This window comes from Ostrea edulis, chromosome 4, assembly GCF_947568905.1.
Source record: "Ostrea edulis chromosome 4, xbOstEdul1.1, whole genome shotgun sequence".
Lineage (NCBI taxonomy): Eukaryota > Metazoa > Mollusca > Bivalvia > Ostreida > Ostreidae > Ostrea > Ostrea edulis.
This window is the reverse complement of record NC_079167.1, coordinates 76,689,945-76,791,123: the sequence shown is the minus strand read 5'-3', so window position 1 is coordinate 76,791,123 and position 101,179 is coordinate 76,689,945. Positions and strand designations below refer to the sequence as shown.

The window sequence follows — 101,179 nt, the reverse complement described above, 5'->3', positions numbered from 1 at the left end:
GTGCATTTTAATGCTTATATACCATCCTGTTTATATGAATAAAAAAAAAAAAACTGCTACCATTTGAGCAACAGTTCTCTAACATATATCTTGCGTGTGTGCACCTAATGCTGCACATCGGCTATGTGTGACGTATGCTGTATGTAAACAACGAACATCAACCTACTACTTCTCAAGTATTGAGTCAATATATATAGCACAGCAAATGTTGTCTACTTTCATTGTTGACAACTTTGGTTCCAGGTATTCATACATCATTATTTCAAATACAAGAATTTACCTTGATTTTTCCGATTTCAAAGTTGTACAGCTGATATATTCACGTCCTCTTTGCCATGTGCGTAGTAAGCGCTTTTTAGACGTTGATTCCAACCATCCGACACACAAACTTCACCGGGGTATTTCTCATCATAATGCCTTTTCATGTGTTGTCAAATCAGGGAAATTTGACTTATCTTTAGCGTAGAATAAAGGCAATATTCCCATATATATTTCTATATGATCCTAAAAATAGAGTTTGCGTATGTGTATCCAAATATGGATTGATCAAGGAGGAGCAACTGTCATGACGTATCAGCACATTATAATCTCATTATCATACCGAGTTAATTAGTCGCCTTAAGTGTCCTGCATAGATATTGCGTCGCAATGCATTGTATACGTCGACTGGCGTTATATTCCTCGCTTTAATTAAGTCAACCATCTTGAAAACTATTCAAATCGTACCCATCCATAATCATACATAAATCGCATTTCACAATCAATTTAATTTGGGTGTATTTTATATTGTACGTTTTGCTGTTTGTATGAACAGAATAGATCAGGCATTATTGCAAAACCTTAAAATTCCTTATGTGAGAATAAACAATTTTAGAGGGTGGAATATACTTGGTGGGAGGGAGATTACGGTAATTTGTTTACGAATTGCTGGGAACTGCCAAAATAACCATCATTGTCTGTTTGATGCAATGTGACTGGCTGATAGTTTTTATGAATATCCCAAGCGAAAGGTCATGCGGACATGACCCTCTATGGGGGTATGTCAGATCGTATTGTACCGATTGTGAGAGTATTTTAGGATCTGATTTGAATTAGATTGGTCATTGGGTCAAATGCTATCTGACTTGTTACCCAGCTCTCTATTTTGTATTGTTTACAGGAGTTATGAGATTGATCACTGTTCGTTATCTTCACCTTTCATGTTTCATATCAATGGTTAGGCCACCTTTTGTACTCTGATTTTGATTACGGATTACTGTGTTTACCTGATCAAGATATTGGTCTCACGGTGGCTGTGACCGGTCGATAGGGGGTACTTACTACTCCCAGATCGATGATCCTACCTCTGGCATATCCAAGGGTCTGCGTTTACCCAACTCTTTATTTTTTTATTCCTTATAGGAGTTATGAGATTCAATACTCTTCGTTATTTTCCACTGTTTATGTCACGATGAACATTTTGACATTGCTCTCAGTATTTTAGACACTTCGGGAAACATAGATTGTTATCTTCCTGGTTGTTTGAGTATTTAATCAATAAGCAAAGAGTTTTCGAAAGAATTACCTCGTTTGATTAGTATTATCACTAGTAATATCTTATTTTGATAAACATTTCATATAATATCATTTCAGAAAGTTGTTTTGTTGTTGACTCAGTTCCTTGATATACTCGTATTTCTTACGAACCGCCGCGGTGGTCTAGAGGGTAGAGCGTTCACCAGGCATGCGGAAGGTCTGGGGTTTCGAATCCTGGCTGCAACAGACTTAAGTAGTTAAAACAGGTAGTGGCAGTTCCATCACCAAACGCTCGGCATCAGGTGTGTATGTAACGGGTACTCGGAGATTACCTTAAAAACGGTTGTTCGGTGTTGCAGTAGGTGTGGCACGCTAACGTATCATCATCCACGAAATCATACAAAGCGTTATCGCGATGTGGTACAATACACATTACATATCGAACAGCCCTCGTATTTAGTGCAAATGTAATAACCCAGAAAGCCATGATAATAAATGAAGCGGGGCTTTGACTTAATTAAATCCTTTGAAGGCAGAAGGGCAAAATATTTGATCAAGGATCGTGTACTGTCACACTCCATAGTCAGGTGAAGATTTTAGAATGGTTATTTATTACTTATGTAAGCATTTGAGACGGACGGGTAATTTTTAAATACTACACGAACCACCCGTCGTACGTTGACAAACAATGCGTTGACCCGAAGGAATAACACAAATGCATACATTGATCTTCGGCACCCTCCAGAATATCACAAATGCATACATTGGTCTTTGGCACCCTACAGAATATCACAAATATATACATTGAACTTTGACAGCAATGGGTATGTATAGAAGTGAACTGTCAACCATATCATGAAGTCTGTAAAGTTATCTAAATAAATATTTAATATTCAAACTTCCTGGTTGTCGTCTACAACGATAAACACGACATGCATACACTTGTCTTTCTGATACATGTAGCAGTGGGATTGATTTCGTCATCTGGGTACCGTGAGTAAACAGAAAACTTTACATTCATTAGTTTCACGACTTGGTATCACTTATTCTTAAAGGCCGGCAATTAGGTATAAAAGCAGCCAGTCGGTGAAAATGGTGGAATATATGAATTTTCTGGTCACATTCAGATTGCAGCACTTATTATACAAATATAAAGATTAAGCTGTTGTACTGAAATTTTAAAATGGGTATACTTATTCCCCTCATAACTGTGCATATATTGGCCATATCTATTTTAGATATAAATTCTCATGAAGATTTAATTTTGGCCTCAAAAATCTGAAGCAGGGCTAAGTTTGTATTTCAAACTAGAGATTGGCAGTTTGTGGGTGTGATTATCTTTTGTTATTGTTTACACCGGATGTTGACTTACATATTGCACGAGCATGCTTGTCTAGTTCTAGATAAGGGGGATTACACCAAAGGAAACATATAATCAAATCATTGTATAACGTGGAAAAAAGGTCTTACTTATATATTATGGTAAATTCAGATTTTATTTTTTAATTATATATAATCACATTCCTTTAAAAATTTTGTTAACTTTACAAAAATAACCCATTAGGACTGTTCAGTCTGGTCGCTGTTTCAGAGTTTTGCAGGATTGCTGGTACCTTTTCTTGAATAATAATGTCAAGCATGATGTTTGTCTGATTAAGCAACAATCTCCTAGGCCAGTTGTGTAACTCCCATTGTCTCTCCCCAATGATGACAAATGTCCAATTGATCAACCATCACTCTAAAATTACTCTCAATCTGGGATCTTACGTGTGAACATTACAATGTCAAAAGAGACAATCACAGATAGTAAGTCTCCAAATATCATAATGGACAAAGTGTTTCTTAATAATCCTTCAATGCATATGCCCTCCATTGCACAGCTACACCCCCCCCCCTCCCCAAATTCTTCTCATAATTGAAAGGTACCAAGAGGAAAATCATAAGTATTAGGATATCATATATACCAATATTTGTGTATATTATCAAAAAACTACATGTTTTAAAAGACATGGATAAAACAATGATGAATTCATTTTGTAGTTCCTAGGGTGAAGTTTTGTAAAAGTAAAAACATATCCTTTCAGTGCCTAACAGATCGAGCAGAGTGGTAGAAAAATGCGGGAAAACTTTAGTTTATTTTGATAAATCATGCCAGTCTCCCTGTTCAAAATATCGTCTGCTACAGAGCAAGTGTAGAGTCAAACATCAGACTGCTGCTTATTCTGATAACACTGCTAAGCCCTGCCCTCTTGCCATATATGCTTAATTGCTGTAGGGGTGTAAATTGTTCTAGGTTACTCCGGGCCTTTAAAGTGATGGAAAGGTTAAGCTATGTTTGAGAACACATCCGCTTGCTAGTAGCTAGGTTCAATTCTGTGAAACTTATATAGATATTTTGTAGCTTTTGGTCATCTCGTGCGATATCCATTAAATTACAAATTAGAAGTTGTCAAATTGTTGCTTAGTGTGATCGATAATTTCATTTACAGAAATCTTATCTCAGAAAAGGGAGACTGAGCAGGCTAATGAAGTACCCGGCTGTCAACAAACTGGAACATGTCAGAAGTACAAATCCAGTCGTGCAGTGGATGGAGACATTAACACATGTACAAGGACAGCACCTATTGGAAGACAGCTACTCGATGAATGGGCATGGTGGTACATTGACCTTGAGAAAGTAATCAGCATTTACAGCATAAGAATACAGTTCAAAGGCTATGGAGAACAATATGGTAATGATTATCAATAAACTCAGTTCAAGGATTATGAAGAATATGGTACATGGATTTTTCAGTACGTTTTCAGGGGTCTAAATTCAGATCCATTCCCAATGGAAGAAGCTTTGATTTTCATAGTGAATGATATTTCCCAATTTAGTGAACAATACGTTTAATACGAAGAGCATGGTCCTATCGTGCACACACCCCTCTATATAAATCAATTAGTGGTACTATATAAAACACTCTCCAAACATCGCCAACATTTCCTTACATCCTCCATTATTATTTCATGGTATTATGTGTTACAATGAAGATTCATCCATTATTCCCACTTACTACACGACTTCAGAGTCATTAGGTAATAATTATACATTATTTCATACAAAATATATTTTCAGTGCATTTTGAGTGGAAATAATTATTTGAAACTGTGCACTGCATCAGTAGAATCTAATCACCAGAAATAGGAATGTTATATGCAACATTGTACATGTGTGATGGCATAGTAAGCTAGTTTATTAAAATAGAATTTACTTTCCTCATATCAATATTATTTAAACATTGAATTAATAAATTTCAATTCATTTCACAGAAGAATTTTGATTTACCAATCTCAATGTTTTAGTTTTTTAAGTTTTGGTAAAAAAAAAAAAACATATCTTTTTATTTATTGTTTTTTTTTCTATTTGTCTTATACTATCTAGTTTGATCATATTCATTGATAGAGTATGATGTAGTGTTGCTGTCTCTATTGCTGTCAAATTTAGTTCATGTTGTCACAGTTGCTTAATCTGATATACATCTAAGAGCCATATATATTTTCCCCAATTTTCATTAAATTGTTTACTAGTATTAAATATGTCCAGTCCCCAAAACGTTGGCGTTTCCAAATATAGGCTGATAAATCCCTGTGGTAATTGAAAACTTTTCCACCCTCTATCATGTTCATCATCTCATACATTGATAATTTCAGTCATGAGACAAAGAGGACGTTTTGCTGGTTTTTCTCTCTATGTGTCAAATACAACTATAAAGGAGGATGGGTATCTATGTTACAAGAACGGACAGGAGTTACCGACCTTGGATTTCAGTACAACTTGCGTCAAACATGGACGTTACGTTATATTTTACAATGAAAGACTTGACGGAACAACTTATCCGTCCGGATATGAAACATCCTTAGTTTTCACTGAATTATGTGAAGTAACTGTAACAGGTAATATTGTAATTACATCATTATACAGTAACAATTTCGTTTAGTGTGTGTTAAACAAGGTGCTATGTTTTTTCGATATTATATTCATAGGTTGTAAAAATTCCGGTGTGTATGGATATAACTGTGATCTACCCTGTCCAAACAACTGTCAGGAATTGCGCTGTGACATTGTCAACGGATCGTGTTTGGGTTGTAATGCAGGATGGGTGGGGGATTTGTGTAACAAATGTAAGATTACGTATGCTACATCATTTATATATACTATTGATACTTTAATGTATATTTTGATAAAAAATGAGATACGACAAGATACAACTTATCAAAGGAATGTGATTTTTCGAAGCATGTCCAGCTGGATATTACGGTTTACGGTGTAGATCTACGTGTACTGGACACTGCAGAGACAACCTGTCCTGTAATCACACCACTGGACAATGTGACTATGGCTGTGGTAATGGATGGACAGGAATACATTGTAACACACGTAATTCATTTGGCATTATCTTAAAATCTTTTGGAAACAAACAATATATATCTAAATTTACAAATTGTACTCTTTGAATATTTGATGGATGAAATCTATATTTTAGATCAATGAAGACAACAAGGAAAATGGCAATGAATGTGAGGCAGAAATGAATATGTTTTCAAAAATAATAAATTTTCCGGGTGAAATAATATTTTCCAGAATGTCCAGCAGAATCATACGGACCAGATTGTATGTTTAACTGTAGTGGACAGTGTCTGAGTTACCTCCCCTGTAACAGGACAACAGGAAGATGTGACGGTGGCTGTAATCTTGGATATACCCGGGAACTCTGTGACAAAGGTCGGTTTCAAAAATTTGGTTTCGAAAACGTACTTTTGGATTTTGATAATTCACATCATTCACATCTATTTTTCTAAGTGTGTATTTTGTTTATCTATTGAAAATTTGGTTTTCCCAGAGTGCCCTCCAGGAACATATGGTCCAGATTGTCTGAATGTCTGTAATGTGACAAATGGCTGTAATCCAGGATATACCAAAGAAATCTGTGACAAAGGTATTTTTACTTGTACTAACGATATTCATGATGAAATCAAAACGTCAATTAAGTACTACAAAATGTACATGCAAAAGTTATGTTTGCAAAACGTTCAGAACAGGCTTTTATATTCTGTTTGTCATTAACGAAACTTGGAAACGCATTGCTTTACTTTCTTTCTTATGCTTTGCAAACGAAGTTTGGAAACATATTGTTGTTACTGTTCCCATTACTACACATAGTATATTCCCCCAACAATGTTTGGGAGCATATGGGTTTTATTTTGTTTCTTATTATCGTGTTCCCATCATGAAATTAGGTAAAATATTGGTTTTACTCTGTTGATAATTGTCATTATCCGCAATCAAAGTTTGGGAACATAACGTTTTTACTGTTTCTTCCAATTTTTATTCCGTCACTTACTTATCATTGGGTCAAATGATGTCTAACGTATCCCATATCGCTTGTTGCCTTTAGGCCATTCTTGACACATAACGTTTGACTACAGATTACTCCGACAGAAGATAGTTGATCCTCTCAGGCACCTGTTCCTACCTCTGGTATGTCCAGAAGTCCATGTGTGCCCAACTCTTTACTTTGTTTTCCTTGTGGGAGTTCTGGCATTGATCATTGTTCGTTATCTTCACTTTTCACATAAGGTATTGACGTCATTTCGTTTAAAGGACCAGTGTGTGTAGTCATATTCTCGGAAAGTATTCAAGATATCGACTTGAAATTTTCATCAATTGTAAAGTTGAGGTGTCAGATGTGCTTAATCGATCTTTAAAGTTAATCTAATCTAAATTATTTTTGTATTCAAATATATTTGGTTGCTAAGCAACAACACCATATCAAATGTCAAAAAGTTATACTCTTTTTCCTTCCAAAAGTTCAATGTATACGAATGTTCAAGTACTTACTTTCAATAACTAAATTATTAATATATGTGCATCATATTCAACAACAAAAATCTTCTTATATACAACCTCTTAAGATCAATTTTATGTAAAAATCAAAGAAATCAGGTAGGGTTCGGCCACTCAATGTCGAAGATTTCTTTTATTTCCCCGGTATTAATTTTACTTGTACTATCTTACATAATTTAACCCCACCACCAAATTTTTACTATCCATTGCCATGGAAACCGACAGCAGTCTATGAAGCCTAGTTGAACTGCAAAACTCAGCCCGTTTTGTTCATGGTTTGTCCTTGTGGTATAAAAAAAATTTAAAATTGAAAAACTAATTATCTCCATAAATCTTGATTTCCCATATTATTATACCTCAGTATGAGAATTTTATGCAGCGCGTAATCTGATTGGTCTAGACAGTCACGTGCCAGGGATGACAACACTTCATATCTCCCTCTCAAACATCATATATCCCTATCATATTTACCTCTTGGGCAACCTCGTGCATTTTCCATATATTTTACGACAAGGTAGACGTAGTTTATTGTTACGTCACAATGACTCCGAGTCATTGTACTTTCATAGTTCATAAGGTACAAAATATGAGGGTCTCTGATACACAGTTAAATCGCCTGGTTTTGGTTGATACAAAAACTAGCAAGTAAATCAGCATTCAAGGAGAATGAAAATACAAAAAACTGGTTATCATATCACTGTATATCGTTGATTGTACCTTATACCGTAATACCTTAACGGTGTGGTGTTACCGTTAGGGCGATCTTTGCTACATGCAATGTATAGATGAGCGGACTCCAATTTCAAATGCACTTTTGTAGTCTTGATTTGTTTCGGTATAATAAACAATTTATTGCATGAATGTTCGTGAGATATGAAGATTTATTCACCCAAGAAAAGTCACATTCCCCTCGGGCTTTGGATATTTATATTGCGTGTTTTGATATTTGGTTTATCCAACGAGCTGATATGGTGTATTTATTAGCGAGGCGTTCCAATAAACGAAATATCGAGATGTCCTATTTATCTCATACATCTTCTTTTCGCTTAATTTTGAGATGATCCCCAGTATGGTAGAAACAGCTGATTGAATTTGTTTTGAATATGTGGCTCAGACGTCATGTTTATCAGTCTTCCTTACGCGGGAAAAATTAGTGCGCTTGCAATCCATTCATATACAGTACAAAAGGACATGTTTATAAAAGAAAACATGGATGAGTATTGTTTTAGAAAGGATTATAGTTTATGATTAATAAATGGTTTTGCCATTCCAACAAAGTAACAACTATTGACCGGTATTTATTTTTTGACGTAGGTCCGACCTTCTGATGAGAGTTTGATGTCGTCGTCTTTTTTTAAATAAACATGTGTAACAACGATCAATGAAAGTAATATTTTAATGCAACATTATTAGAATGTTCAACGGTCAACAATGAAGAGTAGAAGTGTTTGTGCAATTGGATTTTATTTTACGTGGATTATTTGGGTCTGAGGACGAGAGTAAACCTGAGGCACTTCAGGCCTAGTAAATAAAGCTGTTGAGATTTATTAGGCCTACACTCAATTTGGCTCCAGAGAAAAGAGACATTGCTTCTGAATACTTGGTACCGCAGCATGTCGAGTTACTTTCAATTATTCTTGTCCAGTAAGCGGTTGATTCCTTGTCGATGATAATAAAAGGGACATATTTTTGTTTTCTGATCATAATTTTTTAGTAGTTACTGATATAGTTGGCATTTTTATGGCCGGTAGCTTCCATTATATACCAGAGGGGGCAACATCATTTTCATTTCGCTATAAAAGAACTTCTAAATAAATACAGAATAACAAGTTATACACTTTGTTTCATGCGTCCATATGCATAAACACAGAAAATATGTCATCCAAGCGGGGACAGTGTCAAAAGTAGTTCGGACCGGAACGCTTTATCAAACGGGCGTGTGATAAAGCTAATGCTTTATCTGACTTTCAATATACACCACATGTATGAAATATATCTTCATATCTCCCTCACTATCATGCAATACATGTATAAAATTACATCCTTATTTATGATATCAATATTCACCCATGGTAAAGAGTGCATTACTGACCTCTATACCAATGTATTATAAATTGGCAGTTTGCCAAAAAGTGGCTTTTTGCTGGATTTCATTGATGAATTTAGATAATTTGGAAAATACATATAGCATAATCAACTACTATCAAAAGATGTTCCTACCAAAGACCCTTAATATATATATATATATATATATATATATATATATATATATATATATATATATATATATATAAAGATTTAAGTTGAAACGTAATGTAATTAATCTATTGTAGTATGAAAGCTGTAAATTTGAGCATTTCGCCAAAATTCACACTATTGACAAATAATACAAACCTACACAGTTTTCAGTAAAACTAAACAATATAAGCAATTGATATTTCAAAATAAATAGAAGTTTAACATATTGATAAATATTAGTTCAAGTGATAAAATAAAACCCATGTAAACATAAACTGTAGCCCATTAGGATGTGCTGCTAACCCCCCCCCCCTCCCCCTCCAACCACCAAACACCAGGTATCTTTGCAATCATATCCATAAACGAGTTCTATACATGTACCGTATTGCCATGTAAACTATTGATGATATATAGATAGAAAATAAGTGCATGAATATCATAACAAAAATTGTTTGCAAAATATATATGCCCCCCCCCCCCCCAGCCTCAGTTACACTGTTTGCCATCTGTATACTTGTGAAAATGTTTATACTACCACAGTCAAAGCAATGGAGTGCCTAGAACATGCATCGAGGGGAGGAGAAAGCCGTGAATGTGTTAATTTTTGCTTATTTATTACATTTCATAAAATTTTGGTGAATGGTTAAAAGTGGAAAATTTCCCTCTTCTCTGAAAGTCAAGCATATATCAATTGTTTGGAATACCCTTCTAGCTGCCATAAAATGCATGAAGTACATCACTGCACTTGGTGATCTTTTGAACTGAAAATCACCAAAGGTATCTAATACCAGTGACCAACACATGCATTAAATAGCATCACTATAAAGGTTTTCTTAAGATATTGGGCAGATACCAATAAATTGTTTATTGTACTGCATTACACCTGCTGACCTTTGACCTGGAAATCATTAGTGGTCAGCTATTACTCATAACCATCCAACATATGAAATATAACAACTGAGCAACAGGCTCAAGATATTGGGAGGACACAACTAGCTACATTGCTCCCAGAGACTTTTAATCTTTCGACCTGAAAATCAATGTGGGTCAAATACCACCAATGACCAACTTCTGTATGGATTATCACAATCAATCTAAGGGATCTGAAGATACTAAACAACTCATTTTTGCAAAGTTGTTTATTCAACAAATATGGATCATAATGTTGCCAAACAACACAACCGTCATTTTTAAAAAAATAATCATAATAGTGATTTTCCTTCAACTGTTCAGTAATGAATCCTTATTCAGTATGTTCACATAAAACACTTGCAGGGGTCCTAGCTTGTTAAGTTTGCAATGATTTTAATTACATTGGTCTTCTGACACCAAAACTTGATCTTAACTAAGTCATGGTTTGTCCTTAGAATAATGGACTACAAGTTTACTGAATCAGGATGGATTGTGTCATGGGATGTATTCATTGACTGTTAAACTCGCAGTTTTTTTATTCTCAAGAGCTCTCCTTTGTCTTCTATGTCATATATGAGTCATTGGAATGCATCTTCTGAAAAAGGTGTTGAACAAATATTGAAAAATTCATTTCATTTTTCACAATTGAAATACAGTACATGCGTACTTCAATTTGATTAAACTATCTTTAACCTGCATTTGCATGTACAAGATCATTCATGATGTTAGAATAGCCCATACTTTAGGTTGATCGATCCTCATGTGACTTTTCAATATTAATGGTTGAAAGCGGAAAAACTACATTTGTATATTGATTTCAATTGCCAATTAAGAACTTTTTTTAAGAATTAAGTGTAATGACTTAAAAATAGTGTGATTGAACAAAACATTTTAGTCCCTGATTAAATTTATGTGTTTCTTGTGTTGTTTTCTTGCAAGCAATGTTATAGTCATGATGTAACAAAGTATGTCATGATGTAACAAAGTATGTATAGATATTAACTAGTCCTCGATTTCTTTAGATCAGAATCATAATGTCCTTAGTATATATCAGCAATTCTTCATTATCAATTTTTATCAATATTTTTGACAACCAAAACACAAAAAAACCATGCAATAAGATATATGCTTAAACACATGTACAATCATTTTCTTAATATTAGTAAAATTAAAGAAAGCTTTCAAATGATAAAGATGACCATTTTCTAGACATAATTCTTGAAACTGTGTTGTTCCGATAAGGGCATGTGTTGACATATATCTGTCTATCGACTGCAACTTCACAGCAGACATGTATAAGATAATGCCTAATAATCTGAAACAAACTATTTCTTAATACTTCGCCCCCAATTACTAGTGTATGGTCAGTGCTTTTGAATACTCAATTGACTCTGTGAATGTTTTCTATAATCAAGGTTCTCTAAAAATTATATGTTTAATTACTTATGACATTTTATCAAAGGTAATTGTAGTACACATTTAATAAACGAGCTAGATGTACAGTCAGATTAATTTTAGTAAAGATAATCTTATTGTAATGTATTTTATTATTCGTTTTAAACTGGAAATCACTATCACAATACAAGTACTTTAGAACTAGCAATATCTGTACAATTCCTCTTCAATGTGAGGCTGCAAACTTCCTTGGGAAGCATATGAGAATCCTTACCACTCGATATGACCATCTCAGCATAATGGTTGGTGACAACACAGATGGAGAAAATCAAATCATCTGTCAAAAAACAGCTTTATAAAATCTTCAGTTCTCTGAAGAATCGAATCTTATCCACAGGGGATGCTTATAGTCAGTTTTGAAATCGAGGTAAGCTACTGATAAACAAGTTGATGGTACAGGGATTTCAACAGTCTCGATTGAAGTCCGCATTTCGCAAATTCTATGGTCGTTATAACGATCTAGTTCGTCAATACAATCTCGCATTGGGTCAATTGCTGTCTGACGTGTTTCATACCGATTGTTAAGCCGTTCTTGGCACACTGATTTTGACTGCGGATAACTCCGTTTACCTGATCAGGATATGGGGCTCACGGCGGGTGTGACCGGTCAACAGGGGATGCTTACTCCTCCTAGGCACCTGATCCCACCTCTGGTGTGTCCAGGGATCCGTGTTTGCCCAACAATCTATTTATATTGCTTGTAGGAGTTTGATCACTGTTCGTTATATTCACCTATCATCCCATATATCTGAAAGGAAATTGCAAATAAAATCAGTATTGACCATCACACCCTATTTGTCAGTATTTAGAACACGTGTCATACCTTATAATGAGAAACAGAATAATGATTTTCTGTGTTTTATCTCTTTTAGCATGTATATGATACCTAGTAATACATTTCATTAGAGGATTGTACCGTAGGGTATATACCCATACTATTATCATTACAGACAAAATCATCGGTTACTGTGAACATATTCACTGACGACCGGTGAAGGGTTATAAATAGTGAATATGAGCAGTTGCATGTGAATGAGTATTCCATATTGTTCTAACTGCAATATTTAGTCTCGTCCAATTTTGTACTGATATGGTAAAATGGCACATGCATATCAGTGTACTATAACGCCATGATTCCAGTTGTGAACGTGGCATCTTGATTTATATGAATGTTAACCAAATGTACTTCATTCAACCTCGAGAGGCTTCCCATTTGGATGCCATGTTGTTGCTCCGAATGAAATGCGGCTTATTCCACAGTTCTTGGATCAGGTGTCCCTGTGTCCTCCACATCAGCATCCTTCCAATGCCAATGTCTGGATTTGCCAGTAGAATGTCACTAGCAGAAGAAACCTGAGAACTTCCCTCTAAAGATTGGGATGTCGATACTCCCTTTTAAAGACGAGAAAATACAAATAAGAATTACATATTGGTTTATGTTTTGAAGCAAATTATAAGTTTCATGTTAGTAAAGGACAGTTGTGCATGAAAGTACTAGTAATATTTATTAAAAGATAGACATGACCTATATTTGAAGTGATATTTAGTAAGGAACTGTATCTGTTAAAAATATATGGAATGATTTTAATATACATTCCCAGTGTAGCAGAGTGTGTAATGAAAACAAAATATACATCATGTAGGTGTCAGCATTACGTGTTTCATACCGATTGTTAGGTCGGTCTTGGCACACTGATTTTGACTACGGATTACTCAGTTTACCTGATCAGGATATAGGGCTCACGTTGAGTGTGACCGGTCGACAGGGGATACTTACCCCTCGTAGACACCTGATCCCACCTCTGATGTGTACAGGGGTCTGTGTTAGCCCAACTATAAATTTTGTATTGCTTATAGGAGTTATGAGATTGATCACTGTTTGTTATATTCGCATTTCATATACATGGTGGTGAATAATGGAGAAATTCAGGTTAAAACCTACAGCGAAAATAATGTAACTCTGAGGGATTGAATGATTGATTGAATATTGTTTTACGTCCCTCTTGAGAATATTTCACTCATATGGATACGTCACTGCCGGTGAAGGCCTGCAAAATCTAGGCCTATGCTCGGCGCTTATGGCCATCGAGCAGGTAGGGATCTTTATCGTGCCACACCTGCTGCGACGCGGGACCTCGGTTTTTGCGGTCTCATCTGAAAGACCGCCCCATTCAGTCGGTTCTTACGATAAGTAAGGGGGAACTGATGACCTATTCTAACCCGGATCCCCACGGGATTAACTCTGAGGGAAAGAGAATGGTCCCAGATTTAAAGTAGAATTGAATTGGTTCTTCATTGTTCACAGTGTCTAAATGGTATATATTTAGTCGAAATTAGAGAAAATCTAGTCAAGAAGGGGGCACATGCTCATTCGCTCATAGCACACCAGCACCAGCATGTGTGGATCATACGTAATTCGTGGTCATAAGTTACTAACTAAATGTATATATATAATAAGTGCATTTAGATAAAAGAGATATATGATTCTTCATTAGCCTGTCATAACCAGATTTTGATTGATGTCCCCCCCCCCTACGCCCGCCCATTTGGCCCAATCACACATTTCGTTTTTATGTTTGTTATAAATGAAGAAAATATGTCAAATTATGATAATGAATTTGATTACATTACAAGTTAAGTGCTACCCGGGTTGATATAAACTATTTGATAACGTTACTACAATATGAAATTTAAACTTATTTCGAAAATCCTACAAAACTCTTCATATTGAGGAGATGAGGGGAAAAGGTCTGTTTTAGAGGAAATGTTAAAAATTTCGCGTTCTAGTATGTCCATAAACATCACAAGAATCAAAGTCTTTCTGTGCCAGCAATTTTTAAGTGAACACAACGGGCAACTGAAACATATCTTTATAATATATTTGACATGATTAGATAAAATGAGTCTGGAAAGCTGTGTACAATTTATTTGGATGCGGCAAAAATATACCTTCAACACATCTACAGATCAATGAATCACCAAAAAACCAAACATTTAATAAGGCTTTTGAACCTGAAATGCCTCAAGATGTGAAAACAGAATCGAAGAAAAACGGCAGACAACTGATGAAAACGAGGACGAATCACATTTTGTAAAAACGAGAAAAGTGTTTGAATAAAGAAGAGGAGGGGGACTTTAAAGTTCTTTCGAAAACATATAAGTAGGTTTTCGTCATCTTCTTGACACGGGTTATTTTTCCTGCAAATCTCTAAATCATACAATATTCCAATACTAGTCATAACTAAAGACCAAAGTGAAGATAATGGCATAAACACAGCAATCCTCAACTTGTAAGAACCAGAACACACTACGTGATAGCTAACAGAATTCTTCTTTAAACAATTAAGCTTTCATCAGGTCTAGTAACAAATGAATCGGGCACTATATTGTGTAAAATATCTGTATATTGATGATAAGAATTGCGTTATGTTACAAGAAATTTGTTAGTCATCGTAGTTTAATTATTGATTGAAATAAGGAAATAAAAGTGAAATTGCTACATTCTTTAGTTAGAAATATGACTGATACACAAACTAAATTATATTACAGACGTTCAGAGTTTGAATAAAAGCAATGATGAATACCAAACAGGTATTAGGAAAAGAGCAAAGTTACAAATTGCGAAATTCGTAAAAAAATAAACTTCTTTGAAATCAATTAAATGAAATTAGACTATACAGATTTTAGGCGTCATATGTTATTAGAAAGGGCTAGCTTTGTTGATTAGGACACTTTCGGCTGAATAATGTGCGTTTTGCGAATTTTACTTTTTTGTGAATTACACTTAGTGAATAAACATCGGGCTCGGAATCATCGAAGACCCCTACTCCGGACTGAAATTTGTGAACAGCGTTCTAGAATGCAGTTCACTATAGAATTGCGAATAGTGAACTGCAAAATATAATTGCCTCAAATTGCGTGTCAGAAACATAATAAAATAATTTCAGTTTCAATTTATTTCCGTAAGTTTATTATATGCTGTATGGGTGTATCTATTATTATTTGATTCTCATTTTTTTTAATTGCATGTTGTATTAAATGTTTATGAAAGGTAAAGATAACGAACAGTGATCCATCTCATAACTCCTATAAGCAATACAAAATAGAGAATTGGGCAAACACAGACCCAATTAATTGTGCTGAAGCACACGTGCATGCATGTGTACACACATACATTATTTTGGACTTTTCTATTTTGGATTCACTCTTATTCCTTCATCAAAATATTTTGAAATTTATTCTGAATTGATATATCAAGACTTGTAACATATCAGCATGGTCAACTACCTCTTCCGCACCCACTGAATTTTGATTGGATAATACCCCTACGTTACATGTGGTCTAAAAGTTGTGACATGTGTATATATTGAACTGCTTCACTTAGTGGCGTAGGAAAAATCATTGATATTTTGTATGCATTTGAGATTAATTCTAATTCGATATAATAAGATTTATAGAATTAACTATAAATCCATTTATTTTAGCCAGACTTAAATATATTTTATTTCTGGGGATTTTTTCGGAAACACTATTCCGGAATCCTACCGGAAATAAGTTGGCAAATAGAATAGCATTTCCTTTTATGACGAGGCAAATATTGGTGTTGTGAAAGTTACTGATCAGGAAGGATTGAAGATTGATCACTGTTCGTTATTTTCACCTTTCATATGCACCGTTGATTGATTTCGATTGGATAATGGTTGAACTTCTATAGCTCTTCAATTAATGAAGGAAATTCTACTAAGGTGAAATTTTACTGCATTTAATAAAGGCGTCTACTAAACGATCCAATGGATCTTACTAATACAAATGACACCACTCTTTTAAATGAGAGTGTCTTAGTGGAACATTTGTAACGGTATCCTTTACAATGAAAACCAGTATTTGTTAATTTTATTTAATGCTACAAAAGTAGTCCCCAACCAAAATTCTACTCACCATATTTCTTCAGATGTTCCGAAAGTAACACAACTGTAAAACAGTACTGTTTCGACAACAGTACTATTTTACAGTTGTGTTACAAATTGATTATAATTGCTAACCGCTGTTCAATTTATACGAGTTTATTATGTGTCATTTCAGTATCCCGGAGTTCCGCAAATTATAATGTCACTGAACAAACACTCAAAATAAGAATGTTCAGAGAAAAATTAGAATGTGTGAACTATTGAGGGATAGATTGTCTCGAATATCATAGCGTCATCTGATATGTTCACGCAACAGGAAGGAAATAAAAAGTTTAATATTTTTTTCTATTTCTTTCAGAGGCACCTAATACCAGTAATGACGAGTATAGTACTACAAATGCATATATTGCCGTCTTATCAATCTCAGTGGTAATCAACTCCGTGCTTGTTGTTGTCATTGTTATATTACTGAGGTAAGCAAAAAGGGTTAGGGTTTTGTATGTCCTGCGTTAGTGCATAAATCTTCTGATATACATCATGCCTTCTCTTTATTAGGGTAATATATAACAGAAAACAAGAGCAGCGTTCTTCTGACTACATCGCCAGTGCAGAAATATCACCGAAATCATCACAAGTCAGCAATAAAAATGTACACCAGTATCAGGAACTCAACATGCCCAATGATAGTTCATACCAGAATCTGTCTTTAAGAGATCGTTCATGATATGCATTTTATACTAAACGTACTGTTATTGTATTGCTATTGAAATCACTTTTTGAAATATTCATGTCCATCAATGTATTTGCAGGATGTCCAAAATTTGCTTCGCACACATGTTGAAACATTTTTTGAAGGTGTTACTAATATTACTGATAAACAATACCGGCACCACTTTATCAAATGACACTAATTCATGTTGTTTGTATTTACTAGTGTATTGTCAATAACGATCCTTTGTTAATTCAATATCTTTATATTATTATATAGCTTATAAATAGTCTAATATAAAATCTTCGTTAAATCTAGAGAATGTTAGCGTTCAATATCCTGACAATGTATTGAACACTAACTTTGCATTGCGTAAATTGTATGCGCCCGAAACATTCCGAGTATGAGCGTTCAATATTGACGTTACCGTAACGACGTAAACAAGCCAAAATGTCAAACGACGGTCCTCCGAATCTGACAGAGCCGGTATTTGATATTTACTTAAGCAAAATGTTTTACTGTACATAAATTATGATGTCCTCATTTACAAAATCAGTTTACTTCATGCATTAATGACAGGTTGAATATTGAACAGTTAAGAAATGCATGCTGTTATTGCACACTGCCAATATTGATGAATTATCGTCTATTTTGGAGTAGTTTGAGTGAAAGGGGATATAATTTAACAACTAAATACTTTAGCTATATAATAAAAGTGTTATTGAACTTATATAGTTGAATATTGGCACTTGTTGGGTGTCAAAATGCACTCGCAAGCTCGTGCATTTTTAAAGCCAACTCGTGCCAATATTCACCAATAGAAGTTCAATAACCCTATATTATAATGTAGGAACTCATGTTTACGCCACAAAATGACTTGTTTTGATTGAAAAATAGTTTGGTACATAATAATCTAGATTTTTGTGTTTTGCAAAGCCTGAATATACAAAATAAATGCCCAGGTTGTAACACCATGGCTCGGTTCTTGGTGCAGTTCACTGCATCAGAAAGGTGACCGTAATATTAACATACATATTCGGCAGACAGCGGCGTTCATTCTGTTGACTGCATTCGTTCTTAACGTATCAAAAAATAAACTTCAGCAAAGCCAGTTTTCTTTTACACGTGTTCTTTACAATATTAGAAGCAATGTTACTTCCTAGGTACCATTCGTCTTCGTTTGACCCTCGACTAGGTATCACAAAACGGCAATATGTGTATTCTGTTTTATCTGTTAAACGGGTACTAGTATATCTTACTTGAGACGCTTTCAAAACTCTAATAGATTCCACTACCAATTCTTCATCAAATACATCACTCTAGCAGTTTAATTTTACAGAGCACGATGCATATGCATTCCTTCCAAATACTAAATCCCAAATATCATTAAGTACAATATCTGTATCCTCACCGAAGTTAACTTCTTTGAATATTTAAATATCACCACGCGAATCCATTTCCCTTCTTTCATGAAGTGAATTAAGAATTTTGATACAACCTCGCATTGGGTCAAATGCTGTCTGACGTGTTTTATACCGATTGTTAAGCCGATCTGGGCACACTGATTTTGACTGCGTATAACTCCGTTTATCTGATCGGGATATAGGGCTCACGGCGGGTGTGACCGGTCAACAGGAGATGCTTACTCCTCCTAGGCACCTGATCCCACCGCTGGTGTGTCCAGGGGTCCGTGTTTGCCCAACTATCTATTTTGTATTGCTTATGGAAATTATGAGATTGATCACCGTTCGTTATCTTCACCTTGCATAGACAATATCACTGTTGAATTGGCGAATGGTTCCATGCAACATGCCATACATATCTGACTGTGTCCAGAGTGCTTTTATGTTTTGAGTATATTTTCATTTTAGCTATTGAGTAGTTGAACGGTTTTAATGAACAATGGGCACAAGCACAGGATAGTTTTAAGCAAGATAAATAACTCCATAGTGTTCAACAATTTAGAGAAGACATTCCCAGCGGTCCCTTTGACTCTTGGATCGAATGCTTTCTTTGAACTACTCTACACCATCACATTTTTAGCCACGACATAGCCTTTTCGTATTAAAACATGATACATCATAGGAAAACAATTGTGGAAGTTAGCATATTCTAAAACCAAATCCAGAGGAATATAAGTGAAAGGAAGTTGTTTGTGATGAATGTAGACTTTTGTTTCATCTAACAATTTGCAAATAAACGAAAACACGTAAAATATTTAAAGTACTGGCATGAAAAGGTGGAGATAACTAACAGTGATCAATCTCTAAATTCCTATAAAGATGAAGATAACAAACAGTGATCAGTCTCATACAATACAATAAATGAAATACAGTTCAAAATTGCGTTCTATCTCTCTTACTCTAGATTACACGGCACATCTTACTGTTTCAGTGTTCATCGTCAATTCTTTCAATTTTCCTAAACAAAAACAAAAAAATAATAATAATAATAACTAATACTAATGAAAGGCGAATATAATGAACAGTGACCAATCTCATCACTCCTATAAGCAATATAAAATAGAGAGTTGGGCAAACACGTACCACTGGATATACCAAAAGTGCGATCAGGTGCCTTGGGTGAGTAGGCATTCCCAGTCGACCAATCACACCTACCGTGAGTCCCATATCCTGATTATGTAAACGGAATTATCCGTAGTCAAAATCAGTGTGTCAAAAACGGCCTAACAATCGGTATGAAGTACGTCAGACAGCATTTGACCCAAAAATAGGTTGTATTGGCACACTATATCGTTATAACGACCATAGATTTGCGAAATGCTGACTTCAATCGAGACTATTGAAACCCCTGCAGCATGTGTCTTTCAATGTGATATACATTTATCCAGATATTCTTAAATTTTACTAGAAAGAGTGGATTTTCTTTACATAGAGAATACTATATATAATGTTTTAAATGAAAATATATGATATTAATCAATTCATTCTCTGAACAACCAAGTAAAAATGCTTTCTTATCTATGACTAAACGAAACTGTTGAAACCCCTACACCATCGACGTGTTTGCCAGTAGCCTGACTTGATTTAAAAACTGACCATACGCAGAACACGCTCTTGCATATCAAATCAGTTGAAGGATATAAACAGCATATGCAGAGTCGTCTACTTCTGCTTTATACTTTAATATTTTATTGAAAGTAGATATTGAAGGCAAACTAACAACTCAATTTCGTGATAAATGAAACAATTTCAGCTTCTACATCGTCAACTTTCCATATTAATGTAGCAATATTCCATTCAACTGTATATGGTGTGTATATCTCCTTTTATTGTCTCCATCCTCCACAACGCAAAACGCATATTCTAGTCGCCCATGGCAGGGCAACCTGCAAGTTCAGGGGTGGTCACCGGCACTATAGGTAGTACTGGAAAGGAGAAAATTGTGGGCTGGATTGGAAAACGAACCTGAAACCCATGTACTACTAGTCAGGTGCTTTAACGACTGCGCTATTCAGGTTAATATCCACTTTCCATATAGCTCTAGATTTCAGCTGTAAGAATTCCCAAGAAGCAGCCATAGATATATGTACATACAGTGCAAAATGTTACTAAAATTAGAACAGACATTATAAGAATAATTTCATTCTGTAAATGACACAATATTTATAATACATTGTAAAAATTTTAAACATACATTTATTTGTAATTAAACAAGAAGATGTGATACTTGATATATTAATGAGTTCTGGATTCCAGTCGGGTGTAAGGGTGTAACTGCATTCAAATTCCGAATTTTACATAGAAAAAAGACACGTATACAAATGGATTATGAAAAATATGGGATTTACCAGAGATCTAAAGATCCGCCGGGTTAAATGCTTCTAATAAAGCTATTTTTTACTTGGTACTTGGAATGATTACGCTACAAATAGTTCATTAGTGGTGCTTTATTTCCATCAATCTCTTAACTCCTATAAGGAATACAAAATTAAGAGTTGGGCAAACATTGAACCCTGGAGATAAAAGAAGTGTGATAGGTGTCTAGGAGGAGTACGCATCCCCTGTCGACCGGTCACACCCATTAAGCAGCGATCGTTTGAGTTCGGGCACTACTGCCCTGACCATGGTACATGTTCTTGGCACTCCCTTAGTGGTGGATTAGTTCCATGAAGCCCTGGAATCTTGGTTACTTGGCAGTTTCTTAAGTGTTCATGGTTCATGTAATTGATGTGTTCGTCGCACTCCAATGCCAATGGACGAGTGCATCCGTTATCAACTATGAACATAAATATTCTTCATTAACAAATGATGATAAACCGCTACGGTGGTCTAGATGATAGAGGGTTTGCCTCGCATGCGGTAGGCCAGGGTTCGAATCCCGGTTGCGACAGACCTAAGTCGTTAAAACATGTAGTGACAGTTCCATCGCCAAACGCTCGACATCAGGTGTGAATGTCACTGGTCCTGGTAAATAACCTTAAAAACGGATGTCCCATGTCACAGTAGGTGTGGCACATTAAAGGATCTTCACTGCTCAATAGCCGTAAGCGCCAAGCATATGCCTAAATTTGAAGCCCTCCACCGATCTTGGTGACGTGTCTATATGCGTGAAAATTTCTCGCGAGAGACGTTAAACAAGATATAATCAATCAATTCAATGATGATATATACATATTCACATTAATATATGTATTGCTAATTAAGCTTAATTAGTGATTGAATCGATTTAAATTTACCTCCATCAGTGATTTAATACAGTAAATGTATTACATTTGGCTGTGTATTCTATTTAACGCCTTTGGCGGAACGCAGCTTCCGCTAAATCAAGTACATCGCTAAATGCCATCCGTAAATCTAGATGTTTAAAGTAATTCAGGAATGTGCTAAATCAAATCTACGCTAACTTGTTGAAAAAACGATTTCCGCCAAATATCGTACACGCCAAATATAATACGTTTACAGTAATTTATTTCATTAATGATGATTGCACATGGAGACATACTCCTTGCAAAATTCACCCATATTATGTCATCACATTATTTCTTTGGGCTGCCCTGCGGTAGCTCCCATGATTACTGAGACCAGTTGCGCCATATGAAGTCGAATGACATAGCTTGTTTGTACATGAATATACAGTGTAACAAATATCTCTTATAATGTAAAAATTATACGGTACCAAGTTTGATGCACCAGAAGCGCATTTCGACATATCATGTCTCTTCAGTGATGCTCAAGACAAAATTTTGGAAATTCGAAATAACAATAAACTTGTAAGAGCTAAAAGGAAAACTAGAGGGCCAAACACTGGGGCCAAATTCAATAATATTTATACTTTACTAACTTAAAAGTGTATTTATATTTCAAAAAAAGATACAGGAAAATGTAAAGACAAATACTAAAATGTCTTTAGTGTGGTAGACGGAGATCACTAACATTACAGAAATAATTTGCATAACAAATCAAAGAAATGTAACTCAAGTATATATAACAATGAAATGAAACACTAAACTAAAGAAAGGATATCTATCGAGAGACACAAAACCTTATTTAGAATTTAGAATTTGCAGAGTAGAAGATAAGAGAAATGTAAAAGTCTCCGGTAGATTTCGAACCTACTCGGACAAGAGTCGCTGTCGTTATGAAACTCTGGTTGGTAGCTCCTCTTGACTACCAATATGTAAACCCGTTTGAAAATAATCGTGACTCAGGCGGAGATCACTCAAAATGCTAAACACTCGTCTAAATTTCCAGTGAACAGTGTGCCATACCGCCTTAAGGATTTTGATGTGAAGCTTTATTCAAGGTCCACGCTCTAACTTCAAAACAAAAGAGGAATGTACACCATAGGAGAATGCTTGTAGATTGTTTTGAAAAGCATGGAAAAAATATTGTTCTTAGAAAGAGTTATCACTACATGTGCCATTCTCTAAATGTTAACTCAGAATATGATACATTCTGCCAAAGATATAGATTGAATGTATATATGATACTGTACACCATATGGGGAGCTATGCTTTGAACACAACGGAACCCAACTACATAGGAAATCTTGCATATTGATTTTAGAAACTGCTTTCGTGGTATTGTATAAGGAATCCAATACATATTGCACAGCCCTTGATAATTCTTTACTCTATTGAAAACCCACAACTTGTGCCCAAATTACTACAGTGGTACTAATTCATAACTTTATAAAGATACAAATGATATCTCATTACTTTCAATAACAACACTTATAATTGTATATGAACTCTAATTTTTTCACTTATGAAATAGATTCGCTGTTTGTGTTTTGAGGTCAATTCAAACATTCCGTCCGCCAGTAAGATCTACGAATGAATGATTAAGTTGGTTTATTGAATTCAACATTTTGTTCGATTACCATTAGGCCATCTGAAATTAATTCTACTTTAGCTACAAGTCTAAAATTCAAAACCTACTAGGGAAGTTTTAACAAACAAGTTTCAAACAAAGCATTTACGAATCAAGAATGATCTACATGTATTTTGAGAAATTTGGAACAATGCATATATATCATTAAGTTTGAGATGTTTAGATCATTCAAAACAAAACTGTTCTGTTTCAACATATCAATTTCAGTTCTAGTCAAATGCTGTATAAATAGCTTAAGTTTTGTTGCTATAAGTAAAAACTTAATTGTAAATAATAATCTATTTCAGATTTTTGTTTTGCTTTTGACAAATTTTGTTGTTGTTGCTTTTGACAAACTGTGATTGTATGTGAACTTACGCAGGCGTGTGACGTTCATCTTCACCTTACGTTAAACATGTAATCAATTCAGAAAAACCTAATTTTACACTAAAAATCTAAGCTACATATTTTAGAAATGGCTCTTACTATATTTAAGAGTTGATGATTATTCCCATTATACTTATTTTGACAAAAGAATGTAGGTAGTAATCAACCAAAACCGATTTTTATTAAACCACATTTTCTATACCAGTCATATTCCTTAAAATTTGCTTTAAATAGCAGTTAGGATGATGTTTCTTTCTTGCATTTTTACTCAATATTTTTCATGTAACCTATTCAGACTCCCCAAAAAATGCTTCATTGTCAGATTTCAGTATTTCGCAAATTGTATGGTCATTATAACGATCTAGTTTGCCAATACAACCTGTCATTGGGTCAAATGCTGTCTGACTTCTTACCCAACTAGCTATTTGTATTGCTTACAGGAGTTATGAGATTGATCACTATTCGTTATCTTCATCTTTCATGTTTCATATCAATGTTTAGGCCATTCTTTGTACTCTGATTTTTATTACGGATTACTGTTTACTTGATCAAGTTATAAGGCTCACGACGGGTGTGACCGGTCGATAGGGGATGCTTACTCTTCCTAGACCGTTGATCCCACCTCTGGTATATCCAAATGTCTGCATACGCCCAACTCTTTATTTTTTCTTCCTTATAGGAATTATCAGATTCATTACTGTTCGTTATCTTCCCCTTTTATTGTTACGTTTGACATTTTTACACTGTTTTCTGTATTCTAGACACTTCAGGATACATAGATTGTTTGGTTATTGAGTTTTCGAAAGAATTACCTCGTTCAATTAGTAATACCAGCAGTAATATATTAGTTTGATAAACAATCAATATGTAGTTTCAGAAAGTTGTTTTGTTGTTGACTCAGTCCCTTGATGTATTTAGTGCAAAAAGAATAACTTCATGAAGCCATCATAAATAAATGCAGTGGGGCGTTGATTTCATTGAATCCTTTGAAGGCAGAAGGGGAAAGGATTGGATCAAGGATCGTGGACTGTCCCACCTCATAGTCAAGTGAAGTTGTACAATGAATATTTATTACTTATATAAACATTTGAGACGACGGACAATTTTTAAATACGACACGAACCACCCGCCGTACGTTGACAAACAACGCATTGACCCGAAGGAATAACACAAATGCATACATTGATCTTTGACACCCTACATAATACCACAAATATATACATTGAACTTTGACAGTAATGGGTATGTATAGAAATGAACTGTCAACCATATCATGAAGTATGTAAAGTTATCTAAATAAAACATTTAATATTCAAACTTCCTGGTTGTCGTCTACAACGATAAACACGACATGCATACACCTGTCTTTCTCATACATGTAGCAGTGGGATTGATTTTGTCATCTGGGTACCGAGAGTAAACAGTAAATTTTACATATTCATCATGTCATTAGTTTCATGACTTGATATCACTTATTTTTAAAGTGATGGAAAGATTAAGCTATGCTTATGAACACGTTTGCTTAAGAGTAGCTAGGTTCAATTCTTAATTGCTTTACTCGTGCGATATCCATTAAATTCCAATTATGTTATGTAATGTCAAAGAAGGTAAATTATCCCTTGCATGTATACAATATCAATGAAGATAAAAGCTCTCAAACCGTTGCTTAGTGTGATCGATAATTTCATTTGCTTTACAGAAATCATATCTCAGAATAAGGAGACAGAGCAGGCCAGGGAGTTGACCGGCTGCCAACAAACTGGAAGATGTCAGCAGTATCAATCCAGTCGTGCAGTAGATGGAGACGTGTACAAGGTCAGCACCTTTTGGAATTAATACTCTTGCTGCAAATAGATGGACATGGTGGTAGGTTGACCTTGAGAAAGTACTCAGCATCTTCAGCATCAGAATACAGTTCAAGGACTATGGAGAACAATATGGTAATGATTATCAATAAAACTCGGTTTAAGGATTAGGAAGGATATGGTTACACGGGGGTTTATCAGTACCATTTCATTGGATGAAATTCAGTCCGATTCCTACTGAAAAAAGCTTTAATTGTTTTTTATAGTGGACGATATTTCCCAGTACCGTTGTATCGTCTCTCTCCTGAATCATATAAGGAGCATGGTCCTATTGTCCATAAACCCCCTCTACATAAATCATTTACCAGTACTATATATAACACTCTCAAAACATCGATAACTATTCCGTAAATCCGAGTTTCTTCCATTATTATTTTATGGTAATATGTGTTTTAATGAAGATTCATCCATGATGTTCACTTACTACACGGCTTCAAAATTATTAGGTAAGAATTATACGTTATTTAATACAGACAAAGTATATTTTCAGTTCATTTTAAGTGAAAATAATCAGTTCATTTTAAGTGAAAATAATTCTTTGAAACTGTGCACTTCACTTTTAGAATCTCATCAGAAGAAATAGGAATGTTGTATACAACATTGTACATATATAATGAAATAAGTAAGATATTTTATTAAAATAAAATTTACTTTCCTATTATCAATATCATATAAGCATTGAATAAATATATTTCAATTTATTTCACAGAAGAATTTTGATCTACCAACATCATTTGTTTTTAGGCTTTGGTGATTTTTTGTTGTTGTTGTTGATTTTTTGAAAGATATTGGGGTTTTTTTTGGGGGGGTTGTTGTCTTACACTAATTAGTTTGACCTCATTCATTGATACAGTGTGATGTAGTGTTGCTGTCGCAATTACTATCAAAGTCAGTTCATGTTCTCACAGTTGCATAACCTGTTTCATCTAAAAGCAATATATATTTTCCTCAAATTTCATTGAATTGTTTATTAATTGTTCCCACCTACCTCATAAATATAGACTGATAATTCTCTGTGGCAATTCAATATATTTCCACCCCTCATCATGGTAATCATAAATTGATGATTTCAGTCATGAGACAAACAGGACGTTTTGCTGGTTTTTCGCTCTATGTGTCAAACACAAGTATAAAGGAGGATGGATATCTATGTTACAAGAACGGACAGGAGTTACCGACCTTGAATTTCAGTACAACTTGTGTTAAACATGGACGTTACATTGTATTCTACAATGAAAGACTTGATGGAACAGCTTATCCTAACGGATATGAAACATACTCAGTTCACACTGAATTGTGTGAAGTAACTTTAACAGGTAATATTGTGCTACATCATTTTATTGAGTGATTAATTGATTGAATATTGATTAACAGGACGCTCGAGAATTTTTCACTCATATGGAGATGTCACAATTGTCGGTGAAAGGCTGCAGAATTTAGGTTTATACTCGGTGCTTACGGCCTTCGAGCTGGGACGGATCTTTATCGTGGCACACCTGCTTTGAACCTCGCTTTTTTCGGTCTCATACGAAGGACCACCCCATTTAGTTGCCTCTACTGGGGACCTATTGTAATCCATATATCCACGATATGCTACATTATTGTACAGTTAAAATCCATTTAGTATGTGTAAATGAAATGTTATATTTTCTCTGCATCATACCTATAGGTTGTAAAGACTCAGGTTCATTTGGATATAACTGTGATCTACCCTGTCCAAACAACTGTCAGGAATTGAGATGTGACATTGTCCATGGAACGTGTTTGGGTTATATCATATACCTAGTAGTGTATCAGCCCTGATACACCTATCTTGGCTAGGGTGAGACAGTTGCAAGTAGGTAGGGCTGTCTCGCCCTAAGGGCCGAGATATCTCTGTCTCGGTCCGTTGTCAAGGGGCTGTCTCGCCCTCAAATTTCAAATGGCTATTTCTTCTTTAATCTTTTGAAATCTAACATAACTACATGAAAAAATGATGTTAGACACAATTTTTTTCATATATAATACTTTCTTCCACGACAAAATTTAATTTAAGCAGAAAAATTAAATAAAAACGTTTTTGAAAACAGCGCTAAATTGTAGCGAGTATCTAAGCAAAGGGGGGTAACCCAAGTAACAATTGTTTATTTAGAACAATAACACGTTTAACTTCATTTCAAAACAATCAACGTTCTAGGTGACAGAAAACAGTAGGAGGATTATGGAGGGTGATACTGAAGCATTTTCAGAAATCCCCGGTCCTAATGGAGATAAAATGTTAATTTACAGCAATTTTGATGTAGAAAACTGTTTTAAAACGATTTCTGAAATCTAAAATCCCGAGGACTTGGCAATAAAACGAGAAAAGTAGAACCATTATCTTCCGACGTATTTCAACGACTTATAGATGCTAAACAGATGGGAAACGGTAAAAAAAAAACTTACTTTAGTATAAGGTAACATTCCTTAAGCAAATAAATAGCAGCATCAGATCTGTAAACATTCCCGTTCATACGATGACGCCACGTAAACAAAGTTCTACAACTCTTACAAATTATATGAAATATTGAAAACGGGCGAGTTTGGTAAATCCGAAAAAATAAATAAAAATCAGCAATGGAATAAAGCTACAAAACCCAAACTTTAGCATGTTTCACAATGTCAATAGTACTGGAAACGTAACCATTAAAGTAAACTCTCTGAAGGAATGAAATAGTCAAATATCGTTGTACAGTATACCATGTATTTATGTTTGGGTCAATGACCCCCCCACCCCCAACCCACCCAATTTAAAAAAAAATGTTTATCAACTTGTTGTGTTTTAGGTATATGATATAAACAATATCACACTCTAATGTTGATCTCGGACCTGGGATTGCCCCTCGAGTGATCTCGGCCCGAGCCCGTAGTTTGAAAATAGTTTGAAGTTACAGGGGTTTTAACAGTCTCGTTTAACGTCAACATTTTGTAAATTTTATGGTCGTTATAATTATTTTGTTTTGCAAATACAGCTTTTCATTAGATTGACTGCTATCTGATTTATTTTATACAACTGAGACCGTTCTTTACATACCGATTTTGACTACGTATGACGCCGTTTACCTGATATAGATATAGGGCTCTCAGTTGGTATGACTCCTTCTAGACATCTAATCCCACCTCAATTGCTTCCAGGGATCCGCGTGTCCCTGCTCTAAATTTTGTATTTTTTTTAAATAAAATTTAGGACATTGATAACTTCACCTTAAGCATTGATTGACTTTCACATTTTACAGATATGTACATGTGTATATTCTTCGGGATGTAGAAAATACATTCATATCAAATGTGAAAAGAACGAACAGTGATCAATCTCATCACTCCTATAAGCAATACAAAATGGATAGTTTGGCAAACAAGAACCCCTGGTCACACCAGAGCTGGGATCAGGTGCGTAGGAGGAGTAAGCACCCCTTGTTGACCAGGGACACCCGCCATGAGTCCTATATCTTGATCAGGTAAACGAAGTTATCCGTAGTCAAAATCAATCTGCCAAGAATGGTTTAACAATCCGTGCGAATCACTTCAGACAGCATTTGACCCAATGATAGGTTGTATTGACGAACTAGATCGTTATAACGACCATAGAATTTCCGAAATGCTGACTTCAATCGAGATTGTTGAAAACCTGTACCATCAAATTGCTTCTCAGTAGCTTGCCTCGATACAAACTTTTGCGTATCGAATCAGAAATATAAATACCATATGCAGATGTTAATGGATTACTGTTACATAAAGATGGGAAGTTGGCGATGGAGAAGCTAAACTCACCCCGTCTGTCATTAATTTGAGCTGTTAGCTTACCTTTAATTTCTACTTATCATTATTATTATTATTTTATTCATTTATAAAGCCCACAATTAACTATAGTGTCGATGCGCTGTACAGTGTTTGTGGTAATAACCAGTGATAATATACTAATACAAGACCAGCAAGAGCTATAAAGGAAATAATAAAACAATAGAAAGAATTTAAATAAAACATGGTAGTAAAATAGCAAATAGTTGAATTTGAGTTGACAAGATACAATTGGCATACAGGTATTCGTATGCTGGATCAAAATCAAAATACTTTCAATAAAATATCTAAGTATGAAGCAGAGGTGGACGACTCTGTGGTGTCTTTTATGAAAGGTGAAGATAACGAACAGTGATATTTCTAACTCACAGGGATATATCGAATCGACATATGAATGAAAGTTAATATTGTTAATAGACAAAACGTCGTCGATATATCTAAAGGTCGAATTAAAGGCCACAGCAAGAATTTTTTATATCTTGCGTATAAGTTTTTGAATACATTCTGCTTCATATGAATTTAAAAACAGGTCAGCTAGCGAAGGAGCACAATTCGTGCCCATGGAAATTCCAACAGACTGTTGGAAGACCTGATCACCAAAGATTACGAAGATATTGTCAATTAGGAACTCTAGCATATTTTTTATTTCAACTTCAAAGTGGTGTTTAACAAAGTAAGTTTTTGGATGACTGATCAACAGATATAGATATTTCCTTTTTCCATTTTTGTTGAAGAAGCAACTGTCTATGATGTCGAAATGTCTAGTCTTTAATTTATCGCGAGGAATGGTTGTGTTTAATGTGGAAAGGTCATACGTTTTGATGTTATTGATTTGGGAAAAGTTTTGCGATTTCAAGTTTACTAAAAGTTCTTTAGAATTTTTTTAGAATCCACATTTGATTAACACCACTTCTGGCATATGTAGTCGCACAGTAAGTTTGAAGTTTCTCTTTCACAACTGCTAATATTTTTGTCAGGAGGAAAGAGAGGGGCTTGGTAGAGCACTTACTAGATCCAGCAATGTACATTAACAAAATATATTAAACTGTTTCATACACTGCTATTTTTTGCAAAATATGGTGGACAAATCAGGAACTGTGATAAGTTTGAAAACCTAGTACAGAAATGCATACAGAAGACAAAACCTGTCAATGACGAATCAAAGATCTGCGTATAACATAGTATTGCTCCTTTTTCATTAACTGAGACTATCTGTATTTTATGTATTTAAGCATGTGACATAGGAACATATGGCATAAACTGCTCCCAGAATTGTTCTCAGAACTGCCTCGGCTTTTGTGGTAATGTTGGCGGATACTGCACTTGTTCCTCTAGATAGATGGAGTCCCCTGGTTGTAGTGAAAGTAAGTGTCGAACTCATATTTATAAACAATTATTTCATCTATCTACTGAAATGTCAAATATTAAGCTTGTTTAAAGCTCTTGTAAAGTCCTATTACCTATGTTTTTGAGATACAAACCATGACAACAATGCTGCCTTGATTACGCCTTACAACTTTTAGACTCTCTGACTTAAAAGTTTTTGCAATGAATACAATGTTTTAAGCCTCCTCCCTCCTTCGTGAACTAGCAATCACAATGGGAATAAAAGTTCTTCTTCTAAATAAAACCATGCCATATAAATATATAAGTTACATATTGACTTTTACTTTCTCAATTTATCACTGGAATCCATACAAATAAAATAGAGTGTCAGATTACTTACAAACATCGGGTACGTTATACAATACAATTTTCATCTATTTGACAGAATATGCGGTTCTTAGAATACATACTTGAATATGTATATCTAATATAGCATATGCTTTTATTAACCATGCCGTTGACAGTCCTGGCTAACCTGATACACAATAGAAGCATTCTGCGTTGTTCAAAATGTAATTAACGTCTAGAGATATTCTTAACTCTGAATTTCAAGGAAGGTTTGTACACTGTATATTTAATGACATATGTTACTTTGATTTGATACCGAAGTTTATCATCGCTTATACCTTTTCAGATCTTTCGAAAGTAATTAAAACAGTACTGTTTTTCAGCAGCTGTATTACCGACGAATTTATCTGTTAAATCTTTCTTAGCTGTTATGAGTCATTTTCAGTATTTACATGTAGTTACCCCATAATAGTCCAAAATATAAAACAATTTCAAAAACATCCCCAAACAAAATCCAGAATCTGTAAAATGTTAAGCAAATTGTTCTGCATCACAAATTGTAATCTTTCATATCCTCTAGTGATCGGAAGTAATAATGAATTTAAAATTTGAATATTGTTTTCTTTCAGAGGCACCTATTATCAGTAATGGCGAGTATAGTACTCCAGATGCATATATCGCAGCCTTGTCTATCTCACTGGTTATTAACTTTAGCCTTGTCGTTGTCATTGTTATATTATTGAGGTAAGTATGTTTGTGGGTTATGAATATTTTGCATAATTCCATAAAGCCTTTGTAATTTCTATCAATTCTATATTTAAGCTACTCTATAAGAGAAAACAAGAGAAGTGTTCTTCTGACTATGTTACTAGTGTCGAAATATCACCGCCATCACAAGTCAGCAATACCGATGTACACCAGCATCAGGAACTCAACATGTCCAATTATGATTATTTTTATTGATGAAACGTGAATATAATGAACAGTGATCAATTTCATAATTCATATAAGCAATACAAAATAGATAGATGGGCAAACACGAACCTCTCGCCACACCAAAGATTGGATCGGGTACCTAGGAGGAGTAAGCATCCTCTGAAGACCGCTCACACCCCCATGAACCATATCTCTTGATCAGGCGAACGGAGTTATTCGCATTCAAAATCAGTGTGCCAAGAACGGTCTAGCAATTGGTATAAAACACGCCAGACAGCATTTCACCCAATCATAGGTTGCATTGGAAAACTAGATCGTTATAACTATAGAATTTACGAAATGCTGACTTTAAACAAGACTGTTGAGACCCCTGTACCATCAACTTGTTTGTCAGTAGCTTGGCTCGATTTAAAAACTGACTATACGCAGAACAAGCTCTTGCGTATGGAATCAGTTGAAATATATAAACACCATATGCAGGTGAGAATGGAATATTGCTACCTAAATATGACAAGTTGACGATGGAGAAGATGAAATCATCCCGTTTTTCATACAGTTGAGTTGTCAGTTTGCCGTTAATGTCTACTTTCAATAAAATATCTAAGTATGAAGAAGAATTGGACGATTCTGTGGTGTCTTTTATTTCGAGCTCACAGGGATATATCGAATTGACATATGAATGAAAGTTATTATTGATAATAGACAAAACGTCGTAAATATATCTAAATGTCGTATAAGTTTTTGAATAGGTTCTGCTTCATATGAATATAGAAACAGGTCAGCTAACCAATTGTTAAGCCGTTCTTTGCACATTGATTCTGACTACGAATTACTCCGTTTACCTGATAAATATATAGGGCTGACGGCGGGTGTGACTGATTGACAGCTGATGCTTACTCTCCTAGGCACCTGATCCCACCGTTGGTATATCCAGGGACCTGTGTTTGCCCAATTCTCTATTTTGTATTCCTTATAGAATGTATGAGATTGATCACTGTTTGTTATCTTCATCTTTCATTTGGCATGACAATATTAACCACCCAGTACTCAACTAGGTTTAGGATTTATTTAAACTTGCTTTGTTTATTATCAGGACTCTAGGTACTACATTTCCATATGGATGCAATGATTATGTATATGATGTAGGAAATCTGACTAGTCAACAAGTAAATAACATGAATGTTCAAGACGGAAACGCAGTCATGAACGATGTAAAAAAGACCAAGCATAATAATGTCACCCTTGATTCACCTTTACCTTACGTCAACAGACAATTAGGTCCACATTGTATCCACACAAATTTTTACTCTGTTCTATTGAGAGTTTCACATGCATTAATTGAAGAACTCATATCTAGTATATACTTGGATAAAGGAATCGATGCCGTCAACATAAGCAACATTCTTCGACTTGTATTCCTACATATTTCAAATTCAAGTCTACACCCTATATTTTCTACAAATATACTTCCACTATTGCATCTAAACTTTTTAATTATGAACAACCTTTGCAGTACCTAGATATAGACCATCTTATACGAAATCCAATTACGCAAAATGACTCATGTGAGTTAAATCGCAAATACTTTGTTGAGCAGGTGTTTTTGCATGTGTTTTAGCAATACAAAAATAGAAGGGATAAGTATTTTTTCGCGAGTGATGTTTCTCGCGAAATTATGCGATAAGAAATTCCACGCATATATTTAGGAATTTGTAGTATGATAATTCCAATCTTATTTATTACAATTGTTTTGATTGGACAAAAATAAAGCTGAACAAGAGTTTACACATCAATAAATCCGAAAACGCGATGTATTCATACACGCCTGAAAACAAACAACATAGTGCGGGGAAACTATTCAAATTTTTGCAATTGTTAATAAAGTGAATGAATTGGAATTATAAGAATTAAACATTCTTTTTGAAGAATTTATCGATGTGTAAACTCCGGACATTTTACTCACAAACTTAACATAAAAGTGCTTCGCACTTTTATTTAGTTTGTGAGTAAAATGTCCGGAGTTTACACATCGATAAATTCTTCCAAAAGAATGTTTAATCCTATATTAAACATTTTGCCAGACGATGGGCTATATATCAAAAAGAAAAACTTGATACCTTGTCAGAATTGATTAAAAGTAGGAGTAATATCACAATCCCGCAGTTTGTACGATGTCATACATAGGTAACAATTTGTGATACTTAACTTAAAACTGGTGACGTCTCCACAGATTGAAAAATTCCCTAATGGGACTGAAAACACTGACATTGAACCACATACAATGAGGGATTAGCAAGAATATTATATATATTATATTATATTGTCTGACTTGCAACTAGCTAAGAACGGAACATGACAAAATTACAATATGTGATCTTATCTCAGCAGCGCCCATTGTCAGTCATGTGAATTCTCCAGAAGGAAATGTCGGAAAACATTAACTCATAACGGCCATTAAATGCCTCTACAATTACAAATATGACAACTCTTGGTCCCCTTATTTTCTTCAGTTTAGAATAACACTTCCTTGTTCTTTTAAGAATTCTAACATGCAGACACTTGTCTTTTTTATATTATTGAGATTAACTTTGTCCTCTGGATACCGTAAGTAAACAATTTTCATATCAGCTATGTCTATCTCACTAGTAACTCTCTCATTTGTGAAGTAAGGTAGTGAAGATTAGTCACAATATAGACTGTGTTAACAATGATATCGAGACAAGGAGCGTTTCTATGAATGTTATCTCTTACTCAGCTTTCTTTATGAATGTTAACAAAACTGATCTAAGTTTAGAATATTAAAGCATAGTTTCTATCTTGTAAATATAAAATACATATGAATTTGTTTTCATTTCAAAATAGAAATTGATACTAAAATCAGGAATAATCCAATTAAGTTTACCCTTCTGCTTCATACTTACATATTTTATTGAAAGTAGACATCAACGGCAAACTGAGAACTCAACGTGATGATTTCAGCTTCTCCATCGTCAATTTTCCATATTTATGTTTTCACATGTATCTGACAGTTTTAATTAATCTAATATTTTCCCAGCAAAAAACAGTATCAATGTTTTGAATAATGACTTAATGATTAATTTAAAGACAAATGTCAGTCATGTTCATAAGTCGCACAAAACAGAAACTGTCTCCTACGGTAATCCAAAGTGAGAAGTTACAAACGACTCACGGATTACTGTAAATTCCTAAATATACGCGAGGAATTTATTATTGCGTGAATTAGCGAGAAACATCATTCGCGAAATAAAATAACTCGCTTTTAATTTTATAGAACCAAAACACATGCAAAAACTCTAGATCAGCAGAAAATTTGAAAATTTTCACCCCGAGAAAACCATTGTCAACCGAGGCGTAGCCGAGGTTGATAATGGTTTCTCGAGGAGTGAAAATTTCAATGTTACCCCCAAATACATGCAATATTTGTTTTATTATACTGAATGTTATGTAAACTGAAAAGCAGAAAAACGTCTGTTGACATTTGATCAATCACTGTCGTACGATATTTCGTATTTCGATGCGGGTACTCGCGTTTATTACAAACGCTCAAACGACGTCGTCTAGCAATCTACGGCGAACCGTACGCGCATAAATTTGACGCATGTGATATTTTTTTTATAATATCACTCGTTGTCACGTACTGTTACCCGTTGCTAGATACTATCACCCTGGGTCGCGTGTTTTCTGTTCTCAGAGGGTAACAATATGTTTTTTCAAATGCTTCTCGACCATTCAGGTTCGAATATTTTACATGAAAGTATAATAATACAAAATAGAAAATGCTACTCATCTCAACAGAATATCACAGTTGTTGAAGAAAAGTACCTTGTCCTTAAAATGTCAGCAAATATGCATCCATGTGTAAACCAATTAATCGAGAAATCATGATGAAGATATGTCCTGGTCATCAATCGATGATAAAATATTACACAATGCCATTCGATAATTTGCATGTATGTCAACATGTATATAATTTGTAATACTACTCCTTATTGATAGACTAGTTGATTACCATAAAATCAAACAAATCGCGGGTTATGCAGCTACAGCTACAATTTGTTTTTAAATCATTGTTTCATATTGTCCCTTGACCGCAGAGTAGTATTTTCTAAGATCCTCTTTAAGTGCTCGCTGTCGATCATTATCCAAACCTCCTGTTCAATCTCCTCAAGTATTTCTGTATAAAGACAAATCAGCATCCGTCTTTTAGAAATTTGTATAAATGTATAAATGTAAATGTATAAATTTTCTTTTCCAATTATTTATTTTCATTCTGCAGAGGGAAATGTTGAAAACTTTAAACTTCATCACGGTCATTAAATGCCTTAAACATAAGAAATATGACAACTGTTGATCGCCTTATATCTTTTTTTTCAAATAAAACTTGTTTGTTGTTTTAAGAATTTGAATATGCAGACACTTGTCGTTTTGATATCAATGATATTGACTTTGTCATATGGATACCGTAAGTAAACAATATATTGTTTATACCTATTGTACTGTTAACTTTCTCGTTCGTAATACGGTCTAGTGAAGTGTTGTTACTAACATTACTACACCGTACTAACAATCAAACCGACAAAAGGTAAAGTCCCCATTTTCTACAGTTGAGTGTACCACCTATTCGAAATTAGTTTTCTTCACACCATGTAATGAAACTAAATCAAGTTTAAGTAGTATCCATTTACCATCGTACATCAAAGTGTAGTTTACATTGTATAAATTTGCAACAAGATTATCATGTTTTACTCGACTTGGAAAATATAAAAGCATTTCACGTCGTTTTCTTGTTGAAACGCTGGAGTAACCCTATAAATTTTACACGTAAATTTCAATTTTTGATTAATTATGACGATGCAGTTACCATTACTTGTTTCTGATCACAATTATCTTTGTAAGTGAAAAGGTGATTATTTTCACTCAGATAACAATATAATAGGTTTCTTCATTTACAGAAATCCTATCTCAGAATAAGGAGACCGAGCAGGCTGAGGAAGTAACTGGCTGCCAAGAAACTGGAACATGTCAGCAGTATCAATCCATTCATGCAGTAGATGGAAAGATTAACACGTGTACAAGGACTGCAAAAATTGGAACACCACTAATAGTTCCAGATAAATGGACATGGTGGTACATTAACCTTGAGAAAGTACTTAGCATTTACAGCATCAGAATACAGTTCAAGGACTATGGAGAACAATACGGTATGGTTTGTGTAGTTTCATTACCTATGTCTTGATACATAAGTGCAATGATTTTCTTTTTATGTCCATTTCGCTATGTTTTCATCTCTCCTCTTTAATTTTCACTAATACTATGTAAATGAGTCCTCTGATGGTCAATAATTAGAAATTACTCGAATGTTTCTTAATTTCTTAGCGGCTTGCTAATTATACCCATCTAATTGTGTTTCTTTTATTCAAAACGTAGATATTACGCCAGTAGCTAATGCTATCAAATTTTAGTACCTACTCTACATACAGCAAATTCGAAATGCTATTGCTGTACAATTACACAAATAAAGGTTACATTATATTCTACAAATTAATCATGTCAAATAAATTTCTTTAATGTGTATTTTGTAGATTGATACAGTGAAAGGCGTTGATTGAAAACAATATTTCATAATAATTATATGTATTTAGAATGTAAACGATGGTAATTGAAACTTTAAGAAATTCTGCATCAATTAAATGGAAGTAATGCATGCATATCTGGAATGTATTATATAATGAAATGATAATGTTTGTAAATAGGATGTTTTGTATGAAATATATCGTGAAATATGGATCCATAGAATTTATCATCCTGCATTTCTGTCCAAAAATAAATTAACATATGCTGTATCACAAAGTCTCGCACAAAATGCTTCCTAAGAGGGATATCACTTGATCTTATTATACTTTCATGTAATATACTCCAATCTTATTGGTCGAGAAGCATTTGAAAAAAACATTCTAAATATTTCCATCTGAGAATAATAAGCACGCGCCCTAGGGTGATAGTATCTAGCAACGGATTATATTACTTGACAACGGGTGATATTACAAAAAATATCCCGTATAAAATTGATGCGCGTACGATTCGCTGAAGATTGTTAGACGACGTCGATTGAGCGTTTGTAATAAACGCGAATACCCGCATTAATATACATAGCATGGTATGGTAGTGATTGATGAAATGTCAACAGACAAAAGTTTTTCTGCTTTGTTGTTTATATAGCATACAGTATATTAAAACATGGTATTGATTGATCATATGTCAACAGACTCAGTTTACCTGATCAATATATACATGTAGGGCTCACGGCGGGTGTGACCGGTCAACAGGGTATGCTTACTCCTCCTAGGCACCTGATCCCACCTCTGGTGTGTCCAGGGCTCCGTGTTTTCCCAACTCTCTGTTTTGTATTGCTTATATGAGTTATGAGATTGATCACTGTTCGTTATCTTCGCCTTTCACGTACGTTTTTCTGCTTTGTCGGCTTAAAAATGGTTTTCCCGGGGTGAAAATTTTCAATGTTATGCTCAATTACAGGCAATATCTATATAGCATTATCCTTCAGAATAATACAATGAATTTTATTGGTCGACGACTGGTCACGAATTGTCTCCCTCACGTGCAGTAACTACTCTATAAATGTCAATGGCACAAGCGAGACAACTCTGATCAAAATAAATTAAAAATTTGTGTGATCGTTAATTAATGAATTCTAATAATGACGGTCACAAATGACAATTGAGAAGATAGATATTCCAATTTATTGCAATTTTGCATTTCGCTTGATGGTTACTTTTTTGTTTTATGAAATGCATTGTGAAAATTTACGCTTGACGTTATATTTGTGTCATCCTAATGTGACGTCAAAATCGAATCTTTTCGTCGCGTTAATGCTGGTTGAACTGTTGTATATTGCTAAACTTATAAACATCGAATAAATGTATACCATTGAATATAAGATAAGATAGTGCATGTTATTATGGATAACATTAATTACACCCCTCGAAAACCATTGAAAATTTATCAAAATCTGCAGGAAAAGTTGTTACAATTTTTCTGACGTTTAAGAATTTTAAATATGAGAAAAGTCAATAAATGTTTGATTATCTTTATACTTCTAGATTCTAATAAAACTATAATGATAGGTGTCGGAAGGTGATAACTCTACTGAAACAGAATAATTTGTGATGTCTCCCTTCTAAACAGTCCATAATTGTATAGTGTATTATACAGTTCTTACACTTTCCTATTGTGGGAATGGTATCAGTACATGCTTGTTTGCCAGTTTGACTTGCCACTCACTTTTAAGGTTACCTATCACAGGTGCAATCGTGCTTGTACCTTGCTCTTTTTCTAACATGTTACATATTCCACTTGTCTTCAGCGATTTCAATGTTTTGATCAGAATCCATAGCATATAGATAAACGAAAATGTGGTTTTCTAATAGAAAGTTGATACAAATAGTCAAATACCATCGCTTATATATCAAGGAAAAGTATTCTCTTCTTTCCAACTGATAATAGTGTCATCAAAAATTGATAATTTCAGTCAGGAGACAAAGAGGGCGTTTTGCTGGTTTTTCACTCTATGTGTCGAACACAACTATAAAGGAGGATGGGTATCTATGTTACAAGAACGGACAGGAGTTACCGGCCTTGGATTTCAGTACAACTTGCGTCAAACATGGACGTTACGTTATATTCTACAATGAAAGACTTGACGGGACAACTTATCCCACTGGATATCAAATAGAGACAGTTTTTACTGAATTGTGTGAAGTAACCGTAACAGGTAATACTGTGCTACCAATTATACAAATAAAAATCCATTTAGTGTATGATAAATGTAAATTAATATGATAAATATATTAATATTGTGTGTTATATTGTACTACATCATTAACCAGTTTGTACATACGTTTGCAATTTTATGATGAGTGTATTGCATTGTTTATTTAAAAAAGCAGCATTGCTTATGCAAGGTGAAGATAATGAACAGTGATCAATCTCATAGGTTGCAAATACATCTAACATACATGTATATTACAGTAATAACGTACATGTAAGTGAAAAAGACATCAATAAATTATAATGACAATTTTTAAATACGAAATAGAGCATGTGGCTCAAATAAAAAGGACATCTTTATGTTGTGGCCTATGTTGTGGTGTGTAAAATGAAGAGTCATATCTCCAATATTTTCTCTGTACATCTACTATATCCTTAGGTTGTAAAGAATCCGGTGTGCTACCTCGTTATACGGTTAAAATCCATTTAGTCTATGTAAATGAGGTCTTATATTTTCTCTGCATCATATATATATATATATATATATATATATATATATATATATATAAAGCACTAAATAATCACAACTAGGTACTGAAAATTTTCGCCCCAGCCCGAGGTCGAACCAGCGACGTACGGCACCCACCGCCTAGCAAGATTGTCAAACCAGTGCGTAAGTCCACTCGGCCACAACGACTTCCCAATAAGGAAGCTTTGTTATGCTCCTAAAGCGCTACTTATACACACTGATGCAATCCCACACAGTCGCTGTGTCATTCAGTGTTTAAGATATTTTATAAGGAGAGTGGATCTCTCGATGCAATTGTATAGAATATTTAATATAAAGCACAAACAAACAATTATAACACCCAACCTTACTTTTACCCCTGGGATCTAAACGATACATGTGAAAATCAATTGATATATATATATATATATATATATATATATATATATATATATATATAGGTTGTGAAGAATCCGGTGTGTATGGATATAACTGTGATCTACCCTGTCCATACAACTGCCAGGAATCGAGATGTGACATTGTCAACGGAACGTGTTTGGGTTGTACAGCAGGATGGGTGGGGGAGTTTTGTAACAAATGTAAGATTATTGTTAATACTTCAGTAAAATATGATTGACACTCTCATGTATGAATGCAATTTATGATGAAATCTTATTAAAAGAATGAATATTCCGTAGCGTGTCCAGCTCGATATTACGGTTTACAGTGTGGATCGACGTGTACTGGACACTGCAGAGACAACGTGTCCTGTAATCACACCACTGGACAATGTGACTATGGCTGCGACAATGGATGGACAGGAACACATTGTAACACAGGTAAGTGATCTTAAAGATTTTTAAGCAAATAAAATACAACTACTAACTGTAGTGGAATATTTGAAAGATAAAAACGACGAAATATCAACGCATTGTAAATTTAGACTTATGTAAACCAACAAACAATTAGTAAAGTAGCTTCGGGTGTGAAACGGAAAAGTATACGCTTTTTTCAAAATAATAAATTGTTGAATAAAATCATATTTTACCAGAGTGTCCTGCAGAATCATACGGCCCTGATTGTGTGTATAACTGTAGTGGACAATGTTTGAGTTACCTCCCCTGTAACAGGGCAACAGGAAGATGTGACGGAGGTTGTAATTCAGGATATACCGGGGAACTCTGTGACAAAGGTTGATGTTGAAAGTGTAGTTTGATGTTTTAAATAAGTTATCGGTGGTATTACAGAAGTATTTCTTGTTTCTAAGTTGATGAAGTAAGCTGTAAACAGTATTGTACATTCATATTTGTACTTTAATATTTTATTTTGTCATACACCTAAAATATTTTCCCATCTAAAACTTATACGATTTAGAACCAACATTTTAACTGTTAAACCCACTCTCATATTTATTATATGAAACACAGCGCAGAAACACGAAAAAAGTAACTATTGGTTATCAATTAGGACATTGGGTGTGTTTTCTTTTAAACTACAAATGTAGTGGACACGTTGATAAATGTACGTAATCATTCTGTCTTGTTAAACCTCAACAAACCATGTGCATCTGGTAAAAACTATACCTAGAAAATGAAGGTGGATAACAAATAGTTATAGACTGTGTCCTTGAACAACGGCTAGTTTGTTTAACCCTCGAACGGATCTGTTGCCGTCTGGTCAATCAAACAGCACCTGTCATCGGACCCAGTCAATAACTGTATAATTCAAACCATACATGATATCTCTCTGATGTGGTTATCATGAAATGATTTTGACACTTGAATCCGCCCATGATTTCCTCAAGAACATTTTGATATGATGAAATTATAAACAATTTTTAATCACATTGATAGTATGTCCAGTTGGCCGGTACGGATCTAATTGTTCAGAGAATTGCAGTTCCCGTTGTCGATCTGAAAGTAATCACTGTAACCATAGAGACGGACATTGTGAACATGGATGTGACGATGGATTCAAAGGAAATAGATGCGAGGAAAGTAAGTATCCGCTTCTTAAATACAACAAACTTACAGTCTGAAATGAATTTGAACTTTTACTCTAAATAGCATACATACATAGCTATATCTGTCTGTCCTTGACCTTCAAAAGTTTACTGCATTTTTTATTCATTTTTCTTAAATTGAAAGCATCAAGGAAGTTAATTAATCAGTAAAAAAATAATACTTTACATGTTCTACGTACTATATTGAGTGATATGATAGATAGTATGAACATACCAGTATGTTGGAGCATTACATGTATTTTGATCTTTCGTTATGGATGGTGGAATACTGTAATGTTCTTACTTCGTTTGATCTTTTTGTATGACGTTAATAAATGTTTGACATTTTCCTAACGCCACCTTTCACGCTTGTAGTCGTGTTTTGTAGGCCTATATCTTCAGTTAATGGTTTATTCCCTGATCTCTGGGTAAAATGGTAGCCAGGTTTTTAGTGATATTTGATGTAGTTTCTTGTATGATCTTGCTCATATTGTTAACTATCTCGCATGTGTTGATAAACACTTTTTGATAAACAGATTTTGTTCAAATTGTGTTTTGTCACAACTAAGGCATAGCGGAAAACGAAGTTCGGAGACAAATAGGAATGGTGTCGTTGATTGATAGGTTGTTTTGAGTCACGTCGAGAATTTTTCACCCACATTGAGACGTCACCAGCTGTTTTCTGTTAATTTAGATCTATACTTAGAACACAGGACCGTAGCAAGAGTCTTTATTGTGCAAAAGCTTGTCGCGACATGGGATCTCCGTTTTTAAGGTCATATCCGAAAGATTATGATTCTAACTTCTAAATGCCGAGCGATTAGTAAAGGAGCAGTCGCTACCTACATGTATGGTTACATCGTAGGTTTGAGACGGCCATGGCATGAGAGAAACTCGAACTCACGACCTCGCGGTTACAAGGCGAATACTCCATCACTGCGCTAGCGCGACCGGGAAGTGATGTGGAAATCATTTCTAGAGTCATGTGTGCGGCATCAATGACAAATGACAATGCATCTCCCTATGATTAGATAACCCATTCTTCTGAAATGTTGACGATTCACATACATATTGCAACTGGCTCACTGACCTTATCCTACTGTCACATATCGAAGAGAATCCAAACAATGAAATTTTTGTGTACTTAAGGTTTATGAAAAGTGTCTGCTTCGTGGCATTATGAAATATGACATGCTATGTAAGAGTTTATGAGCTGTGTTATGGAAGCTTATTTTGATTTTATTGAAAGTACGTGTTATTCATCAAGAATTATCAAAGAAAAAGAGATATGGTATCCATGGAAAATTTGCCTTGTGTCATTTTTTTCAGGATGGATTGAAAAACAATTTTCCTCCGTTTTTTATTTGCACAATACTGATTATCGGTAGTCTAAAGTAATACGTATATTCATGTAACATTGGATTGACCCTTTTAGGTTATTAGCGAAAACAAATCAGTGGCAAAATATCCCTAGCTACCGTAGTAAATTTTGATATTTTGAGATAATTATCATTGTCCATTTCTCTTTTAGTTTGCATTGATGGCTGGTATGGAGAAAACTGCTCTGTACAATGTAACGAGAACTGTGTCAATCAGTCATGTGACCATATCACAGGCAGCTGTACATACGGATGTAAACCGGGATGGAGGACCCTCAAATGCGAAAAGAGTAATTCTTGATACGACGTTTCTTACTAATATTCTTTGCATCATATAGCTTTTAAGAGCCATTCTCTGTAACCACTTAAACATTTATATAAGGGGTCCGGCACGCACTTTCACCGATTTTTTTTCAGATTTGGCACATCGAATTAATCTGGCATAAGTAATGTAAAACCATCATAATTTGGTTGCTATGCAACTCTGTTACCATGGTAACACGTGCATGCCATTCAGGTCACAAAAGAGTCAATTTTCACATGAAAAATGACATTTTTTATTCAACTATACTGGATTAAGCTGTTTTGAGTTCTTATTTAATCATTATCAAATGATACTATATAGCATTTTTGTTATTTAGTTTGATATTTAGTTAAAGGTTTGAATAATTCTGTTATATTTTCATTCTGTCTGAAAAAGAGGGTTGTTTGATACATTCTGAAAAAGCTAATTTAGAGGCAAATTTGAATGATGGATAAAAATGCCCACATTCAGCTTGAAATTTATAAGTGCTTGTACAACATACATTAGATCTAGTACTATCATATAACAATGAGACATGTTTGGGAATCTACCATCTAAGCTGTGTTTCCATGGAAACAAAATGATGCATTTCGTCATGATACGACAGTAGAGATGCATTTTTCAATGTAATTCAAAATACAATTTTCTATGTATTCAAAGTATATAATCTTAATAACCAACTGCTGCTGATGTTAGATTTTAAATTTTATCAAGTTTAATATGAGAATTCATGTTGGTTGCCATGGAAACGAAAATTGCTATTTCTTTTCAAATTCGAAATCCATGCAAAATAAATAATTCTTTAGACCAAAAAAAAAATGCTTTTATAGACAGATTCGACTGAAGTCAATGTTATAGTTGATAAAATATTAATACTGATAGATAATTCATATTACATTGTTGCTATGGTAACAAAATATCACAAAATAGCAAACTTGATGTTTACAACATCACGCATGTTATTCAATCATAAAAACTCTTAATTTGTAACAGATAATTAAATCAATGCATAGTTTTTGGGGGGTTTTTATTTGTTGTTTTTTTTCTTCTTCAAATGTGCCTGGTTTCTATTTGTGTATTGTACATGTATCACACATCGCATTGTATATCTTAAGAATTCATCAAAATAACTACCATATTTAGAAAATGCATATTTTAACATTTCAGTTATTTCAAACATGATGTACATTTTTTCACCTTGCCAATCGAATTAAGTGTGACATTGAAATTGAATCATTGATCTTAAAAATTGTTCAAGTTAAATAAACTAAATAGGATACATATTAAAATATTGTAATTTATCATTGATTCATGAGGACTTACCCCCCCCCCCCCACACACACACACACACACACAGTGCAGTTCAATATTAGCTCTGCTTACTATGTATGTGCAAGAAATATTATGCCAGTACCATCTATGAAATCTATTAAACTAACATTTATACAATTTATACAATTGAGGGCCTCTATTTTCTAGAGTCTGGACGTTCATCATTGTCACTCATTTAACGTATCTTTTTAAACATAGGCATGTGAATTATATTTCAACATCATAAGAAGACCTTGCTTGTAACTGTAACATACCAATGATCGTCATATTGAAGTCATTTAGTATGCTGGGAAAGTGAATATCTTTAATATCTGACATCGTTGGAACCCACGGGTTGATTCATTGTTTATCATTTAACGTCCCGCCGAAGAATTTTTCACTCGGTCATATGGAGACGTCACCATTGTCAGTGAGGGTTGCAAAATTTAGGTCTATGCTCGGCGCTTAAATTACGGTCTTTGAGCAGTGGGTTCCGATGATGAATATTTCATAATCGTATCCTATTATAAATGGTATACCTTTATTTTAGAATCATATATTACAAAATAGACAAGATAAGCAAACACAATCTTTTTCATTTTCTAATTTTGCGCATATATAGTCATCATAGCTAATCGTCTTCTCAATGGCATAGAGGCAACTAAAATATGTGATCTGCTGTCCTGATAGAAATTCTTTCCGGTTAAATGAACCACACCCTATCATATCCTTTGCGGCAACATAAGCATCGAACATACACTGATGCTTCTCACTTGGACCCCACCAAAATGACAATATGACACTTCCTACAAAATCAATAAACAATATTAATTTTAAGAGAAATACCAAGATGAATATATGCAAGCATATCAAAATCTTATGTCCCATCTAAAATGTATTATTTGTTCTCCCCATGTCAACTGCATCTACTACTACGTGTAGCTGCAATATGTATTCCTTGAATTATATGTTTGAATGAAATCTTATTCAAACCCTTTTCTTACGGTAGGTAATAACTTACTTAAATACATGTATTCTTATCTAGGTTTAGTTTTATCTAAACTCTAAGGTAATTGTATGACCTCAATTAATCAACACATGAGTTAATTATAATATTCAAAACAGTGAGAATTGTTTTGCGGTGTTTTATCACTTGAGGACTTATGCGACGTTTCTCAATAATATATATCAATTTTCATGAATGTGCACTCTGTCTCGTTTCTACAAAAAAATATAAATAAAAATCTTGGGGTACGTTGTATTACCATGTCTGTTTTAGAGATAGCATACTGGTACTCAGTATTTTAATAGTTTCTAATTGTTGCAATCAAAGGTTATGTATTACAGCAGGTTGTATATATAAGGACAGGCCTGTAAAATTTGAATTTATTTCCCGAAATCATACAATAGCTCTTTATATTAAGAAGATGGGGAAAAAATCCAGAGAAAATGTCAGAAATGTTGCTTGTATGTCCTTAATAAATACTTTTGTTTTGTTAGTGGCATGTGTAAAATGAAAACAAAATCAAGATGAACAAAAAATAAAAAATAAAAATAGAGTAAATTCCCATGCATAACATGTATCGGCTAAAGTATATCAGTATTGGTATTTCTACAATATTTCAATTCTGTTTAAATAATTGAATTTATTCATAGAATTGATATTTTTTTAAAGTATCATCAAAAGTAAAGAATAATTAATACATGGATGTGTAATAAAACTGAATAGTGTCCCTACCTCAATTCACTTCTCAGTTGAGTATCTGTACATGTATAACCACCCCCCCCCCCTCCCCCGAACTAATACAAGTAGAAAAGATTAGAGATAAAATTCAATGTCGTGACCCATTACTTTATTTCACGAAGGAGAGTTTATTCAATGTTTCCTCATGTATCATTGGAAAAAAAAGTATGCAATGGCTTACTCACAACAGGACGTCTCTTTTCTTTTATGTAAAATATGTATAATAACGAAAGCTCATGCATTTTTCAAATGAATACATATCTATGATTTTTTTATGATTCTATTACTTCATCCTATTATAAAACATATAATGAAAAAGATTTTGCATTTATTATCTCAATTTCATCCTAGTCATACGATCCCCTACAGAATAAAGTGTGCTGCATTAGGCCTAAGTATAAACTTGTACTGTAATGTGTGACGCCACAGTCTACATTTTGACGTCATATCAATACAACTGAAGCAGTGGGGAGTTGAAGGGTGAATATTTAGCACGCACCCACATCATATGTGCCATGCTATTGACAGATCTAGAGAAACACAATGTCTATGAAAACATTTGACATCAAATGATTGTGATCAAGTTGATTAATTCTAGGCTTGTGAATGGATTTCAAAGTAAATAGAATAAATACCTGTATTACTAGAATGCTGGTACTCGGAGATATGTCTCTCACACCTCCTTTCGTGTGGGTGAGTAGAGAGACTACTTTGAATGCCACATGTCTTCGTCTAAACTTCTGTCAGAATGCAGTAAGACATTATCCCGCCATATTATTTGTGTTACTATGTAATTTTACTGCCTTATCACGTTGAAGAGTTTCAAAGGGGAATAACTCTTGGTTACAGAATGCATTTCCCCCCATAAATAATTCACTTCAAATTGTATGAAATAGGTAGATTCCCAAAAGTTTTAGTTTAGATTTATGAAGAAAGTAGATTAGTTGTTTTAAAAACTTGTGTCACTTTATTTGAGGTGGATGCTAATAAAAGTTATTAAGACATAGAAACCATTGAATTTAAACACAATTTTACAGATTTGTTCAATTATAAAAATCACTTAGGATTGTCCATTATTCATTTTTTTTCTTAAATGAAAAATATGGGATCTGTTTTATAATTTAATATGAAAATTAGAATTTTAAGACTATTCATAATCTTTTATATTCAACTTTTGTGCCAAAACTACCAAATTCTAGAAAATAGTCAAACTTGATAAAATTGTACCTGTTTCCATAGCAACCATGATCACTATCTAATTTTTAAATATATTTTCTTGAATATGTTATATAGATGTTTCATTCAGGTGAGTTTATTGAAAATCGGTGATTATGCGTGTCGAATTTTTTTAAGTGGTTACAGAGATTGGCTCTTAAATATTTCAGCTTCGGTATTTCAAATGATCAACAAATTAGTACAAAAATGATCAATAAAGTGCAAACATATTTTTTTCAAAATGCATTTCTATAATACTGTCAATTTTTAGAATATATGTGCGCTTTATCTACGTATGACATACATCAGCATACGCGTATATTGAATGCAGTCTGACGTGTTTCTTACCGATTGTTAGACCGTTCATTTTATGCTAATTTTGACTACTGATTACTCCGTTTACTTGAATAAGATCTAGGGTTCACGACGGGTGTGATCGGTCATCAGGGTATGCTCACTCCTCCTTGGTATCTGATCTCACCTCTGGTGTTTCCATGGGTCTGGGTTTGCCCTGTTCTCAATGTTGTGCTCTTTATAGAATTTATGGGATTGATTGCTGTTCGACGTCCGAAATTCACTTTTTCATCTTGCAGGAAAAGCTCGAATGATAAATAAATAATCTTATATTGCTTCCATCTAATGTTTTTCTAGAATGCTCGGTAAAAACGTACGGCAAAGGTTGTGCAAATCACTGCAGCAGTCATTGCAGATATATGACATGTAATCCAATCAATGGATCTTGTTTGGAGGGCTGTATTCCCGGTTACTTGGGAAGTTTCTGCAACAAAAGTATGTACTTTATAAAGCATAGTAACACTTATTGTTCAATTCTCATTAATTGCGAATATGTTCATTGTGTATGTATTTAAGCATGTGACGAAGGAACATATGGACTCAACTGCGCCCAGAATTGTTCTCAGAACTGCGTCGGCTTTTGTGATTCTGTTGACGGATCCTGCACTTGTTCCTCTGGGTGGACAGGGTCCCCTAATTGTAGTGAAAGTAAGTGTCTAACTTATATTTTACCAACGAATATTCTATTTTTGAAAATGCTCTATCTCTGAAGAATTATTATCTCCCCTCATACAGCATATTGTTATGTCTCCCCTCTTTCAGTTAAATTCGAGTTAAATTCGTTTTCTGTAGGTCTTAGCTTTAGTGGAACTTGGATTGTAAATCACTAGTTATGCTAAATATACCAGGTATACAAAAACGTACGATGCTATTTTGTAATTGTTCATATGCAAAAGTTTATAGCTTTCACCGCTGAACGTTTGAAAAGGGGAAGTAACTCCTCTTGGAGTTATCTTAATTGATGTTGAGACTCTTAACTGATGTGCATGGTCAAAATTACCAATCTGCGCGCGCATTCACTTGCGTTTCTTTTCGATTGGATAATACTAAAACGTTTGTAACTATCTTATTTACAAAGCGAATGAGTTGATATTTACAGTATTGGTAGATAATATATGTGTATCGTTATATCTGTATAATGAAAAATGCAAAAGCACACGTGTATGCGCGTGCATCGTTTTTCAATTGTTCATTTTTAAAGGACGATTTTGTTTTTTATCAAATTCTTTTGATGTTAAGGTTATAGCTGTGTCTTGGTACTCCTTACAAATTGTTGTGGTTAAAATTACTGCTCAGTACCTGAATGAACGTATGCTGAATTCTGATTGGATGATTTTAAAATCACTATATCTTCCTTATAATTATCTTTGCAATGACAAAAAGATTAAATATGGTGTGTGTACTTTGTCTCTCCATTGGACTGTTTACTGCTATCTTAGTATTTTTTTAAGCATGTGGGAATTACCCACTGTTATTCATTATTTAATATTATAACATTTGGTTTCATATTTGTGCTGTTTGATCATTCACATCATGCTTGTGTGTGTTTGGGGTTCTTTTCGTACCACTCTTATAATTTTTCAATTTATCTTTGGCTTCCAGCACGTTCATCTGAAGAACTATGCATACATGATATATATCTAACATGGTTATCATTAAATGATTTTGGCTCTTGAATCTGGTCATGTTTTGCTCAAGAACATTTTTGATATGATGAAATTATAAATTATTATATTTCACATTGACAGTATGTTCAGTTGGCCGGTACGGATTGAATTGTTCAGAGAACTGCAGTCCCCATTGCCGATCTGAAAGTAATCATTGTAACCATAGAGACGGACATTGTGAACATGGATGTGACGATGGATTCCAAGGAAGTAAATGTGAAGAAAGTAGGTATCCAATTCTTATTGAACAATGTAATATAACAGTCTAACGAACTTAGAATGGTACTTTTTTGTTACCCCAAATAACATACATACACATCTACACCTGCCTGTCCTTTATCTTTAGGCATAAATGGGGTTTCCGTACATAAAATATCAGCATCGGCAGGACACCCCGAAGTTTTTGAATGAAAGATGTTTGATTTATGTGACATGTGAACTTCAGTGCAAAAGGAAAGTTAGGTGAGGAAGCTGTTGCTTCAACAGAAAACATGTTTTTCAGGCTAGATTCAACTTCATATATGTAAAAATTGCTGCATCTTGCATATTCAATGCAAAAATTAGACATGTTACAAGTTACGATAAACTTGTTCCCAACACTTTTCAAATTAATATGCTTTGAAGGTATATTAACTTCAACTTGCATTGATATCTGGATATCGTGCCAATTGAATGATTTATACATTCACGGTACGATGTTATCTTGATATTTGATCACGTGATACACAGCTGATGTAGAGACTTTCGGTCGGGTGAAAAATGTATGGGAGGTCTATATGCACTTAATGACATATAAATATTGTTTTTATATAAAAGGGTTGTGTTTACAGAATTTGTCAAAAATTGATCTGTTTATCAATGCTTTTTTTCCCTGACATATTTCTATGGCCCTACTTAACACAACTGCGCAGTCTTTATTGTGAAAAAGCCTGTTGCGACATGTGATATCCGTTTTTAAGGTCATATCCGAAAGATTATGATTCTAACTTCTAAATGTCGAGCGTTTAGTAAAAGAGCAACCACTACCTACATGTATGGTTACATCGTAGGTTTGAGGTGACCATGGCATGAGAGGGACTTGAACTAATGGCCTCCCGGTTACAAGGCGAATACTCCATCACTGAGCTACCGCGACCGGGAAGTGATGTGGAAATCATATCTAGAGTCATGTGTGCGGCATAAATGACAACAGACAATGCATCTCCCTATGAATAGGCAACTCATTCTTCAGAAATGTTGACGATTCACATACATATTGCATCTGGCTCACTGACCTTATCCTACTGTCACATATCGAAGAGAATCCAAACAATGGAAATTTTGTGTACATTGTGTGATAATATCGCTATTTAGAACACACTTGTAACGTTGTAAGACCTTCTCTTATTCCCGAAATCTAAGATTATTCTTAAAACAAGTCGTAGCAATGATACAATTACATATACTTAAAATAGATTGTAATCATATGTAAAAATACAAATCTTGTAAAATAAATCATCAAAGTATATATCAATTTGCAAATGTTTGTAAGTTTATATATATTTCCCCAGTAATACCGGCCCCCAAGGGGCATCATTTTAACAAACTTGAATCTGCACTACGTAAACTTTTTTTGTAAATTTCAATTTTTCTGGCCCGTTGTTTCTTGAGAAGATTTTGCCCAAATATCGAGATAGCTCAAAAATTTGTCAAACCATTGTGTTATATAAAAACGATAAAATCTAAATTTCTTCTTGACCATGGAAAATTCGTATTTTTGTTGATAGGATAAAATATACCGTCACATTTTCAATTGTTCGGAGCTAGAAATAACGATTTTCTTGTCATCTTAACGACGAACACAATTGTTAGGTAATACATGTAGTCATAAAATATCGTGAGCAATCCAGAGATTTTACTAACTTTAATTTTGCGGTTATTAATTAATTATAATCATTTTGGAAAGAACAGGACCAGAAGATTTCCATAGCTACTAACTCGTTATATAACGAAATAATTAACTCGTCATAACGAGATAATTAACTCGTTATAACGAAATAAAGTATTATTAAGGTCTTCCGTCTCCTGCGGAAGACCTTACTATTATTGTTCGCGTTCTTCTTCATTATTATTATTATTATTATTATTATTTTCCTTGGTAGTACACGCGTTTTTCTCAGCCATTTCTCGATCGATTTTCACGAAATTTTCAGGAAAGATGTCTTTTGGTGACGAGATTTTGCTTGCAAAATTTCGTGCTTGACGTCACTTCCGGTCAGGAGTTATCTCTCTTTTAGTGACTTTTTGAAGGGCCTTGTTGTCCACACATCTCCTCCGTTAGTTTTGAAGCTAGAGTCTTGAAATTTCTACACAAGATAGAGTAAACATTTTAGAAGATTTGTGGGGGATTCGATTTTACCGGAGGTGATTTGCCTAAAAGCTCGCCTGGACCTGAAAAAATGGATGCCAAAATTTTTCGCCGATTTCGGCGAATTTTGACCTTTGATCTCCAATATTTTTTTTCTTGCAAATATTTTGTTAAAACATGTAGAACAAAAGTTGTGCACATTCACGAGATCTTTTCGAAAATATCAAGATTTAGGGGCTAGCCCCTTAAATTAGGGATCTAGAAGGGCTCAAAGTCTAGATCAAATATCTCAAAAATCGTTAATATTTTGGTATAAGTCAAAGAACAAAAAATGTTTATCTCAACAATCCAAATCTATTCATATAAAGATTTAGGTCATATGTTACGTAATAAGGGATTTTAAGGGCCAAAACCATAAATTTTTTACCCCTTGTATCTCGAAAACGACAAATATTTTGAAAAGCAATAAAGAACAAAAGTTGTTCAAAATGATGATCTGAACAATATGCATATTTCGTTTTTACCCTATGTGGCCCCGTTAGGGAGCTACAGTTTGGCCCCTAAAAATTACTTCTAGAAATAACTCGAGAACGGTAAAGAATTTCTAAATACTTGTTGAACAAAAAATGTTTGAAATGTCATGACATTTCTTACGATATCAAGCAAAAGGGGCTGACCCTTTAAATTAGGGGCCCAGAAGGGTCCAAAGGTTTATGAGAATATCTCAGAAACTATTAATATTTTGTAATAAGTCATTGAAGCGGAAATGTTCATCTAAACGAGCTTGTTCTTATCAAATCAAAAAGTAGGTCATATGTTATGTAATAAGGGATTTTAAGGGCCAAAATCATAAATAATTGACGCCTCATATCTTGAAAACGACAAATATTTTGAAAAGCATTATTGAACAAAAGTTGTTCAGAATGATAATCTAAACAATATGTACATTTCGTTTTTTCCCTATGTGGCCCCGTTAGGGAGCTACAGTTTGGCCCCTAAATATTTCTTGTAGAGATAACTCGAGAACGGTAAAGAATTTCTAAATACTTGTTGAGCAAAAAATGTTTAAAATGACAGGGCCTTTCTTACGATATCAAGCAAAACGGGCTGGTCCTTTAAATTAGGGGTTCGGAAGGGTCCAAATGTTTTTAAGAATATCTCAGAAACTATTAATATTTTATAATAAGTTGTAGAAGCGGAAATGTTCATCTCAACGAGCTTGATCTTATCAAATCAAAAAGTAGGTCATATGTTACGTAATTAGAGATTTTAAGGGCCAAAATCGTCAATATTTGACGCCTCATATCTTTAAAACGACATATTTTTTGAAAAGCATTATTGAACAAAAGTTGTTCAATGTGTCATAACCTATCGATCAATATCAAAAAATGGGTCTGTGAGCCTCATGGTTCGCCTGTAGAGTCGATTTTTCTCGATATCAGTCGATTTCAAAAACTTGTAACTGGTAAATATTTTGTAAGGACATATTGAACAAAAGTTGTTCAGTTTATCGAGATCTATCGATTGATATCAAGAAATAGGTCTATGGTCCTAATGGCTCGCCTGTAGAGTCGATTTTTTGTCGATATCGGTCGATCTCAATAACTTTTTATAGGTAAATATTTTGTAAAGACATATAGAACTAAAGTTGTTGAGTCTATAGAGGGCTAACAAATGACATCAAGAAATAGGCCCGCGGGCCTTATGGCTCGCCTGGAGAGTCGAATTTCAAACGAATTTCACCGCAACTTAGCTTCAGAAGCTTATATGAAAAATTGATTATATCTAAAGTGTCTTAAAGTCGGAAACTAAATTGGGACTCATTTGTCTTCTTCTTTTTTTTAACTCCGAGTGCATCAACAAATCGGACGGAAGACCTACTCGTTGCTCGCAACGAGATCGTGTCTAGTTATTCTTATTATTATATTATTATACTAGCTCGTTATTTAAGGAATGGCTTTAATTCTGGGGCATATTATACGAGCATAATCTGGTTTGGGTCAGTTTACGCTTTATAATCCAAAATTAAAGTCATTCCTTATAATTTAATGAAAGAGACAAATGTACTAACCTTCGATTATCGAAATATACATCAATTCGGAAAAATACAAGTCAAATGAGCCGGTCAATAATTTACTTAGCAACAACGACGAAGCGTCTAGCTGTGAAGGCAGCCATCTTTAATCTTAGTTCTATGGAGTGTAAAATTGTATCGAAGGTAAAGTTTGTCATGACAAAAAATATGAATAGGCTATGCATGCAATGCGTATTACGCATTCCTTTGGAGATCGACTTTGAAGTCGCTCATCTCAGACACATAAAAAAATAAGCACGGGAAATTGCATTGTTTAGGCTTATGTAAAGTAAGTCAAGATTAGCTAACATTGTCTTTGTTTGTAAGGCTCATTATTACAACTGTATTTTAAACGAACCTGGCATTAATTCCACTTTTGGTAATCATACTTATACTCCAACTGCCCTTTCAAAAGATGAAATTCTTCAAAACCATGGTTCAGTTTTAGACACATTTAATATTCCAGTCAATGGGTCGAATGAATATGAGTTACCGTACCTATACTGGATTCCTAAACTACATAAAAACCCTTACAAACAAAGATACACTGCTGGATCCAGTGAGTATTCTACCAAGCCCCTATCTTTGCTCCTCACGAAAATGTTAACAGTTGTGAAGGAGAAACTTCAAACTTACTGTGCGACTACATATGCCAGAAGTGGTGTTAATCAAATGTGGATTCTAAAAAATTCTAAAGAACTTTTAGTAAACTTGAAATCGCAGATTTTTTCCCAAATCAATAGCATTAAAACCTACGACTTTTCAACACTATACACGACTATTACTCACGATAAATTAAAGACTAGACTTTTTGACATCATAGACAGTCTCTTCTTCAACAAAAACGGAAAACGGAAATATTCATATCTAGTGATCAGTCATTCAAAAACTTGCTTTGTTTAACACCACTCTGATTCCACGCACAAGTACTCTGAAGTTGAAATAAAAAAATATGCTAGAGTTCCTCATTGACAATATCTTCGTGGTCTTTGGTGATCAGGTCTTCCAACAGTCTGTTGGAATTCCCATGGGCACGAATTATGCTCCTTTGTTAGCTGAACTGTTTTTATATTCATATGAAGCAGATTTATTCAAAAACTTCTACGTGAGAAGAAACAATCTCTCGCTGTGACCTTCAATTCGACTTTTAGATATATCGATGACGTTTTGTCTATTAACAATGATAGCTTTCATTCATATGTCGATTTCGTATATCCCTGTAAGCTCGGAATAAAGGACACCACAGAGTCGTCCACTTCTGCTTCATACTTAGATATTTTATTGAAAGTAGACATTAACGGCAAACTGACAACTCAACTGTATGACAAACGGGATGATTTCAGCTTCTCCATCGTCAACTTCCCATATTTGTGTAGCAATATTCCATTATCACCTGCATATGGTGTTGATATATCTCAACTGATTCGATAAGCAAGAGCTTGTTCTGGATATAGTAAGTTTTTAAATCGAGGTAAGCTACTGAGAAACACGTTGATGATACAGGTATTTCAACAGTCTCGACTGAAGTAAGCATTTCGCAAATCCTATGGTCGTTATAACGATCTAGTTCGTCAATACAACCTCGTATTGGGTCAAATGCTATCTGATGTGTTTCATACCGATTGTTAAGCCGTTCTTGGCACACTGATTTTGAATGCGGATAACTCCGTTTACCTGATCAGGATATAGGGCTCACGGCGGGTGTGACCGGTCAACAGGGGATGCTTACTCCTCCTAGGCACCTGATCCCACCTCTGGTGTGTCCAGGGGTCCGTGTTTGCCCAACTCTCTATTTTGTATTGCTTGTAGGAATTATGAGATTGATCACTGTTCGTTATCTTCACCTTGCATTAGAATAGCTCCTCATTATCCCAACTTGTCGTAAGAGGCGACTAAATGGGGCAGTCCTTCGGATTAGACTGCAAAACCAGAGGCCCGTGTCACAGCAGGTGTGGCACGATAAAGATCCCTCCCTGATCAATGGTCGTAAGTGCCGAGCATAGGCATACATTTTTCAGCCCTTCATCGACAATGGTGACGTCTCCATATAAATGAAAAAGTCTTGAGAGGGACATTAAACAATATGCAATCAATCATCGGAAAATGTAGGTCTATTGTTGAATCCGACACTTCATTTCATATCTACAAGAACATGTATACACGCTAAAAGTAACTATTCGTCCATAGGGAAAATTCAGATATCACGAAATGACCCTGTTGACAAAACTTTATCTTAGTCATTCTTAAGCTTAATCTTATATATCAATGACAACGACTGGAGCAAGATTAATGTTGTGCGTCTTCATAGTCGTTTAAAAACAATATCGAGATTATGATGCAAACTTAGATACTTTTTTCCCCTTAATATTTATCGATTTGCAATATAACTGTTAATCCAATCCTCGTTTTACAAGCGTTGTCTTTTGTTCTGCTCAAGAGATATTTTGCTACTATGCAAGTGGTCAATATTTTTTTCTCAAAAATTGAGAAAATAAACAACATTGAATACTTCTACACAACATTTTAGCTCACCGGAGCTAAAAGCTCAAATGAGATTTTCTCATCGCCTGTTGTCTGTCGTCTGTCCGTCTGTCTGTATTTTTTTTTTACATTTTCGACTTCTTCTCCAGAACCACTGGGCGAATTTCAACCAAACTTGGCCAAAAGCATCCTTAGGTAAAGGGCTTTCAAGTTTATTCAATAAAAGGGTCATGTTCCTTTCAAGGGGGAGATAATCACAAAAATGCAAAAATAGGGTGGGGTCACTTAAAAATATTCTTCTCAAGAACTACTGGGCCAGAAAAGCTGAAATTGACATGAACGCTTCCTGACAACGCAGATTCAAGTTCATGAAAATCATGGCCTCCGGGGGTATGATGGGGTCACAATAGGGGATCAAAGTTTTACATGCGAATATATAGGAAAAATCTATAAATATGAGCCAAGGTGACTCAGGTGAGTGATGTGGTCCATGGACCTCTTGTTTAGGTTTCGCGTTAATAATATGTGTAAATGTATGCAATAACAATTTTGATTAATTATTATAATAATATTCATTAAATCAATTCAAGGCATTTCTGAGGATACAAGTAATTGTATCATACTGTCTAAATGAATATTTCTTATTGATTTCTTATCGAAAGTTGTAAATAAGATATTGAAATCGCCGTTTTAAGGGAGCTCACAAAATAACCTCTTCACACCAGTAAATATTTTTCCTTAAAAACTATTACTCTTCATTTTAAACTTTCACCACAAATCTTCAATGTACGTTGTTATTCTGAATGGCATGGTGTTCTTGAATGAAGGGATTTATCAAACTTCGCAATATTTTTTTCTTTAAAAATTGAAGGTTTTATTAAAAGTATCATCTTCATGGCAATATGAAATATGACATGCTATGTAACAGTTTTTGAGCTATGTTATGAAAGTTTATTTTGATTTTATTGAAAGTACATGTTATTCATCAAGTGTTATCAAAGAAAAATAGATATGGTATCCATGGAAATATTTCCCTTGTGCTATTTTGCCAGGATGCATTGAAAAACGATTTTTTTATTTGCACAATACTTATTATTGGTAGTCTAAAGTAATACGTAAATTCACATAACATTGGATTGACCCTTTTAGGGTATTTGCGAAATTAAATCACTCGCGAAATATCCCTACCTAACTTAGTAACTTTCAATGTTTTTGAGTTAAATTATCTTAGCGATCATCACCATAATGTTCAAGCTTTATTTTGTAGTTTATTTGCATTATTTTACTGATATATGTCAGTATGTATGTTATATGCAGGCCCATATTGAAAACTAGTGTTACCGCTAAATATGTAATCCTGTATGATTAGAGGCCTTATTATTATTATTAATATTATCATCATTGTCTATTTCTCTTCTTTTAGTTTGCAATGCTATGTTTTATGGAGAAAACTGTTCTGCACGATGTAATGAGAACTGTGTCAACCAGTCATGTGACCATATCACAGGCAGCTGTACATACGGATGTAAACCGGGATGGAGGACTCCAAACTGCAAACAGGGTAATTCTTGATATGACGTTTCTTACTAATATTCTTTGCATCATATAGCTTTTAAATATCAAACAATTCTTTTCCAGCCTTGGTATTTCATATGATCGTCAAATTAGTACAAAAATGATCAATAAAGTGCAAACAAATTTTCCAAAAAAAACAACATTTGTATAATACTGTCAACTTTTAGAATACAAATACATGTGCGCTTTAACTATGTATGACATACATGTATATTGAATGCTGTCTGACGTATTTCATACCAACTGCTAGGCCGTTCTTTATATAATGATTTTGACTCCGGATTACTACGTTTACCTGATAAAATCTAGGGTCCACGACAGGTGTGATCGGTCAACAGGGTATGCTTACTTATTGGCATCTGATCTCACCTCTGGTGTTTCTGTGTTTGCCCTGTTCTCAATGCTGTGTCCTTTATAGGATTCATGGGATTGGTTGCAGTTTGATGTCTAAAATTCACTTTTTCATCTTGCAGGAAAAGCTCGAACGATAAATGATAATCTTATATTGCTTCCCTCTAATGTTCTTCTAGAATGCTCAGCAGGAAAGTATGGCAAAGATTGTGGAAATCACTGCAGCAATCATTGCAGAACCATGGCATGTAATCACATCACTGGATCTTGTCTGGAGGGCTGTACACCAGGATATTTGGGGAGTTTCTGCAACAAACGTATGTAGTTTGTTAAGAATAGTAACACTTATTGTTCATTTCTCATTAATTGCGAATATGTACATTGTTTATGTATTTAAGCATGTGACGAAGGAACATATGGACTCAACTGCTCCCAGAATTGTTCTCAGAACTGCCTCAGCGTTTGTGACAATGTTAACGGATCTTGTTCGTGTTCCTCTGGGTGGTCAGGGTCCCCTAATTGTAGTGAAAGTAAGTGTCTAACTTATATTTTGCCAACGAATGTTCTATTTTAACTCACCCGAGCTGAAAGCTCAACTGAGCTTTTCTGATCGTCTGTTGTCTGTCGTCTGTCCCTCCGTCTGTCACAAAATCTTGTGAACGCTTTTCCTCCTATATCGCTTATCGGATAGACTTGAAACTTTGTACAATGCTTAATTACCATTTGTAGATGTGTACATTGGTGGGACAGGAGGATCCAATTATTTTCCTAAAAGTTATAGTGGATCTAAGATGGGTGGAGGATGTATAATGGCTTGTGAACAATTCTCCTATATGGCTCATCTGATATATTTGAAACTTTGTACAAAGCTTCATTGTTATTTGTAGATGTGCATATTGTCGGGACAGGAGGATCCAATTATTTTTCTAAAAGTTATAGCAGATCTAAGAGGGGTGGATAATGTTGAAATACCTTGTGATCACTTCTCCTCCTATATTGCTTATCCGATTAACTTGAAATTTTGTACAATTATCGGAACAGGGGGTTCCATTTGTTATCCTTAAAGTTATGGTGGATATGAGGGGTGGGTGGTAAAATAGTTTATGAACACTTCTCCTATGTGGCTTATTGGAGTTCATAATGTGTATGTTCCTGCTCATGCTTTCTCCTCCATACCACGCAGTACATTAAGGGGAGGAGGTTTCATTTGAAGCACTTCCAATTTAGGGAGCTGGGCAGACATTTGTTTTTTATAAAAACAATCTCTAGTTAAATATTACGTGTGTAAGTCATGGTCGCAAAGTAAGTGATTCCTTGGTTTCATGAACTGCAACTCATGAGAGCAAGGGCTTCCTGGGTCAAGCCTCAAGATCTTTGGAGTTTGTCATCACACGTTCTACATTACATTTTAAATACGTCACATGTTTTAGATTTTCTCCTCAGGTACTAAGAATCACAATGTGGCTATTGATTGAAGTAGAATCGTCTTATATATCTACATAAGTTATATATTTACAATCACTTCGTCAAGTTACATGTACCATTTGAATTTGTAGACGTAAGATGTTGTGTACAATTACTTCATGCAATCGGTTTTTACCAAATTATCAAGATTGTATTCTTTTAAGTATATCAAAGTTCCACAAAGTATTTAAACCATTCCATATCCTGTGATCAATCTCATAACTTCTATATTTATATTACAAATCGTATTTTTCTCCATGAACCAACCAGTTTCAGAGCGCGACACAATCCGTTGATATTGACTATGCGCTAGTGCTATTCACAAAATTTGTCTCAAATCCAAATCCGTTCATATTGGCCATGAACAGCTCAAAAAGGCTGTTCATTTCTTAAATAAGCAATACACAATAGAGAGTTGGGCAAACACGGATTCCTGGATATACCAGATGTGGGATATTGTGCTTAAAAGGAGTAAGCATCCCCTGTCGACCGGTCACACCCGCCGTGAGCCCTATATCTTGATCAGGTAAACTGAGTTATCCGTGGTAAAAATCAGTGCGCTAAGAACGGTTCTCAATCGAATTCAAAATTATATCCTGTAATGTGCATTATGGAATAAACTATAGTAGTAGTTAGCATTAACTTCATAATTGTTAGATTTAATTTGTCATTAAAAGTAAAAAACAAAAAATATATAAAAAGATTCGATATTAGTACATCAGACGAAATATCCTCATATTCGAGTCAAATTTGCTTCGGTGTTAAAGTTGTTGTGGAACTTGAATTGTAAATAGTTATGCTAAATATACCAGGTACATTCAAAAACGTACGATAATATTTTGTAATTGTCCAGATGCAAAAATCTATAGTTTTTCACCGCTGAACGTTTGAAAAGGGGAAGTAACTCCGTTTGGAGTTATCTTACATTATCCTGCATTAATATACCTAATGGTAAGCCCGGGTTCCGTTCTCGGTCCAAACGTGCCGTCAAACCATATACTTTTTCATAGATAGTGCCTGTTTCTTCGCCAAGCGTCTTAACACTTCCTGCTGCGGTCGTGAACACCATGCATAACTTAAAATGTTGACACTTCATCTAAAGTTGAATACGTCTCGACAGGAGTGAAAAATCAATGAATCGGACCTTAAACGAGTATTTAGACCCGTCCAGGTTATGGATAGAATTCAAATAATTCCACCATACCAGATTATAGTAATTGGTCAATAGTTTAACACCTATTAAAGGAATGTATTCTATATCAAGCAGTATATTTTTAGATGTTGTTTTGTTTGTAAGACCGTAAACGCCGAAAATACGTCTAAGTTTGAAGCCCTTCACCGGTATTGGTGACGACTCCATATTAGTGAAAATTCTCGAAAGGGACGTTAAAACAAGATACAATCAATCTATAGTCAAAGTCAGAGTCTGAATAACAGCCTAAGAATTGATACGAAACACGTTAGGCAGGATTAAACCCCAAACTAGATCGATATAACTACCATAACATTTGCGAAATGCTGACTTTAAACAAGACTGTTGAAACACCTAGAACATAAACTTGTTTGTCATTAGCCTGCCTCGTGTTAACACTGTCCATAAGCAGAACAAGCACATGTGTACCAAATCAGTTGAAGACATAAACAACATACGCAGGTGATAATAAAGTATTGCTACATAGATATTGGAAGATGACGATAGAGAAGATGAAATCATCCCGTTTGTCATTAAGATGAGTTGTTGGTTTGCCGTTTACATCTATATTCAATGAAATATTCAAGTACGAAGCAAATATGGAAGATTCTCTGAGGTATCTTTTATTTCGAGTTAACTGCATATTGAATCGACATATGAAAGAAAATGGTGCTTTTTCAAAGTTTTCTCTTGTCCTACGGATAGGAAATCAAACCAAAAACGTTCTATGTGAATTCTTCTCCGTTATCATACGTTTGAGATAATATTTTTATTATCAGAATTTTCGGGGTCAGGAGGTTCTGCAGCACAGTCCGATACGACAGATTCTGGCGCAGTAACAGGAGCCGTGGGAGGGGCGGTGGGAGCCGTAGGTCTTATTGTTGTACTCATCACAGGGATACTGTTTATACGGTACATTTTATTGTTAATCTATTGACAAATGAATCACATAATGTATTTTTAACCATTTTCCTTTCTGAAATTTATACAGAAGAAGGAATCAATTTTAAGGGATATGTTAAAATAAAATTGTTAAGACATTAACAATGAAATATAGACAAACCTTCCTCTCAAAACTAAAACTTCTTTTTGTATTTATGTAGATGGAGAAGAAAGAAGGAGAGAAAGCATGAAGATACGGAGACGATAACGTTTGCTTCTGTCCCAGAAACGTTAACAATAGGTAATTCTACTGCTGTAAAAGATACCTTATTGTTAATAATATCAAGTACGGCATATCATATCAGCAATATTCATTATTAAGGTAACTATGTTAGAAATCTTTGTTTTAATCACTGATATAGTGGGGGATGAGCACAGGCAAAAGTAAATATTATCGTGTTGCTAATTTTTCCTGTTGGCTTACAGTAGCATTACGTGTCGTAATTCAATTTGATACAACATGTATAATGTTTTACAGGTGATAAAAGACATGAAGATATGGAAATGAGGGGAATCGGGAATCCTGGCTTAGAATTAAAAACTAACGGGGAAATGCTAACTACGAATACTAAAATAGACATATCTGTCACAGATTTTGATACAGCAATATTCATCTTGTCTGAAAATCAGAATGCCAAGTTCAAAGAAGAATATATGGTATGCGTCTTTTGATTAATAAAATTATGTAACAGATAAATCGTACATAGGGATAGTTCAAATGAAATTAAGTGGATATTGTGCATGAGTGTCTGTAATTTCTTGATATATGAAAATGATTTAGCAAAACGTTTTAGTATTATTTCTTTGGGGGCTTTAAGCAGGTAGGGGTTTTGTTTGTTTGTTTTGAAAATATAACTCATGTCTTAGTTTGTTCATTGTACAGGTAAGTGTGGAATCAAGTCATTCAAGATATCTCTATTTTGTATTGCTTGTAGGAAATATGAGATTGATCACTGTTCGTTATCTTCACCTTGCATATACAATTTTATCGTTTCATTCACTGGTGTTTGTAGACAATTCCTAGAGGAGAACTACACCCATGTAATGAAGGAAAGAAACAGGAAAATGTTGCCAAAAATCGATACACCACGATTTTCCCGTGTAAGTGTCGCAATGTGACGTTCTTTGAACTAGTAATAAGTGTTGTGATAAATATCAACAGTGTACATTTTGTTTTGAGTAGATGACCATTCACGTGTTGTTCTGGAAACATCGCCAAAAGAGTCAGACTACATTAACGCGAATTATATTGAGGTCAGTGATTTGAATCGATTTTTATAATGGTTAATGTTAATGAAGTACACAAATAAAACTCTGTATCGCCAAATAAATAAAATCTACATATATAATGCAAATGAGTAGCCATCATTTAGTTTTTATACAAGAAAAGCAGATTGAAATTGTTGAAAAATCAATGAGTAATTTTATTCGTAATATTAATCACAGGATGTGCAAGGAAAGAAATCGTATATTGCAGCGCAAGGTAAATATGCAATGTATATCTTCATACATCGATTTTCAAGTGTGCGTTATTATCCCAACATATTTTGTGAATTTGTAAAATTGAAAAAGAAGACTGGACATGTCATTTGTTTATGGTTTGTTAACTCTGAATCCTGGGTGTGTTTCAATATGCCTGTTTTTATTTATCAGGACCAAAATCTAAGACAATTGTTGATTTCTGGAAAATGGTGTGGCAAGAAGACATTAGTGTAATTGTTTGTCTGACGAATCTCAAAGAGGGAAATAAGGTTAGAAAGAGACTTGATATTATATATTCAAAATCAATGATTAATAGCATGCATACAAGGGGTACATTTTGTACGTATGCAATAAGGTGATAATAAACTGATCACATGGCTCTACATGTACGTCACGTGATCTTACTCGCAGTAAAGTTGTATTATGATAATAACCTAACTTGGACCCTATCTTCATCAGAACAAATGTGCCCAATACTGGCCAAATTCCAGTGACAAGATAAAGAAAGGCAACATCAGCATACGAAACCAGAAAGAAAACGTCTACGCTGACTACGTCATCAGACACTTCCGTTTGCAAAACAGCGCCGTGAGTATTGAATGTTTACGTCATTAAATTTTCTACGTCAGCTGAGAAAATGGGTCATGCTATGGCCAAAATTATATTAAAGTATATGAAGCAGAATTATCTGTAATATAAGATTAAAATTGTCATGCCGAAAATGTGCACCTATATCATTGACGAAAAGTGGATTATGAAGACAAATAGATGAAAGGTTGTGTGCTTATAATAAAATGATAAACCATACTTTAATTTACACTATCTATCTATGTATATTGAGTCTGAACATGACAGGAATCAAATTGAGGATATCCTGATATCTAGTGAATTACACCGCATACCGGAATGAACATAGTATGCTTTATATCTAATGTATAATTCACAGTTTGTTGCCTAATTTTGTGTCTGGATAGTTCAAGAGTTTGGATTGTACAACACACGATGAAGATAAATTGCACTACATTGCTAAAGTTAATTTGGTAAAGCTTAGATTGTTCCCATTTCCACCTTTCCCACTCTAACTTTAACATTAAAAAGTAACAATTAACAATTTCTACCTTGATCGCAAATGCATATATAAAAACGTTACTAACTTCCAAACAAAAATGTTTTATGTAGAACGTTTTGTATTTACGCGCTTCAGTTGTAATGTTGGAAATTTTGTAATAACTGGATCAGTTTAATTAAAGCTTTACAACATGACAGTGTGACTGCTACAATAAATGTTTGAAGACTTTAAATCGTCATTTAATTAGTATTTTGAGTTTGGTATACATATGTAGTTGAATTCAAGAAGGTACAATTAGTAGTGGGATTGGTATACATATATAGTTGAATTCAAATAGGTACATTTACTAGTGAGTTTAGTATGCATACATGTAAATAGTTGCATTCTAAGAGATACATTTAGTTTTGGAAATGGATTAGCACCGACAGTATTGATCAGGAAAGGTGTATGCACGTTTTACTGTAATTAGCATAATATAATAATGTAATTTTAATATGTGTTTTGTATAAAATTCCTAAAACATAAGGGACTTGTAAATTGTCTATCATGTTCAAACATGGGGATAGATTGCATTCCATATGGTAAATGTATTTCTTTTACCTGTTAAAACATTTGGTTTTCATTTTCATCAATTTTTAGAAATTTTTAGCAAGTTTCGATAGAGTATACCAACATTTTAGAAATTGGAAGGTAACATTTGCATACGAGCCATGTAGCTACTGAGGATTGAAGAGCTTAAATCTTGCATATCTTCCTTAAAAACTGTCAAGCTCAAAGTTTTAGTGCACATGATTTGCGATATTTATATTTATTTAGCGATATCATTTTGTAATATATGAGTAAAAGACCTGCACGATGGTGTTCATTTCTCTAGGATCACAGGATTAAACATTAGAGTTCTTTCATGCAGGAATTTTATAGAAGTTTCTTACGACTGAGGTAGATCTGAGATTTATATCAAGAGACCCGGTGTCGTTTACAACTAAGACTGAAATGCATCCTCAAAAGTTTCTTAACTTGCATGGCTACACTAATTTGGAAGATGCATGGAATATTACTTTCATTTTATGTAATGACTAAAGACAAATAAAACATATTAACATCATGCCTACCCGTCATAATTGTAGTGCAATATAATGAGATTAACTCATGATAAAATATGCAGGCCATTATGTGATGAATTAAGATTCGAAGAATATGATGCAGGTGACAAAATCCAGAATTTTAAATGTCGTATTCTGATTATGAAACATCAGTATACAATTTGTTCAATTTATATGAATTATAATATTTTGGTACGTATCTTTTCGTCACCTTTCTCTGCAACAGATCTTCGTCATAAAAGGGTTCAGTCGTGTATTCCAACTTATTTCAAGTTCAAGTCTACACCCTGTATTTCCTACAGCTATACTTCTACTATTGCATCCAAATGTTTTAATTATAAACAAACTTTGCAGTGCTTAGATATAGACCATCTTATACGTAATCCACCAACATGTTCTTGTTCTTCATCTTCTTTCAACTACAGTCCAGCTGGACATGTCATTACTGGTGATGTTAATATAGTTGAAAATGAGGACCTCAAATCACTTATTCTTAAAGGTCCTAAATACAGAGAACCTCGGTCTTTTAATTGGCGACAGAACTTCATCTCTATTATGAGTTCTGTCGAAGATTATGCCAGACGATGGGCTAAATATGAAAAACAAGAACTTGATACATTGTCAGAATGGGTTAAAAGCATAAGAGGGATATTAAAATCCCGCATTAGACACATGAAAACAAAAGTACGTACCATCTATCCTTCTGTATTTAGTAAACCAGAAGTGATAAAAGAATTAGATAGGTTACATGAGGAATATGTTTTGGTTCCAGCTGACAAAGCTAGTAACAACATTGTCTTTGTTTGTAAGGCTCATTATTACAACTGTATTTTAAACGAAATTGGCATTAATTCCACTTTTGGTAATCATACTTATACTCCAACTGCCCTTTCAAAAGACGAAATTCTTCAAAATCATGCTTCAGTTTTAGACACATTTAATATTCCAGTCAATGGGTTGAATGAATATGAGTTACCGTACCTATACTGGATTCCTAAACTACATAAAAACCCTTACAAACAAAGATACATTGCTGGATCCAGTAAGTGCTCTACCAAGCCCCTATCTTTGCTCCTCACGAAAATGTTAACAGCTGTGAAGGAGAAACTTTAAACTTACTGTGCGACTACATATGCCAGAAGTGGTGTTAATCAAACGTGGATTCTAACAAATTCTAAAGAACTTTTAGTAAACTTGAAATCACAGAATTTTTCCCAAATCAATAGCATTAAAACCTATGACTTTTCAACACTATACACGACCATTCCTCACGATAAATTAAAGACTAGACCTTTTGACATCATAGACAGTTGCTTCTTCAACAAAAAACGGAAAACGGAAATATTCATATCTAGTGATCAGTCATTCAAAAACTTACTTTGTTAAACACCACTCTGATTCCACGCACAAGTACTCTGAAGTTGAAATAAAAAATATGCTAGAGTTCCTCATTGACAATATCTTCGTGGTCTTTGGTGATCAGGTCTTCCAACAGTCTGTTGGAATTCCCATGGGCACGAATTGTGCTCCTTTGTTAGCTGACCTGTTTTTATATTCATATGAAGCAGAATGTATTCAAAAACTTCTACTGTGACCTTCAATTCGACTTTTAGATATATCGATGACGTTTTGTCTATTAACAATGATAGCTTTCATTCATATGTCGATTTGATATATCTCTGTGAGCTCGAAATAAAGGACACCACAGAGTCGTCCACTTCTGCTTCATACTTAGATTTTTTATTGAAAGTAGACATTAACGGCAAACTGACAACTCAACTGTATGACAAACGGGATGATTTCAGCTTCTCCATCGTCAACTTCCCACATTTATGTAGCAATATTCCATTATCACCTGCATATGGTGTTTATATATCCCAACTGATTCGATATGAAAGAGCTTGTTCTGGGTATAGTCAATTTTTAAATCGAGGTAAGCTACTGACAAACAAGTTGATGATACAGGGATTTCAACAGTCTCGATTGAAGTCAGCATTTTGCAAATTCTATGGTCGTTATAACGATCTAGCTCGTCAATACAACCTCGCATTGGGTCAAATGCTGTCTGACGTGTTTCATACCGATTGTTAAGCCGTTCTTGGCACACTGATTTTGACTGCGGATAACTCCGTTTACCTGATCAGGATATGGGGCTCACGGCGGGTGTGACCGGTCAACAGGGGATGCTTACTCCTCCTAGGCACCTGATCCCACCTCTGGTGTGTCCAGGGGTCCGTGTTTGCCCAACTATCTATTTTGTATTGCTTATAGGAGTTATGAGATTGATCACTGTTCGTTATCTTCACCTTGCATATATCCAATATTTCCAACTCTCCATATAGGTGATCATTAACTGTTTAATTTCAGGATAAAGTTGAGCTTGACGTGTGTATGTTCCACTACACGCAGTGGCCAGACCACGGTGTCCCAGAACCGCTGGCTCTCGTGGTATTCCATCGACACGTTCTGAAAACTTCTGTCGAACATCCAGGGAAGTACACTCTTGTCCACTGCAGGCGCGTATTACTATTTATTCTTTCATATTTTTCAATAGCAACATAGTATAATTCATCCACTGAATATTTTCACACTGTCGAAGTCATAAGTGTGATATTTTCAGTGTGAAAATAACATTACTTCATGACAGCAATGAGAAACTGTTGGGAATGTACAAGCTAAGACAAAATATTTTCAAAATTCTGAAATTGGATTTTAAACATTTCGCGCACCAGACAGGATTTAGTGAACTTTGATTACCTTCAATATAATTTACCACGCTGATGATGTCATTATTGTTGAAGGGTTTTCCCCCAAAATACTCCTATTTATCAAATAATTTTACTATGCATGACTAATTGAGATCCATGTCTAATATACTAGAATATTAACCATTGATAATATCAACTACTTCTATTTTAACCGTTGATTATATTAATGAATTTCATTTTAACCGTTGATTATATTGATGACCTATTTCAACCGTTGATTATATTGAAGACTTCTAATGACTTATGTTTAACAATACAGCGCTGGGATTGGTAGGACAGGGACGTACATAGCATTGGACGCGCTTAATAAGGGAGGGGAGATAACCGGGAAAGTTAATATCCGGCAGTATGTAGAAACCATGAGAAACAGCCGTGCTAACATGATCCAGGGCGACGTAAGTTTGTGTTTTACTCTCTTTGATTCCTAGTGGATAAATTTACGGGATATCTTGATCAGGTAAACGGAGTTATCCGTAGTAAAAATCAGTGTGCTAAGAACGGTCTAACATTTGATATGAAACACGTCAGACAGCATTTGGCCCAATGATAGGATATAGATAATAAATTTCAATTGAAATGGTAATTGTTACGTACGTGTTCTCGTTTATCGGTGTTCAGGTGTTTTCAAACAATTCTCATTCAGACGGAACTTCGAAATCAAAGTCCTAGATCTGGTTAGTAGCATTCAATTCTCTGTAAAGAATTGTTGGTAGATGTGCTATATCATGCCTGTATTCCTTGATATGTTACATATCATATTCCCATGGGCACGAATTGTGCTCCTTTGTTAGGTGACATGTTTCTGTATTCATATCAAGCTGAATTTATTCAAAAACTTCTATGCGAGAAGAAAAAATATCTTGCTGTGGCCTTCAATTCGACATTTAGATATATCGACGACGTTTTGTCTATTAACAATAATAACTTTCGTTCATATGTCGATTCGATATACCCCTGTGAGCTCGAAATGAAAAACACCACAGAGTCGTCCACTTCTGCCTCATACTTAGATATTTTATTGAAAGTAGACATTAACGGCAAACTGACAACTCAACTGTATGACAAACGGGATGATTTCAGCTTCTTCATCGTCAACTTCCCATATTTATGTAGCAATATTCCATTATCACCAGCATATGGTGTTTATATATCTCAATTGATTCGGTATGCAAGAGCGTGTTCTATGTATAGTCAGTTTTTAAATCGAGGCAAGCTACTGACAAACAAGTTGATGGCACAGTGGTTTCAACAGTCTCGATTGAAGTAAGCATTTCGCAAATTCTATGGTCGTTATAACGATCTAGTTCATCAATGGAACCTGTCATTGCGTCAGGTGCTTTCTGACACGTTTCATATAGATAGTTAGATCGTTCTTGACACACTGATTTTGACTACGGATGTCTCCGTTTGCCTGATCGGGATTTGGGGCTCACTGCGTGTGTGATCGTTCAACAGGGGATGCTTGTTCCTCCTGGGCGCCTGGTCCCACTTCTAGTGTGTCCGGGGGTCCGTGTTTGCCCACCTATCTATTTTGTATTGCTTGTGGGAGTTATGAGATTGATCGCTGTTCGTTGTCTTCACCTTTCATATAGATATGTGTATTGGGTTAGTTTAGAATGTTAGATCATTACAAATAATATAAAGAGAGAAAATCAACTTTTTTAAATAGCCGTTTATAATATAATTCATATTTAAGGATCAATACAGAGTTGTTTACTTGGCATTACTTGAATCATTCCGAGGAAAAGGAAGGTCTATATCAACCAGGACATTTCTACGAGAATTCCAGGATCATTCCTGTTATATCAATCTCGGAGAAGTAGCCAATAAATCACCACTTTCTGCTGAATTTCAAGTGATTCTACATGTGAATCTCTAATAAACATTGGCCTATCTTAGCCTGAATGATTTGAACAGTTTGTCGGATATTCTACAACGATATGTATGATTTTGTACAGAAACATGTGACATGAGAATGATCTTCAGTTCTTGTTTCTAGGACCTGTTGTCCGGAAGACGAGAATACACACAAGAAGACTACAAAACAGCGCGGCAAAACGTATCAGCCAATTACACACCCAGTGTTCTGCCTGGTAAACCAGTTTGTATAATACATGAATACCTTGGTGCCACAAAACGCAGTTCAACCATCTTGCAATAGTGATAGAATATTACCGATTAATTATTAATCCCCATCACAGTTGAATACTTACATTTCACTAATGATACCACACTTTTAATATAGAGAGTTTACAATGCACTTTCACTTTAACACTTAACATATACATGTAGATACATTCTTACTGATGTCTGCCGACAAGAGATCTCCAGGTGGCTCGATCCTAGGCCTCCTGCATTCCATTTTGATATAATTGCACATTAGCTCTCCACCCTTTAAGTTTGACTCAATCAACTGCCATTATATATATAGGGTACCCAGAGACATAAAACCCGTCTGACTGATGAATTGTATATATTTTTTCTTGAAACCATTTCAGTTGAAAGTTACATGTGTCCATTGTCAAACACTAAAGGGAAGAACACCTACTACAACGCAGTTTGTTTACAGGTTTGTCTGCTTTGTAATATATACATTTGTCAATAGAACATGAGGGCGATATGTTTATCAGACCGCCATTTTTTTCTAGCAAGGGTTTTCTGATATACATCTGTCCTCACAAAGTAGAGTAAACCCATTCGTTGGTGAAAATGGTCAGACCTAAGAACAATCAAAAGTACAAAATGTACTCCTAGGAGCTGAACTTTTTCAAAGATTCCATGATAAATGTTAATTTCTGTATAGATCAAAACAATTCTGTCATTGTTTTTCTTTATTTTACAGACCTTATCAATTGATAACGTTCATATGTTTAAATTATTTATGGATCTCCTTACGGGAACAGTTTATGATTTTTATGTATGATTAATTACTTTTATTCTTAACCATAATTTACTACTACAAATCTTTAAATCATTTACATTGAATGCAACTATTAGATACAACAATACGTACAGTGTACGTGATGGATACGTTCTGCATGCTGTCTTTCATTTCATTTTCATTTTCAGTCTTTCACAAGAAATGACCATTTCATCAGTGCTCAATATCCTCTCCCAGATTACACAGAGGACTTCCTGAGACTTGTGAAGGCTTATTATGCACCTACAATTGTATCCTTGAGCCCGTTGGTGGAAATCGAATCGGTATGGTCGAGAAAAAATCCTGCAATTTGTATAATGAGCAGTCTTGTATCTTTTCATTTACCAATCATTTGTCAGGTTACTCGCATGATTCTGATGTCACAATGACGTCATGTGTAATATTTTTAGTTATACGATGTTGGACATAAGCATCAAAATTTAATATTGAGAGATTAAAATTAATGTGCACTTTTAAATCATGGAACATTTATATAATTATTTGATTTTAATCTTCATGACAAATGGGATGACTTCAGCTTCTTCATCGTCAACTTCCCATATTTATGTATCAATATTCCTTTATCACCTGCATATGATGTTTGTCTCGCAACTTATTCAAGATGCGAGAACGTATTCTGCCTATGAACAATTTTTAAATCGAGACAATATACTGACAAATATGTTGCTGTTAGTGAGTTTCAACAATCTCGTTTAAGGTCAGCATTTTGTAAATTCTATGGTCATTATAATCATCTAATTTGCGAATATTGCACAACCCGTCATTGGGTGGAAAGTTGTCTAGAGTCGTTCTTTACATACTGATTTTGACTACGGATTACTCCGTTTACCTGATGAAAATGGCGGATGTGACTGGTCAAAAGGAAATGCTTACTTGGCATCCGATATCACCTCTGACCAGTGTGTCCAGGTGAACGTGTTTGTCCTCTTCTTAAATGTTGTATTCTTTATAGGATTTATTACAGTGGTCACTCTTCGTAATTTTCACTTTTTCATTAGTCTATTTGCTGAATTCAAACAAGATAGAAATTGACCTTGTAAATTGTACCAAAGATGTTTCAATAGCAACATCATTGAACATAAATATTAATTATGTAGAAAAAATTGATGTTTATCACAACGTTGTACAGTGATGCCGTAGGTGAGGACATTTTGGGTAGAGTGACGTTAGTCGCTAAAATGGAGTAAGAATATGAAAGTGGTTTCATTGTACGCATACCAATTTAACGAATTTCGATATTTAAACTGTTGAAACTTCTACGGCATGTGATTTATTAAACTTTTATTGATATGATGATAATGCTCATATAGCAGTCGACTGATAGGTATGAAATGGAAAGGTTTGGTGGAGTTCGTAGTATCAAGTGAGTCTATTTTCTAGATCTACAAACTATCCTTTCTATATAGTTTGAATGAGTGAGTACATTGTCAGATATAGGTGTGTGGATGAGCTCAAATATGTTAAAATTAAACCAGGACAAAACCGAACTTATCGTGTTTGCGCCTCGGCATCGAGTGAACGAACTAAAAGATTGTCATCTTTCGTTTGATGGATCCGTTGTGCATGATGTTTCGTTTGTTAAAAACCTGGGTGTATTTTTTGACAGAACACTAAGCATGCGAAAACAGGCAACTGCTATATCAAAGGCATGCTTTTTTTAGATCCGAAACATTGGACGCATAAGACCATTCATTACTGATGACGCCTACAAGAATTTGGTCACTTCGCTAGTGACTTCGCGTTTAGACTATGGAAACGACCTTTTCTATGGTGTTAATTCTGACATAGTGTCAAAGTTACAGCGTGTGCTGAATTCAGCAGCATGGCTGATTACCAGAACTAAGAAAAATGAGCACATAACACCAGTTTTAGAGAAACTCCATTGGTTTCCAGTACATTTCAGGGTTCAGTACAAACTGTTAATGTACACATTCAAAGCTCTCCATGGTCTTGCACCTGTCAACCTTGAAGAACTGGTCAGTCCATACAATCCATCAAGGTCTTTACGATCCGAAAACGCCATGCTTATTCAAACACCGAGAGTTAAGACCAAAACGTATGGCGACAGAAGGTTTGACAAAGCAACCGCCACACTCTGGAATAACCTTCCAAGTTACATCCGCAACGAAAATTCTTTCAAACTTTTTCAGAAAAATTTAAAAACTTGCTTCTTCAGACTTGCTTATCACGATTTTATGTAAGCCATTTCCAGTGACAGTATTACTATTTTTTTTTATGAAACCCTTTTGTATGTATTTTCTGTAGTTTAATCATGATTTTGTGTAAACCAGTGCTAGAATTCATATTCTTTTAATGAAACGAATATTTATTTATTTTTACACTGTTTTAGATATGTTCAATTTTTAATTGTAGTTTATTGTTGTTTTAATGTAAAGCGCTTAGAGTAATTTTTTTTTATTATAGAATGCGCTATATAAATACTGTAAATAATAATAATAATAAATAATTTTCTAGGTCTACAAATTATCCTTTCTATGTAGTTTTAATGAGTGAGTACATTTTCTAGGTCTACAAACTATCCTTTCTATGTAGTTTGGATGAGTGAGTACATTTTTAGGTTTACAAAATATCCTTTCTATATAGTTTGGATGAGTGAGTACATTTTCTAGGTCTACAAAATATCCTTTTTATGTAGTGTGAATGAGTTTCTCAGAATTACAACAGAGATAATCCTCATAGTTTATAAAGAAAATTTTTAAATTTTACTTTGTATGTGTTTTATACATTTTTATTGATTTCGGGTGTAAACCTCACAGTAAACTTTCAAAACTGTCCCGGATGTCATTTTAGCGTGATTATGTTATAAATAACGGTTTAAATCTCACACTCAGAGGTTACCTTCGGTAACATAAGTATTGTGTGTAACTTCGTAAATGTGCATGCAATAAATTTATGCTGTTTCATTGTACTCTATTTTCGATTAAAATCCGCGATCTTTCAACTCGACATAAACACATGTAATTACAAAATGTAAGCAGTCTAGACGAAAAGGCCATACAGTCCTTGTGCAACCTCAGAAACCAACCAGTCATTGCAACTACGTACATGCTTCAAGACGGTTTACGATTGGCATGAGCTTCAATTTTGTATAGTAGAATCCTTTCGTTATTGTAGCCATGTCCAAAGTTTGTGTTTTCTTTTTCAGTCTTCACTGTGGCTTCCTGCTGAAAATGAAAGCAAAACGATTGGAGCATTCACGACTAAAATGACAGATTGTACACAAACAACCACAGTCACCAAGACTAGCATTACTCTGCACCAACAGGTGTCCATTTACAAAGTTTTCTGATGAATTTTGTTTTTACATTTCATGAAATACCGTTTGATATTTATATATCCAAGATTCGTTTCGTCTCAAACACATGATTGCAGGGAACTAGTGGCATGAGCGTTTGTGTACTGGAATGTAGAAGATGGAAAGGAGAAAGTGACTCCTCAAACCGGAGAGTTTTACTTGATCTTATCAACGAAGCGAGGGTGGAGGAAAGGACCCACCCCGAGGGAAGGATTCTGGTTCTGTCGAGGTTTTATTTGATTATTATTTTTCCAAACATATGTAATTTGTTCCTATTTATCTTACATTCATAATTATTTCTTAAGTTTACATGTATTCTACTTCTTTTAATCTGTGTTTATCTTACTAATATTTGTCTGTATGTATGTTATATGCAGGACCATATTGAAAACTAGCGTTATCGCTAAATATGTAATCCTGGATAAGTAAAGGCTTTATTGTTATTATTATCTGAAGAATTATTTGAAGATCCAGACCTGGGAATTAAGGAAAGGCTAATTTGGTCAAGGGTTAAGCCAAGTATTCTCTTGTTCTAGAAATAACAAATATACCCGGTATAACACTTGTGAAAATTATACATCGCTTCTAATAACAAAAAATCTCCCAGAAAATAGTCATTTTATCGCATAGCAATTGAATTCAATTCATAAATTCTATTATCATCAGAGTAATGAGATAAAATTGAATATTACTTAGTGATGGGGCCAAGCGATGTGGACAATTCTTGGTTGTATTCAATGCTTTGGAACAACTTACCATGGATTCAGAGGTGGACATATTTACAATCACAAGACAACTCCAAATCCGACGGCCAGAGTTCATATCTTCTTTGGTATGATTGAAATACTTTCATTTCCCACTCAATTTTTAAATACGATTTCTTTTCCTTTGCACATCAAATGTACAGAGAACTCCATGTTTTTCTAATATCAGGAAGAATATCAGTTTTGTTACGAGGCCATTGCTGATCATCTCCAAAATGACACAGTGTACGCGAATTGCTGAGAACCAGTGTACGCGAATTGCTGAGGACCAGTCAAAGAGACTGTGACATCAACCAGCCTTCCTCCTAATAACAATGGAAACACATTGAAGAATTGTTTCATTCACTGGAGACCAGTATTATATATATACTGGTGTTATTAACTCACCCACACTTCACTTATTGTGTGTGTTTGTTTCTTATTAATTATTCTTCCGCTTCTTGTTCTTCTGCCTTGTAATGTCCGCAGTCGTTGTCCGTAACCAGTAGATGAAAGTATTAGAAACTCAAGGATGTGATAAGGCAATATATCTAGTTGTGTAGAAATGTTTTTGTTTTCAGATCAAATGGGGTTAAGTTATATTTTGGGGGTGGGTCCAACATATTATTTGATTGATTGATTGTATCTTGCTTAACGTCTCGCTCAAGAATTTGTCACTCATATGGAGACGTCATCAAGACCGGTGAAGGGCTTCAAATTTAGGCCTATACTCGGCGCTTACGGCCATTGAGCAGTGAGGGTTCTTTAGCGTGCCACACCTACTGTGACACGGAACATCCGTTTTTAAGGTAATCTCCGAGGACCCGTGACATTCACACCTGATGCCGAGCGTTTGGCGATGGAACTGTCACTACCTGTTAACATAGAACTATATGTGGAAAAATTAGTTCCAAAATTAAACAGATATAGCTTTTAAAAATATGATAGCGTCCTAGGGTCTTCGGAAATGAGAAGAAGATGCCAGGGCATACAAACTAGTATCAAGGTGAAGGGACCCCAGTGATCTTGACCTCTGACCATGAATAAAAACCTGGTATAACTTTGAAACTGATATTGATAGAGACATGGGATCTTCAGATATGATAAGACTAATAGGCAACAAACTAGCATCATGTCAAACTATTCCTATGACCATCACCTTGATCATAAAAATTGGGACCAACAGAGACATGGAATCGGCGATTTGACACTGAAATGGAGCCGAGTTGAATTACACCGTTCCCACGACACGACCAGTATTCAACGTCCCATCCAACATAATGCAGCATACATCCAGTTATTGTTTGTTCTCTCTCTCTCTCTCTCTCTCTCTCTCTCTCTCTCTCTCTCTCTCTCTCTCTCTTTATATATCTAATTCAGATTTTAACCATTACACCTTTAATTCGGCGTCTAATTCATTTAATTCTGCACAGTAACTCTATCTGACCTGAACGCACTCTGTCAGCCATTTTTGTTGTTGTTTTCATTCTTACTTGCATGTATTCCTACGCGCCATTTCATAAAAGTTAACCAAAGCTTGTTCATGAGAGAAACTCTTTGTTTTACTATTTAAAAAACACATATCTAAATGATAAGAAATAAAACTTGTAGTGCATTGATGAAAAAGTTGTCCGTCCAATTTTTCCTTTAATACCTGCATCAAGGAAAGAATTATATGTTTCATTTCTTAAATCAAGGTCTTTTGGAAAAATAGTTGTACTCGGACAAAACCCACTTTTTTTATATAACCAGTACTTCGTTTGGGATACTTTATATTTTTTAATCGGTAGATTATATAACCATATTTTGCATTGTCTTAATTTTAAAATACATTGTTGCAACCATTAGCACTGTTTAGATTTGGTCTTTTTTAGTTTCAAGTGTGTGCGCGCGTGAGACAGAGAGAGAGAGACGATCTATCGGGGTAATGAGCAAAATCTAGGCTGCTGTTTGTTATCCTTCTTGGTCCCTCGGATACGGAGTCATCCGTAGTCAACATCAGTGTGCCAAGAACAGCCTAACAATCGGTATGATACGCAAGAGCTTGTTCTGCGTATGGCCAGTTTTTAAATCGAAGCAGGCTACTGACGGCAAATTGATGGTGCAGGGGTTTCAACAGTCTCGTTTAAAGTCAGCTTTTTGCTAATTCTATGATCGTTATAACGATCTAGTTTACCAACACAACCTATCTTTGGATCAAATGCTGTCTGACGTGTTTCATACCGATTGTTATGCCGTTCTTGGCACACTGATTTTGACTACGGATAACTCTGTTTACCTGATCAAGATATAGGGCTCACGGCGGTTGTGACCGGTCGGCAGGGGATGCTTACTCCTCCTAGGCACCTAATCCCACCTCTGGTGTGTCCAGGGATCTGTGTTTGCCCAACTCTCTATTTTGTATTGCTTGTCGGATTTATGAGATTGATCACTGTTATCTTCACTTTTCATGAAACACGTCAGACAGCATTTGACCCGATGATAGGTTGTATTGGCAAATTGGATCGTTATAACGACTATAGAATTTGCGAAATGCCGACTTTCAATGAGACTGTTGAAACCCCTGCACCATCAACTTGTTTGTCAGTCGCCTGTTTCGATTTAAGAACTCATCATATGCCGAACAATATCTTGCGTATCGGATCAGTTGAGATATATACACACACCATAAGGAGGTGATAATGGAATATTGTTTTATACACATTTAATATTCCAGTCAATGGGTCGAATGAATATGAGTTGCCGTACCTATACTGGATTCCTAAACTACATAAAAACCCTTACAAACAAAGATACATTGCTGGATCTAGTAAATGCTCTACCAAGCCCCTATCTTTGCTCCTCACGAAAATGTTAACAGCTGTGAGGGAGAAACTTCAAACTTACTGTGCGACTACATATGCCAGAAGTGGTGTCAATCAAATGTGGATTCTAAAAAATTCTAAAGAACTTTTAGTAAACTTGAAATCACAGAATTTTTCCCAAATCAATAGCATTAAAACCTATGACTTTTCAACACTATACACGACCATTCCTCACGATAAATTAAAGACTAGACTTTTTGACAACATAGACAGTTGCTTCTTCAACAAAAACGGAAAACGGAAATATTCATATCTAGTGATCAGTCATTCAAAAACTTACTTTGTTAAACACCACTCTGATTCCACGCACAAGTACTCTGAAGTTGAAATAAAAAATATGCTAGAGTTCCTCATTGACAATATCTTCGTGGTCTTTGGTGATCAGGTCTTCCAACATTCTGTTGGAATTCCCATGGGCACGAATTGTGCTCCTTTGTTAGCTGACCTGTTTTTATATTCATATGAAGCAGAATTTATTCAAAAACTTCTACGTGAGAAGAAAAAATCGCTCGCTGTGACCTTCAATTCAACTTTTAGATATATCGATGACGTTTTGTCTATTAACAATGATAGCTTTCATTCATATGTCGATTTGATATATCCCTGTGAGCTCGAAATAAAGGACACCACAGAGTCGTCCACTTCTGCTTCATACTTAGATTTTTTATTGAAAGTAGACATTAACGGCAAACTGACAACTCAACTGTATGACAAACGGGATGATTTCAGCTTCTCCATCGTCAACTTCCCACATTTATGTAGCAATATTCCATTATCACCTGCATATAATTTTTATATATCTCAACTGATTCAATATGCAAGAGCTTGTTCTGGATATAGTCAGTTTTTTAATCGAGGTAAGCTACTGACAAACAAGTTGATGGTACAGGGATTTCAACAGTCTCGATTGAAGTCAGCATTTCGCAAATTCTATGGTCGTTATAACGATCTAGTTCGTCAATACAACCTATCATTGGGTCAAATGCTGTCTGACGTGTTTCATACCGATTGTTAAGCCGTTCTTGGCACACTGATTTTGACTGCGGATAACTCCGTTTACCTGATCAGGATATGGGGCTCACGGCGGGTGTAACCGGTCAACAGGGGATGCTTACTCCTCCTAGGCACCTGATCCCACCTCTGGTGTGTCCAGGGGTCCGTGTTTGCCCAACTATCTATTTTGTATTGTTTATAGGAGTCATGAGATTGATCACTGTTCGTTATTTTCACCTTGCATAAACAAGATTGCTACGCGTAGCCATATGCCCCCCCCCCCCCCCCCCCCCACCGCCGCAAAACAAATTGAAGTCCCATAACACAGTAGGATTAACTACATATAGTGACTAACAATCCTACAAAATATGAACAAACTCCATTTTGCGGTTTCTAAGGAGTTGTGTCCACAAAGTGTTCCTATAGTGTAGCATATAGAAATTCAACAAAGTCCCATAACTCCTGTCAAAATTGTCGAATTAAAATGACGGCGTAATATGATCAACTACAGATGGTGACTAATAGCCCTACAAAATATGAACAAAATCCGTAAAGCGGTTTTTGAGGAGTTGCGTCCACAAAGTGAGTGGGACGGACGGACACCAGTATTTCTATGTCCCCTTCCGCGTTGCGGTGGGAAACAATATGGGAAGTTGACGATGGAGAAGCTGAAATCATTCCGTTTGTCATAAAGTTGAGTTGTTAGTTTGCTGTTAATATTTATTTTCAATAAAATATCTAAGTATGAAGCAGAAGTGGACGACTCTGTGCTGTCTCTTATTTCGAGGTATTTTAAATCGACATAATCAATGAAAACTATTATTGTTAATACACGTGTAGATAAAACGTCGTTGATATATCTAAATGTTGAATTGAAGGCCACAGCAAGAATTTTTTTCTTCTAAGTCCCGTAAAAGTTTTTGAATAGATTCTGCTTCATAAGAATATAAAAACAGGTCAGCTAACAAAGGAGCACAATTCGCGTCCATGGGAAATCTAACAGACTGTTGGAAGACCTGATCACCAGAGACTACGAAGATATTGTCAATGAGGAACTCCAGCAGTATACTTTGAGATATTCAGTTTAGAAGCTGACCCCGAATTCCTTTCAAGGGATCACAAGAAGAAAAAAATTAAGGTGGCATATAGTTTAGAATAACATTCCAAGCAATTTTGTTCTATAGTGCTTTACACAATATTTTCCCTTGAGAGATAAAGAGCATCAAAATTTCGTACATTATTTTCCTAAATATCACTTATCACGTAATTAACGGCGTTTTGTTTCAGAACGATGATGAAAATAACCTTGCTTCGATAAAATTTTGTTCTATTTGTCTTTATAAATTGTGTGTTTTGACCCCTTGTCGAGCCCTGGCTATTTAATGCGATTCGGGTCATCTATGAGCTCAACCTTACAATCGCTGAAAATTTCAAGTTGATATGATCGTAAATAGTTTCCAAGAACACTCGGGGACAAACTGATCCTCTAAAAAGAATGTCAATATCTAAACATATTAAAATTCGGAAAAATACATATAGAGTTCAAGTGAATATCCATCCTCCCTGAAAATTTTCACGAAAAGTCCGGGTTAGAATAGGTCCTCAGTACCCCTTGCTTGTCGTAAGAGGCGACTAAATGGGGCTGTCCTTCGGATGAGACCGCAAGAACCGAGTCCATGTGTCACAGCAGGTGTGGCACGATAAAGATCCCTCCCTGCTGAAAGGCCGTAAGCGCCGAGCACTGGCCTAACATTTGCAGCCCTTCACCGGCAGTGGTGACGTCTCCATATGAGTGAAATATTCTCAAGAGGGACGTTAAACAATATTTAATCAATCACGAAAAGTCGTATGCTGATTTTTAGTGTGCGTGTGTGTGTATTGAGACGTCATCAGCTGTGGATGAAGTACCACAAATGTAGACCTATGCTTTGCGCTCATGGCCGTAGCAGTGAACGTTCTTTCATCGCCTGGCAGGACAAGGAGCACCGCTTTTGCTTTAAAGTCACCTTTCATGTGATGGTTGGTTGTGCATTGCTTAACGTCCCTCTCGAGAATTTCTCACTCATATGGAGACATTACTGGTGAAGGGCTGCAAAATTTAGGCCTATACTTGGCGCTTACGGCCTTTGAGCAGGGAGGGATCTTTGTCGTACCACACCTGCTGTGAAACGGGTTCTCGGTTTTCCGGTCTCATCCGAAGGACAGCCCAATTTATTCGCCTCTCAAAGTACGACAAGGAAAGGGTACTGAGAACCTATCCTAACCAGTAACCTGGATCCTCTTGGTGTTGTTTGTTTGCCGTCCCATCGAAAACATTTCACACTTAGTGAGACGTCATCAGCTGTTGGTGAAGTATAAAATTAGACCTATGCTTAGCCCTCAGGTCCGTAACAGTGGGGGTTCTTTAACGCGACATAGGACACCGTGTTTAAGGTCATCATCCCAATGATATTTGTTTTATATGTTTGTTTTACGCTTCATCGAGAATTTCACTAGTATTGAGACGTCACCAGCTGTAGGTGAACTACTACAAATTTAGACCTATGCTTGGCACTAAGTAACAGGGTTATTTAACGTGCCAACGCCTGTCGTGACGCGGAACACCGTCTTTAAGATCACAGGCACCTGTTTCAAATTATACCGGTAGAAGGCCAATCTTTAAAGCTTACAAAAAGCGTGAAACGATTACATAAATCGAAAGAGGGATGAGATAGACGGGGAATTCATACATTTCAGAGAAATTATTGCCACCAAAAAAAAAATTATGAAAAAAAGGGGGGGGGTAGTAATATCCATACTTCAGGTGCCTATGTTTAAGATCACCTCTGATATGAATTTTGTATCGTTTTTCACACAGGTGCTTGGGTTCAGGACCCCCCCCCCCCCCTCCGAATAAGCTACATGAGTTGATTTAATTTTTTTTATTGAAAATATTTCTAATACATGTCAACAACGTCTTGCATACCCATGGAGTCCAAAATAAGCCCTTTAAAAAAATACCCTCACTGGTTATTATAACAGAACTGTTACAATAACAACAAGGTCAGAATGGTAGAAGCCAGGGGAAGCTGTTGGATTTTAGCATATATTGTATGGGAGATATTTTTGCCTGGCTAAAGATAAACTTATCAATTGTTTCGATGATTGATTTTACGAAAACTGCGAGACACGGTTACTTTAGAAAGCAAGCATACACCACTTCATTTGTAACAAGAAAACTACGATGACACGGAAAATAGAAGTATTTGTCAAATTGAATTTAGAATTCAAAGAATTTGACATTGACTAGGTAATTTCCAACCTTCAGCAACATATTATGGAGTATCATATATTTTACATCAAAATGTTTGTCGTAAAACACAACCAATATACTGTAGCTTATGAATGATGAAATTTAAACCATGATTTTACAATAAAGATTTGCCTAAATGATACTTCATATTATTTTTTTTAGGTCACCTGAGTAAACCCAGGTGACATATTCCAATTGGTTGTCATCGTCCGTCGTGCATTAACAATTGAACATGATTACGTTCTTGATAACTACCATTCCAATTCTTTTCAGTTATATGAAGCATCTTTGCTTTTCTGAGTACTAGTGAAAATTATCACTACCGGGATACATTTCACTAGTACTCAGGTGACTGATAAGGCCTGTGGGCCTCTTGTCTTTGATCATTAGCGGAGGTGCGTTATATGTAGACACGTCTTATTTATAGGAAGATAAATGTGTTCTTTTAGGGGGCGAAATCAAAAGTTTAATGCCTTTAAAACTAAATCTAACGAATGTTGAACCTAATCGATTAACAAGTAAAAAGATACGATTATGAATAACATTCTGCATACCTTTTGTACTGTTTATTCACAAATGAAAGCGTACATTAAAACTGTTAAATGTTCATTAAAATGTGATATTATTTTGTTGTTGTTAACAGTCGCTCGTCTTTTGTCTTTTTCCACTTTAAAGTGTGATCGATGTCGGATGACAGAGACTTACGGGATATTTTATCCCCCTCCCCCTAACTATTAGAATTTAGATTTTGATCCGACATCGATTTTTTTAATCTCGCCCCTAATTAAAAGGTGTAATCTCGGTATATTTCGCTTATTTTAAAAACATGCGTTTGTCAATGAGAGTAACTTTATCAACCGTATTTTTAAAAATGCACCATAGAAGACATAGTTGAAAATGTCTATATAAGTTTTTACATGCAAGTATGTTAAAGCCTCGCTTTTAATTCAAGGCAACATTGCAGCTCTGTATGTTTCCACATAAATCATAAGAGAAAACATGCCAAGATGTAAACGCTTCAGAGTACAAGCGTACGGCTAAACACGAGACGAGGAGCCAACAGGAATATGATGTGTGATATACCGTAATAGATGTTGTACATGTTCTAGCCAAAAGGGAGTCCTGGCGAGAATTTCTTAAATCTTCTTGTATATAAAATATTATATAGGAAAAACTAGTTTGGCAGAGATTCGAAAGGGTGTTGCCACTACTTTATAACTTCTTAAAAAGTATAGAATAAATTTGATTTTATAAGGGATATAATACCAACCATAACTGTAAGTAGCTGATAGTATTATCATAGGATTAAATTGAAATAGTGAATGAATTTAAATAAGTGATTAAAATCTGTTTTATTCGTGAAACTTGTGTGCAAGTTATGAGAGGAAGATTTACTATAAAAAAGTACATTGTTGAAAAACATAATTTCTATGATGCAATGACAGCAAACACCATTATGACGTCACAATCACAACAAGACTAAAGTCATTGTGACGTCATAAATCAAAAGATTTCCATTCCTGTCGCATCGTGTACTACGGTTTATAGTGATTCTTCCAGACATGTTGAAATTCCTTCGAAGAGTTTTTGGAAAGAAGAAACGCAGTAATGTTGAATGTCAAGCAGTCGTGATAGACTACGACAAGGTTTCCCATTCTGCTCAAGAAATGAGAAGGAATAATAACGATATACACTGCGTGTATCAGTCTGTACAGGAGACTGTTACGGATGTCGGGGAACAACTACGACATTCCGAGGATTTGATGGATAATTTAGCAAAGAGTTTGACAGACATGGAAAACATGGCAGAACGAGCCTGTCAAATTCTTTGCGAGGAGAAAGAAAAATTACAAAAGAAGAAGGACACTTTGGCGAAATTGAAAGAAGATGTCGGTAAGTTGACGGGAAAATGGCGAATCGTAGCTCTAAGCATGTACAGTATTTTGCACATTCTTCTAATTATGTCCAAACCAAAGCAATTGTAATTTTCACTCGAAATTTGAACAAAATTTCACACGGGAATATAGACAGGAGAAATCATTTCCGATTTTTATCAGATTCTTTTAGAAATTAATTTAATCGTATTTTGCGATAAGATTTTGTTTCCAAAGGTGAATACATGTTCTCATCAGGTGAGAGTCACCCGGGGCTTTTGTAAAAATGTCTGAGGATGTTTTCTATAAAATGAAAAAAAATACCGGCTATTTTTTTATCTATATTATCCGTATATCAGAATACATTCCACTATTAATATGTTTTACCCAGAGGATTCTAAATACCGCCTGACAATTTTGAGAGGGTCGGCAGTGGAACAGCACGCCGAGGCAGTCGAGAGTGGGAATGCTGAGAGTTTGGGATCCTTCGTGCGCGAGGAGCGAGGTGGGTGATCGGGAAAGTTGCTCAATGTTCAGGCCCGTAGAAAGCAAGTTCGGGGGGGGGGGGGGGGGGGGGGGGGTCATTGATTGTTTGAATGTAGGTATGTGAGGAAGGTTTATCTCCCTTTTTCTATGGACCTGTTTTATCTGTCCATAGTGTTGTATGAAATTAATTTTATAGAATGCAAGCTTATTTAGTGTTTATAATAATATACAACAGTATAGTACATAAGATTTGAGGAGCAACAGAATGTAAGTAAAGCAACAACTACTTGAAACAATAAATACATATTTATAGACATGCAAACAAAATGCAAAGAGTTTTAGCACAAAAGCAAAATAATGCATAAAAAGGGTAAAACATGCCTTACAAAAATGGGTATAACTTAAAAATCAGGAGAAATCAATTAAAAAATAAGTACATGTATAACTTATATCAGGAGAAATTAACACAAAAATAAGTATAGCTTAAAAGCATGAGGAGAAATCAACACATGTAAAATATTAAGACAAAATAAGCATTAGGGGATAATGACAGACATTATAAGTAATTATAATTATAAGGAACATAACAGTGGCCAGGACAATCCCTTTCCAGCAACATGCCATTAAGAAAACTAAGATGAACTGGATGTTGTAATAAGACAGTAATACCCATACGCAGGTGTTTACGAATATCTTTAAATACCCTCTCCGTCGTACTTGTGTAACTAGCAAAGAATTACATACTTTACTTGAATATCATTAAATAGAACATAAAATACTCAGGTGAGAATATGACCTTAAGGGGGGGGGGGGGGGGGGATACATTACCACATTGGCAGAACTTCCATTTTTCATCTCACGGAAGGCGTTGTACGATAAGGAGTCCTAGCATGCACAAGTCAACTGAAGATGGTGACTTATCTTCATGAGTGAAAACGTAAACTACTGTTAATTCCTAAATATACGCGAGGAATTTATCATCGCGTAATTTCGCGAGAAGAGTCACTCGTAAATTAAAATTACTCGCTTTTATTTTGATATTGCTAAATTATATGTAGAAACTCCTGATCTACGTGAGTGAAAACGTAAACCAGTATACAAACAAAAACAATTTCTTCTCGGAAACTACAGAACAAAATTTGGTGGGTGAAATCTTTATGGGTAGAGGAACAAAAATCAATAATTTTATTGTTTTTGTTACGTTTAATCCAAGGTGGGATCAAATGTATTTTCTTAAAAATATTCGTTACCCCTGAACATGAAGTTGACAAACTGGGTGTAAAATAGAATGTACATGTATTATGAGGCAACCAAAATCGCCAAATGTATGACCCCTTTGATCAGTGGCACAGACACTAGTGCGAGATTAAATACTATATATGTAGTAGCATATGAAGTGAAACTGTATTTCAAACTTTAAAATGAAATAACACTAAAGAGATAACAGGCCATGTATGCTACAGTTATCAAACTGTAAAACCTCGCTGCTGCGTCGGGGCTTAATTAGACCCAAGGACAGTGGTTAACAGGTCGTGTAGTTAAAATGTAACAGTTTATCAGCAGAATTTCGTCTTTTTAAACACAGAAAATGAAATACGTCTCCGACAATCTGATTTTTCATTACGCGATATTCAGTTCACATGAACATGCTAGGACATCTTCTGGAGATCTATGTTGAACTGTAGCTCCCTGGGATACATAGATCCGTGATCTCTGTTGAACTGTAGCTCTCTGGGATATATAGATACGTGATCTCTGTTGAACTGTAGCTCTCTGGGATATATAGATCCGTGATCTATGTTGAACTGTAGCTCTCTGGGATAAATAGATCCGTGATCTATGTTGAACTGTAAGCCAGTTCTTCAGCCAGAGTAGGAACATAGTGATTCTAAAGAATTTAACTATATACATAGATAGTACATGTATATGTATTATGCCTCAGGTAAAACAATCCCTCCACAATGGGCACTAGACCGCGTACCACCACCCCCCTACCCCCGTATAATTAATTTGGTGATGTATAATTTTAAATGCCTGATTTCTCTCTCTTTATAATACATTCTTCTCAATAGTTTATAGTCATTTTACACTCTTGCGGTGTATTAAAAAGTCAACTGTTATACTAATTTACTATTTCAGTGTTTGTACTACACACTTATCGAATTTTCTTGAAATAGTAGAATGCTCAACTGAATAAATAGAAACACGTGATTATAAATCCATTTCATTTGCAGAACAACTAGAACTACAGCTTTCTGTGGCCAAAATGGATGTCAATAAGTACACACAGCAGAACTTGGAAGATGAGGTGGTGATTGAGAGTGTACAGGTATTCTTACTATATGTGATACAGAGTGTACAGGTATTCTTACTATAGGTGATACAGAGTGTACAGGTATTCTTACTATAGGTGATACAGAGTGTACAGGTATTCTTACTATAGGTGATACAGAGTGTACAGGTATTCTTACTATAGGTGATACAGAGTGTACAGGTATTCTTACTATAGGTGATACAGAGTGTACAGGTATTCTTACTATAGGTGATACAGAGTGTACAGGTATTCTTACTATAGGTGATACAGAGTGTACAGGTATTCTTACTATAGGTGATACAGAGTGTACAGGTATTCTTACTATAGGTGATACAGAGTGTACGGGTATTCTTACTATAAATGATACAGAGTGTACAGGTATTCTTACAAAAGGTGATACAGAGTGTACATGTATTCTTACTATAGGTGATACAGAGTGCACAGGTATTCGTACTATAGGTGATACAGAGTGCACAGGTATTCTTACTGTAGGTGGAATACTCAGAAAGTAGCGCTCTAGATGCGAGAGAGAGAAACAGTAAAATTTCCTTATACCTTTATTTTTGTTCTCGAATCATGCTAATCTGGATGACACAATCTTATGATACAAATTTAGTTTTTTGTACAAATGACATTTAATTTATTTAGTTATTTTTATTTATTTTTTTCATTTATTTATATATTTATTTTTTTAAAATACCACATCATCGTCTCATGCTGTGAAGTTCTGCACACCATATCATGACCAGTAAAATCAGAATCAGATACATTTCATGTATACATAATGATGTTATGGAAAGTTTTCTATATTTAGCTCATCAGAGAAAGATTACAAAAGGACCACAGCAGCCATGTACGTCAGCTCCAGAACGAGTGTGTCGATCTGGAGAAAAAGAACGCTTTGATGAAGTTTCGGGAAAAGCACTTCAACTGTAAGTTAGTCCTCGACCAAAGTCTCGCAGTTCTTTCACACAAATCTATTAAAAGTTAACATGCATCGATATTAGTGATGTGGTGCATCATGCCCAGATCCCTTGATTGATTGATTGATGTTTTCCGCCACACTGAACAATTTTTCAGTTATCTGGTGGTGGCCACTTGTTATTGGTGGAAGAGAGAACCCAGATACAATGTACCTGGGAAGAGACCACCGACCTTCCGAAAGTAAACTGGGAAACTTTCTCACCGGCGCGAGCGGGATTCGAACCCGTACCGATCCCTTGATTACACGAATTCGTATTTTTTAAAAAAGTAAATTGAAAAAAGAGCAAATGAACACCAAGCACAGATGAATTACCAGGCTTGAAAGTAATGAATGATAGTATACAATATGCCTTCCATAAATCCCATCTCCCTAACTGAGCGTTGGATGGGGGTGTTAAACGTTTAAAGTTTTGTCGGGGTAAATCATGGATATCGTGTATTTATACATATAGTACTTACACCATAGAAGGATAAAAAAAAAATACCGGTGTATTAACTTGGTAAAATAATTATCATTTTTAATTTTGATATCGTTTTTAAAAAACATGTGAGAACAATTGATTTATTTGGGAAAATGATACAATGCAGTTTGTTGTAAAAGTAAGAATTGCTTCTATTTATATCCATGTCTTTTGACCGCCGCGGTGGCCGAGAGGTTAGAGCGTTCGCCCCGCATGCGGAAGGCCGGAGTTCGAATCCCGCCCGCGACGGACCTAAGTCGTTAAAACAGGTAGTGTTTCATCGCATCAGCATCAGATGTGAATGTCACGGGTCCTCGGAGATGACCTTAAAAACGGATGACCCGTGTCACAGTAGGTGTGGCACGCTAAAAAAAACCCTCACTGCTCAATGACCGTAAGCGCCGAGTAAAGGCCTAAATTTGAAGCCCTTCAATAGTCTTGGTGACGTCTCCCTATGAGTGAAAACTTCTCGAGTGAGACGTTAAGCAAGATACAATCACTCTATGCTTTTTGCTTCCTCGAAAGGCAATGCATTACTGTGGAATCATCATTGTTTGTGGGTAACAGATGTTCGTGGATTTCGTGGGTCACTCTTACCCACGAATTTACGTGTCCTCGAACATTTTTTTCAAACCAAGTAGAGTTATCTCTCCTAGCGACATCGTATCGCTTACTGGTCAACGAACATTGGCCCCCACGAATTAAAATGATTCTACCTTATGTGAAAACACTATCTAATACATGTACAAAATAATACATATCATTTCCTACAGTTTACACTCTGCATCAACTTTTGAGCCCTCAAACAAGAATAGATCAAGGATTAATTGATATTGAGTGCGGGGTGGAAAAGTGATTATCGTGTCTGTTACATACTTAGTAAAAATATATAATGAGAATTAAAAAGTAGACAAAGGGATTCTTACAATATTCTGTCTGAGAAATTATTTCGTTTGAGCCTTCAATGAAAATACATAACTTGAGAAGTTCCAAGTACATGTATAGGTATATGTATGCATAGATTTCAGTTCTGTAAGTGGAGGAGTTTAAATTCTGCAATGGTACTACGGATTTTTTTTTTTTAATTACTCTAGGAAAGCGTTGCGTGCATATATATTATATTTATGAAGGCAAAATAGAATAATATTTAACAAAAGAGACTATTACTGAAGGTGTTTTACAAGAATAAGGTCACTTATCAACACACATTCTGAGAGTATTGCATAAGCAATACATGTCTCCTAACGGCGCCCCATTAATAGATGGATGTATGTTCGATAACGATATAAAAATGTATTTGACACCTGTCCATCAAACGTTACGACATTCGAACTTGATCTGAAGTGAATCTTCGCAAGTATAATGTAGAAAAGTCTGGAAAACCAATATGGGACAGTCAGACAAAGGGACGGACGGACGGTCAGACGGACGGACGAATGGACAGTCAGACAGAGGGACGGACGGACAGACAGACAGAGGGACGGATGGACAGATGGAGAAGAAAGCTATAGTTCCCTTCGGTTTTACAAACCGGTAGGAGACCATAATGCACATTTGTAATAACACGAAACAACGACGTTATAATAAAAAACAGCGACTTGCCAACAAACAACATGACGTAATAACACAAACTAATGACGTAATAACAGGATAACACAAAGCAAAATGACGTAATATTTGACGTCAAGGATGTTTTTAAAAACTAACAAGAAACGTTGGTTGTTTTAGTTATTTATTTTACGTCCCATCGAGAATTTTTTACTCATATTGAGACGTCACCAGTTGTAAGTGAAGTACCATAAATTCAGACCTATGGTAAGCGCTTACGCCGTAGCAGTTGGGGGTTCTTTAATAACGTCAACGCCTGTCGCGACACGGAGTATGGCGAAGGAGCAATGACTCCCTATGTTACGTCTTAGTTTTGACGCGAGCATGGCACGAGCAGGACTCGAACTTGATACCTTCTAGTTACGAAGCGAAAGTTCTATCACTGAGATACTGCGACCGGTTCGTAACAACATAAATCAACACAACACATAATGACCTAACAACACGGAATGGTGATATAATTTAAATCAAAATAACCACGTAATTTAACGCGGATTTAAAAGGCATATAAGTATACGTGATAACATCTGAAAACTGATATCATTGGAAGTCCCCTGTATCAGAAGTAGTGCAAGAAATTATTAGTAGGGTGACTGTTTACTTTTTCTGTGTCAGACTGAAATGTACTCCTTGCATGGGTTCATAGTAGTTTTTTGCTTACCTGAGTCGAAGGCTCAAGTGAGCTTTTCTGATCAAAATTTGTCCGTTGTCTGTCGTCGTTGTAAAATTTTTACATTTTCATCTTCTCCAGAACCACTGGGTCGATTTCAACCAAACTTTGCACAAAGCATCCTTTGGGTAAAAGGCTTTCAGGTTTAAGGGGAGATAATCGCAAAAATAGGGTGGGGTCATTTAAAAATCTTCTCAAGAGCCACTGGGCGAGAAGAACTAAAATTTACATGAAAGCTTCCTGACATAGTGCAGATTCAAATTTGTTAAAATCATGGCCCCTGGAGGTAGGATAGGGCCACAGTTTGGGATCAAAGATTTACATGGGAATAAATAGGGTAAATCCTTAAAATTCTTCTCCTCAAAAACCTCTGGGCCAGAAGAGCTGAGATTTACATGAAAGCGTCCTGACATAGTGCAGGTTCAAGTTTATTAAAATCATGGCCCCCGGGGATAGGATGGGGCCACAATAGGGGATCAATGTTTTACATGGGAATATATATGGAAAATCTTTTAAAATATTCTACTAAAGAACCACTGGACTAGGAAAGTACAAATGTACATGAAAGCTTTCTGACTTAGTGCAAATTCAAGTTTGTTGAAATCATGTCCCTCGGGGGTAGGATGAAGCCACAATAGCGGATCAAAGTTTTAAACACAAATATACATATAGGGAAAATGATTAAAAACCTTTTCAAGAACCACTGGACCATGAAAGTAGAAATTTACATGAAAGCGTCCTGACATTGTGCAGTTTCAAGGTGGTTCAAATCATGGCTCCCAGGGGTAGGATGGGGCCACAATAGGGGATCAAAGTTTTACATGCAAATATATAGGGAGCATCTTTAAAAATCTTCTCAAGAACCACTGGACTGAGAAAGTACACGTTTACATCAAAGCTTTCTGACATAGTGCAGATTCAAATTTTTAAAATCATGACCCCCAGTGGTAGGATGGGGCCACAATAGGGGATCAAAATTTTCATACTAATATAGAGAGAAAATCTTTAAAAATCTTCTTTTCAAGAACCATTGGCCAAAGAAGTTTACATTTACATGAAAGATTCTTGACATAGTGCAGATTCAAGTTTGTAAAAATCATGGTTCCCGAGGGTAGGTTGGGGCCACAATAAGGACCAAAAGTTTTACATGCAAGTTTATAATTATGGAAAATCTTTAGATATGGGCCAAAGTGACTCAGGTGAGTGATGTGGTCCATGGGCCTCTTGTATTAGGTCACCTGTGTCACTCGGGTGACCTATTCTCGTTGGTCTTCGTCCGTGTGTCGTCAGCTCACAATTTTACATACATGTATTTGACTTCTTGAATACCACAAGGCCAATTGTACCACTTTTGGTGTGAAGCTTGAAGAAGAGATGAATTGTGAAAGTTACTATCTTAGCTCCCCCGGGGCCTCAAGGGTGAAGCCATAACTGCAAAATATGCCAAATTTTCAAAAATCGTCTTTTCTATTCCTACACAATTTGGAGAAAAACTAAATGCATTGTTATAATGTTCATGAAGCCCTTTACTAAAATTGTAATCCCCCCAGGTGAGGGATTTAGTCTCTAGGATGGGGCCAATATGACCATATTGTAAGATATATTAAATCTTAGGAAAGCTGTATTCTTAGACATGTGTGAGAAAAACTAAATACTGTATGGGTTTAGGTCCCAGGGCCTAAGGTGGGGCCAGTATGGTATTCGAGTAAAAATGTTCTAGAAAAATCTTCTCTACTCTCAGGCATTTGTGAGAAAAACTGAATGAATGGTCCATCAAGCTCTCTATCTAAATTGTGATATTCGTGACCTCAGGGCCCTAGGGTAGAGCCGTTATGGCTATGTAGTGAGCCGTCTTAAATCTTTTAAGATCCTCTCTTCTCCCACATGTTATGTATTAGAAAAACTAAATGCACAGTTATGATATCCATGAGGCCCTCTTCCTATGCTGTGAAAATCATGACACCTGGGTTAAAGGTGTAGACCCAAGTGTGTGGTCAATATGACCATATACAGTTAGAATGCATTAAATCTTAGAAAAACAAAAATCCTTTTTTCAAAACTTCCACAAAAGTAGAAGATAAATCAAATGCATGGTTATGATGTCTACAAAGCCTGAATTGATATACATTACTTAAATTGTGAATATGCATTGCCTCTGGCCGGGCCAGGGATTCACACTTAGGGCGGGGCCAAAATGGCTGTATAGTGAAAATGTATGAAATCTTAGAAAATCTTTTTCTCTACTTCCGCAGCAAAAATCTCCTTTAATATTATCTATATATTGTGAAAATTCTTTTATACATAATAACTTTGACACAATCTATGGCCATACATGTATAATGGTGAGGTCAGTTGAGACTTGGGGGAGAGATGGGGGCTAACTTGGCGTAACTCTGACCTTTAAGTAGATAGATTACAGGAGTAGCCACCACTACTAGTCGTAAATATGCGTTCTAATATAGAAAACTGTACATGTGCATTGTAGGTTTGAAGCAATAAACTGAAAGCATGTTGTGTACATCAAACTGACAGTAACATCACTGTCCACGATTAACGTTTTGGACAGCCCTCGTATACCTTATAACTATTGTGTGATTACGCTTCCGATTCCTATACATTTCTACGTTACAACGGTAGCGGTCAGTATAAGAGGGAACTTAATACTGCCTCGCTAGAGAGCTAGCTTTTCTAGTGATGTGGTAGAGTGTCTCTCTTGATCGCGCAAGTTAAGCAACGGCGAGCGTGATCAACACTTGGCTGGGTGACCGCTACACGTTCCACTACGACTTTGTTTTGCTAAATATCCCTACACCTCCGCAGTGTCCGACGACTTGTTCTGCATATGTAGAGAGGGGGGGGGGGATAAGAATTTTTTTAAAATAATACATTTTTTATTACAGCAAATGAAGGGAAAACCGAACTGCTGACTTTCTTCAGAGTACCTAAAGAGGAACAAGAAGCCACCAAGAAGAGATTCACCTCACTGAAGAAAAGGGTAACTATATCGTGTCTCCTTTGTATGTATAAGTAACTGATTTACTGAAGAAAAGGGTAACTACAATTTGTCTCCTTTGTATATATGTATAAGTAACTGATTTACTGAAGAAAAGGGTAACTACAATTTGTCTCCTTTGTATACATGTATAAGTAACTGATTTACTGAAGAAAAGGGTAACTACAATTTGTCTCCTTTGTATACATGTATAAGTAACTGATTTACTGAAGAAATTAAGCGTCATATCGGAAGATTGATGGCGTTATTGAGATATCAAAATCACCCCTCCTCATAAGTATATCTCTGAATTATTTTTTGGTCAATTTAAACACTCAGCTACTTGAGATTTTCAAAGGAAATATGCAGTGAAGTGCTTTCCATCAACACTGATAATTAGCACATTGATAAAATCATTTTGTTTTCGATGATTTAGAAAGAGGCATTGCTTGAAAAAGTCCAAGGACAGAGACAGAGAAAACGCGCCTTGGCGGAATATAACGCACATTTGAAGAAGTCCATTAAAGCGAAAAAGGATAGGGCCATGCTAGGCTGAAGTTAGCAGCCACTCGGCAACGAACGATATCGGATTACTGTACAATTATTCAAGAGTTTGCCATTGCAATAATAATGAACGTTAATGATCAATAACCGTACATTACTATAAGTATTCCATCTTCTGTAAATCATGTTAATTTATCTATTCATTGCCTTGCCTACTCTTTTATGTAAACATCACAAAGGTTATTACTTATAGTATTTTATCTCATAGTTAAGATTTTTATATCATAGCTCCGGAGTAAATTTTATTTATTCGACAAGTAATTAAACCCCGATTACTAATTTATTTGTTGCATTAAAAAACAAATTAAAAAAAACAACAAACAAAACAAAAGAAAAAAATATTTTTACTTAGATGTGTTTAGTTTTCTTTACAGGTTTTTTTGCGAATGGAGGCCTTATTATCTACTAGCGCGGGCACTTCTACCTCACCTCGGGCCATGATGCTGTAAAGAATCGCGTTTTGAATTTGTACATTTTCTGTTAATAAATTAATTAATCTTGGCACTGCCTACAAGTTCTGTGTTGGTTTTATTCATAATAAAAATATGGAACAGGAAATGTTTTATTTACGACTGAGCCAATCGAAAGAGAACCTTACACAATAAGAAGTTAGCGATGAACAACTAATATTAATTGTACTGAACCATGGATAAAGTCGTGCTGAAAATGAATGGAAATCTAATGTATGTCTTAGAGGATTGGTTAAATTCATGAATTGTATTATAGAAGTAGTAGTACATATGTGGCCAATGAATTTTAAGGCGTACATGAACGTACACGTTTAGGCGATATCTCAAGTTTTATATCCTGGAGATCATTGATCGAGGGAGGCATTATACTGTTGCTGGTTTTTCTCTGTAACTATACAAACTAGAGGCACTTACTATTATTGTACTAAAGGATCACGGTATGTAACTAAAATGTCAAGGTCACTTGTCAAGGTACAGTGCCAAAATTGAACATTGACATGTTAGTATTTCATCCTGCTGAACATGTCCTGTTCTATGTGTGATTGAAATCTTTAATGGTAGTTATCATTATGTAACAGATGAGTATATTTCCATATTTATCTCGGACTACTTTGGAAGATGTTGACGGTGCTACCGTTACAGCTAGTGAAGCTAGGTAAATGTAGGTATGTACAGAAGAGAATCCAGAATTGTATTACGCTCACCCGGTAAATTAAAGAAAAATAAACATGACACACAACTACATGTATAAACTATTATGAGTATCACTTTCACCAAACCCTGTTGCAGCTGGTATACGTGGCCAACAGAGCTGTCAACGTTTAGATATTGACCCATAGTCATGAAAGGCTCATAGTCAAGAAGCGTACGGGGATCAACATCTTCTAGAATATACATGTACGTTATACATTTACTGACATTTTGTAGGTTAATACTACATGTATACACTTCTTGACATTTTGTAGGTTAATACTATATAATTATTGACATTTTGTAGGTTAATACTGTATAACTATTGACATTTTGTAGGTTAATACTATATAATTATTGACATTTTTTAGGTTAATACTATATAATTATTAACATTTTGTAGGTTAATACTATATAATTATTGACATTTTGTAGGTTAATACTATACAATTATTGATATTTTGTAGGTTAATATTATATAATTATTGATAGTTTTTGGGTTGATACAATATGTCGATTCGATATATCCCTCCGAGTTCGAAATAAAAGACCACAAAGTCGTCCACTTCTGCTTCACGCTTAGATATTTTATTGAAAATAAACATTAACGGCAAACTGACATCTCAACTGTTTGACAAACGGAAAGATTTCAGCTTCTCCATCGTCAACTTCCCATATTTATGTAGCAATATTCCATTATCACCTGCATATGGTGTTTATATCTCTCAACTGATTCAATACGCAAAAGCTTGTTCTGCGTATGGTTAGTTTTTAAATCGAGGTAAGCTACTGAGAAACAAGTTGATGGTACAGGGGTTCCAACAGTCTTGATTGAAGTCAGCATTTCGCAAATTCTATGGTCATTATAATGATCTAGTTCGTCAATACAACTTATCATTGGGTCAAATGCTGTCTGACGTGTTTCATATCCATTGTTAGGCTGTTCTTGGTATACTGATTTTGACTATGGATAACTCCGTTTACCTGATCAGGATATAGGGCTCACGGTGTGACCGGTCAACAGGGGATCCTTACTCCTCCTCGGCACCTGATCCCACCTCTGGTGTGTCCAGGGGTCCGTGTTTGCCCAACTATGTATTTTGTATTGCTTATAGGGGTTATGAGATTGATCACCGTTCATTATCTTCACCTTTCATAATGCTTTAGTTGTCTGAGAATCATATTTCATCGACTCAATAATTGTTTTATTATATATGATTGAATAATTTAAAGCATCAAAGCCAGCTATAGAGCTTACCAAACCTGATCGCTATCTTGGTTTACAGCTAAGGTAAAAGACCTATCTATAATTCAAAATGATTAGATCTCTTCCCTAAGGTACATGGTGGAGAATCTTACTTATTCTATGCCAGGGTTCCACTCAAGTCCCTCCAAGTGATTATAAAGTGACTGATGTAGTGGACATACTTTGTTCAATTATCAGCTATTGTTTATAAAACCAGGACCATCATTTCATGGACCGGGTCTAACTCTGAATACCAGTTAATCTAATTGCCGAAAAAGAACTTTCATACCAGTATAAATAATCAATAAATAACCCCCAACTTCTGATGGCATTTTATCACATTTATTGAAAATAATAAAAGTAACATTCAAATGTGAAAATAGTCACCATAATACCAGTGGTTTGTGTTTTGTTTGTTTGGTTGTTTTTTGGGGTTTTTTTATGCAAAAACATATCCTCCTTTCCTTATTCTGTATATTTATTAGCAAGTCCCAATAAAATATGTCTGTCACATTTCATGCCAAACTGATATGAAATGTAGCAGAAATTGCATTCACAAACACCTTCATATATCACTACCAGAAATCCTAAAAACTGATTTTCTAACCCTAACCCTGTCCTTTACACCTGTACTCATTACAAAACATCTCTTTTAAGTGTCATTCCAATCTAATTTAACTGTAGCAGAACCTGCATTCACAACCCCCATTTATGAAAATGACTAAGTTATGCATAAATGCAATAATGTAGCCCTCTCCGAAACATCAGAATAAAAAAAAATCTGAGAGTGCTACATTATTGCAGCCAAGTTGTAGATCAAATATGGAAAATCTCAAAAATTTATTCTTTTTAAAAAGTTTTGCATGACTACAGTTAGTACTATAAGGACAAAATGCCCATTTAAAAGTTTGTGAGCACCAACAGACAGATGGACAGGACAAAAACAATGTCTCCCCAAAGAGGGGCAAGGGAAGAGATAATTAAATATATATATTTACAATTAACTACTGAGAAATGGTATTCACAGCTTCTCATTCCCCTCTGTAAAGATAAACCTATTTCTGCAAATCAATTCGTGGACCAATCGTTTGGTTTATATCTCCGTACAGCTTTCAGCTGTTTGGTGCAATCTATTATACCTGTATATTAAGCATGTTGAGCATCTTTGATAAGCAAAATACTTTTATTTATAGTTCCATTTTAGTTTCACTTTCATTATTTTTTTCACTGTCACTTTCAGAGTCACTGTCAATTTCTAAGTCTTCAGCACCATCCTCCTCCTTCTCCTCCTCCTCCTCATCTCCTATCAACACGAAAAAATGACATTAGTCATGTAAAAGACATCAGATCTATCCAGTAAAATGACATTAGTCGTGTAAAAGTCAGATCTATCCAGTAAAATGACATTAGTCGTGTAAAAGACATCAGATCTATCCAGTAAAATGACATTAGTCGTGTAAGACATCAGATCTATCCAGTAAAATGACATTAGTCGTGTAAAAGTCAGATCTATCCAGTAAAATGACATTAGTCGTGTAAAAGACATCAGACCTATCCAATAAAATGACATTAGTCGTGTGAAAGACATCAGACCTATCCAGTAAAATAATTTTATTGATAAACTATCATTTAATCTATATATCAAAGAAATTCATAACAAAATATCTAGAAGATGTCACCCTGTGGAATACAAGGTATCGGACAACTGATTCATTCATCTAAATTTCACTTCTGTAACAATAAATAGCTGAGTCTTTTGATTACCTGGACCAAGTGCCTCCAGTAATTCTTCTGTGTGTTTTAGTATCCCCTCATCTTCATATTTTGTCTTAATGTATACCTTTATACAAAAAAAATGTATATCATTTGTCTGATCAATATATTATAAAACAATAACTGCATCATCAGAAAAGATCATTTTCAATAGTAATTTGATGCACAATCAGGTGATTCAATGATAGGAATGCTCAGCAGAGCAGTTGCATTTTCCCACCCTATATTCCAGTTATGGTACATAATTCGTAAAAATTGCATCTTTCCTTCCTTCAGACTTTCAACTTTCATGCATTCCTTTCACAGAACTGTTCTCCACATTTTAGTGATGACAGAGGACACATGGTATTGATCAGTTTTCATAAAATAGCACTTATATAAGTACTTTTAATTACCTCTTTGCATTTCTGAAGATAAAATCTGGCATTTGCTTTATACTCTTCATCCTGTAGATAGTTAGCCCATCCAATCATGTACCAAAGCTGAGGATCGTCTTCATTTTCATCAAGTAAACCTCCTAACACTGTCACTGCAGTCTGCAAAGAAAATCAGGATGTAGGACAGGAAGGGAGGAGAGCTGGCAACTCGTGGTCTGGTTATAAGATTATAGAAATACTACAGTAATTAATTCTATATTAAATAAATTCACCTCGTACTCTTCCACTTCAGTTAAGATCTTGGCTGCTGATACTCTAGCATCATAAGAAAGGGACACCACCTGTCAATGTAAACATTCTAATGAACTCCTGCATGGGGTCGGACCGCCCATTTTACACCGGATTTTATGACTTGCGACCAGAAATACTTTATATCCTGTGCTCTTTTAAAGTACAAATCTATTAAACCATATTTCCACAAAATTTACACAGAAATTAAATCATTTTTGACCAATCAAAACTATTGGTCTTATTGTAGGACCTTTCAAAATATGGGTCCCTAGCCAATAAAACATCCAGTTCCATACTAAGTACAAGTCTCCTACGCCACATATAATTCTAAATCTACGATTGTTACGCTGTAGTAAGAGATATCAACAAACTTCCACAGGGTCACTCTCGTCTTCTGCTACATTTCCTTGATCCACTGCTTCATATTTCGGTAACCATAGTGACACACTCTTTTTA

At 35.1% G+C, this 101,179-nt stretch overlaps 5 protein-coding genes across 5 annotated transcripts in view; 4 read left to right on the top strand and 1 right to left on the bottom strand.

The window, feature by feature from the left end:
* Positions 1–1,021: 1,021 nt before the first annotated feature.
* LOC125669159 (multiple epidermal growth factor-like domains protein 6) lies at positions 1,022–42,282 on the top strand. The gene is made up of 11 exons (XM_056161464.1): positions 1,022–1,037; positions 4,005–4,247; positions 5,542–5,679; positions 5,795–5,902; positions 6,140–6,280; positions 6,399–6,494; positions 37,610–37,858; positions 40,204–40,446; positions 41,412–41,549; positions 41,649–41,789; positions 42,002–42,282. Exons 1-11 carry the CDS (start codon positions 1,022–1,024, stop codon positions 42,145–42,147), a joined length of 1,659 nt encoding a protein of 552 aa, XP_056017439.1. The 3' UTR covers positions 42,148–42,282.
* A 7,280-nt stretch (positions 42,283–49,562) lies between these two features.
* On the top strand, positions 49,563–63,834 carry LOC130053850 (multiple epidermal growth factor-like domains protein 10). The gene is made up of 8 exons (XM_056161463.1): positions 49,563–49,694; positions 49,776–49,907; positions 51,008–51,151; positions 59,252–59,389; positions 59,934–60,071; positions 60,153–60,284; positions 63,190–63,322; positions 63,831–63,834. Exons 1-8 carry the CDS (start codon positions 49,619–49,621, stop codon positions 63,832–63,834), a joined length of 897 nt encoding a protein of 298 aa, XP_056017438.1. The 5' UTR covers positions 49,563–49,618.
* Positions 63,526–78,621, top strand: LOC125669155 (receptor-type tyrosine-protein phosphatase epsilon-like). Its single transcript, XM_056163854.1, has 17 exons — positions 63,526–63,593; positions 63,831–64,009; positions 64,366–64,453; positions 64,536–64,606; positions 64,799–64,835; positions 65,006–65,103; positions 65,294–65,422; positions 69,374–69,522; positions 70,034–70,169; positions 71,471–71,629; positions 71,774–71,867; positions 72,273–72,343; positions 72,844–72,978; positions 75,882–76,001; positions 76,109–76,260; positions 76,728–76,863; positions 76,965–78,621. The coding sequence occupies exons 2-17, from the start codon at positions 63,851–63,853 to the stop codon at positions 77,034–77,036; spliced, it is 1,806 nt and encodes a 601-aa protein (XP_056019829.1). The 5' UTR covers positions 63,526–63,593; positions 63,831–63,850; the 3' UTR covers positions 77,037–78,621.
* A 6,933-nt stretch (positions 78,622–85,554) lies between these two features.
* LOC125669169 (uncharacterized) lies at positions 85,555–96,438 on the top strand. The gene is made up of 6 exons (XM_056163847.1): positions 85,555–85,816; positions 86,189–86,302; positions 88,518–88,612; positions 89,412–89,529; positions 95,221–95,315; positions 95,749–96,438. Exons 1-6 carry the CDS (start codon positions 85,591–85,593, stop codon positions 95,866–95,868), a joined length of 768 nt encoding a protein of 255 aa, XP_056019822.1. The 5' UTR covers positions 85,555–85,590; the 3' UTR covers positions 95,869–96,438.
* A 2,170-nt stretch (positions 96,439–98,608) lies between these two features.
* Positions 98,609–101,179, bottom strand: part of LOC125670709 (uncharacterized) — a 10,287-nt gene continuing 7,716 nt past the window's right edge. Inside the window, exons 7-11 of the mRNA XM_048906050.2 lie at positions 101,095–101,179; positions 100,705–100,773; positions 100,451–100,591; positions 100,047–100,122; positions 98,609–99,585 (exon numbers count right to left, since the gene is read on the bottom strand). The exon at positions 101,095–101,179 is cut by the window's right edge and continues 17 nt beyond it. Of these exons, the coding sequence (XP_048762007.2) occupies positions 99,470–99,585; positions 100,047–100,122; positions 100,451–100,591; positions 100,705–100,773; positions 101,095–101,179 (487 nt within the window). The 3' untranslated portion in view covers positions 98,609–99,469. The remainder of the gene's footprint in view (positions 99,586–100,046; positions 100,123–100,450; positions 100,592–100,704; positions 100,774–101,094) is intronic.

Bases quoted from the DNA above. Each gene is read 5' to 3' on its own strand.
- LOC125669159 (XM_056161464.1), top strand. The intron at 5,680-5,794 runs GTAAGATTACGT...GATTTTTCGAAG, and splicing joins GGGGGATTTGTGTAACAAAT to CATGTCCAGCTGGATATTAC. The intron at 41,550-41,648 runs GTAAGATTATTG...AATATTCCGTAG, and splicing joins GGGGGAGTTTTGTAACAAAT to CGTGTCCAGCTCGATATTAC.
- LOC130053850 (XM_056161463.1), top strand. From the start codon at position 49,619: ATGACATGTAATCCAATCAATGGATCTTGTTTGGAGGGCTGTATTCCC. The intron at 60,072-60,152 runs GTATGTAGTTTG...TATGTATTTAAG, and splicing joins GGGGAGTTTCTGCAACAAAC to CATGTGACGAAGGAACATAT. The intron at 60,285-63,189 runs GTAAGTGTCTAA...TTTTATTATCAG, and splicing joins GTCCCCTAATTGTAGTGAAA to AATTTTCGGGGTCAGGAGGT.
- LOC125669155 (XM_056163854.1), top strand. From the start codon at position 63,851: ATGGAAATGAGGGGAATCGGGAATCCTGGCTTAGAATTAAAAACTAAC. The intron at 70,170-71,470 runs GTAAGTTTGTGT...TTCATATTTAAG, and splicing joins CTAACATGATCCAGGGCGAC to GATCAATACAGAGTTGTTTA. The intron at 76,261-76,727 runs GTTTTATTTGAT...AATATTACTTAG, and splicing joins AGGATTCTGGTTCTGTCGAG to TGATGGGGCCAAGCGATGTG.
- LOC125669169 (XM_056163847.1), top strand. From the start codon at position 85,591: ATGAGAAGGAATAATAACGATATACACTGCGTGTATCAGTCTGTACAG. The intron at 85,817-86,188 runs GTAAGTTGACGG...TGTTTTACCCAG, and splicing joins GAAATTGAAAGAAGATGTCG to AGGATTCTAAATACCGCCTG. The intron at 89,530-95,220 runs GTAAGTTAGTCC...TTTTTATTACAG, and splicing joins TCGGGAAAAGCACTTCAACT to CAAATGAAGGGAAAACCGAA.